Source organism: Rhynchophorus ferrugineus, unplaced genomic scaffold (genome assembly GCF_030347505.1).
Source record: "Rhynchophorus ferrugineus isolate W39M unplaced genomic scaffold, kcgeb_rfMv2 rfM4, whole genome shotgun sequence".
NCBI classification, from domain to species: Eukaryota; Metazoa; Arthropoda; class Insecta; order Coleoptera; family Curculionidae; genus Rhynchophorus; species Rhynchophorus ferrugineus.
Window position 1 is genome coordinate 42,397,954 of NW_027472583.1, and position 134,767 is coordinate 42,532,720.

Here is a 134,767-nt window from a genome sequence, read left to right on the forward strand (position 1 = left end):
TGAATTTATTTAAATACATTTCAAACACTAGTTAATGATATAACATATGCCGGTCTAATCGATGGTCGTTTACCACTTTTTGGTAATGTTATAATCATTCACTGTAGAACCTTTGAGCTTTCTGAGGAACCAAATGGTTTTCACAAGCATTAGTTCAAGCCCTCCTTACACTACTAAGAAAGTTTTACTGAGGCCTGAACAAGTAACAGTAATCGGGCCGGGCAAGATCTGTGCTATAGGGTGGTTGCATTAAAACGTTCCAATCATTTTATCATTATTTTTTCCAAGTCACTGAAGGTGTGTGCGTTCTAGAGTCGTCGAATCGCAGACAACAACTTTCTTATTGACACATATTTTTCAATCTGATATTAATCCGTTCTAACAAATAATTTGGATTAGTTGTTAACAGAACAAGAAAGACAACAAATGAATTAAACTCTACTTCTACTTATTTTAATTTCATTGATTTTTTGCTGTTTATATTTACCCGTATATTGTAATGTACATCGATAATATGTAAAAGTATTATGTGCGACTTAAAAATCTTTAGTTTTAATTTCATGGGGGATTAGAAATATTGTGTGTAATGTTTAATTTTTGGTTAGAAAAGTTTTAGTTAGTTACAAAAACAAAATTCTTTGAACATATGCAGATTTTCAATAAAAATAAGGTATGTAAATACATAAATAAATATAATTTCGATTGTAAGTTGGGAATCAATGTAATTTAATCCATTAATTTCGTTCTGCTTCAGTTTTTGGTTTTATGGATTTTTCATACTAAATATTTATTTAATGAGCATATTGTATCCAATAAAATCTATATTACAATATATTTTATAACAACTTAGAATATTACCATTTTTTTATTTTAAAGAGTTTAATTTACATCAATTGCTCTTTAGAATAGATTTTTTTAGCTTAATCTCCCTTTTGTTTTTGTTTGATGCACGGCTAAAATCCAATGATAGTAAAATAATCTTATAAGATTTCCATCTTTCCTTATTATATTGTACTTTCAATTTTAGTTTAGTGGGTAGTACATATTCAATTGATTTCTATGTATATTGGTATGCTAAAAACAAACATAGTATGGTAAAATAGTATGGTATATATCAGAATTTAGTGTAGCAGGGCTTAAGGCCCAGCGGCCACTGAGATTCCAAGTTCTGATAAAGATGGTGCAGCACCTGAACCTTGATCACAATGATCTTAACCGACAATATTTTTGTTGAAAATGTTTAAAAGTTTATTGTATCAATATTCGAAAGCTGGAATTTACTTCTGCCAGGATTGTCTTCCTGTTTGTTTAAGTATAGTGAGAAAGAGTTCACTCTTTATTTTGCCGAAGACACTGAATTGGTTTATTGCATCAATATTGAATATTCTAAGATCCAATACAGCATAGTACAATAGCAAATTTTCATAGATTCATCAAAAAGAAACCTTAAAGCAGTTCTTCTTCAGAGTGGCAGATTTTTTTTGCTTCAATTAAGGTAGGTCGTTCCGTACACCTCAAAGAAATCTACAAGAACTTGGAATTGGTTTTTAGCAAATTAAAATATGCTATGAATTCCACGATACGATTGTTAGGTGTGCGGCTATTTTGAAATTTTGTGCATGTAGCTTGGGCAATACGCTATGTTTGCCAAATTCCCTTGCTTTTTCTTGTATATAATGGATACCAGAGATCGAACAACTTAGAGGACCAAAAAGAGCTGATAAACCATTCAGCTTAAAATTGTTGAAAAGAAAGTCCTCCAAAAATATTGGTAATTTAAAAGTAACGAAAAAGTATAAAGAGCCTTACTGGACTAGGATATTATGATAAAGATAGACATTTTCGGATTTAGCATATCTAAAAATATAAAAATAAAATTTACTTGTAACTTATACTATATAAAGTATTTAGATAAAAATAAAATATTAGATAAATAAGAAAATTGTTTAATATTCTATATATAATATTATTTTAATTGAATATTTGAGTCTCCATTTTACAATCTAGATTTTGAGAATATTTCTCCCCGGCATTATTATCAATTTAGAAACCATTCTAGAAGACATCTGGTTTTAAGGATTTGTTGTTCCTTGTTGGGTTTTATGTTTTTTAAAACATGGTGTTTTATAGCCTTTGTTGTAAGCTAACGTTAAATTATAAATATCATGCATTGTTGTTTTGAGTATTACCAAATTAATATTACATAAAAATTGTTCTATAAGTTATTGTGAAATGTGATATAAAATAATTCTCTCAAATATATTGAGACGTAGTCGGTAGGCTTCACAAAACTTAATACCCAAAATGAGGAGGGTGATAGAAGTTTTAGATCCATTGTTCGCGGCATATTAAATATTAGACATATTTGTTTAAATATTACGAACTGAATAAATAAGTAAATTAAAATTAACCTATAATTTTGATTATGTGAATCAGCGGTTAGGCATTCACCTTAATATCAGGAATGTTGAGGATATGAAGTCCTCTTTGAACTTAGATGTTTGTAATGCATATATTATACTATCTATATTATAATTTGTATATATCATTGACAGCCAACGGGTCTCCTGCAGTTGTAAATTTCAACAGGATCTAGTTAGAGGCAGTGTAGGAGTTCAAGTCTTTGGGATCAGTAATATAGGTGAAGAAATTGCCATCTAACGCTGAAGTTATAACCCGAATCCGCTAAGTCTCAGGAAGTTACAATTTCCTAGGGTGATGAGTGTGGAAGCTTTTGCAAGCTTGTATTGTTAATCATTTTGTGTCCGGGCTTTATACACTTTTATAATAACAAGATAATTGAAAAGTCCTTGACAACCTTAACCAATTGATAACCAGCCGACTGTTGCCTTTCACCACGCTTTGGAGTAGGTTCATCCTGTGCAGTGCACTCGGATGACTGTCGACTGGCCTTCAGCCTGTTCCATCCATTGTCACATATCCATGCAACAATTCGGGTTTATTACGCTTGATCATCTTCAAATACTGCTCCGAACCATCAACTCGTCGTTGCTTATCAAAAGTGAGCTCACGCGGCACCCTCTTTGCACATAGCTTTTTCATACACAAATATTCGTGAATGATGTGATGTACATGTTCAGTTGAAATCTCTAGAGTGTCTGCTATTTCATTCAATTTCAATTTACGGTCATTTAAAATCATTTTGTGGATTTTTTAAATGTTTTCCTCGGTAAAAACTTCCTTTGGGCGTCCACTGCGTTCACCGTCTTCGGTGCTAATTTCACCCCGTCTGAAGTTAGCATACAAATCCTTGATGGTTGATTTTCCTGGGGTAGTGTCCGAAAACTCGGAATCAAGCCAAGTTTTTGCTTCAACTGAATTTTTTACCTTATATTCACACGCGAAATTCGTTTTTATCCATTTTTTTCACAATAACAAGAGTTGCTTCACTCAAAATGCTATAATTCACAAACTAATGATCCGACAGCTGTCAAATCTATACACACATCTTTTGAGGATTGGGGCTAACTAAAAAACATACGGATTTAATTCTAGTAGCGCCATCTATGTGTCAGGCCGGGGACTTCTCAATTGACCTGTTATAACATCTGTAAGTTTGAAGTCTTTCAAAAAAGATGCTTAAGACAAATTCTACACCTTTCTCTTCGGCATCGTGTCAGAAGTGAAGTCATTTTCAGATGCGACAATCAATGGACTGTTGGGAACAAATTCAGTGACGTCGTGTAACAATGTTTAGGACGTGTTTGTCTAATAGAAAGTGAACACGAATTCCTCATAGACTTCTGTAAAAAAAATGTCTTTTTAGATGGAAAACGCAGTGATCTGAAAAATACGAGTCTAACGTTAAAGTCCGAGGCCAGAACAGTTGCGACCGATAGCCAAATTGGTGATATTTAATGAAAAATAATTATGTTGTATCGCTAGCAGCATATTTGATGCATGGCATGTGTAAACTATAAATACACAAAAAAAAGAAAATCTATATTATTTTATAATAATTTATAAAAATGCTACTTTTGTCTATATGTAGAAAATCTCTAAATATGTTCTAAAACTTGTAAACTAATATAATTGATAAAATAAATCAAAACAAATTATTTGAACCAAATTGATACCATGAGTAAATTTTTGTTTTGTGTGGGTTTGTTAATAATGTCGATAATTACTTTACAAATTACTTGAGCAATCCTATTGAAAAGATTAAAACCAACTACCGAGGAAAATTATTTTATTCCGGATCAACAATTTGGTTTTATCAAGCTTTCGATAAAGTTTGATATGAGAGTTTAAAAAATCAGGTTAAAATATTTTTTCCGATCAATTTGAAAAACTGGCGGTACATAATTGATCGATCCTTTATAGTCAAACAAGAAAATGCCTATTTTAACTTGAGCAAAATACAAGTAGATTTGCCACAGAATATTGTATTAGAACTAGTCCTTTATCTGCTGTAAAATCTAAACTTCACATTCAATGAAAATGTCGTTACAATATTTGCAGGAGACACTGAAATCCTAGAAACTGGAGATAATAACACTAAATTAAACAAATAATTACAAACAGCAATTACCGAAATACAATGTTGGACAGACAAATAGAGTACAAAATTAATTAATATCAGTGCATACTGATTTGATCAAAATAATCAAGCACAAGTCAGTGTCTAGCTGGTACTCACGTATACAGATACAGCCAATTTTTGATTGGCTGTATCGCATGATCCTTGATGGTAAACTTAGATGAAAGTGACCATGAAAGTGTTAAAAACCAGTTAGGATTTACGATATTCAACTCTGGAATTATACCAGCCATAGGAATAAAAATATTATACAAAGATTCCAGAACAAGGTGCTTAACAAACTATAAGTTATTAATGATTTTTTACTATACATTTTTACTGGCAACCTGCATAAGAACCTGAATCTAAAAATTATCACTAACATTATCAAGGACTATGCTCAAAGATATGAACAGAGGCCCTATCAGCATAGCAACGTTGAAGTTCACCAGCTCCTAGATTATGAAAATCAGAAGACTAAAGAGAGTAAACTCATTTGATCTACTTCACTGAAATTGTTAGTAGCACTCAGTATATATTAAAAATAATGACCTATAGTCCATCCAAAGTTGCAGTGAACATACTCCAACAATATGTTGAAAGTATTGCCTGCAACAATTTTTAAATTTGTTTTAGAATCAGACAATATTTTCCTTCTCATTTCCATCTAGTCAAAAAGAGACACAATGTTGTCTTATAAGTTTGAACATGTAATCGAGCAAGCCTGTCAACTTCGTCCGCTTGTCAAACGTATGCAAAATTCTTCAAAACAATAGTGATAAGAGGTTATAAACCGGCAAACGTTGCATTAACGCTTTGCTTGTTTTGATAAATTTCAAGTTGCTGTGTATTATTACTCTGACTAAAAATGCCGATACCAGACAGAACAGGCTGAGTATTTAATCAGTTACTACGAACAGGAACGAGATAATGGAGACTCCCTTTTGACATAAAATTCGTTAGAGAGGAAAGCATTTTTACTGTTAAATATGAAGTTGCTTTTTTTTCAAAGTCTTATTCAAAATATTTTTAACCTGTTGCAACTGTACTGAATATTAGTATGGACACGGTCATTGAAATATCTCAAAAAATCAAACATTTCATCTCTATCAAAAAATCATTTTCATCAATATAGGATTTAAATGATGTAAAGAAGAGGTCTAATGGAACATTCAGACATTGCTTTTAAAATTATACAATTTTCTAAATGTTATAATGAAATCAAGGACGACTTGACTCGATCAAAGACAACAAAAGTTCAGAAACAACTAAAGGTGAGTATATAATTAATATACAATAACTATAGGAAGTTGTACTTTAGAGTGAGAATGATTTATGGGTATAGATATGTGTGTATATGTTTAGAACTATACGTGAGCATTAGGAGAGAATGTATGAGGAGAGAATGAATGCTAACGGTTTTGTAGATATGGTAAGTATATTAGGGAGAATTCAGTGACTAATTTTATCAAGAATGATGCATGCAGGTAGTCATAGAAGAAACAAAAAGACACAGTGATATTAAAATGATACGACAAGGAAATACACCATCGAAGGAAGCAAGAACTAAACGGAAAAAGATAAATAAGTTCTCTGAGAACTCTACCTCATCGGTGGCGTGTAAACGAGTTCAATGTTAATATAATAAAACAACTCTAACTTGTATAATTAACTGTAGTTATTCAATAATATATACATTAGTTGTACTATGATGTTAAAATAAATTATATTTGATAATATTTTTGTATAGTTATTTTATTTAGATTAGAATTTTGTTATAGGTTATAGGTTATTATAAAAGACAAACCGAACTAAAACCCAGAGCTTGATGCGGCTACATTGCACCATTTTGACGTCATAAATTGAGACGATGTATGTTGAGAGCAACTTTGAATTGACTATAGACGTTAAGCCCAAAGTGTCTATCGTAGAATAAGTATTTTGTAGTTTTAAAACAATACAAATGAATATAAAACCAAATAGCTTATAAATTATTAGATATTAGTTAATTACTAGTTAATTTACTATGTTGCTTTAATAGTTAATATAAAAAATATTTTTCTGAGATTACAGTTACAATTAGAAAAATAAAAATTATAGACTGAAATAACATATGATATACATTATTTCGGTACAAATATTTTATTTTGAGCAGTATATCAAACCCTATCTACACGAACATTATGATTGAATACATCCGTTCCAACACCTCTAGCTGTCGAAAAAATATATTTGTATAATATTTCCGTTTAATTTTCGAAAACTAATCCGTCCTTAACGACGCTCAAGTGGAAACGGCGACTCGACGTACACACACACAGCGTGAAATCTCGACGAGCAACGTCACCTACCAACATCGACGTCGTTCTATTAGCACCTGGCCGCAAGTAGATCGCGAACTGGCAGGTATAACGGTACTATCCCCTCACCTGAGGTGCACCAGGCTGACAAGGCTACCGAGCCATTGACCCCCTACGACTCCACGGAGATGATGGCACTGTGCTTCTTCTTCTGGACAGGCTCGCACAGTCCTTGAAGCGGTTGTCCAGGACGAGCGTCCTCGCAGTACAGCGCAGAGCCAGCGCCGATTAAATTTTCGCCGATATTTCGCGGTTCATGGAGCGTGTTGACTTAGTGTTACTCGGTGAGGAAGGGACGCGCGGGGATTACTAAACAACCCCGATATCGAACGCGGGAGGAAGAACACTAACCAGGAGATTGGTGTATTCTTGTTGTCGGTCCGCTATTTTAATTGTTTGTTTAACAGAAATTTGGATTTTTAAAACTTGTTTGTGACCGTTGTTTATCTCACTTCCTAACGGTAAGTTCAAGTATCTTCACGCCAGATGATATCTGTAGGAATATGCGCATGTATTAAGTTAAATTTATATGCAGATTCAATGTTTATACTAGAAAGGTTATGTATTACATTTCGCTAATTTCTATTCTTATTTAAAAAAAAAGTTATAAACAAAAAACTCAATAATTGGATAATATACGTAATACATATAATAAATCATAATTATAAAGATATGTTTTAATTTATTATTAAAATGTACATAAATAATTAAATTTTTAAACATGAATAAATAAATTATATATGCTTATTTGTTATTAAAATCTACTTGTTTTAAATATAGTATGTATATAATTGTATGTAGTTATGTAGTATGGTAAATTCCTCATCTAAAAAATTTTACTATATTTTTACATAAAATGCATACGCTACAAATCTACAAGAATAATAAATTCTCACTGAGATATTTAATAAGGCATTAGGATATATTATATTATAATATAATAAAATCCAATTATAAAGAAAATAATTATGATGTACATACAATGTATACATGATATAACTAACACCAATCTTTCTATGCAAATTGATTTAACAGCTATGAGTTAATAAAATTTATTATCAAAATATATTCATATACTCATTTATTCTTAAAATATTTATATTCATATAGTATGTATATAATATAGTGCATATTATATGGTTTGCTTGATTCCTCATTTAAAATGCTTTACTATATTTTTGTATAAAATATATGAACTACAAATCCACAAAAATAATGAAATCTTATTGAGATATTTAGTATGGCACTAGAATATATTATATTATATTATAACTTGAAGAAAAAGAAAATAATTATGATATAAATATATTTTAAACTTGATATAATTAACGCTGGTTTTCTTTCTACGTAAAATGTTTTAAATCTTATCGAATTAATTAAATTATTAAAATACGGAAAATATGAGATATCGATTATAGAAAATGTCGGTCAGTATATATATATATATATATATATATATATATATATATATATATATATATATTATTAATTTATTATTATAAATTATTAATTTCCAATAATGATGAGATTAAATATATAATATGGGACTATCTCTAATATATTTCTAATTTCTAGTATTAGAGGATAATAAGTGAACAATAAGATAAAAAAATTAAATACAATAAAATTGTAAATGCAGACTATTTTGAAAATACAAAAAATAGTTCATTTCAAAATTGTCACTTGCCTTATTTGTCCTACTTCTTACTTTCTTATAGTTAATATATGGAAAGGCACCAACTCGAATATTATATTTAAAATATGACATGTTTATAACTTCTAGCTCTAGTATTAATCAATTCGTGTATTATTGACAGTTTAGTTGTTTTAATAAATTATATGGTTTTAAAAATTAAGTACAAATTCGTATAAATATTGGTTAAAACTATTAAGACATTACAATATTATATAATTATATCTTGTATGCAATGACAATCTGGAGATCCTCTCAATGTCACTTCTCGTCACCTTGATCTTTAAACCTTCATAATTAAACTTCCACAATTATCTTCATTCCACGCAAAATCAGCAATATTTTTATTACGTCTTGCTATGAATAGTTCGGAGGGGATCAAGTTGGTGTATTTTTATTTAAAGAAATATAGTCCATTATAAAGAATTCGGGTATAATTCTATATATGTAGGAATCATATAATTATTATTATTAATTATTGCAAATAATTTTTAAATAAATTTAGATAAAGAACAAAAACAAATTATAATATTTATACAGAATTTTTAAATTTCAAATTGAAACAATTGGCATAAATTAGTAACAACTGATATGAATACTACTGTTTTACAGTTTTTGAAGAATGGAAATTAAAATATCTTAGCTCATCACTAGCTGCTTCATCTGTTTTTGGAAGTATTTAAATTCCATATCAGAAAAAAGACATGTCTTTTCAGTTTCAGAGCAAAGAATCAGAACTAGTTATGATCAGAAAGAGAAATATCTGATGAATATGAGGGATGAGGTATTTTATCTTCTTAACATATTTCCAAGACCAGCCATGTTGAACACTTATTCTATCACATTTTAGATTATATAATGCTTTCAATGGCAATCTTTATGATTATATTAAATATGAGCATTTAGTGTCTTATGTTTAAACTTTTTCCTTTCTGGTTTCTTATCTGGGTATTCTTTAACAATGGTTACAATATTAATATTATTAAAAATATTATCAAATTTAAGCATAAAATTACCGTTATCATATCACAAGAATGATTATCCATATTTAGGGGAAGTAAAATTCAGTGATGCAAAATCCACATTAATTAACGACTACTTCGAAATGTAATTTGATATGAAAAATAAAATAGCGTTTTCTGAAGCTGATCTAGGAGAGAATTATAAGCGTCCTTTATCAAGGAATATCGGGCAAAAAATGTATTGTTCTTTCTTATAATCTTGACTAATCCTAAAATGTTACTGATCACTTTACTCTCTTGGAATCACTATTAATTTGTTGGATTCTAACCTCGCATAATATAAAATTGATACTTAATGAAAAATAAGTTATTGTTTACCATCAAACATTAAGTCAAATTTCAAATATATAATAATATATTTCATGATTTATCTCTGAGTAATTGTATAAAATAGAACACGAAAACATCCTAAATCTAACCCACGAAAGCATTATTTCCACAAAGAAAATGATTCTGTTGTTAAATAACTATTATAATGTTATTAAATCGATACCGACATATCTAAATATAGCATGCAATTTATAGATAAATAACTATGATATCCTAGACCACTTAATTAAAATCCTGTTTTTGCAGATCTAACATGAACTCATTACCGTGAGAAGAAAATACGATTTATTCCATGTTTCAGATTTAGTACGGCCTGAGAGATAATTAACATATAACTGTATCTAGTTCTGCTACATTATAATTTGCTTTATTGATTATTTTATAGATATTCTTATGATAACCATTTTGATTCCTTAATTATATTTATTAAAAAAATAACAAAGAATTTTTTTTTAATATTAGGATATGATTTTTAATTAAGGCATTGGCAATATTTATTGTTTTTTAGTTTATTAGTTATAATTTATAACCTAGTAAAGCAAACAATTATTTCTTTTAAATGTTTTAATACTACTAATAAGTTTCTTACGTGTATATTATTTATTATATTAATAAAAAACAGATAAAACAATGAATTTATTTATTTCCAATTAATTTAGGGGATTTGTTAAAAATTAAAAAGCTTTATTGTATTTTTTTCACTTTTTGGGCAACTTTCTTTTTCTATCAGCCCATTTTTCGACTCTTCTGAATGCACTAAATGCGAGATACTTCACAACTAGATCAGGAGGAAAAATTCAAATCATCCATCATAAAAATTAATACTTTTAAATTCAGTGGCTAAACAGGGACTTATTTATTAGCATTTAGAGTTTCTATTTGCTTTGTAAAATAACTGCTATATATATTTGTGACTTCCTGTCAGGCGGAGGAATGCCAGACGCATTATCTGCAAGGAAGACTCATCTTGGAGTGATCAGGTTATGTGGGACTGCCTCTGGGCTTGTTAAAACACTAAACCAACCGCCTCCCAGCTGATCAGCAGGCGTTATGAGGAACGAAGGCCTAGCAGAATCTAGCTAGTAAACTAACTGTAATTACGCGAACATGAGTTTACACACTAAGAACTATTGAAGCATGGGGCAAGAGTAGGAACTTAATTGACAGAAGAAAAATTCATTGCAGGCTGGAGACAGGGGGAGTTTAGCGGTGATGATGCTAAAAATGCATCAAATTGACCAAAACGTGAATGAGTATATTCTCTGAAGATCTGCAGCTAGTTGTTGTTTATGGAAAGCCTAGGATATGAAGTGCCAAATTTTTGTAGCATCAGTTCCTCTGTGAAGTTGATTATATCTGACAAACTATGGAGCGTTAATCAATCCCGTGAGAGACTTATTTTGGAAAACTTGAAGCCGTCCTCCTAATTAGGTGTCACAAACTTGAAGTAGACAATATATCCTTAGAGAAAATCGAATTCTAATTGCTAGTCTTTTCATCAGCTTCCAGCGACAATGAATAACTTTAAGTTGCTATAAATTAAATCTATTACAACTCCTCGTACAATAAAGGGTCTTTTTTCATCTATAATTGTTTCATATAATTTGATATCAATATATTAACATTTCTTCAATGCGAACTAATTATAACATATTTTAAATCACAAGTCTCTTAGCATTAATATAGACAGAAATATCTTCATATATCTTCTTTCTTTAACTAAACATTTTGTTCAAATATTAGTTGATGATATAACGAAACATTATTAACCAGCTGTTTTGTCTTAAAATGTTTACTGATTGAAAAAAAAACCTATTTATTACTAACTTGGCACATTGTTGATGCCTGCTATATAAACAATAAACAAATAAAATATTATAAGAAAAAATGATGAATTTTCGTAGAAAATAAAAACTAGAAATCCTTGAACGACCAAAAAATAAAATGTTCTAGATATCCCAAGGAACATACTTAATTTATTTGACCATTTTGTAACTTACGTAGTATATGTTCGTTAGTATACGTTTTAATTTAATTCAACTTTTTTTATCTTATTTTTAACCAGTCATTCTTTATATTAACTGGGAACTAGTCTCTATCTTTATAGGATCTTGCGATTATAATTATGTTTTTGTAACTGTTTAATAATAACTTCATATTATATAATGCTTATCTGATATCAGTCCTTAAATTCAGAGGATATAAAACATATTGCGCCAAATGATCCAGAAAACGCAGTATAAGAAAGAAGTGCAATAATAATAAAAATTAAAAATTTTGCTTGCCGAGGAATTTAAGTTCGAATCAGAAGACAGCCGGTCCATAACTGAATGTGAATATTATAATTAAAAACAATACCGTCAACAAGCCCGTATATGGCCCACCAAAATACAGCATCAAATTTGAAAGATATATACAGTTATTTTAAACCCTGGGATAGCGTTAAACATGGAGATTGGGGATTGACTCTGAATATAACAAAGGGTACTATAATTCTTAAACGCTATTCAGACATATTGTGAAAGAATTTCGATAGGCAAACCCACATTCTGGCTAACAGGTCCTGATAAGATCATAGACTGCTAGATTTCTACATCATTAGAAACATAGTGAAATGGAAGAATTTCTAGAAGTAGGCAACAGACCATTCACCTATTGGGCTGACTTTAAGTGAGTACATAAAGTTAAATAATTGCTGTCCTGTTAATAGAAGAACTGATTAGATAGGTATTGGAGTGGCATTAGAAGAAAAAATTAACTTGGAAGACCGGACGCAGACTGAGGAAGAATTGGATTTTGAAGTGGAGAAGCTTATCAAGGATATTAAGCAGTCAGCGTGGCAAAATACCCCGAATATCAGACGGAAACTAAACGGAAACCTCTACCCTAAACAAACCATAGAATTAATATCAGAAAAAATAAGAGCGAGAGTGAAAAGGCTATCCAGGGCGCAGTAAGATTAAAAACATATAAAACAAAGCTGAAAAATCTTACACATTAACTAAGACGTGATATTGACACAAAAAATCTCCTGGTATAGTTACAAAGATCAATTTCGGAAATACAACGCTGGACAGAAAAATGGAGTATCTAAATAAATCAGTGCATATGGCTTTTACCAATAAAAGAATCAATCATAAGCCAGTATATATAAATCAGTAAGTAGTCCCGTATGGAAATACAGCCAAATCTCTTAACATGATCCTTGATGTTAAACTCAAGTGGAAGCCACACCTTAAGAAAACATGTTAACAAAGCAGTGTGGACTTATGGTGTTGAATTCTGGGTTTATGCCAGCCAACGCAACAGAAATGTGAAACAAATATTAACAAGGTATATATAACAAGGTACTTTGAGGTATTGTTGATGCTCCATAGTACATTCATAACTAGATAACACTAGGTGGAGAGTGACGACAACATTGTCATGGACTATTCCCAAAGAAATGAACAGAGACTCTATCAGCACATTAATATTGTGGTTCTTCAGCTCCTAGATGGCTTAGTCAGACGATAAGAGAGAACAAAAACATTTGATCTAGTTTATCGAAGTTATAAGAAGAACTTATGTAATACTCATCGCAGAATAAGTATTTTGCAATTTTAAAACCGTAGCAAATCAGTATAGTAACTAATTGCATATTACTTTTAATTTACTAGATTGCTACAACAAATAAAAAATATATATAATTCAAATATGAGATTGTAACTCGAAAGCAAAACAACAAAAATAGGATAAAGATAAGGAGTGACATATGCTTAACTTTTGAAATATATCCATTTAATTATCATTTCAGTATTGGTAACTAAAGACTTCGCACACATTACTAGCATTACATTAACCTACTTAAATATATATATATATATATATATATATATATATATATATATATATATATATATATATACTTATTATCCTCTCAAATTTTAGGTCAAATATAACCGTTAGCAGTCAGTAATGTGTTACAAAATTGGTTATTCGTTTTATATCTTTATTACAATCGCTTTAGGAATAAAAGAAAACTTTGAAATACAAAATATGCTGCCAGAATAGTGGACTATTATTCAAAATGTGAAAATATTATGTTGGGTATTTTTTAATGAAAGTTGTATTAGACAACGTACGGCAAAAGTTCCGCTACTATTTTGATTGCCTATAACTTTGCTTAAAGAAAAGATAAGTAAGTTTGGTTTTCATAAAAAGTTATACTTGGTGTTTATGTTTTTTTTTGTTTTGATTGAAAAATTATATCGGCTAAATGGTGACCGCGATTCGCTATGCAACTTTCGGCTCTTTTTAAGGCATTTTTCATTACATCCTGTAACATCTGATGCTGAATTTCTTCAATTTCGTGACGAATATTGTCTTTAATATGTTCAATCATTTGGGGCTTATTCACATAAACTTTTGATTTTAACAAACCCCATAAAAAATGTCTGGAGCTGTTAAATCTGGAGATCTTCCATTGCTCTTCCATTTCAGGCACAAGAAAATTTCGAATCACGTTTTGGTATAGTTCAGCAGCAACAGTAACAGCGACACCTTGATCATTTTTAAAAAAAGGGACCAATAATGTTTCCAACATGAATACCACTCCATAGAGCTGTTTTAGTCTATGCAATGATGTTTCATAAATTAATTGAGGGTTATCCAAAACCGATTGTTCTGTTTATTAATGCGACCAGTGAGAAAAAAATGAGCTTCATCACTTATTACCAATTGAGACGAAAAATCTTCAATTTCACCAGACAGCTTTAGGATTGCATTACTGTCGTCAACTCGTTGAACAGAATCTATCGGTAGCAATAATTGGACTAATTGAATTTTGTACGGGAACATTTTCAAATCAGTTTTCAAAATTTACATTAAACTGCGTGGAGGCATGTGTAACTGGGAACCACGTATCCAAATTGATATGTCTGGAGGCTCTGCAACACTATCGCGCATCAGAATCACATTTTCAGCGTTACGAGACGTCCGTTGTCTCACAGAATGAGGCCTGTCTGCTGTGGTACCGTATTGTCGAAAATTCGCATGTAAATGATAAATTGTGTTTTTGTGACGCTCTGGACCATTATGATATTTATGACGCAATTTCCGTTGAATGGCAATAATGGAACGATTCTTTTCAATAAATATTGTCACTATTTATGATCGTTTTAGTGGCGTATATTTATCCATGATAAAATGTGGACGTCTACACAATATAATGGTTAAAGCGAAACTGAGCTAAACGTCACATATTCAAGATAACGCGCAATCAAAATGGTAGCGGGACTTTTGTCGCACCTGTTGTAAATAATGGGAGGATTAATTCTAATGGAATTATCGAAATGAATACCTATCTTATAGCTTAATTACATAGTAGATAGCACATATTAAAAATACACCCATTCGGTTTAGTAATAAATGTTGTTAGTTGTTTAAATTTTTGCCCCATACGCACTTTCAATTGCTGAAATCGTACCTCTCAGACAGATATTTTATTGTCAAACAGGGTGACGAATACACTGACCTACAGCCCATATATTCGGGTGTTCCGCAGGGCAGTGTTCTCGGCCCATTGTTATATCTTATGTACACAGCTGACCTACCGACCTCGCCAAACACTACTGTTGCAACATATGCTGACGATACAGCGGTTTTATCATCACACGAAGATCCAATATCAGCCACAAAAAAACTCTTACTTCATCTTAACAAAGTCGAATTGTGGTTGAAAACGTGGCGTATCAAAGCAAATGAGACAAAATTTACCTATATGACATTCGCCCTTTGCAGAAGAACATGTCCCTCAGTAAAATTGAATAATCATGAACTTCTGCAAACAGACAGCATTAAATATCTGGGAATGCATTTTGATGGACATCTGACTTGGAAAAAACATATAGTGACAAAACGCAAACAGCTTGGGCTTAAACTAAAGCAAATGTATTGGCTAATAGGGCGTAAATCTAAATTATCATTAGATAACAAGATTTTGCTGTATAAGTCAATACTTAGGCCCATCTGGACCTATAATATTGAACTGTGGGGTACTGCTAGCAAATCTAACATAAATATCCTCCAGAGGTTCCAGAATAAAGTGTTGCGAGTCATCGTCGATGCCCCATATTACGTGTCCAATAAACTCATTCAACGCGATATCCCCATAGAACCTATAACGAGTGTGATTCGAAGTGCTAGGGCGAAGTATTTTGAAAGACTATTAGTGCATCTTAATGCACTCGCCAAACAGTTAAATGTGCGCGATGACAATGAAGTGCGTAGGCTCAAACGCAAACTACCATACGAGCTGGTTAATAGACACATAGAATGTGAAATTTACTAATTTCTAGAATAAGTTACAATAGTTATTAGAATAAGTTAGGATAGACTTTAAAATAAGTTAGAATAGTATCTAGAATAAGATTTAGATTATAAATTGTACAGCAGATCACTTACTGAAGTGATCTTCTACATGTGAGGATAGTTATATTATATAACAGAAATCAAGCAATAATACTTATTGCCCACGGGCAGATTGTTGACATTCCAAGAGATTAGTAAAAAAAAGTTCTTTAAATAGTTATAAAATATGAAATATGATGTGAAAATATATAATATCCTGTATTTAATTAATTTTAACTATATTATTAATTAAAACTATATCCGTCCTGTTTTCGCCACTGATTATAATAAAAATCCAAAGAGAACTTTGCGGACTTGGAACCTTTCTCACCATCAAACATTTCCCAGATTTCAATGTAACTGTGCAACAAGAAAGCACAGTTACAGACCTGCGTACTTCAAATGAATTCTGTAATGACCCTTATAAAGTCTCAGTCGTTAATATCCTTTGAAAATAGTTGGCTTCCACGTATCAGATGGTTGAATTGCATCTCATTTCCATCTAATTATGTCGGTGGGGTTATTTTCGTTCTTTTTTTCTCTTTGATTTTACGAGAGGCGTGTAGGTTTTTTGCATCGTCTTCGTACTGGCCGAGCTCGATGTCGAGACGCCGCATCGGATGCGGACGAATACCAACGGGCTAAAAATTGAGGTCAATCGAATGTATAACGTTCTGTATTGTGCTTGAGGTCAAGAACGGTCCCATGAATAATTTACGACAAATGGCGGAATTGTTTTGGTAACAATGGATGAAGGTACTGTTCGCTATAGTTGCTGTTGCTGCTCTCGTATATAATATGGCATTAATTCACTCATTAATATGTATATGCTACTGTTTTTGCAGCGCACTCCGGAGTCATATAAAGTGTTATAAACAAGTGTTAGATTAGTTATACAATACTATGACGTTATTTTTAAATGTTAATTATTTATGTCGAGTAAAAACAATAGATGTAGTTATTTGTAACACCGCTAATAATAATTCTAAACACTATTTGTCAACTAGGGGATGCATAGTTAAATAAATAATATTTAATATACATAGGCCGTTCTTGTGATCCCGCTTCCATTGTTCTTTAGGGTCAATGATGTGGCTCGATGAATGGAGGTAAAACGAAATGAAACAGTGGTGTTTACATTATGTTACCGTTATTTATTGGCTATATAAAAATGTGAAAAATACAAATGATAAAAGGGATGGCAGCGGTGTTAGTTGGAGACGACGCTTGGGCAGTCGATGGTGGCACGTCTAAACCAAACGAGGGTTCAGCACTGAAATGACCGAAATACCCTTCAATCACATCCCAGATAAACGTCTCGAGGTTGCCGCCAGCTATTCGTTGCCGGGTTCTAGTTGGCGCTGCTGGCACCCCGCCCGTGTTCAACATCTGGGATTATATTTCCGGGTATTTTGTAGACCGTTATTCCACGATGTAAAATTCGACATGCCTCAAGGTCGCTACAATACTCCCCTGCTAGAATTTTACATAAAATTACTCCAAGCAACAAAAATACAAAAATGTATGAAAAAATATCAAATACAAAAAAAATATACCAAACGAAAGATCACGTCGGGGTCACCAATTTAGGATACAGGTGCGGTTAGACAAAGACAATATATTCGGCGATTTATTTCGGTACAAATGGAATCTAATTATATGCAGAAGAAATATTTATTTTTACACGAACAGATATTAAACAATAACTAAGATATTAAATTAAGAATAAAATAGTATATGGGGACCGAAATTATTTTTATCAAACAATTGTCTTGAATATAAGATGATTTCTATATTAAAGTACCTGACCTGACTGACATCCTGTCTCAATTATGAATATTCTATTCAAATTGGGAAACAGATAAAAAATGAAAATAAATAAATATGATGGTTTTCCATATTTTGAACGAACCTTAATTTTAATAGATGATGTATGTAAGGCCCAATACAAAACGAATTTAATGAAGACACGAAACGTAACCATTGAAAAGAACTTTCCGAAATCAACTACAAGTATATGACTACGATATGCTCATGAAGACAGTAGACGACGGAAGTCGCGAAATTCTGTTTATATGATTTTGGTGTAACTGGAAAAACGTTTTTAATATTAAAGATTTTATGGCAAAATGGAATTGAATTTACACTTCATCGGGTATTGCAGCTAATAAAAAAAAGTTGCAAGTCTCCGATGAATTTTGCGATAGCCAAAGTGTCGCAGCAAAGCAAAGTGGTTGCAAAGAAAAATAAAAGGAGGTAGAAAGTGTTTAAAATAGATTCATTGGATTGCCGGGAGACTAGTTATAAAATTAATAGAGAAAGCAAATTTCGGAAACTAATGAAGCGGCTCTACTGGCTGTATGAATGGCGCCAATCTCACTTGACCACTGATGTAACACAGTACATGGGCTTAATTTTTAAACTTAAACGTCTTGCAATGTGGACACACCAAGTTCATTGGCCCAACAGCAAATATTTTCTGAGAACTGTAATCGATTGTCGCGTTATAATTTAACGCGACTAATTGTTGCATTAATTCCGCTCAACTTCATTTTGAGCTCAGCTTTGCTTGTCATTTTCACTTACTTGTATATATCTATTTACAGCGTTGCGTCTATTGCGAGGTAATTTGGTACGCCTGAGTAGCGGTATTTGAAAGAACCAAATGAAAAATTAACACCCTTAATGTTTTTCTATAATCATGTGTTAGTCTATCAAAACTTACTAAAAATCGATATTATAGTAAACTTTTAATGCTAGGCATGATTGCAGTGAACTAACTGAGATGAACAAAAAATTCACTCAACAAACTCAAGAAGGGATAAATGTTCAGATCGAATTGATTGTACACTAAGAATACAGACGTTAACCAATATTTGTCATGCTATTAGTGTCAACCAAACTATTAAGCGCGATAAATTTAAATACCCGTTAGGTATTTTTGTTTCTGTTAGTTTCTGTATTTTATGAACTACAAGCAAATCTAAAAGACGATGGATGAAACCGGTAAAGTCGATCTTAAACTACGGCGTGAACAGGGAAATAGGAATTCAATTTTATATATAGATTATACTTTTTAAAAATTATATATTAAATAAACAAGCTTTCAAGTGATTGAAATTTTTATCAAAAATTGTTTATAATTCCATTTTCAGATCGAGCCACCCTTACTGAAAAGTTAATACATCTTTATTAGATACGCTTAGTACAATCTTAATTTACAATTAATTTACTACTACTTTTTATTTGTACATGGATCGATTCACAAGCAAGACAAATGCGAGAAAATACATCAATATATATTCCTCAATTATAATAACTTAGAGCTATAGTTTACACTAAAGGTATACACTTTATATAAGTTCGTATTTGTTCGCTTCAATCTCCTGACATCCTACGCGCTGTCCAGCAGTTGTATTGCTTCCACGTTAGTATGATTTAGTAATATTCTTTTGCTTTCGAAATCTTGGATAACTTCGCAAATCCATTTCCAGATCATCGTGCAGTTCTTCGTTGGTTAGGCAGCGATAGGCATTGGTAATCAATCGAAGAATCTTGTTTTGACAGCGCTGTATGTCTAGTTGATTTGAGTTTTTAGTGCATCCACATATTTGCACCACATAGGTCCAAATTGGCTTTATAATTGTATTATAGATCAACCTCTTTAATTTTAGATCAAGTTGAGAGTATCTTCTGACTTCTGACCAGTACAGTTGATTTATTTTGGTTCTAATGTGTTTTGCTTTTTGTCTAACGTTATGTTTCCAATTTAATAATTCTGTTTGAGAAATTTGGTATCCATCGAGTTATATAATTAAGTTTTTATTATTTCGCAGCAATGCAAAATTAACATGGACAGATTTGGAGATATTAAGTTGAATTTCCCCATCTTTCTTCCATTTGTATAATTTGTTGACTACTACTTATACTATCTCTATTGCCCTAGGCAGAGATATATCTTTTGCCATAATTATTTTGTCGTCAGCAAAGGTTCCAAGAAGTGTTTCTTTTGTTGTTGGAATATCAGCAGTGTAGAGCAGATATAGGGTATGTCCTAAGAGGAGACATTGTGAAACTCCAACCGAAATAATTTTAAATATCGAGAACGCCATTTCGTGCGATACTCTAAATTTTCTTCCGAAAGGATATGACTCCAGCAATTGACAATAGTTACGCGGTGACAATTTGCCAAACCCGATCAAAAGCTTGTGAGACATCCAGGAATATTGCAGGGCAGTATTTCTTTTACTCAAACGCTTTTTCAATAGCCGCAGTTATTCTGTGCACCTGATCGATTATTGAATGGTGATTTCGAAAACCAAACTGGAAATCTGGTATTATTACAAAATACCTTTAGTTATTAGTTTCTCAAATAGCTTTAATATTGCAGGTAGTAGCGAAATAGGCCTGTAAGATTCGACTTGTTCTGCAGGTTTGTCAGGTTTTTTGAGCATAATTATTTGTGCCACCTTAAAACATGATTCATCCTTAAACATGCATTAAATATATATGTCAACATGATGATTGCTTTTCGTGGCAGTTCTTTCAATAATCCAGGTGAAATATCATCTATGCCAGGTTTCAGGATTGTGGTTATCAATTTCAGTGGCAACTTCCATTAACTTAGATATGACGACTTTTCTCATGCGTTTTAAACGAATTTATTAATATAAATTTCAAGCACTAATCAGTGATATGTGTTTCATTTGGATGGATGACTTTTTTAAAATTTTATGGTAAAAGAACTAAGTGATTTTCACAAGGATCTATTGGACCTACTTTTACACTTGAGATAAGTTTACAAAGATCCGATCAAATAGTAGTCGGATAGGTAAATGTGTGTGGTGTGGTATTGACCTTTTACTAACTACTAATCGATAATAGTATATATAACTGTGTTCATTCGCATTAGTTGTTAACAATAGAAAGTTGAGTTAGTTGTTTGGCCAGTTTCGAGCAGCTTATAACGAACAATTCCTTTCCAAAATCACCAAAGCCTTAACACTAGCTAACTTTCACACTAATTCAAGTATTGCAGCCATTTGTAAAGCCTTTCCGACCTTCAATCAAGATCTTTGTTGCACATTATTGTCCTGTCCGAAACAAGTACTCAGAAATAGAAACTCATAAATTAAACTCTTCATTAATTAGTCAAGTCAAACTAAAACATTGAGCTGTTTTTGATAACCAATTCTAAGTAAATATTTTAAAACTGTTTTATGATCGACGTTTAGTTCCATACTGATATTGTGAAATTAAATATGTCGGTATATCTTTTTAAAGAATTTTATCGACTTTTTAAACGATTGTCCAGCTAAGAGTGGTTGCGTCTTTAATACCGAAATCTTCGAAACGAAACGAGTAAATTAATTCTGATGCTTAGGTTTACTTAAACACTCATAGTCATAAAAACGACGCAAACATTATATGAATCCATGTTACATTTTTTCCTTTTCTATGGTAAAAAGAAAAATATGATAAAAATTATCTTACTTTCAAAGCGCAAAAATTCTTGACCGAGGAAACGAGCAACGCTACCTTTTTATTTAATATATTCTAGGGGCTGTTATCTTTCAATCACACTATAGTGTGGCTTCACTGAATATGTATTATTAGAGCTATGTGATTTTAAAGCTTTAATCTATTAGGAAAATCCGAGCTCTTATTAATCAAAATATGAAAATGAATTGCTGACTCCTTAACATAAATAAATATTAAAGTCACCATAAAAACAGGTATTAGGTTTAGATTATAAAATGATATCGTTAGAACTAATTAACTTAATTAAAATTATTATATTATTAGATTATATTCGGTAACCATTTTGATAACCTATTTTGTGAGTATAATAATTGACAAACATGGAAATCATTAGACCTATATTTGTGTTTCATAAGCGCTTCGTTATTTTGATTAAAATCTCTTAGCTTGGTTATATAAAGTTGTTTTTATTTACTTTATAAAGTTATAAAAGCAAAATACAACGATACCAGAGAAAATCCTCCTTTTATTTGTTCGAGCTAATGAAATGGTTCACTGTATCATAGTGTTGTTTTGTTTCATATGTGTATTAATCTAGCAGTATATGTTTTCCTTTAAAACAATTTGTGTAGCTCGAATAAAACTGTTCATTTATTGACTGACTAAATCATGCGTTAGTAATTTTGAGTAAACAGCGAGATAATAAAAATATATTCTAATATAAAGAACTAGATTATTAAATATCTATTTGGAATTTTAATATAAGCTGCATTAAATAAATTAAGAAATTAATTAAGACTTAAACGCCCCTCTCTCTATTTTTACCAACTCTCACGAAAAATAGCTTTTTTCTATCATCTATTTTTCGTTGTTTCCCTTTTTCTTCCGACCAACCCCCACCTTCGTTAAGAAAGCTACATATTGTGCTATTTTCTCCTCAGTTAATCTTATTGCAAGTTTTGAGTTATTGTCAATACGCTAAAACAACTTAATGTTATTGTTTCGAATATCCGTTTGGGCATTCTTATAATACTCTCAAGTGAATAATGTATACTCCCAGATTTCTCCTAGGTCTAAAATGTTACTTGTTCTTCCATAAGTGTGTTAGTTTGATAATGTTAATCACATTCACAAAATTCATTTTTTCACAATTCAGAATTTACAATTTCACAACCACAGAACGCTTTTGCAACATCTGATTAAAGAATTATTAAAAATGAAAATTATCGTATACTCAAAAATATATGATATTTTATATAGAAACGTTTATTTAGAATTAAACATAGAAGTTTTATAGAAAATACTCTCAGGAATAATAATGTAATTATTTTAAATCTTCAGCCGGCATTCTAGAAGGACCTCTGGTCTACTTCTCAACTAATATACTGCTATTGGTACTGCAAAATTTCGCACCTGTAGGCGAACTCTCGCAACAGTTCTCGCCTCAGGTAATGTTTCCCATTGTAATGTCTCCCATTTTGTAGATCCCTCTATATGATCTTGATTAGTGTCATTATTGGAACCTACTCATTCAATTATCCACCCAAACGGTTATTTTAACTGCATAAGTTTGTAAAAAGTTCGCTCATCTTTCATTCAACATGTTTATATCATTTCAAGCTGCGTCTCCTGATTTATCCTTCAACAAACTTTTTGAACCACTTGTCACATCTTCATGTCTATTCCTGTCTATGTATTCATATCTAAATACTGGTGCCTAAATAAGCTAAATTCCATTTTTGTTTCAATGGCTAAATAATAATATCAGCAAAAAACTTTTTTTCAATAGAAACAAATAACTAATAAGAATCGCAAAGCAAATGTAAAGTAGAGGTGTTCGTCCAAATATAAGATCCTTTTTCTCCATTTACAGCTTTCCATTTAGTATTATTGAGTTACTTGGTTTATACAGACGCTAATCGCGGAACTCCGAAATTGCCATTATTACTTTTGCCATTTAAAATATTCGTATCAATATCGCGCTTTTATTGCTTGTCAGGAAAAAATAAGAGTTTTCTGGGGAGTATTGCGATTTTGGATAAGGACCAGAAGAGCCATCCTGCCAGCTCTTGCTGTGAACATGGTAGCATCAGCAAGTTGTAGCGCATTACTAGCTACTAAAACAGATTGAAACTGTTACTGCAGATATCTACTAATGCCAGTTAAACTAATTGAATGAAATATTATTGCAAAATAGAACAGCAGTAGCGAATAATAGACACGGAGCCAACCTCTTGCATGACAAAGCTCGACCGGAATGTTTACTCATAAGACGCACCCAGTATACTCATAAGACACAGCGCATGTTGATCTTGATTTATTCAGATCGATGCGGCATGGCCTGACTGCTACCCGAAATTAGAAATATTGAAGAAGTGAGAAAATGGATTGATGATCGGATCCCTGCCAAATCAACATCGTTGTTTGGACAAGATAACGCCATGGTGGCAAAAATGTAGTAAAAATTATTAAAAATGACGAAATATGAAATATTAAAGTATTTTAATTGATATATATTGTGTCAATAGTTATCACCAAAAGCCATTTGAAAATGAAATTATCAAAGTACATGTAAGCACCTAATATCCCATAATGTATGACAGCTTTTTTATTGGTTATTGAATTTTGTTGATGTTTATATAAAGAATTTTGACGCTATCTGATATTTATTTATAGCTGATTTATGCATGCTAATTGATCATTTGTATATGTGTAGTTAATTGAATAAGCTTTCCTAAATTTTCCTATTCTGATTTCTTGCTCTTCGCTAGATTATTCTATTTTTTTCTCAAACTATCTGAAACCAATCAAAGTGTAAAGTTCTGTGACAGTAATAAATAAAAGCAAATGTGTTAAACTTTACTTGAAATCTGTTTTACTGACTAAGACCTTTTTAATGCCGTTTTTAAATTGGGTTCCTAATTCGTTGGAGTTGGTTTTCAATTTAGTAACTTTCTTTCGTAATTTATTGATTTTATTAATTAGCCGAAAGATACCAACATGTTACCGATATGTAAAAACATTTGCTTTTAATAATTCCCGCGTTATTAAATAATTTTAAAAGTTGGTAACAACACAAATACATATACATGGATGTTCATGACTCTAAAGATGTTTTGGCGCAATTTGAGCTAACCTCTTAATCTCATTGATGGTTGATGATCAGAGTAGGACCGTAGAAAAAATATTTTAAACAATAAATCTCAAAACAAAAGTTCGATACCCTTTTTCGAAAACCCTGAGTTTTTCATATCGATATTTTATTTTACAACTAAAAATTTCATACTTTAATTTGTAAATGTCGATACTTCTTTGAAAAATATATCGACAAATTATATAAGATAATTGATAAAAATATCGACCCAAATAAATATCGATATAATAATATATCGATATTTTTCGACATCCCTAGAACAAACTTTTATCGGCGGATATCAAGCTAATTACGATACAATAAAAATATATGTTTTATTAAGACAAGTAGGTTTTATGATCAATTTGGATCGAAATCCATAGCGTACGGCTGTCCTCCTACGAAATAATAAACTTGACATTGCAAAATGGTTCCTGGTCGACCGTTCTACCAGTTTCTTGACCTAAATCTGACCGCCTACGCTGCCGCATACCCGCACTTTGACGTGTCGTTTCATCGGCGCTTTCTCCGACTTCTGACTCGTTACGTTACGACATCGCACCGTTGACCCACAAGTTCGATTTTCGTTCTTTGTCGACCTCGCCTGTTCCGCGAAATCGGCCGTTAACACCGTGAACATGTTTTTTTTGTTCGTTCCGCATCAGGTTCCTCCGTGATGTCAAGCGGTTGATTCGTAGGGACGACATTAAAAAACAAAACAATCTCGAAAGCGCACATGCGCGTTTCTTTATCATATGAATGAAAAACTTAGCGACTTCTTATTGAAATAGAGGTACTATAATATATCCAATATCCAATGTGGTTGCATCAATTTTGACTTACCTATATTATCTATTATATTCATTTCGACTTAATGAAAATTTGAACGAAAACAAAAATAATATTATCAAATATAATATATTTTGTCATTAAAGTACATTGAATTAGGATTCTTTTGTGGTATCTCCTGGAGGTTTAATCTACTTAATTAATAACTGTATATCCAAGAAATATAGTATACTTTCATTGAGAGCATTTTATTTCCTCTGTTGCTGTGTTTGCTTGTAAAAGGCCTTTTGATATCACTGTATTTATCTTTCTCAGTCACATTTCACTTGATAAAATTAGATTTAGCGCTGAATTATTTCTACTGCATTTGCAATATCTTTAAAATAGTTCGTATCTATTCTCTTAGCGTATATATTAACCAAACCCCATGTATATTCTGAAGAACTACACACATATCTATGTACATACATCTTTCACACCCTACAATACGATTTTCTGCAGTGATTCTATATTAACCACTTTTCAACTAACATTAATCACTCACCATAATTATTTTCACTCTCGTCACCCTGTCTTGGTATTTGATTATAATCCCACGTCCCGAAAAAGTTGATGATTACATTGATGGTTTCATAGAGTAGTCTTCAATCCTTCTTTTGGATTTGGTTAGCTGTCCAAAACCCACTGAAAACTATTTTTGTTCACGCTTCGGCGAAATGACACCTAGTGAAAAGTGAAGTCTGTAAGGTCTCAAAATGAACATGGTTGCAAATGTACTTATTGTAAATTAATACACAGTAACAACATATTTCGTAAACACTTTAAAATTAATTTGCAGGTCTAGTAGATTAAAAATCTTAAATCTAAGTAAGATATAAAGTACCTATAATATGTTTACCGATTCTACAAAATAACATATACGATACTGTTGTGATTTTGCGGTTATTAATTTATATACCGAGATTAGTTTTAACAAATATACTTTTATTTAATGCACCTGTCTAGACAGTTGAAGACTTTATATAAACGAACTAATGAATTAATCTATATACAATAACAAACAACAACAACGTGGTTTCTCTCTTGACTGACACTTCTGTATATATCTGACAACTACATAACTCTAAAGTCCCTAGAAACTAGCAACATTCCATTATAAGTACTTAACAGATTCCTTCTTTTAACTAATGAAGAAATATTTAGTTTAACAGATACCAATTGGGGACAAATCCTATGTGTTGCTTTTGAAATTGTTTAGTTGAATTTTTCTTTTCTTTAATGCCCTACTTAATTAAGTAATTAATAAAAAATATTCTCATCTTGTCTTGTTGAAAGAGCTGTATTAATACATTATAACAATTATATATAATAATATTTAATAATATAGTAAAACTATATAATTATATTTAATAACATAATAAAACTATATAATATTATAATAACTTATGTAACAATATAATTAGAATATAATAATAATTATATAATTTAAAATATGTGAAAAGGTATTTAAAAATAATCTCTTAACTTAATTCAAAATATTACTTTATTTAACGGAAGAGGCGGCTTGTTGGGCGGCGATACAAAGCGACACTGAGGGTTCTTATTTATTAGAAAACAGACTCTGGGATAGTCACTGTATTATAAAATATATACGCATACAATCTCCGTTAAGGGAGGTAATTTTCAAGAGTTTGCATAAGTCTGCTATGGTTTAACAACAAAATATGCCATCAGTTTTAAACAAACTAACAACAAATTGTTTAAATTGGACTATCTATTACATATGGATCTAGCCATAAAATAAGCTCAACCAATTGACCAGACATCGATGAAAACTGATCTTCGATGCAAGTTCGTAAAAGGTGTAAGAACACTGTCAATAGTAAACACCTCTATAAAACCATTAATGCCATTATACTCACTATTTGATTGAGGTACAGCTAGAATTTTATTATGAAGCATACAATAACACTATATCAAAAGTCCAATAATTGGAGGTAAAGAGCACTAAAAATATGTGAGGAATGGAGATGATAGATATAGCAAGAGTTAAACTGAGAAATACATCTTGCGAAAGAATCCCAAATATCACTATTAAACCGGACAATATTTTTTAAGGATAGCTTCACCTGTTTGCATCTAATATATCATGTCACATTATTTATTATTTAATAAACACTTTTTCTAATATTGCGAGGCAGATTATTGTATTATTTTTAACCATTGGTTTATAAGCCAAATGCCTGGACATATGCTTTCCAAATGCCTTATTAGGAAGTTTATTTTGGTTACGCTATGCATTTAAATATTACTACTGAATTAAACAATAACAAAGGAAAGCAAAAACAATAAATTGAAGGTTCAAAAAGAAGAGTTATAGTTTAAGCTACCACAAGAAATCGCTATCGATTTTGGATGAGGTTTTTGAGTTAATATAACTTTGAAAAAATGATCATTATACAAATGCTATAAAATAACATATAATACATAATTATTCTAGATGTTACAAGGGTAACGGTCTATCTAAACTGCAAGTCCATTAAATATATATATATATATATATATATATATATATATATATATATATATATATATATATAAATGATATCCTAGATAGGCTCAATAAAAGGCTTTACGAATTCCTACAGACGAACAATATTTCTAAATATAGTTTAGGGTAAATGATGTGGCTCGGTGAATGGAGGTAAATCGAAATGAAACAGTGGTGTTTACATAATGTGACCGTTATTTATTGGCAAAATAAAAAATGTGAAAATACAAATAAATAAAACGGATGGCAGCGGAGTTACCTGAAGACGAGGCTTGGGCAGTCGATGGTGGCACGTCTTAACCGAACGAGGGTTGAGCACTGAATGACCGAAATACCCTTCAATAATATCCCAGATAAACGTCTCGGGGTTGCCGCCAGCTATTCGGTGTCGGGTTCCAATTGGCACCCCGCCCGTGTTCAACATCTGGGATTATATTTCTGGGTATTTTGTAGACCGTTATTCCACGATGTAAAATTCGACATGCCTCAATTCGCTACAATACTCCCCTGCCAGAATTTTACATAAAATTACTTCAACAAAAATACAAAAATGTTTGCAAAAAATATCAAATACAAAAAAAAACATATACCAAAAAAAAATGTGCTGTGTAAACTGGGCTTTGAAAAAATATGATAGTTCGAAACGGTTGTGATCTGGTACGGCTGTTGATATCTTCCGGCTCTACAGATACCGTTGCATCATCGTCGCTTTGGCACTTGAATGTGGTCCATCGACGACGTTGAAAACAAGCTATTCTTCAGACAGGGCTCCCGTAATCGACGCTGTGGGAGGATCGATTGTTCGACGACGTGGTAGCTTATTTTCTTCGACGACGAGACGTTAGCAATTCTGGTACTTCGGCGAAGACATGACGAGTCTACGGTGACTGCAATCGGTACCTAGCTTCTGGAGCTGCTCTGTGACTAATCCGTAGTCACATACGTTAGGTTAATTCATAAAAAACAAATAACGACGGTATCCGACCGAAGCTGCCCAAAGCCTTTTAAATCAAAATATCTGCCATTATGACGGAGACGGCGAGCGAAGGAAGACATTATGATTTAAACATAGCGCCGAAAGAAATGTTTAGCCGAGACGCTGATGATTAAGCAGTGACGTAAAAATATTCCAAAAGATTGTGAAAATTTTGACAAAAAAAATAATTAAAAAAATGAATTGGAAATAATGAAATTAATCGGAATAAAATGAAAATGAACTTTGAAGGTAAAATTGAAAACGAATCGAATTAAAAATATTTAAAATTTTGAAACAAAAAAAAAATATAACGGTCACGTAAAATACACCATTTTCTACGTACCCTCCATTCACGAGTCCAAACCCAATTTTGCGAAAGATCACGTCGGGGTCACCACTTTAGGGTATAATGATGTGGCTCGGTGAATGGAGGTAAAACGAAATAAAACAGTGGTGTTTACATGATGTGACCGTTATTTATTGACAATATAAAAAATGAGAAAAATACAAAGATAAAAAAGGATGGCAGCGGAGTTACCTGTTGACGAGGCTTGGGCAGTCGATGGTGGCACGTCTAAACCAAACGAGGGTTGAGCACTGAATGACCGAAATACCCTTCAGTAATATCCCAGATAAACGTCTCGGGGTTGCCGCCAGCTATTCGGTGTCGGGTTCCAATTGGCACCCCGCCCGTGTTCAACATCTGGGATTATATTTCTGGGTATTTTGTAGACCGTTATTCCACGATGTAAAATTCGACATGCCTCAATTCGCTACAATATCTACTAGTATCTACTAATAGCTACTCAGAAGAAATTGTATCAACCGCGCAATATTGCCGAAGGATTTTAGAAAATTTTCAATGAAAACGTTATAAAATGCAGGACAGGTTATCGAAGTCATATTAGTTGTGATGTCTAGTAGTATCTAGCGATAAAATAAGCTCAACCAATTGACCAGACATCGATGAAAACTGATGATGGATGCAAGTTCGTAAAAGGTGTAAGAACACTGTCAATAGTAAACACCTCTATAAAACCATTAATGCCATTATACTCACTATTTGATTGAGGTACAGCTAGAATTTTATTATGAAGCATACAATAACACTATATCAAAAGTCCAATAATTGGAGGTAAAGAGCACTAAAAATATGTGAGGAATGGAGATGATAGATATAGCAAGAGTTAAACTGAGAAATACATCTTGCGAAAGAATCCCAAATATCACTATTAAACCGGACAATATTTTTTAAGGATAGCTTCACCTGTTTGCATCTAATATATCATGTCATATTATGTATTATTTAATAAACACTTTTTCTAATATTGCGAGGCAGATTATTGTATTATTTTTAACCATTGGTTTATAAGCCAAATGCCTGGACATATGCTTTCCAAATGCCTTATTAGGAAGTTTATTTTGGTTACGCTATGCATTTAAATATTACTACTGAATTAAACAATATAAATTGAAGGTTTAAAAAGAAGAGTTATAGTTTAAGCTACCATAAGAAATCGCTATCGATTTTGGATATATAACTTTGAAAAAATGATCATTATACAAATGCTATAAAATAGCATATAATACATAATTATTCTAGATGTTACAAGGGTAACGGTCTATCTAAACTGCAAGTCCATTAAATATATATACATTATATATATATATATATATATATATATATATATATATAAATGATATCCTGGATAGGCTCAATAAAAGGCTTTACGAATTCCTACAGACGAACAATATTTCTAAATATAGTAATATATACAGTTTTCAATATTCACAGAATTTATATTTATTCATTATAGAAGTTTTTATTACTGTTTATATTTTTATATATAATAGTTTTTATCTTGTAAAACGTCATGCCATATAACTCAAGTTTCATTTATTATTCATGTATAATTTCGTCGTTTCAAAGCAATTTGGTTCTTGTATTAAAAAAAGAATATATTCCGTTATAAGCAACAATAACATTCAAAACGAATTCGAGCGAACAGCCGACAGATGTTTTACGGTCATCCACATCGCATTTCACTCAAAACCCTTACGAAACGCGCATAGCCGTGTAGCGTCCTCTCAAAACTCGCCCGTATTTTTACCAGGAACGGAACGAAAAAAAAGCACTTAACGCTAATGGTACCAAAATGACTTCCGCCACCGAACCAAAGTTCAAACACCGGCCGTAATGGAGACACAAATATCTTAACGTGTTTGACCGGTCAGTCAGATAGACAAGTCACCGTGTCGGACAGATTTGGTGTACAGCGATTGACAACATGAACAGCATAAATAATGTATATGCTTGTTTGGTTCAATAATCTAATTTTTTATTATACATATGCCTTATCTTATAATCTTTTTTATTGCTCTAATCATAATAACGAGTTGTTTTATATATCTCAAACATATAATTTTTTACATACAGGTTTTTAGATATAATCAATCAATAAAATTGAAAAGAATCAATTAAAGTGTAGTTAGTCCAATATCCACCAAAATGCGTAAAATGTCTAATAACTTTCAAGGGCTTTTAATGGTAAAATGGATTTATTTAATCTAGACATGGTGTTTTTGTTTGAAAAGCTGAATCAAATGTAAGGCAGAGGCTTCTATTTCACAGAAGCAGCTTAATTGTGATCCATAGAGAAATTTATGCAGTCACCGGAATAAATGAACTGGTGCTATGGGAAGTTGAAGTTACTCATGATGAACTACTGCTTACCAAACTCGAAATTTGGTACTTACTATAGTCGAAACATTATATCTTTCTGCGTTGATACTAGTATCGCTAGTTTCCATAGTGTGTCCATTATTCACGAACTTTGAGACTTTGAGACATGATTATGATATGACATTATTTTTATATTTTATTGACATATTATATCACATTATTGACATTATATCACATTTTAGACACACCCATATCTCACCCAACATTTTCTTCGCACTCAAATCACAATGGCAGACCTTTTTTTGTAGCGTTTATATAGAGATTTATATAAATGTTTTAAGCCACCGTCTTAATACAAAAGTTATTTTGCAATATGAAAGTTTTCGGTTACATCTTGAAAAATCCATGAAAATTCCATCCTATTATCCATACTCATCGGATATCGCTCCTTCAGTTACACAATCAGTTGTTGCGGTGAAGGTCATAACCAAGATTACTTCTTACTACGTTGCCAAAAAAAAAACCAACAAGTCCGTATTACTACAATGAATAAAATAAATTGTACCAATTTCACCGAATAACCTTCAAGCATGGATCACTACTGACCAAACATAAATAAAAAGTAAATAATATATAGAACTTTCATGTATAAATTATCGAATGATCATCAAGGAGCATCTTACTGTCTTATATGACATATAACATTTGTTACAAACGAGCATTTTGTGAAATTTTTATTAAATGAAGATAATTATCTTATTCTTGCCTTTTAACATCCCTTTCAGTTATGAATTAGTCAAAATAAGAGTCAAATATATGAAGCTAATAAATAAATCAGCTGTTTTTACTTAAATGTCCATGATTTTTACTGATAATGTCGAAGCTTCATTTTCTTCGTGATATAGTTCGCATTGAAGTGCCGTATGGCTTAAGAGATTTTGAAAAAACGACTAAAGTATTGATAACTGGCAGAGGCCTTGCTATCGTAAATCTCAATGGGATCCAGTTGGACAAATTGCAAAAATTCAGATACTTGCGAGCAGTTAAGAGAAGAAAATAGCATTTAGAGCTGACATAATATGTTGAACTGACCAAGCTGTAAACGTAACATAGTGCATGTGGAAGAGAAGAATATTAAAATTGAGAGAAAAATCCCTCGTTTGCAAACGCCTATATTCTTTATGGCTCCGAGTCTTGAACACCCTTACATTCGAATATCTCTAAGTTTCAAAAGTGATGCTAAAAGGAAACTGTATTCTATATTATATAAGTCGTATCTATATGGAGAGGTTTCCTAAGGTAGTACTCTCAAATTCCAATAATCATTATAGCAGCCAGATACCTTTATACCAGCTGATCATTAATAAATTATTCCTTTCAATGGTTAACTCAAAATACTTCAATACTTTAATTCGCCTTTTGGAGCATGTACTTCCTGAATTGCAAGCTTTTACCCAAATTGCCTAAAGTAAGGTTAGTTAAGACATATCTTACACTTTACACATCAGTCCCCTTTTGGTGACCCTAAACCCCAAACTGCGATGCTTCTGGATAAATTCCAATAAACCAGGATAAGGGAATCGGTTTGTCCGGGATGTTCTCAATACAAAGAATCTACGGAGTTGGATTATTTTCCAAATATTCCAAATTCAGGGCTCTGGTTATTTTAATCATCTCCAATCAATTGCTTGTGACCTTTTAACATGAACTATAATGTATTTGCCTGAAATTAAGCACAATACGTTAAAGGATCCCTTGAGTAAGTGTGGAAAGAATTTCAAATTTAACGCCTACCTCTTGATAAGTTGTTTCTTTATTTAAAACTTGATTCTCTTTAAATGTACTAAATCTATGAAAGAAAGTGGCCACTTGTTAGATAATATTGACATAATATTGGCGATGTTTATAATTATGCAGATTAAAAGAGAGTAAAAATATTTATTTTATATGATAAAATATATAATTTGAATACTCTGTATGGTAATCGTTTGAATATTGTATCTTCATGGTAAGAAGTGTTAACAGGACATAATAGTACTTGAAAAGTGATGCAGGCTGCGGAACATCTGTCGACTGTTCCTCTGAAATCATTAAATATTATTGTAACGGGATATACATTTTTAATATCAGAAAAGAATCGCTATAAAGTGATGATTGTTTCACATTTGCTAGTGTTTTGTCTTCAGAATATATAAGTATGTATTTGTAAGGAAAATGTAAACGGGATATAGCTATAAGTTATATGAAATGGAAAAGATATATCAACGAAATTTTTTGTCACAGTTCCGTAATTGCAGTTTTTTTTGTTAAAATATAAATAACATAATATTTTTCAACTCAAAATATCAAAATGCATACGATTTTGTTTAATTTGAAGGAAAATGTAACTGAAAACCATTGGTTCCTGACTGATCAAAACAATTGAGTATCGTTTCGATTATGTAGAAGTGCTGATTTTGATGCAGTTGCAAAGAATGCTCTAAGATATTGAAGATGTGGTGTTGGAAATTCAAGCCGAATCATAGTTCATTATCGGCTAAAATTCAGGTCTTAATGTGGAATATTGGAAGAAAAACTATGATTGTGTAAATTAAGACGGGAAAGTATAGAGTATTGAGCATTGCGAAAGGTGCCACTTCACATACAACATTGCACCTGTGAGTTTCAATAGTTCCCGCTACACTTTGTCCACTGTATGATTCACTTTATCCAACTTTGGATATATTATAAAAAATAGTAGGTGGTCAAAGGCGGTAGTTTGAATAATCGTCATCAATACATAACCTGAATTTGGAAAGAGTGGCTACTTCCCCGCTAATACACTGCTATTAGAGGTGCAGTATTTGGAACATTCTTCGCCAAATTTTGGCATAATTGACGATCGGCTGCAGCTATTATTGACTCGGAAATAGTCGTCTCTTATGTTTTAGATCATTTTTGATGTCTTTGTACTTTTTTGGGACAATTTTAGATCGAAAGGACAATTCTGCAACGTTTGTAAGGGATTAGCTCACTTTTCATTCGACGAAACGAATGTCTAGATGCTATTCTGAATTTGTTCCTTGGCTATTATTTGTAATATGATTTTGAAGAGATATTTTCAGGGTACAAAAAAACCTGCAGCTTAATCGATTTGGCTTATTACTTCAGCGATTTATAACATTAAAAGTGATAGTCTCAACAAATATAGCGTATCATAGAAGTACTAACATCTGTATCAGTGAACATAGCGTCATCGAACATGAATTTAGGTAAAAAGTTTGTGGTACCATATTAAACGTCATGTCTAGGTCAGATCTCAAAAAAAATTAACAAATTATTTAACACTTGCACACAGCTAATGGACTAATTGAAAATTGATTGAAGAGGTCTAATTTTGGAGGACATGTTTAGATTTCCAAAATTGCCCCAAGTGAGAGTCAGTGTATATAGATAAAAGAAGATCTAAAATCAATAAAAACGATAGTTACACGATTTCCACATACAATACGTAAACTTTTGTTGTCTTTACACTATATTTAACATCATTTTGCCATGAACCACCCAATGTACCTTTGTGAAATATTTAGGTCTCATTTAAATATATAAATTGATATAATAATTCTTCCTTGATTTTGTTATATGTCTTTAAAAATTGTATTATTTTAAAAGCAATCTCTGGAAGTTCTATTAAACCCCTTCGTGGGTTATATTTACACCACCAAGTTCTATATTACCCAACAGTGTATGAAGGGATGTTCTACATCCCTCAAGTAGCTATGTATGTTTTGGTTTTTTATGAATACTTTTCAAACTAACAATTTTCTCTGAAATAATTGTATTAAGTTATGTTTTGATTGAAAAAATTACTTACTGTTTTTTACATTTCGTATATTTGGTCTCTGATACAGTTAATAACAAGCTGATCTTGATTCGTCACATGTTTCGCATAAATACTGTTTCTTTTTGATGAAATCAAGGTTATATTATTTTTTATTTTTTGAGATATTTTAGTGACCGTGTCCGTACTAATATTTAGTGCAGCTGTAACGCACAAAAAATATTTTTATTAAAAACACCCCAACCGATATAAAATTTATTAAAACAAAGCCTTAAAACAACGTTTGCCGGTTTATAACCCGTAATTATAATATTTTGAAGAATATTGCAGACGTTTGACAAACGGACAACTTTTACAGACTCTTTCGGTTACATGGACGAACTTACCTAACAGCATTCTATCTCTTTTTAAATAGAATAAAATTAGAAGGATAATATTGCCTAACTGTAGAACCAATTTACAACTTTAGACGGACACATATTGACATACGCGTCACTACTGTTTTGAACTGACTATATGTTTAGTAATTCGGCATAGATTAAGCAAGATGAGAATCGAGAGCCGGGAAATTTTGTATATCCACCACATAGACCACCACATCTACCCATAAACCAGATCTTGTCTCGACTAAGCTTTTTTCCTTCTTAATGATTATTAAAATACTGCTGAAAGTTACCTAATTCATTTTTCAATAGCGTTCGATTAGGAGGCAAATTTAAGGTTTTACCAGATAAGTGACAAAAGCTTATTTATGAAAACGGTACATCATTGATTAGTACTTGAGATGTATAATTATATAAATTCATAATATATTCCTCAGTTAAATTCCAACACTAACGTTTTCGTAATGAATTTTTATATAGTATACGATAGTTTTATATTTAATCAATCATATTTCAACTATAAGTGGAATTCGGAAAACAAAAAATAAAATGGATTGCTATAGGTCTATTTTCGTTTTAATTAATTTCGTTTGTTGAATGTTGGTATAAGTTGCTGTTTCTATTAATCAATTTATCGAACACATGTGTATATAATACGTAGGTTATAACGCAATTAAAAACAACTTCCTATAAATAACTTGAAATAACGGAAAATTCTAGCTCAAGGCCTTTTGTATATTGTTGAGGTTACATAAACTTTTAGAGTATTTTTTTCACACTGATAACGTTATTATATAAAATAGTTTTAGTTGGACAAGATGTAATATGTTGTTTACGTTTTTCAGCTGTTTTAATTTTTGCTAGTTCAGTGGATGTTTATTATAGTTGTTCATAGTACTTCATGACTATAATAATTATGAAGACAATAACTGTTCTAATGTATTTTCAAGATTATGCTTTTTGCAACATACATTAATTTATTGTTGGAATATTATTTCCTATACCACTGCTGGAAGTGAAGTTACTGATGTAATTTTCGGATATACCACAGCAGAAGTAATCAGGATGGAGATAGATATAGAATTATATTATGATATAGAATTTTTTAAATATTTTTTAAGAATTTCCTCATTTTTTGCATGGCTTTGCAGGCTTTGCATAAAAAATAACGTAGAGCTAGTCCGTTTTCAGGAAGATGGATTCAAAAATAATATGTTTTTCTTTACTTAGTAAAATAAGACCTCTATTGTAGATATTATCTCCTTTATGGATGATGAATGAATTGGCTGTGTATAGTTGTGTTTTTCTTGGAGCATGTATATACGGCAATATAATGCTAAGTTCACCTAATAAGCTTTATGTTCAAACAATACATATTTGAACTATATTTTTTGAGCTGTGTGGGAAAGTTCTTTGCCTTGATGGTATTTTTTACTCATTTGAATACAGTTGGTTCAAAAGTTCACAATATTAATTTGGGTCTCGTGGAAACATCTGTTTCCATTATTTCTTAGCCTCTTTCGCTTATGATCATAGGAGCAAATGCGATAATTAAAATTATTTAAATGATATTTAAAACGCCATGTTTTCCTTTATTATTACTTTTTGCAGCAAGCATTATAAACCCTTTTTGAACACCTTTTAGAACCTCATTGTAGCGGTTGAAATATTTTTTACGGTAACTAGTAAAATATTTAGAACGTCTACTCTCTATAGTAGACTCTAGTCTCTCCTGACCTTCTGCGATGATGTTCCAACATCATATGCTGTTTTTATGCGAACTTATTAATGTGTAGGTGTAATTTTTGGATGTCCTTCGAGCGAATCCTTTTCTAAAGCCTTTAGAGGCGTTTCTAACAAAGCATATTTACTTGCAAACTATTATTTTTCAAATAGCATGTTAACCTAGCATATATATCGGTGTGAATTTCCATATAACGGTTGGAATTTCTCCATTCAAATCGTTACTTAAAATTCATTGACATGTAAACGGGCCTAAAAAGAACTAACAGTATGAAATTCAGTTTTGTTTATTTTGTTATCAAATACTAAAATAATATCGAATTTTGAAAAATGATTTCTTCTCTCTAATTAAATCAAATTATTTTTAATTTTGTATATTATTTAGTCACCCTATCGTATAATCACCCAAATTAATTAATTTTAAAGGTAATCAACTATATTGCTTACTTATTTCCATTCCTAATATTCCAATATTATTCCAAAATATGTGATTATATCAAAAGCATTTGAGCATTGTTAATATGAATTACTAGATCGTATATCATATACCTCGTATTTCAGTTGCTGTGTTTTGTCAAGAGAGGGAAACAGTAATGGCCCATTTGCAAGTAAAAGTAGTGGAAAATTATTTCAGTAGACACTCCTTTTTATTTTTTTTAGTTTCTATTTATACTACAGAAGACTACAGAAGTCATCTGGTCTTACCCAGCCTGGTTGCTGACGTGACTGGGATCATTTGTCGGATTTTACACTTTTGCCTCAATCAGGACAATCACAAAAGTGTTATCAATCGCAAGAGCACAAACGCAAGAGCAGTCCAATCGTATTTAGCTCTGCTGGCTGGCTAAAACACTCATTTTGTATGGAATTATGTGACAATGTGCTAAAATTTGGACATCCTCAAGAGTTGGTAGTTCTTTAAATCTAAAATATATTTTTATATTATATTTTCAAGTAATATAAGATAATTGAAAATATATTATTGTTAAATTATACTGTGAATCCTAAAATGTCATATCTCTATGTTTGATTTAAATATTTGCTATGAAATACAAGTTAGTTCAAAATAAATTAACTAGAAGTTCTAAATTATTCTTAATGATGTCGGTACGAAGCGCTTTAAATCTTATATGGTTTAAGTATAACTGTTAATACCAATTAAATATGTTAAACGTGTTATGTTCCACTTTATTTTAATATAACTATCATTTTACCTATTATTAATTTATAATTATGAATATTAATTAATTTATGATATTATAAATATTCTTATAAGTAAAAGTATCTAACCCGGTTTCTTTTTTTAATTTACAGTTATAATTTGTATTTTAATTTTAAGCGAATATTTTTAAAACAACTAAATTATATATAATGATACCTAATTATAATAAGATTCCGTTTTGCGAAAACAGTTTTTCTTTCTGTTAGTTCATTATTTTCATTTCATTTTGTAACTGTTTTAAAATTTTAACATTTTCTTTCAGATGTTGCCAGCTACACTTGTTGCCATCCTGACCTTTATTTTGGACATATCCAGCAGTTCGCCTGTCTATAATATGCAATCAGCTTTTATTACTGGTCAAATAACAGGTAAAACATATACATATATTAATAACGTTTATATATAAGTCATTCATGGTTTTACGTTAGTTGGGTATAAAAATTTACGTTAAGACTCTTATAAATTTATGGAGAATTCCTTAGCATTTTATTTTGAGAAATTAGGGTTTTTTAATTCTGATTAATTAATGTTTCGAAGATTTTTAAACTTTATGGCGTCGCCTTGCTATACATTTCAAATTCATCTGAATTAACATAGTACCATCAGAAAGTACTTTTAATAAATATTTTTAAGATGTGGGAGAAAGTAGACGTTTTGGCAGAATTCCAATTTGTTTTTGCTCTGATATCAACTAATAATGTATTGTAGCTTGTTTTGGGTGACAATGTAAAGAGAATCGATTTGATGTCTCTATGCGCTAACGTGCAATCCTTGTTAGCTAAGATTAAATTTTAATAGAAGCTAATTTAGGCAAAAATATTTTTAGAAATCGAAAAGTATAAACTGACATGTTAATAATACTCATTAACAAAGTCAACATAGAATGCAAGACACACAAATGATGTATTCAAAAAGTGTGATTTTGGCCTTATATATTCCAGAAAATTCAACATGGTCAATTATATATTAAATATTACATAGGTTTTAGGTTATTAATTAATAATAATAACTATTTTTAGGCTCAATATTGAAAAATAGCTAATGATTATGAATGGTAATAAAATAATTTATGTAAATTGCTGTGTAAATTTTAAAAAATCAAAATCTGGAGAATACGGTGGGTGAGGAAGCAATTCGAAGCTCAATTCATGGATTTATGACACGGTGTATTTCTTGGTGAAGCAGCACTTTCTTTTTCTTCAAATACGGCCGTTTTTGGTGTTTTCGTCCTTCAAACGGTCCATTAACGCTATATAATAGTCGCTGTTGATGATCCTTCCTTTTTCAAGGTAGTCAATGAAAATTATTCCATGCGCATCCCAAAATCCAGACGCCATAACCTTGCCAGCCGACGGTTGCGTTTGCCCACGCTTTGGAGCAGGTTCATCCTGTGCAGTCCACTCGGATGTTTGTCGATTGGAATTCAGAGTGAAATGATGGAGCCATGTTTCATTCATTGTCACATATCGATGCAAAAACTCGGGTATATTATGCTTGATCATCTTCAAACACTGCTCCGAATCATCAACTCGTCGTTGTTTTTGGTCAAAAGTGAATATCTAAATATTCGCGAATGATATGATGTACACGTTCAGTTTATATCTTTAGAGTTTCTGCTATTTTTTAATGTTTACGTCGGTAACAACCTCTTTCGAGTGTCCACTACGTTCATCGTCTTTAGTGCTCATTTCACCACATCTAAACTTAACATACCAATTCTTGATGGTTGATTTTCTGGGACAGTATCCGGAAACTCGGCATCAAGCCGAGTTTTTGCTTCAACTGTATTTTTCCCTTCAAAAAGCAATATTTTATTAGCACGCGAAATTCCTTTTAATCCATTTTTTTCACAATAGCAAAAGTTGCTTCACTCAAAATGCTACAATTCACAATGATACGACAGCTGTCAAATTTAAACACGCATCTTTTGAGGGTGAGAGTTAACTAAAAAACATATGGATTTAATTCAAGTAGCGCCATCTATATGTTAGGCCAGGGACATCTCAATTGATCTTTTATATCTTCTTGCACATAGGCAAGACTACTTCTGAATAAATATATATATTTCTCACTTTGTAGGTCTTGTTATTTATCATTGTTTTATACACTTTGTTCTATAACGGATAATCCATAATGTCCGCGGTAATAACTGCACTCATATGTATAGAAGGGTTGCTAACATCTACAGAAGTGTTGCGAAGCCCTTTATAATGACACAAAGCCGATCATTTTCAATGATCATAAAACCTATACTGCAAATATGTGATCTCTCAGAAGCGTGCGAGTAGCAATATCCACGGTAATAACATGATATATATTGGTAAGAAATTATTAGAGAAGAGGAATAGTGGGTATAACCCAAAGTTACCTAACTGAGAGTGACAAACATCGAGAACTATTGAGGTCAGACAACATAAAATCGCCGTGGCAAAAGTGACATCTAAATTCAACACTCACTTGAGTAATATTGTTTCGACATAAACTCTACGGGATAAGCTCCACAATACTAACATCCATTGAAGACCATTATATCCACGACGAATTCCTTCCTTTATAAAACATAAATAATCATAAAATATGTACACCTTGTCAACGGTTGTATTGCTCCGAGAGTTCTTTCTATAGGGGCAAAATTCCATTGGGAACTCTATCGGACACTCTTTGGCGAAGAATTGTGGCTGTTTTAAAAGCAATTGGTGGCTTAATACCTATTACTTATTAAAATATTATTTTATCCATCATCTGTATGTTTTTCTGTCACTGCAGAAGCTTTATAACATGTTATTAATGTGTTCAATTTAATGGTTTTGCCGCTGTCAATTTTAGCATCTCCCTATTTATTTTTAGTTCATTCATTTCTCTATATAGGCTTTATCAGTAAAGTGTTGATTTTGATTTAATAGTGTTTTAATAGTACAGCAGCTTCTTTGTTTAAATTTTAATATGCAGTAGTATCTCTCACTCGTAATAAAATATATTAAGACTGTCTGTGACATAATCAAACATTGGCGCGTGTCATTGTTCTCAAACATTAAGACTATTTCTGTGTCTCTTGCCTTCTCTGACTTGGAATGTAAGGTTTAGATGAGTCCTACCATGAGGTTGTTCTGTATTTATATTGCACTTATTTTATATATTTTACTTTTTGTATTATTATTTATATCGTTTTATAATGGTTGTAACTATTATTGTTTGTTAATAGTGGTTTTGATAGGGCTTTGATAAAAATAAGGAGCTGATGTATCGCTAGTAAACATAGTTTTTAACTTTTAGCTATCCACGTAGTGTGTGAATAATGTTTGAGAAATAATTCATTTAATAAGCGCCATTGGCATGCATGAGTATGTAGAAATGTTAAAGTAAAGACTTGTAAACTTTGCGTATCACTAGATAGGGCCTTGTAAATGGTATAAGGTATAATTACAGGAATAATTTCGTTGGATACAGAACTAACTAGTCTTTCCTTACTTCATTCTAAGCACAAATCTGTTTTTGAACTAGTATAAAATAGCGAGCATTTATTTACGTAACATAATATAGTATAGTATATAACACATAATCTTACAGGAGGAAAATATTTAGTATTTAGCTGAAAACGAAATCAGACATCCATTTTACTCATCAGATTTAGCAACGTATAATTTCTAGCTATCTTTTGAGCCGAAAGAATGTTTGTTAGAGGAAAGAGAAATTTATATATGTGTTATTGTACACGAAAATTGCTTTAAGGCTCCTAAAATAAAATGTATATAAATATTTATTTTCTGAATGTGTCTAGCTAGATTTCCCAATAATTTAAAAATGTTTTTGATGTATTAAGTTCTTGTATGCATTTTTAAAAAGAACTTTCATTGTTTGCTTTCAGAAAATCTGTTGTCGAACCCAATTAAATACTTTGGAGAATACCTTTAGATTGTGATGTTATATCCAATTGTCAGTTTAAGTTTCAACAATTTGAAAGCAGTAAATTGCAAATAACAATTTGGATGACCATAGAATCGAAGACCATGGTTTGCAGTATTTATTGAACGAAAACTCAGTTTGAATCTGCAAAGAACTTTTAGACAATTTAGCACTTGTTTTGCAGCAACTATTTCTATACAATTTCTATAAAAATTATGTTTCGAAACGTTTTAAAATAGCGGCTTCATTGCCTGCCAGGCAAAAAATATTTCTGTAACCTTTTCTTGTCCGCGATGAAAAGTGAGTTTACTAGGACAGTATTAAACACAAATGTCGTGTTATACAGTACAAGAAAGCCATCTACATCAAATTCGAAGTCGAATATTCATAGTTATAAAGTCTGACTAAGTTTATAGTCGGACCAGTAATGTAATGTGTACGAGTTTCTAAAATTGAATGAAATTGCGACTGTAATATACATGTGTATCGATGTCAATTGTACAAATTTAGCGACATATCGTTGCAAAAATGACCATAATAGGGAGTAACAGACGCAAACTAATATTCTCGCATAAGCAAAGTCACGAATGTTTGTTGTGTGACTGTTTGAGTGATAAGTTACTTACACTCACTATGCATAGCGCCTTCTGATTACAATTTGTTCAGATCGATGAAGGATGCATTCAGTTTCTAAAAGCGAAAGTTTTAAAGTAAAAAAATGACCAAAATGCATGACAGCATCTAATTTATAAACTATAATAAATTAAAAATAATATAACATTGATCGGATAACAGGTGTTATTTCTACTTCTACATCTGATATAACCAAAGATGGCCTCTTTTAAATAACTAAAGACATAGTTCTTCAACGAAATAAATGCATTTACTAAAAACAGTTAACTCAATTAGTTCAAATAATATCATCGTTGTTAAATCATCGACCAATAACGACCGTTCCAGTTACATAGCTGTTGTCTACGAGGAATTCCGGCTATTTTTCCTGTTCGAAATAATGAAATAATCAATTATCTATTTGAAACGATCAACACACTTCAAATTAAGCTATTTTACTGTTGAGATATTTGTGAGAATACCCCGTATAATTAGGTCAGTGACCATTAGCGTTATATCACGTACGGAAATTGAATTAAATTTCGGTCAAACAAAAGACGGTACGGGACTAGTTTTGTGGCCGGAATTTTCGGTAAAAATCATCGTAAACAAGTCATCGGTCTTGCTCTAAATCGTATCGAGAATGTGATGTCATATTACAATAAATGAAGAATGTTTCAATAGGAAATTTTATCTGATTAATAGATTATCGATTTTTGGTTCCAACAAACCGAATATTTATTGTTTATGCGTTTTATTGTCGTTTTAGTCATTGAGCCATTAATTCCGCGAAATGGAAATAGTAAATTTATATATATTACGTGAATAAATAAATGTATTACCTTTAACAATCTGTTTGATTCAGAAAGTTTAAGATTGTAGTTTTATGGATTTTCGTTCTTCATTCGAACTTTGGAAATTGAATACATTCTTCTAAAAATTATCAACTTTTTATGGACTTAGCGAGAAAGATTTCTAATTTCCTATACGGATAATATTAAAATATTTCAGATATTTAGGAAAATCAAAGGGACTGAGCTCGGATGGAATCGATGAGCTAATCCTTGTTCTGTATCTTAATGTTCAGATCAGAGCAATTTCTCTCCAATATTATAATGCTCATTGTGATTCCACTTATGGACACTGTCTCATTATCAACATCATCTATAGATGGAGCCTTAATCTTTGACTCCTTTGCGTTTTATTTTTACTTATTTCCCGTTTTCTAGTATAGGGCAGATAAATTAATAGAAAATACCCACAAAAAGTCTTGTATTAGGAGATGTTTTAACGAATTGACCAAGCTGCATGAATTCGATTCTCTAAATAGCGAGCGTGCATGATAAAAAATGTCAAGATCTAAATACCATTGATCTGAACACATATTGTGCCAATATTTCTGTATGGCTACAAGACTGAACAGTATTAATATCTGATGTTGTGATTATTTCATAGAAGAGAGAGAATTAGACGGATATTTGGTTTGGACATGTCTATCGAAAGGTGAACGACACGAACTCACAGACTTCTATGGCGAAATCAACCTTTTGAATGAAAGATACAATAGACAGCTCGTCCTTCGAAGTTATACGACAACCACAAAATTATATTGGTTGAGGAGGTAGTAAACTAAAACCTTTATTATAAAAACTATCAACTGCATTGCAAGAGCACTTAATTTTATATTAATCTACTAGCAAATATTTTTATAAAAAAAATACTGCTAGTTAATGTAGTATCAATTGAATCAAATAATAACTATAAAAGATAATGTTTAGTTACTTTGAATGAATAGTCAAACGTTGTTATGTTGCAAAACCGCTTTGTTTAGTTTTATATAGTGACAGTACCTTATTTAAGGTGACAACAAGTCGGTTCTAAGATTTATAATACTCTATGGTGGTTTTCCATGATATTTTTATTTAGTTTAATTTATTAACACATCAATCTATTCAAATATGTAAGTGCTTGAAGTTTGCTTTTTAGCTACATCAAAGCCATCATACAATCGCAGTGATCCAAAATGTTAAAATCAATTATTTGGATATACCCGCTATCAGTTTTTGATAATATTTTAAGATCAAAGAACATCAGTAAAAAAACAACATATGGTAAAATCCATATCAAATATTATTTAATAAATAAAATTTAATAACAAAAATTTGCCATATCAATATATCAATTACTAAAAAGTATGTTTATTTTGATTGAGCGTCCATTAAATAATTTGCAATTAACTCTAGACACGTTTCTTTTAGCTGCTATGAGTGTTTTAATATGATATCATTGGAAAATAACTCACTATAGTTATTATATACTTTTTTTATTCACGGATCAATTAATGCAATAGAAATGCCAACTATCTTATCATCCACTATCATCGCTTTCAAATAACAACTGTTTTTATTGTTCATTTTTATTTGGAATATATTAGTTCTCCGTGTTTGATTTATAATTGTATTGATATAAAACTTCAGAATTTTCACTAATACTTATGCAAAAATATGTTCAACTATTTTGAAAAGTTTGATTTAGATAATAGATAACACATATTAAGTATACTGTAGATATGACAGAAAATAATGAACGCAGTTTAATATATTATGATAATAAAAAACAGTTTCGAGGATATTGGATAATATCTTTTCGATTTTTTTGGAACTTGGAACCAGTTGACCAGAACTTGTTGAAGCATCCGCACTACCTTATCTAAAATATTATAATTTCTTAAACCGCAGAATTAAAAGCTTTTTAGTTAATAATAATATAATGTTTTGTTTATTTTATTTTGTATATATTAATCGGAAACTTCGCAAATGTTAATATTTTATGCGGTCGCTTATATGAAATATACTGTTTGAGAATGTAGCGATGTTTATAAAACTAACAATCCACTAGTTTGTTTAGGAAAAAATAGACCTTTTAATATAATAATAGTTAATCTTCAAATCATAGAAATTCGAGTTCTCGGTAATTTTAGTAGTCATTTCGGAGTGTATCCTCTAAATGTAGAGCAGGGAGAATGATATATAGAACATCATGGATGTACGAAAAATGGGCACAGGTTCCGACAAATCTTGGCCGAACAGTGGATTAATTCTGAAGAGATTTTCAATTCGATAAAGCCGAGATCGCAGCTACTCCTCAATAACATTATTTTGAGAGAAAACATCCCGAATACTTTAAGATAGATAAACAACAAAATCAAGTGCTATAATTATATAAATTTTATCTTCCCTGCGGCCTTTTAGTACTTTAACGTTCAAAACTAGGAAAAACATCAGTATCGAAGCTTTCGTCCTTAAGACAGATTGCGATACGTCGGCTTCCAACTCAGAAACAATAATTAAATTTCATTCTCGGCAAGATATCAAAGAATAAAGTTATCTTTTGAATTATCAATATACACATATTTAAACACCTATTAATAAAAAGATAATTACCTAGATTATTTTTGAAATAACAATTAAGGCGACTTAAAACCAGTTGTTATGACTGAGTCTCGCTCCTTTGTTTTCCGAGACAATGGCAAAACGCTCCAGTTTACAGCGCGTTACGATTTAACACTTAACTGCAGAGGTTTTTTCAATACGTCGCAGACGATTTCTTTCGAGCGAGGCTGCTCTTCGGGTTGTTGTATTCTAAACTGGACAAGATAGAATAAAATTTATCTGAAAATAAAATGCGACCAAATAAAGCTAACGTCTAATTATATCTAGAACTTGTTCTTGACTGGGCATTCTTAGCCTGGTTTGTAATACTAAACCGCAAGAAAATCAGACTCGATGGTAAATTGAAATAGTACAGGTCTTGGGCGACATTTGAAAATATTTTATATGTTTTAGAAGACTAGTCTGTTTTGGAACTATTTAAACAAACAAATTAATATTAATACAATATTTTTTTATTTAAATGCTAATCTTTGCAAAAAAATAACTAAATATAAAATACATAATTAAAATAGAGATAATATTGTCAGGTTCTCTATATTTGCAAATTAAAAAAGAAATAATAATGTAGTATAAAAACGTGGTTTAGCAAGAAGAGCGCAGAAGCAGTAAATAAAAGTAGAATATAGGCTAATAAAGGCATTAATACAATTTGTAAAGATAACTGTTACTAATAGTACCAAAATATATCTAAATATTTTAAGATACTTTCAGTGGGATTTCAGGTCTATTTTGGAAAACATCTAGAACAAAATCATTTCATCTCCTGTTACTTACGAGTGAGTTTAGATGCCACTAAAACAAATATGTCTCCAAAATATTCTAGAAGGATTGCTGGAAAAGAAAGCTGTGAAAATATAAAATGCTATATAAAAAGGTAATGTTTATGCATAACGCTGTACAAATGGGATGAATATAATCTAACAAAGAATTTGTCGGAAGGGCAAACAATTACCTCATAATAATGAAATAGAGATTACGGTGAAAAAGATAGTTTACTAAATAGAAAATATGTAGTACCAGGGCCAATAAGAATTAATCAGTGTATTTTATATCAGGCTGGACTTCATGATATTAATTAGCAAACAGTGATACCATAGTATATGTGTTATTAATTTCATTTAGATTTTGCTTCATATATATTAAGAAAGAATATCAGGGTTTGTGTGACCAAACCTAATTGGCTAAGCTGCAGGAGCTGTCACTTCTCTAAAATAATACTGCTAGAACACTATTGCAATTAAAACTATAGTTCGCGTAATTCATCATGATTTCTTCCGTGCATAAAAGCTAAGATATTATAATCAAGTCACAATCATTGGTTAAAGCTATAAAGAAGTTAAACTAAAATAATAATTTGAGAAATTATATCTTAAACAACTAACTGCGGTTCTAATACAGTTTTAGCAAGAAACACACATAATTTGTGCATATATGATTCACCAGAGAATTATATGCGTGACAATTTTGTCTGAGATACTGACAAAACATGCTCTCTAGTAGATGTAATAATATTAAGAAATCTGTATAATGAAACCACTATGTAAAGAAAATTATGTAAAACTAATTTCTTCTTTTAAATTTGTAACATTCATCGTTTTTGTCAATAGAATTTTATGACTTCAGATAAACATTACTGGCCAGATTTGCATACTGTACATTTTTATATGGCTTCTAATATTCGCATAGAACATGAACTGATGAAATGTACCAATTTTATTTTTCAGTTTTCTTGAAAAACAACTGACATGCGGATGCTTATAATATATATTTTGAGATACTTAAATGACTAAGAAACTAAAGAAATTATTAAAATGTTACTTGTTAATAAGGTCTTAACCAGTTTCTAACTTTCTCAATGACTCTGCCATGGTATTACCATAACAAGCCCATGGTTCATATATCAGTTTAAACTTTTAAAAAAATCATTAGAAAGTAAAAGAGCTATTATTTTTTCGGTAAACCTCATTTTCATATGGATGGGCGGTGGATGTTACGTAAACAAAATGATTAAGACATTGATATGAGTTTTGGACATGGTGGCTGGACAATTCAAAATTAACATAATAATTATCCTTAAAAACGGAATGCATTATATAAATATTAAATACTGCAGATTTTATAATTCGGCCAAATTTTTAAACCCGCATTTTCTATTCAACAACAGAACAATCATCCAGAAAATTGTCTAAAGAATTAACATGCTTATTAACAGGTTCATTGCTCTATGACTAGTTCAACTATGGGTAACTGAAAGTTGTTCAGTGACACAACCTAACAATTTAAATTCAGCATCTAACTTAATTTGTATAAGCTGACTTTATCACATCTAGTTCACTAGATGTTTTGCTTTAAGTAAAATCATCTGGTTGATATCTGTACAATTGTATATAAGTGATAATTATGCTTATCAGCGTGTTCATAATAAGGAAATTCGACGAAGAGAACAGAAATAAGAAGAACATAAACAAGCCATGAATTAACATTATCTTTTTCAGCATATCTCTTATAGTTTATTAATTTATAGGCAACTTTAGGGAATCTTATAGACTAATCTAATAACGGATATTACTTTATCTAGTATATTCGAAACGATAATATCCTGACCGTAAAATGGATACTATAAATAGAAATGGTTCAACTATTTTGCAACATGGGTTTTGATAGTATAAAGGGGGTGTATCTATTTAAATTAGTGGGAGATGATAAACAAAGCTTTATTTACTATGATGGGTAACTTTGCATTAACATGCTATAGAAGCTTTTGTGCTACAATTTTTAATTAGTATCATCTATTAATTAATCAATGAAATAATTATAATTACATTTTAATAAAAAAATGTATTAAGTGTTATTACATGAATTTATTAATAAGGTATTGAGTCCCTCTTGGCTTTAGAAACAGCTGCAATTCTTAGTGGCATAGTTTCCAATGGAATGTTAATCAATTCTTGTCCAAGGATCCGCCAATTAATTCAATGATGTTATAACATTTCCATATCCTTTCAATTACGAGGGTGGTTCAAATATGATCGGGACAAATACTCTGACACGTTTATTTACTATTGAAAAATTTACAAAAATGTACAGTTTTTCTAGGTATTTCCCCTCGCTAGTTACGCATTTTGTTCAGCTTTCTGGAAGTTTTTTGATGCCGGTATCGAAAAATTCCTACACACGAATTCCTCTACCCTATCGTGTTGAATCTTTAACTTCCGAGGGCTTCTTTCAGTGGTCCAAACATGTGATAGTCGCGGGGTGATAAATCCAGACAGTAGGGGATTTGTTCCAGTACCTCACACTCTAATTCGGATATTGTAACGAGCGTGAGACGCGCGATATGAGTGAGTTCGTTATCCTGGAGAATATATCCTGGACAATATATCCTGGACACATCCTGGAGATAAGCGGGTTTCACGTGTGTTTTCAGAAGGCAAGAGTAGTATGCAGCATTAATAGTACGTTAGGTGCGCAAGAAATCGACGTACAGCACACCCCGCCGGTCCCAGAACAAAGTACACAGAACCTTACCCGGGGACCTGGTTGTCTTCGTTTTGATTGGCGCCCCTTCCTCCTTCCTCCTCCACTATTTAGAGGACATCTTGCTTTCGGAAGTGTAACTGTGTACCCATGTCTCGTCTCGTAGTGAAGATTCGCGTTAAAAAACCGTCCCCCTACTCCTCGTATCGCGTCAGCAAGCGCGACAAACTTACAACCGCGTAAATTTTTGCTCGAAGTTCAACAGTTTAGGAACCCATCGTGGTTCATGGAAGGTAGAGTCTACACTATCAATACTTATGCCAAGTTCAGCCTAAATCTCGAACATTCATCCTACGGTCCCCCAAAATGTATTGTTCTACACGGTGAATGTTGTATGGTGTGATGTTGGTTCGCGGTCGACGATCATACCGCTCACTCTCGATGGTTTCGCGACGATCCTTGAATACTTTGGCCCATTTAAACACGGCAACCCTACTCAGGCACTCACTACCTTTCAACGCCTTCCTACGCTAAAAAACTAATGAGAATACGTTGCGCTACTGCGGTGGCACTTGATGTTTACTCTTGGTCCTAGCACGCTCATGAAACATGCGCTCCCGACAAAAACTATTCCACACTGTTACTCAAGCCACGAACTTCAAAACATACATGCGCGCTATCTACAGCATTGCATTTGTCTCCATCATATTTAAATTACCCTCGTATGTCGAAGTCTGTAGATACATAAGGGATGATATATGGTGATATTCTGATGCTCTTCAAACCAAGACAAATCTTTTTAGCAATTTTATGTTTTATAGACATAATCCTTCTTAATGTTCGTTCGATTCTATTCCTTTTCGCCGATGATGATTTACCATGTTATTTGTATGCTATCGTTACGGTGTAAATAAAATCTTAAACAATCCAGCTGTTTTCATCATACGCGCTGCAGCTAACCCATCACAAAGGATTTTCCCTCTTTCAAGGTCTGAGAGAGCACTTGTTTTAACCGACAGTAATGTATATTCTACAAAACTTTAATATGATTATTATATTGCACGGTGCATGTTATTGTTATTTTGTTTATCCACTGTATATACTCTCTTTAGGACGTCGTTCATATTTAAGATGGAAATCTCAATATATATAATAGATGTGCTGATTTAAATTGTAGCAAATTAATTCTAAAACTTTTAAGTTAACTTTACTTATCTTTTCCATAAATCAAACTATTTTATTGCAAATTAAAGGTTGTAAACATACAAGAATATGTTATCGTATTTATTTACTGAATATACTGAAAGTTATTTGGATCATATTTGATATCGTCACTTATTCGACCTAACTTTATTTTAATAGTATTTTTATTTTTGCCAGTGAGTGATTCAACAGTTTACCAACACCAACTGTTTGACTTTTTTATTGCATTTTTTTTAAATAGTAAATTAAAATGATAATCTTGATGATCTAGAGTCCAGGTTATAATTCAGATGCTACATTATACATTTTATGGGTACTTATATATATTATAGCAATAAAAATTATATATTATAGAATTAGTTTAGAGCGTTTCTTAAATTTATAGTGGAGGTCATCAGAATAAGACTATTACTATTGAGATCATATCAGTTATCATATGCATTAATGGTATAGAAATATAAGTAGTGGTTAGAATAAAAAAAGTAGCTTCGATTAAATCTTTTATATAAAATTTATATAAAACCATATTTTAATAGAATTTAATTTTTATATACATTATATACTAGGGATTGGGATTTATTAGGGATTGTTCGGTATACACAGTATATGCTATTTAAGAATGACGTTAGTAAAACTACTTTTGTTATTTACAAAGCTTCATATAATATTGTAATATGATTAGACATGGTTTCTGATTAACAATATTGTTTTCTCCAAGAGTTAATGAATTAGAAAAAGATTTAGTTAAAAATGCTTGTTAATAATTAATTAAGTTTTTGTGTGTTTATTAATGCAATTATCAATAGTCTATTAATTCTAAAGAACACTGTTGATTACAAAAAATGCCCTGACAAGCATTATGAAGATTTTTTACCAGATAAATTAACTATTTTTAAGGGGTATATTGCATTGAAAAATGTTTTAGTAGCCTAAAATATAATTTGATATGAAACTGTAAACATATATAAATTACTTTCAAAGTATTTAGGGTTGACTTGAACGGGCCAAAAACATGATCTGCGGCGATTCAAAACAATACTCAATTGCAGTTAATAATTTCTTACGCCAATATTTGGTAAAGGATGAATTATATATTGCATATCTAAACAAAATACCAATTGAGAATAAATTGTTTTACAGACGGGATAAACGTTATGAAACTTACAGGTTTCAAAAAAAAATTTAAATCTATTTCATTTTAACAAAATGATGTGACGAGTAGTGGAAACCATTACCGAAGCAACTCTATATTAACATAAACGAAATATTTAAAACTAAACAATTTAGTCATCCTATCTCGCAGTTAGACTCAAGGCACCGCTTTTGTTTATCCAAGAGCGAGGAAGAATCAAGCTCGCCTGATAATACATGATAATACAATAAGTATAATACATCCTCCCATAAAGAACGATCAAAGTACATAACAGGTCAATTAAAAGTTCCCGACCAAACACATAGATGGTTGGCTACTAGAATTAAATCCACGTGTTTTTTAGTTAGCCCAAACCCTCAAAAGATGCATGTATAAATTTAACAGCTGTCGGATTATTAGTTTGTGAATTATAACATTTTGAGTGAAGCAACTTTTGTTATTGTGAAAAAATGGATAAAAATTTTGCGTGATGATAAAATATTTCTTTTTGAAGGGAAAAATACAGTTGACACAAAATCTTGGCTTAATGCCGAGTTTTCGGACACTGCCCCAGGAAAATCAACCTTCAAGGATTGGTATGCTAAGTTTAGACGTGGTGAAATGAGTACCGAAGACGGTGAACGCAGTGGACGCCCAAAAGAGGTTGTTACCGACGAAAATATTTAAAAAATCCACAAAATGAATATGAATGACCGTAAATTGAAATTGAATGAAATAGCAGACACTCTAAAGATATCAACTGAACCTGTACATGATATCATTTACGAATATTAGGGAATAAGAAAGCTCTGTGCAAAGTGGGTGCCGGGCAAGGTCACTTTTGACCAATCACAATGATGAGTTGATGATTCGGAGCAGTGTTTGAAGACGATCAAGCGTAAAAAACCCAAGTTTTTGCATCGATATGTAATAATGGATGAAACAATAAGAAAGTGCTATTTCACTAGAACAATGCACCGTGTCACAACTCAGTGAAAACGATGGCAAAATCCATGAATTGGGCTTCGAATTGCTTCCTCATTCACCGTGTTCTCCAGATCTGGCCCCCAGCGACTATTCCCTTTTCTCACATCTCAAAATGCTCACTGGGAAGAAATTTTCGTCGAATGAAGAGTTTATCGCCGAAACTGAGGCCTATTTTGAAGCAAAGGACAAATCGTACTACAAAAATGCTATCGAAAAGTTTTATGTCGCTATAATCAGTACATAGCCCTTGAAGGGAATTATGTTGAATAAAAACAACTAATTTTGACAAAAAAATGTGTTTTACTATGGTAGGCCGAGGACTTTTCAATTGATCTGTTATACATAGTCTGTTGTGAATCAACAAAGTGTTTGTTATTTGTAAATCGTTAATGCTTTCTTAATTTTTAAGCGTATAATCTGTTAGCTTATATAAAAGTTGTATTTACGACCCACTCCATAAATCAAAGAAAAAGAACTGTAAGAAATTTATTTGGATAAATATAAACACGTTAATATCGAATGAAATTTACGCGAATATTGAAAATATCTGAATGTCACCGCAGTGAAAATCCGATGTCAATAAAAGCATTAAATAGCTATATACACCAAATCATAAGCAATAAAAACAACAAAGGGATACGAGTTTGAATATTTTTCGCTGTTTTTTTGAGAACACATTTGTATTCACCGGCGGGCGTGTTCCATGAAATAAAAAAGGTTGTGTGAGATTTTCCCTTTCCAAAAATTACGTTCCAGCCAGTACGGATTAAGACTTTAACGACAATAACGTACTAGGGTCGAATCTCGCTGGCGCTAAAGATTTAAAAAGTTTATAAAATAAAGGATAGTGTTGCTTGAAATTAAGTGAATACTTTTTTACATTTGAGACATTAAATCGTGAGATATTAAAACGGGAAGTAGTTAACATATTACTAAACGAAGATATTTAATTTTAAGCAGTGTTGTTTAAGATATAGTGTTACTTCCTGTTATTCTCATATTTTTGGAATCATTAAAGAGTTGTGGCAAGTTTGGATCAAAAACGATTAAGAATAGTATGGTCCATACAATTGGATGTGCTCGTTTTAACGGAAGGTATATAAAGCACGATATATGTGACAATTTTTCCCAACAGAGATTGACAAAATTCGAGAATAACGAGAATTGTCTATTTTCATTGCTCACAAGATATTTAAATTTTCGAAGTCTGCTTCTCATTTAATTTGATGTTTGTTGAAGAGAAATAATGAGAGAATTTTTTTTTTTGCTTAAGGACTATTATTAATTCATATAGTTCTTGAGAAATAGTATATTATTGTACTAGTAAGTAATTCTAAAGATAGTTAAGAATTTTCTGTAAATTTTAATGTTATTAACTTCTATTAATATCATGTATACTTCATATTTGATGATCTAATGTTCTTACAGTTCTGAAAATAATTTTACTTATGATACTTGATGATCAGTGACGTAACAATTTGTACTTATTAATATTTTGCTAAATATTGAAAGTTAATAGAAATTATATTTAACTAAATGCTATTTGATTATAAAAACTGTTGGTGAGTGTTAATTCTTGAGTTAATTTCCAAATATTTTAATATGTTTAAACACAGATATTTATTATATTAATTAATCTTAAGTATCAAATATATTTCTAATCTTATATAGAAAATATTACCAAAACAATTTTAGTAATATTTACAATAACAAGTAATATTTATAGACAAACATGATTAATTTAATACATTGTAGCCGAATTTTGACCACAGAACGATCACTAGTTTTTATCAAAATACCAAAAAGAACATTTCTTTCTGTGCTAAAAATATGAGTTCGACAAAATAATAATGTTGGTTTCTCATTTATTCTCTTATAATTTAGGGTCATTATAAGCGGACATAATTAAACCAGGTAAATTATTGACGATGAAAGACAGCATAAATTCGCGAATTAATTAATCGGTCGCTTTACAGTTACTTCCCCAGATTATGTTCCCAAGAATTGAAAACCATTTCGAGGCGAATAACAGCCGATTAAAATTGAGGTGTCGGTTACGATCACGTCGAAACCAAAATCGAAACTGTGCAACGTAACGGGACACCGTTGGGCTTGACCCACAAAAATATGTTACCTGTTATATAACGACCGATATAACTCAGTCGATCGTCTAATACCGTGGAGTAACAAAAAATTATACTGCTTAATGTTTCGGAGAATTTTGGTGCTGCCTTACATCTTATTAGGTGAAATAATTCACTAAGTATTTAATATATTGTTTGTCCGTTAAACTATTTTCGGAAATATTAGCGTGATGATCTTAATTTGACTAATGGATTATTATTCAAATCATTGTATTCCAGTGTTAGTAATTAATTATATTGGTCTAGTTTTCCAATCCTCAATATCACTCTCGGAACTATGCCACAGAAATATTTTTACATTGTAACATTCGTATTTGAATATACTCATCTACTCTTACACCTAATTACTTAATTTCCAATACAAATTTTAAAGAGAAACGCTCATAATTTGTCTAAATGCGATGCTTACTATTATCTAAAAATTTATCGTGGAGAAAAGCATATAGATTGTGCTTTGAAAATAGCATTTTAAAGACCTCCAACTTAGAAGTGTCGGATTGTAATAATGTCCAAATCTCGGAGTTCAAATCTCGGAGTCATAAAGAAGGATTGGATGTATGGCAAGTTTTCGAAAAAGGCAAAGTTTAGTCTTGATTATAATATGTCCTCCCTTCTATACACCTTATCATAGAGAAGCAAAAACTACTACAGCATGACTGATTCGGCTTATTACTTCAACAGTATATACCACTTTCTTCTTTTGTATTACTCTTACTGATCCCAAGTTCCTGAACTCCTGTACTTGCTCTAACTGGATCCCGTTGAGATTTACAATAGCAGGCGATTGTCAAAATATTGAAATGTTCTTCAATAATTCTTAAGATATGCATGTTTTTGCAAATCAAACTGTATCATGAAGAATTCTAGAAACCTTAACAGATATGATGGATAATATAGCGCTATCATTAACGAATATGATACTGGTCAAGTAGTTTATAGCATAATATTGAACATCTCATCATAATCATAACAATTATTTCGTTGTCGCACGGGGCTAATACATATTGTTGTCTAAGATGCCTGAAGAAGCTTAATAATGCTTAATCATGTTCAGCATCCAAAGCTGCCCAATGTGAAAACGAGTGCGTATACTCAAAAGCAGAGCGAGAACCAATAAAATCATGAAACGCACGCTTTCCACGTCTAATAAGTTAGTTCTTTCATAAACCCTGCCAGCCTTTAGCGAGCTCTCAATGCAATTAAAAGGAAACGTTTTAGGAGTAAGTACAATTGGTACTTTCTAACAAGCTACTATACTTACTCCTAAGGACGACGTGAAGCCGTTGAAACCATATTTTCCACCGGCCTTCTTGTTTTCTATTGTTACATGATACGGTAATTTTATTGGCGTTAGAAACCTATTATTAGAAGTCTATTGTTTCCTCGTCATCGGGGTAAAAAGTCATGCTAGAAATATCTGAAATACTCGCCTGGAAAAGATGTTGTAAAATTAAAAGTCACAAAGCCTCAAGTCCTTGAGACAGAACAATTTGGTGTCCTGATAAAGTTTGGTTTTTATTCGATGAAATCGTTCTGTTAAATATTATAAAAAATATTTATGGAATGAAACGGCTTATCAGAGTATATAATAAATAATAAGTAGCAAAAATAAGCATTTTTAATGATATTTGTTTGAAAATGTCTTTAATATAGTTTCGAATTTCTATAAAGAGTAAATATAATTTACAAATTAATTCACATTAACGATGGTCTAAGGCTTTAGATGTACATTACTGTTAGCATTTACACGCGCTTTTGCGATTCGGGAATATTTAAAGAGTTATGATTCGTACGCTGTGGTGCTTCAAAAATGTTTTCGTCTGTATAATATTCGCAAACCACGATATATCCCCAGTTTTAAGTTTGTAAAATAGTGGATTCTAGCTTTAAGGAAAACCGATTACATTTTAAGTACAACTTGCTCTCTTGTTTTTTCTAACTTCCTGGTATTACAACTTACACTAAACAACAACAAAAGTAATTTTCACTTAAAAAGTTATGTAAACAATCAACATTGAGTCGCAACTAACCCAAAATAAGAGATAACATAGATTATCATAAATACAAAGAAAGAAAAATAAAGATAAACTATAAACATTTTGATATTATTGTTAGATACTAAGTGAATATTATTTTTGTTTACTTAGATTACCTTGATATTGGGATTGTACCGATACAATTCGCTTATAGTAGAGTTTATTCAGTAAAAGCTTGAACGTCAAAATTTCAGAAGATGGTACGGAGAAAGGGAAATGTTGCAGAAGCTCATCATTGATTGATTGTGTGATGATGATTTACAGTGATAAAGCATCCTTGGACGGTCGTCCATCAGCAATCCACTTTTGACATTGTCTAGTCCTATGATCCGGTTGTTTACAATAGTTACAAGTACTTTTGCCTTTGTACTTTAAGCAAACACAATTGGCGAATTTGATTTGCTCATTTTCGTTGAGATATTTTCGACCATAAAAATAAGCCTTGCCCTGACCATCCAATTGTTGTTAAAGACTTACTACATCGCTATGGAACTAAATATCGACTATAAAACAATTAGTACCTATTTCTATAAAATTGGGAACAAGCTCAGTATTTTAGTTTCACATAAATTAACTGTAAAACATATATTGAAGTAAGTCCAAATGTGAATCGCATAATTTATAAAATGAATGATGTTGAATATCTACGAGTATAATATGTAGATAAGATCGTGGTTGAAACCTGAATATTTTTCACATATGCTTGCAAAACCCACACTGACGTTAAGAAAGGTGATTCCAAGTTCTTAGTAGGATTGAAAAGGAATTATTCATCATGGGTTGCTTAAATCCGGTTTGGAATTATGGTTTTACTAGAAATATTGGCAAAATATTCTGGATTCAGCGGTACATATATCATTTTTTGTGTTTGAAGTTATGAATTTACGTTAGTTGTATTAAGCGACTATTAACGAGCCTGACTACGAAAACTATGTATTCAAAAAAGCAGAGGTATGCTTATGCTAAGGCTAAAAGGTGGTGATCACCTCAGTGTCGCTTTGAATCGTCATTTAACAAGTTGCTTGTTTTTTTCCTTAAATAAAATAGGATTTTAAGGATTTTATTATTTTAAACCCTATAACATTTTGTTATACTGGCGTAGTTCGTAGGAGTGTAAGGCAGTTATTTTTTGAATTCATTCAATTAACCGGAATAAAATCGATTATAAAGAAAACAAGACAGGTTAGCGTTCGATTGGCGGTCACTGCACAATTCCTAGGTGTAATTAAGTGGTTTTCCGACAAAAGCGCCATGTTTTTGAAGCTGAAGATGTAACGTTACAAAGGGTGGATTGAAGGTGCTCAACTATTCTAAATAACAAGCATTGAAGCTTGAAAAACACTCCTAGTCCATGAATTGCTATGTCATAAAGGGCTTACTGAAGTTGCAATGAATTATTGTAGTCTACTAGATTAAAGAACCTTACTGTTTAGGATGAATATCCACCAAAGGCGGAGCGTAGTAACTCAGATTCTTAGCTGTAAACTATTGAAATTTTGAGTCACCAAAATTTCAATAGTTTACAGCTAAGAATCTGAGTTACTACGCTCCGCCTTTGGTGGATATTCATCCTAAATACTATTGCTCATTTTATATTATACTCACATTGAAAAGCACGAAAAAATTGAGGAGATAATTAAATTACAAGTAATAAAAGCGTAGCGCAGCGAAAAAATATATCTATCAATATCAATAATAAGTATTAACTAAACAAGACCTAATAATAAATAAATATAAAAGTGATTTTGTTTATAAAAATATCTGGTGATTCCTGCTAGCTACGTTAATTTTTAATTACATTGTACTGTAGTGATTATACGTATTTTTTATTAATAGAAACATGAATCATATTTGCAAAGTTAACTAGCAAGCAATAACCACTTTAATTAGCATCATCGAATCACTTGTTCTGCAATTTTAACGAACCGGAATGGCGGAATAATTAGAGATCCCATCTTTAACGGCCTCGCGTAGCATTTGTTTCATATTGTATGAAAACAAAAGCATATAACTCGCGTTTAATGAATGAAGGCGAACCGACGCCCAGGCGGCATACTGATTATTTAATGCTTTTTAGTTCGTTAAAGTCTTTACGTTTGTTTTGTCCGGTGGAATTGAACAAAAATCGGCCGGCTTTGCCTAACGGTTTACCTTTTGCTTCCTGTCCATTCTTCGACCGTTGACTCGGCCGTACAGTTTCTTGTACGAAAAATCGCCACAATTTCATATTAATTACGCATGGGTTTTCCTGTACTGGTTTATACAAAGTCGTCTTCTTTATTCTTCACAGATGCATTAAGTGCTTTTAAATGTTATTCAGGTTTTTTCATATATAGCTGTATTTACTGCTATTTTTCCATGCATGAATCTTTTATTTAACATTATTTTATACAGGGACTGAAATTTAGAAGATTGGTTTAAAAAAATGTTAATTGATTATTAAAATTAAAACTTATTATTTTAAATTATATCGTTCAAATGAGCCTACTCGGCTTATTATTTTACATTATTTTACTGACATGGCTGCACCTTGGACCTATGAATATGTTTATTTTTATTTTATTTCCGATCAGTTACACTTTAGTAGCTAGAGTTTTGCTTATTAATGGCTTCATTCCAAAACAACTTATTAGTATATATTGAAAAGTGCTCAATTGTCTGGTACATTAATTCAAGCTTCTTTCTTACTAGACTTCTTACTAATAGACTCACTTATGAGAATTCAATTTTTATACCAAATCAATTGTTGTCAATTTAAAGTATTTATGAGCTTCAAATCGTTACGAACGTTCACGTTTTATAGTGCTTTTGGTGAACCTGGTGGTTCGATTTTTATTTTTATAGTGTTCTACCGGTCTGCTTAAACGGTATTATACTTTTTCTCCTTATAATATAGACTTTTTACTACACGTTATATTTTAGCTTCTCAATTCAAACCTCTTACTAGATTTCTAAGGATAAAAATATTAGGCCATTTCAATTGTCCAATTAAAATATGTACTAACTTCAACATAGTCAGGAATGCTCACGTTTTATATCGCTTTCGGTGAACCTATTGGCTACACTTTTAATTTTTACCGTATTTTACCGTTATCTTTAAACTATATTATACTTTTTCTCTTTATACACTTTTTACTTCATGTAAAAACATGTGATATTTTAGAATATTTTACGCTTTACAGCCGCTGAATAACTATTATTGTAAAATTCTAGGTTCGCTCTCGAGAAACACGCCATAACAGAGAAATTCTCAAGAGATATGTTACCAAATACAGCAATATTCCAAACAAATATAAACTTTCTTCCGAGACGACTTGCAGTATTGTAAATTAATTTAATTCCATCTTGTTTATTCAATACTATTATTTTATTTAATTAACTAACATTGATGGTATATAGCGTTTTTTTTTCTATTTTTGGCTCTCATTATAACTTTTGTGAATAAAAAAAACCAGACCAACAAAATATTTTTTAGTTTCATTATGGGATCTATTTTTCTTGAGGGATGATTCATAACATTGCAGTTCATCTGATTATAGAAGATTAATATGTCAATGTAGAAATAAATGTTCCACGCCATTTTTCATAGAAAAAATCAATTTGGACCCTTAATTCATTCTTTGTTAAAAACTATATAAATTAAACCTTCAGTATATTTTCTAAAAGCGAAAAAAAATTAATTAGATCAGATAAAAAATTAAGGCTATGGGAATATATACCTAAATGATAAATGGCTTTTTGAAGAATGCTTATACCAACCTTGAATTAAAATTAAGCCATTACCACGAAAATACAAGATATGGCTCGGAAAATCGTTAATCGACAGAGAATTTAAGTTAGTAGAAGATCTAGATATTTTATAAGGCATTTTTAAAATGAAGTTGTAAGTGAAAATACAATACGCGTCATCCCTCTATATAGGACCAAATATATTAATATCAAATGTAATCGCAGGAGCTTGAATTAAAACAAGAAGCTTCAAATTTATTTCTAATCGAGAAATTAGTCAAGAAGTTATCATCGTTGTGTTTATACCAAATTCATACGATAATTAGTGAAAGAAGACTAGGCATATAAAAGAACAAACTTTTTCATCAACAGAACGCAGCTTCTTATGCAGCCCAAATATCAGCGAATATTTTGCAAAAGTTCCGGAGTAGACTCCGAAGTTAACTAGCATGTAACTACTACATTATAAGGCTGTAGAAAAAATGAGTGTAGTATTCCAATAAATGAATTAAATTTCAAGTAAGCTATTCCGTATTATTTCATCAAACTTATTAGACAACGACAATTTTTGTTAAGTGTTCGATGCGGTTTAACCCAAACCTATATAAAGGAAGAAAGTTGGACAAACAATAGATGCCATCTCTATAAGTACTAGAACGCTGTTTCAGCACAACGTATTATGTTATTACAAATCTAGTACTGCTACTAATAAACTCAATGATGTTTGCGAATTTATAAGTCTGCATTTATACCCACATTGCATGAACAAGTGTAATACGCCTACCGGAAATTCAGCCAATGTTTCTCCTAGCTCTACTACAATTTCTATCAGATCTATCATGATTTCATAATCTAATAGAGTCGTGTAACTTATAATCGTTTATCATGTTAAAAAATGGAAGAGGATGGCAGAATATCTTTCATTTAAACGAACCTTGCTTAAGCAATGGTTTTATTATTACAATTCCGCCAACAGTTGACAATTTATATCACAATATGTAACCAGAAAATATAGTAATAGGCCATGATAAGTTGAATGTTAAAGCAGGCGACTGTTATCTGCAACGCTGTGTTCGAAAACAGAGGAGGTTTTTTATGTTAAGATTGAAAGGTGGTGGTGAGTGAAACAAAGGCAGTTTAGTTCATGTTAAAATATATTTCATTACTGAGTGCCATTTTGTATTGTTACATCTTCTTTCCTTAAATGAAGTGGGATTTTTAAGTAAATTAAAAGTTTTATTGTTTTAAAACATTTCACATTTTTTATAACTGGTGAAGTCGGCAGTATTCTTGGAAGATCAAAAGGCTGTGCCCTTTTTAGTTCATCGAATTAATAGGAAATTAATTATCAATTAATAATCAAGAAAAAGAAATAAGTTGACATTGAATCGAAAATCATATTACCGTTACCCGAAGTATTCCTAGGTGTGTTAACTTAGCAACTGAAGCTATAAGATCACAAGTATAACAGTTCAGGGTGTAAAGCCACCAAAGGAGGACAAAAGTTACTGTGAACTAACAGTCTACTGAAATTTGGACAGAAGCTTTCAGTTCAGGCTGAATGGCCACCAAAAGCGAATTGTTGTAGCTCATTTTCTCAGCCATATACAAAAAATATCCTGAAGAAATATAATTTTTCTATATTTTACACCTTTTCTATATTCGAAAAAAACACATATCGATATTTTTTCAACAACTTAGAATGTAATTTCGTTTTAATCTGGGTGAACTTTATGGGTTTTATGCAGTTTGTGCAGCACTTATACACTGTAGAATTCATAATTAATCAGTAAAGTAAATGATGTTGATGCTTCAGTTCTCAAATTCATTATTTACTAACTGTATACTGATATCATATAACACTGACAAGCATTTTGCCATGAATTCAAATATTAAAATAAAAAAACTTTTTTTCTTCTGGAAACCTTTTTTGCTGTAAATATCAGATGATGTCAAGAAATAGTGAATTATAGAATGATTTTTTAAAGTTGGTCATCACACTAATTCAAACCAATACCACTATTTCTTATATGCAAGAACTTTCTAATAGAATAGTAATTCATATTAACAAAACCTCTGCTGCAAAGTATTCCTTAAATGTTATTCAATTCCTGGAATATTGAGCAAAATGATATTATATTTGAAAATGTATTTCAATCCAGAAATATTGTTTTTCACCGGAGGAAGCCTTAATTGACCAACGTTGCATAAACTCACTGATGCCTTGTAATTTCTAATTATTTTTTTGCCATGGTAGCAATGGATTTACTGCGTCTGAACAAGAAGAAATAAATAAGAGAAAATTGCCCTGGAACTGAAGAGGTAAAGGTTCTTCCAAGGAATGAAGATAATTACATTTTGAAACGCTACAATAAATAAGCTTGTTACTCAACTATTCGAATCAGACTAAATTTATTTCAGAAAAGCCTCAGTAACGTGTGGGGATACAACTAGTTGCTATTGAAATGACATATGTCCCTGTAGCGCAGAGGATAGCGCGTTGGACTTCTAATCCAAAGGTCGTGGGTTCGATCCCCACCAGGGATGATCGACATACTTTTTTTCGTCGCACATCACGTTTCTTTCGGGTCACGCTATCAGTAATCAAACAACAAGGTAACGAAATTTGCGAAGCCAGTGTTTACACATGGGGAAATCGTTCTTCGAAACACCAATGACCGATATACCGAGGTGTGTCCCTCTTCGGCTGAAGGTCGTTGATACAGGAGCGGCCTACGGACGACGGTGTTGGAAATTTGGCACGGACTGGGGCAAGTTAACGGTAATGGTGACGTCACTGGTCGAAAGCGCGTTAAGGAATGCGACAACGACAGCTGATGATGAGGCCTTGCGAGAGGCGTTCTCGATCCGCGAAAAGATTTCGTTTCGTACCGGGTCGCAAATTGTCGAAAATATATAATAATATAATCGGTGTTAATGACAGAAATAATATAACTGTTCTTTTTATTTTTAAACGAAGACTATTTCATAAAACGAAATAGTAAGTGCTTACACTTATTTTGATCAGCGATATCTATTTGTGTAATTACCTAACCTACCTCGATGGTTTTAATATTTCCCTAAAATTTAAATAAGAGTTCTCCATATAGCATTACTGTATTACTATATAATAAATTCAATGTGTACGGATGCCAATCATGGCCCCATCAAAATGGCATTTTCGACATCTATAAATTTACGAACAGAACAACATTGTAATATCCAAAATATCAGTTCTGGTTTTAGTGGCCCTCTCACTACCTTTAATTTGATTTGGTTACATGGACCAAAACAATTCAAAGATAATCAATTGCAATACCCATTGAACAAAAACCCAGCTCAAGCATTATAATTGGCGATGAAAAGTTAATCAACCTAAGAGAAATGTTCGTGCTCCAATTTGAAAACCAAATAAAACTACTCATGAGGCATCTCATATTTCGAAGTTAATCAAGTACCGGCAATGATTCAAGGCAATTAGGTCTTGATGAGCATACTATGCGATCAGCGCAGTGACGTGCGAGTTGCTTAAACTGAATGAAACTATTGCTAAGTAAATCAACCAAAGTCGAATAAACAAATTTAATAACGCATTGCAAAATTAACTCTAGGAAGTGACAAATTCGCTCCACTGGACGTTGCAAAATTTGTAAAAACACTGCAGCTCGAATGGGAAGTTCTGCCGCACTCAGTAGTGATGATCGTGGTTCGGGACCCACATTAAGCAATAGATCCAGTTCAGATAAACCCTATTTGGTAAAAAGAAGACTCTCCATCCTTCTATTTTTTACTTACGATAATCGAATTAAAAAACTTATTTTTCTTGTCACTGAGTTTAAATAGAGGTAATTTCATTCGTGTTTATTATTATAATATTTTTCGGACGTTTGCTGATTGACGACAAATCAGCAAAAGTATAAGTTCAACAAAAATGTTGGAGTTATATTGGGGAAAACAATTTTTATTTTTTTAAATCCATTTATTTATATGTTTTTACCACCTTTCTTACCATAATTATATTTTTAAACCATAATTCCATCTTTATAGACTTCTCTAGTAAAGATTTTTGTACGAAAAAAATTAATTATTTTTCACTTTTATTTTTATAGAAGCAAACTCCGGGCTATATGGTGAATGCACTAAAGCTTAACAGACAAACTGTTTAAATTTTTGCCTAGTCACTAAAATATGTGACTAGCATCCGTCTATCGTGATGGGGGCAGACGTCATTCTTATTGAAAAGTTATAATCTTATTTTAATTGCTTATTTCAGTCGCATTAGTTATTAAGAAGTAGATATTGAAATTAAGGCTTTGGCTAAAATAGCTCACGATAAATTAGCTTTTATTTTAGCTCCAAATCCAGCAAATCTTTGGGTCAATACAGACTTTGCAATCCTTGGTGAGACTTCTCCAGTCTCCAACTACGATTTTTTCGCATTATAGTGTCTGTAATATTAAACTCAGTTTATATAGATTTATTTAAGTTTTATATAGATTTATTGGCTAGTTAAGACTATTACATAATTATATTAAAATAAAAAAATCGATCAAAATAATTTGATATATATAGTATATTAATTATACTAAAGCGATAGTTGAAATGTAGAATTTGATTAAGTACTTGTATAAAAAAGCATTAAATATTTTTACATAATTTCCGTGATTATTCTATTGCACACTAGTTCATAGTTTACCATGCGGCCACGATGGTTAAAACTTTTAAAGTAATGTAAATAACTAAGATCGTTGCGTAAAAATAAATTAAATAATAAAATCAAATAATAAATCAAAAATAAGTCGCTTCGTTTCCAAATTCAAAAAGTTTAAATGCAACCAAACGCTAGTGTGAATTTTGGATGTACCAAATTGTTCAATACCTTCACGAAGCTCCTTATATTCGCAAATGGTAGAAATATGAACTTGGAGCCATTTTAATATCTCATAAGAATATAATTAAAATTTCGTGATTAATTTAATTTAAAAAAAATTAAATATACTGCAAGCTTTTTCCACACCAAATTCGTTTACAATGTGATAAAAACATACAAGAGTTTGAAATTGATTTAAAAATGTATTCATCTTTTCATCTCTATCAGTGACACCTAGGTCTACTGGTACAACTTTTGAAGAGAACCCGTTGTTCAGAAATCGAGCCAGAAACTACTAACGTAAAACAATAGAATGGGAATACTTTGGGACCAATTATACTACACGATTAATGGATAAAAATATTTTATTAAAGAGTGGCATTTTCGTTTAAGGTAGTAAATAAATTTAGTCGCACACACATTGCTCACCAAAATTCGAATCGTTTCATTATTCCGCTTATTCACCAGATGTAGCTCCACTTGACTTTAGTGTAAAGCCGTTTCTATTAAACGGACGGGTAATTATTGCCATAGAGAGATATATCGCTGGTTTTTTGGAAAACCATTACGATGAAAAAATCGATAAATTAAGATACTGGTGTAATAAATGTAGTTGGGTGATATCGGAATAACGGGTAGTATTTTTTATGGATAGTTCCGTTTCATTTTCACCAACTTATTAAACAACCTAGTATCAAGCAAAATATACTTGATAACAATGGCTGGTTGTATAATTACAAATAAAAAGTGAGATTACTTGCCCCATTAGGCAGTACGCCCTCATAAACTAATTTAAAAACAGTTTGGGTGACTCAGCACGAAATGAATGAACGTGTGATCATCGTCTTCGTAAATATTCAGTGATTGTGTCGATTTTATTTTGGACGGTGTAACGGTTAGTATACTGTCCTAGTCTCCTTATTTTTTGTTTATAGTTGCGTCCTATATCGCGTGTTATATAAAAATAGAATTTATGTATTGTTAGGTGTTATTGTTACCACTACTAAATAAAGTTCCTTTTCTATTGATATAAAAGAGTATTAGTGTGTTAAGTAGGTGGGAAAATTATTTAGGTGTTTGGTACACAATTAATTGAATTATGACTAAAATTATTAATAATATATTCTTTAATTTTTAAATTTCAAGTTTATATAAAATTTGCTTTTTAATTGAATTGAGAGCTGATATTTTTTATTAGAGATATTGCGATATCCTAGCGAAATATGGTTTTAATACATAGTATATGTCAATTTAATGCGTATTACAATTCTGCGGTATGAAATATTTTCTAATTTTTATGATTTCTTCCTTCGAAGAAATTGGTAGGATGCTTGTTTTTCAATTATTTGTTGTTATTTTAATTCCGACATCTCAATTTATATCCCATCCAATTCCTATATTTTGGCTTTGAAGCCATTCAATTTGTAAGAAGTGAAGTACTACTCGACTAGAATAAGTGATAATCGGAAGGAACAATGATGAACCCAACACGTGGGATAGTGATTTGAAATTAAGCATTTCTGTATACTTTCACAGATTTGGCAAGATATAACCTCATATTGAAAATACACTTGATCGCTACACTTTTACATCTGTAATGACGATTTGTATTCAATACTTGACGTAAAACTGTCAAACTTATAGTTGTTCTGCCATTAAATCATTGCTACATTGATGATATATTTTATAAATATACACGTATAATCATATTCCCAAGTTCCTCGTGTATAATTTCCAGTTCGTTAAGCGGATCTTTTATACTCAAAATTAAAAAGTGCCTGAGACCCCTTCCTGTGTGGTTTCAAGATAACTGTTTGATGCCTCAGGATCGACACGTATTTTCCTAAATAAATGGCGATGTATTGTTGAAGTTAAAAATACTTATATCAAAACTTTAATAATATATAATAATGGATAATATTGAAGCGCATAAAACAAGAATTGCGCTACCATAGAGTATTCATAAATTTCACCATAAACGCGTGGCTAAAAAGGAATAAGAGAAAGTAAAATTATGTTATTATTTAGTGATGAAATTTTGTCCAGATTTGGAGCAAACTTCTAAAAACATTGCAAATTGAATTTGCCATGTTCCCAATTAAATTTCTAGGCGAATGAATATGACCAACCGGATGTTTATAAAAATATATTCTATACTATTGTCCTATACAAATTTCCACCATGTGAGTGAATGTTTCTATTAAAATAATTCATACTTTAGATTTGTCCTTGCAATTAATTTTATATTCAAAGTACAAATTAAAAGTCGCCTTTGTTTCTAAAATTTTGAAGTTGTGTTAGCTATACAAACGCCATTTAATTTATTATATTTATTGTTCCATTTTTATCGAAGAAATACAATCCACCTCCACCCATATCGTTGGTTTATCTCTTGGGTAACGTGCTAAGCACACATCGAAAAAAAAACGTCTTCTTTGGAGGCGGTCCAAGAACCAAACCAATTGTTGATATCTTAAAAATAACGAAACTGCTACGTGCGAGATACATGATAATAATAAAGAACACTGAGAATACGGCAATTTCGGCATCAAGATAAGTTATAACCTATTGAACCAAGGATACTCACATGCATTGTCTACATTACACTTGCCATGCATTTCTTTTATATAGATGCCATTTGTCTTTTAATACCTGGCTTAAACAAATAGGTTTAGATCCATAGCGTGTCTTTGTAAACATTTCGCTTGATTTTAACAACTCTTAGTACATTACACCGATATGGGTGCCTCCATATAGACAACAAGATATGGGCACCATGAATTTGGCTTTGTTGGGGATATGGATATGTGGCTGAGGTATCTCTATGATTTTTTCGGCGTGGAATTCTTATAGTGAATTCTCGTTTAGCATGGTTTTTAATAACAATGCGATGTAAAATACTCTATGTTTCTTCTTCTATTTTTAGAAACTTCCATGACCTTAGTCGATTAGGCTGAGAAACGTCTAAAGAAAGGACAATTCTTTAATCCGACTTCGGCAAGAGTTTTCATAGCGCAGCCACTGAATTTGAGCATTTTGAAAGTTCTATTTGTTCGGAACACTATTTGTCACAAACCCGGAACATTATTTGTCTTCCACGCTGATTGAATGAAATCGATTGAATTTGATTTAGGCTTTTGCAGTTCGTAAATATTTGAGCATTATAGATATTTCAACGGACTTGAACTTCTCTCACTCTCATTGAACCTCTCCACTCTCATTAAATTTTGTCTCTATTATCATTCTATGATGTTCAGCAGCGATTTCCTTTCAATTAAAACTTCGCGGAAATGACCCTTTTTAAGGTGGGTAGAAACCTGAGCATTCGGGGCGAATTTACGAACATTTTATGCCGAACAGGTTTCAAAATCGGTTTAAAATTGTATTGCGAATGCAGTTGCCAAATGACTTTTAGCGACCGACGGGCTCTTATCCCAGGAGCCGCAAATGGGGCCAACAAATTTGAGCAAGAGTGGAGAAAACTCGCGGGTTTATGAATGAAAGAGGTTTTGATTTCTAAAAAATAACCCGGAAATATAAAAATAAAAAATATTTCTTGAAATTTTGTTATTGCTTGCAATAATGATACGTAGGTGTTTAATATAATAATCTAATAGTAATTCACTCAATTCAAAATAATATTTCAAAGGGAAATTATCAACAAAATTAAACATATTATAAAAATAAAATAATATCTTGAAAATATTAATTAGGTTTTCCTTATTTTTTATTGAATTGAAAGTATTAAAATTAGTAAATAATATGGAAAAAGTATTTCACAACTGGCCAGAGAAAAGATGTTTAATGATATACTCATATAAAATAATTATCAACAGCATAAAAGAGGGCTGTTCGAACATATTCTTCAATATATTATCGTTCGTAACCTACATGAAACTTATGCAAATACCATAAATAGCAATCGAAAAAAGTTTGAAACTATACAATAATGGCAGATTACTACTAATTTTATTTAATATACATAATAAAATGTAATTTACCGAATAACGCAAACATTATAAAATATATCAAACACATCAGCTTGGAAACATAACCATCTATTAACCTAACTATACCCAACAACTGTATTTTTAGTTTTTTTATATCAGCTCTAGTTATAAAGGTATTTAGTCAAAAATATTTTTGAGATTACTATATTTTTACAACCCCTACTAAATATAGTAATTTTATAAAAGAGTCACTAATCCTTCTATTCAAACAATTTTTTTGCTCGTAAACTTTTATTTTTTCAAACTATTTAGCCCTTGTGTCAATTTCAACACTGTTAACAGACATTTCACCTTCAAAAACTAATCAAATTATTAGAATATCAGCATATATAAGCAGTAGATATGATATAAATTTGAATCTGTCTCTATTATTCTTGTCTTTTATCTTTACCGACGAATTGCTTGATAACTTCATTTGTATATTTTGTGGCACCTGATAGAGGTAATACTTTTAATTTATGGTTTTATTATGTTCCCCCCATGGGGAAACTTCAAAATATATAAAAACAGCCTTTTCTCTTCGAGCATTACACTCATTACAGAATTTTAAATGATTGAAATCTCTTTAGGAAACTATAAATAGAATACTAAAGTTACATAAACATAAAAGTTTTCTTTATCTTTCTTCAAACGAGTAGGATTTCAATATTATTGATATTTCATTCTTTTTTCTTCCATCATAACCTTGTTTATTATATTACTTGCTATACTTACAATAATTTTATATACTTTAAGAAACCCTTACAGACGAGACACATTATTTTAGCAACAAGAATTGATTTTAAGAAAAAGACAACTGTACACGTACCGCCGAAAAGTGATTAACAAGACAATAAATTTTATTTTATGTCTGTTATTCACTATTAGACTCAAAGATGTTCATCACGCTGCAGCTAATTTGCAAATGTAACAGTAAATTGTGGAGAAATGTTTTGCTTCGACATATCAAGCTACCGGTTTGCTACTTTGAGGATTTTTCATCTTTTGGCATCATATTTCATGAAACGGTGGCTTTCAATTTGAACCCCTAATATTAATCGTGTATGATGTTCCAGGATTCAAGCTACAAATAAGTAGGTCACAGCGGAAATGTGCAAAAGAATTAATGTCACTAGGGTAACAAATCCCGCTCCAACTAACGAACAAACCCACAACCTCACCAAAAAATACCACAAAGAATAATCTAAATCTCAAGCAATCGTACAAATACTTGATTCTAATCAACAATTATAGGAATGAATATCTATAAATTTACTACATAGCATTTCAATAATTAAACTTATGTAAATATTACTCAATAATATAATTTGGGAAGCTAGAATACTAATATTCATAAAATTTAATAATTTCTAATAAAATTGTTTAATTTTTAGGTTCATCTAGCGGTAGAAATATAAGGAATCTACCATGCGTATCCAGAAAAAATAATGGACTTAGTGGAGTCTGTATGTTTGCCATTGACTGCCTCAAAGCCAATGGAACCCATCTTGGCACGTGTATTGATAGATTCTACTTCGGTTCATGTTGTCACATTGAACCGGTGAAAGAACTGGAGAACAGTATAGAGACCAACTTCATATTGGACAGTCGGGAGCCTCCACAGAGGATTCAAAATACTACAATAAATTTACTTGAACCAGTAAAATCGGTAAGAAATTGCTGGTTATTTTTTCAGATTTATATTAATTCTATATTATTGTCGCTTAGGAAACCACCACCAAGAAGATTTTAACAACTGTGATGAGCACTGAAGCAATTACAAGCACACCAACGATCTCATCAACAATTGCATCTAGCACAACAACCACGCTAACAATAACATCAACAAGACCGCCAGAAACAACAACTGTAATGGACCAGAAATTGCAAACATTCCAAGCTGTTGAAAGTTCTCCGTCTTCTACAACTACTACTACCACTACTCAAAAACCAACAAGTACTACTAAAGCAAGTACGAAGCCTCCTGTAACTAAACCACGTCCTGTAGTAATGAGTACAACAAAGAAACCCTTCAAACCCAGTTCTACAACTAGTAGGGCCCCAAATACAACGAAATCTCCTTCGAAACCTGCGAAAGTACCTAGTACCACTACGAAAAAGCCACCTTCTACTACAAGAAAGACGTACACAACAACCAAGAGGGTTTACACAACAACCAAAAAAGCGACAACGAAAAAACCAGCACCCCCAAAACCTACTAAGCATTACACGAGGCCACCAGTTCACAACACCACGTCCGGTGAGTACTACATAACATAATGTTCTTCGAATATTATGAGGCAGTAAAACTAACTAACATTGAAAACATTTCAGCAAAACCAGTAGTGACTACAAGAAAGCCAGTACAAACAACTACCTCAAAGAAACCAACACTTCTAACGAAGAAGCCTATCATTTCAACCACAGTAGCAACAACCCCTCGTCCTACTACTACAGCTGTAACTACAACATCACCTGCTTCATCTCCATTATCTACTTTAGTCCAGGAAGCAACCACTGAAATTTTAACAAAAACCAATATCACTAAAGTCGAAAGTACCAGTATTATGAGTTCTTCGTCGTCTATGGTAACTAAAGAAACCTCAACAGAAACAAAGCCACTGGTAGAGAGTACACCCAATCCTGTACCTAGCAGTACATTCATTGAGACAACTAGTAGTACAGCTTCAGGTAGTACAATTACATTACCACTGAAAAATACTTTAATTGTGTATTATTGGTAGAAACCACAGTTGGTGCTACAAGTACGACAACAAGCTCTACAACAAGTACAACTTCAGTAACTCTATCAACGACAACAACAGAGGTTCTTCCTGCCAATACGACAGATAGTGTTGGACTAATTACATGGACTGTTGAAAATGCTAATGTAAATGCTTCGACAACTAATGCTCCTGAAATAACGCTTGTGGGAAATGGCACAGATGGTATGTAACAAATTACCTAAATGTTATTTTTATCAATTTTTCGTAAGTTCATTTAGAATTTACGTTTAACTAATATTATGAAACGAACTAATTTTTTTTACAAATATAATCTTAATATATAATATTAGGTTCTTGTATGTCGTCCGCACAGTTCTTCAGAATTTCTAAACCTTGTCCACCCAAGCCATGCTGCATTGATCTGTATTGAACAAGTGGTAATCCGTTCGAGTTGTAATACTTTGTTATTAACACATTTTATACCATTTGTCCGTTGTAATACAAGAGGACGACTTTGCGTTTGTTACTCACTATTACTAGCCTTTTTTACAGCAATACGTTGTTCACTTTATTATTTTGACGCCGATGGACAGTTTCCTCCTTAGTAACAGTTTCATTCGGTTTTAACAACTTATAGTACAAATTTTACAGAAAACCCGGACTGGTAAGCAATAAAACGGCGATGTTGAAACGATACGAACACGACTCAGATCGTCTAGTAGATATTTTCCCCTCGTTTTCGATCTTTCTTCAAATCTGTAAAACCAGTTTATTTTTCAAACACAAAGCTGTCTGAAAATTCCGAGGATTTGAGTTAGATGCTCCACCAAAAAGTGTTACAATTTATTGTCTTCAAACTTTTTTGCTCCTTCAGGTCTTTCCTTATCATTAACATCAGGCGAGACAGCATTGTTGTAAGTTGTTAAGTGGATTTCAGCTGTAGATTACTTTCAATTATATAACAAGTTTGGTGATTATCGAAAATGCAAATTTGAGCGTTCAATGATCAGCCTCGGTTTACAATAAATAACCCAATACTACCAACATTTTAATATTAATATTTAGTTTTGGTTGCTTAACAGTTGTTTACATTTGTACTTTACATTTTCACCAATGGTTATTGCTGATCATAACATATGTTAATACCAAATTCTCTCAAAAAGTTTGAAAACAAAAAATGGATTACCACCATAAAGGGTCATCTGAAAAATAAAATAATTAAAACAATGTATGGACTGTTAATGAGTTATAATAATTTAGTGAAATATATCTGACCCTCTATTAATGATTTTATATGAATTTCATAAAATGTCTAATATTTTTAATAACATACTGTCTTAGTATAAAAGTTATATTTAAAAATTAAATTTTTATTGTAGAATGGGTACCAATTACTACACCCGATGGTTGGATTCTGTTGCCCAGTGTTTCTACCACCGAACAGGCTAAAAATGATACTGAACCAATTTCCACAAGTTCCCCTGCGCCAGATCTTGCAGAAATTCCACTCACAATAACCTCGAATGTTACTCCATTAACTACAGAGACTACAACTAGTTCTGCAGCATTATCTACCACAAGACCAACTATCACCGAATCTAGCAATGTCTTCTCAAATACCTCCACTGAAGCACCAGCAACATCTACAAGCTCTAGTGATGTCACGTCTACGGAGGAAGTAACCTCAAGACCGGTGAATATGAGTGATTTTACAGATGGTAAGCGACGATCTTAACAATTTTTATTTGGAGATATAACAGCGAGATAACAGACAAAGAATGATGAGGTCGGTAATTAAAAAAATGGTATATATAGCAGCTGATGTTCAGAAGCAGAGACGTATTTCACACATTTTCTAAATACATACAGATTTTTAAAAAAATATTGGTAACTTTTTTTTTGTGAAAGCATAAATATTTTTTATTATCACCTTTATATTTTTTCATTACGTTCTAAACGGATACTTTCTTGGAAAAATGTGGTTGATAGCTGTTTAAATTTAACATAAAGGTGCTACTTTCAAAGGCGGTCGTTAATAGCTAAACAAATTGGTTTTTTAAACTTAATTTAATTAGTATTTCACTTAACTTTGGGTTTAATTTGTATGAATTCGCTTTACTGTTACTTTTTCTTTAATTTATATTTGTTTTTATTTGAATTATAGATAATTTCATTATTAATTTATCTAGTAAAATGTGATTTGTGGGATATTTTCTTATGTTCATCTGCATTCATTAATATATCTTTGGTAAGCTTTAGATTATTATTTCCTTAATGGAATGTTAAAGAATTCAAACGAATGATAATAAAGAAATAATCCTTAGGAAGATGTTCAGTTAATATCTAGTTGTTCTTTTCAAGCTTATGCTAGTTAAATAATGCGACAGTTATTTTTAATCAGTTGTATCTGCGTCTACGTGAGAATGTCACCCCTTTAAAACGTCTCGGTCGCTATTGATGAAATGTTTTGTATGTGTTTTGCCTATAATTGGTTCCGGTTTTATAGGGCTGCAAGAATATTTTTTCAATATATGGAATGTAACAAATAACAACAAAATTTCACCAAACGCCAATACAAATGTAAAATATTAGTAGTCATTTTGAAACTATTCTATTTTAATAGGTTGTTTAACAACAAGCTTCAGAAATAAAACCGAGGTTTAACCCAAAGTAAAAAAAAGTGTTATATGAGTTACCAATAAATCAAATAGAAAATAAATTAAAATTTGTGTTTGAAGTAATTGGTATTGGCAATATGATCTAATTGTTTTTGCGATTGTTTCTCTTTTTTGATTATCTTTAAACTGGTAGAAAACTAAATTCATGTTACAATAATCTCTTATACCCTTTGGATGCAAAAAGTATGAAAAAAACACAATTTTATAAAGACAACAAGATCTCCTTTAAGAAAATGCATTTTCATTAGTACTTCAAAACTAGCTGATTGAAACAAACTAGCCTTTTGTTGAATATTATTTACATCAATCGTAGAGGTAATTAATTAGAGGATAGTTGGAATAAATGTCCTACCAAATCAGCTTTTCTGTTCAAGTTTTTATCTCAATTTTTCCCCTTTAGCGTAGAGCTTTTTAAAGTATATCGAAATAATCTACTTTAATCATCGAATCCAATGTATTGTTTTTCTTAACATTCTGAGTCCATATTAAAAAATAGATGAGGTGGGGTACATGAATTCTGACCATTCCCAAATCCTTCTTACTCTGAATGAGAGTGACATAAAATTAAAAGCCCCCTACATTGACCAATGGCCGTTTTTGTTCACAACATTATGTATGCATATTGAAAATCAGATGAGGCTGGGTATATGAATTCTGACTATTCCCAAATCCTTCTTACCCTGAATGAAAGTGGTATAAAAATAAATGCCCCTTAGGTTAACCAATCAGCCAGCTGATTGGCAAAGTTTTAAACCACAACTTGTATCAACCATTAAATGATCGTGTCAAATAAAAAGTTAAGATGTGCTATGCTGTGAGTCACAGAAATGTATTAACAATATTTAAGGAACTGCATGGAATAATAGGAGTAGCCCGCTATTATTACACGGACTAAAGATAATAATTATTCCAGAGAAATTAGGACTTATAAAAAGTATTGTCATAAGAAAGGAAATAAGTGAAATAAGTGAATAATATGCCATACTAGATTCAGATGAGACAAATATAGATTACAAAATGACACATGGCAACTCAAACTCCAAGTCCTTAATAGCTATATTGGCGACTACGAACTCTCAAATTATACACTGTCAACTAGCTGACCTTTTACTTTTACTTAGCCAGCCAAATATTTAAATAAACACAGATTTTACAACACACTAATGACAAATGTTGATGATACATGGGCAAAAAGTAATACGATAGGCTAGATAATATAGAGAGCTAGAAAGCTAGAAAGCAAACACTTCGATATTGCTTTCCAATTGTATAATTTATTTACAGGGGAAAATTTAAAACAGCTTCGTTGAGAAGCAATCGTAAAACGTGTTTAATCCTTTTTTAGATTGAAATATGTACGTATGATATGTCAAATAGCAAAAATTATAATGTTACCTACCCGAAAAACCTGCAATGAGCCAATGATTTACAAATGATTCAAAAAAAAATCTGAAAAAAAAACTCAAGACAATACTAGAGGAAAACACTATAATCTCAGCACATCAATTGGACTTCAGTGAAAAGCATACAACTATATACCAAATTCGCAGCAATATGAATATAATTGAGCAGTAATGTGAGAAAAGAGTTATATTTCAGATAGAGCCTACGGAAATAAGCATGAGAGTAAAGTGGACCGGTTCTTTACCTAATGCATACAGATGATACTCCTACGTTCCAATAAAGTAAATTAACTACTATTGCTGATGATCCTGTTGTAATGGAATATATAAAGACCACGGAAAAGCGACAGTGAATTTGGAAACCTCAGTAAACAAAATTAGCAATAGGACCAAGTAATTTTGCCAAATTATAACAGTTCGAATAAACGAGAAATTTTGAGAGTTCGAGGAGAACTACTTTAATATAATAACAAAATATATAGAGAAGACTATATAGAAAAAAGTAATTTCGAGAAAAACATGTTTAAAACCTAGTGTTTAGATCGCGCAGTTATTAAAACGGCCATATATCCGAAAATAAATGAATTATTGAAAAATCCATTTAAGGGTGTATTCTTAAAGGGTTAAGTTTCGGATGTTGAAAAAAATACCTATTTTCTCAAAGGTCTGGAGTAGAACAATTTAAAGCTATATGGACATACGGCATCCAGATAACAGATTGCGACAAGAAGAGCAATCTGTACATAGCGGTTTGGTAACAAAGTAATGAGAAGTGTTATAATGCCTCGTGGTACTTTAAAAGTAGTGATTTCCGTGGAGATTTGGAAAGGTATGTCATTAACCAAGTCGATAATCGTGAACAAGGGCTCCTGAAACCACTGAGGCGAATATTATTTAATATTAAAAAAATACTTAAGATATTTTAATGTGTTATTTTTCCTATACTAAAGACGTTTTTAGATGTTATAGGTTCTATAGATACAACGAAAGTTAATTTAAAATGTTTGTCAAACAGCGCATATAGTCGCCACGCTGCCTATAACCACTCGAAAATTATCTTAACGTTAATTACACCATCATCATTACTGAATACGCTCCTGCTGACCGGTTAGTTCTTCGAACTCTTCAAGGTAAATTACACGTCGTAGTCGAAATAACGATCAGAAGCCGACAACAATAACAGCCAACATACCGAAAAAAAATCACCAAGAACAAAAACCGAACGAAAACAATAAGACATAAGTCGGGACGATCGGAGTTATTCGCAATCGAAAAAGTCCTCCGTCGCGATAGAACGACGCAATTATTTCGTTGTTTTTTTCCCTTTGGCCGGTCGGTCGTTAATGTCCGCGCTGTCCTGAGATGATTTTCGTATGGGAATTAGACGGAAAAGTAGATTACGCCGAGGAACGGTCTTGAATTGAATGCGTGTGATCGTTGTGCTCGAGTTGGCATTTTTTGCTGGACCTTTTTGTGGGAATGTGCCGCTAACCATGTGATATAGTTCATTTAGTATTCTATAGAACGATATTACAGAGAAAATAAATGTTCATAAATAATGTAACGTATAACAGAAGCATATATCTTATCAGTTATCTTAATTATAACACTTCAAGCGTTAGGGTTTATATATATATATATATATATATATATATATATATATATATATATATATATATATATATATATATAATTATTTTGTCCGTGTGTATGCAATTGAACTCCTCGTAAATGGTTGCAGGGACAATTATGAAATTTTGTGTGTGTATTTATGTAAATTCGAGAACAGTTTATAGTTACAATTAGATTCAGTAGATGATAATGATAACGCCTCAGAAAAGTTTAAATAAATTTTCTGTTACAACTGACGTATATCTGTCCTAGTGACATTTGCACGGTAACCGTGGCAATAATGGCTGTTGTTATAGGTGTAACAAATTAATTGTTATATTATATTCATATACGACATAGAGAAGTATATAGAGTGCTGACTTAATTCATATAATTGCATACTTTTGCTCTGCGTTGTAATCAGAGAAGCGCAGAGAACGCCATTTCGCTGCATTTCATTGATTAGTTTAATATACCATTACAGATACCTGTAACGAAAATATTTTATTAGGAAGGCATTTGATTGATTGAGAATCTCATATCTATTACGTGACTAAACCCCGACGTCATGTTCTTTTGACCATTAATTAAAACCCAAATGAAATTTTTCAAAAAATGTACTAAAATAAATTTTCATATTTCTTTACTGCTATCAATTTAGATAAGATGTATTAAAGTTTTATATTATTTTTTTGTTCGTTACTGAGAGCAGACTAAGTATATGCCTACTAATATTTTATTTACTTGTTCAAGACAAAAATGTATTGAGACAATTTATAATTATATTTACAACGTTATTTTGAAAATTGTAAAAGGTATAATTAAAACGTTTAAATTGTATGATATACGTCAGAATGGAGGAAATATGCCTAAAAGTAATATTTTAAAGAACGTCATAAATAAACCGAACCAAACCATACAAATAATCGCGTTATAGAAATGCGGACAATCAAAAGGATGGTCTCGGTTTCGCTTCTTTAATTTAACTAAACTGAACTTAATTTCCGTAACTCTAACGTACTCATCCAGTTTAGCGTATGATTGATGATTAGCTCTATCATGGGTTATAGTATGTGTTAAATTATACAGTGTGTGTTAATATACAGTAATATATTAAATAATAAAAGTAACACTGGTAATGTGTGGTAATATTTTGAAATGTCGTCACTGTTAATTGTATTCCCAATGTGTTTATTATATTAGTGAAATATCGTCTACACTCCTATTAATTTTAACCAAAAAAGTTACTTATATTTATTTGTTATGTGATTATTAAAACAAAACGCCACGTATTCGATGACGAACAGAAAATGTTGTTGGACGTACACACAATCCAGAAATAGTCCGTAACCATCAGTTAAACAGAACTGCAGAAGAATACTTGGCGGATAATGTAAATTTAAGAGACCCGTTTGCGAACACACGTGAAAAATGTAGAAAGCTGTAAAGTGAACGTCTTTGAGCTAATGAATTGCAACAAGTTGTACAGGACGTCCGAATATAACGCCGAAATAGACTATTCGTCACATGCACAAGTCATTATTAGCAGTATGGAGAAAATGCTAACATTGCCATGCATTTAAGTACAACGATAAATTAACCGTTTTTTGTGCGTATCAGGAAGTTTCACTTCCAATATTAAATATTACAGTAAAACTATTGAAAGGCAGCCATTAGCTGTAGCCATATCTCTACCAATCTTGTTTTGCGTTCAAAATTTGTAAATTCAGCTCTTGCTTCTAAATGATATCATTTCAAAAAAATCAAAAACAAAAGGCGTTCAGAATGAGGATGGGCGTAATTTTGAATTAACATCAAGATTCAGGGCTAGGTGTACCATAAAATAGTTTTTTCGTTTTCAATGCCTGATGCCGATTCAGTGTTTGCAAATCTAATGTATGGTTGACGAGAAACAAAAACAACCACATCAAGCAGATGGAGGAAAGAGAACATGTGGCAAGTTGCTATGGACTTTTCTGTATAATCATTACCAGTTGGTACAGTTGTTTAAGCCGGTTGTGAATAGATTACAAAATGACAACAATATTGTTATCATTAAATGAGTTAACTATTATGTGGGCAGCATTTAAGAAGATACAATGTACCAACTGTTAATGAAGTTGATATTATTATGACTGGTTATCCATTTAAACATCTAAATGGAAACACTGATATCAACAACATCGGTACCGAATTTCTCCCATCATCATATACTGGTGCTACGCGTCATATGCAAGAATATATTCAAGACCCCATAACGTTTACGTGCCAATCCAAACTGGAATGGAATTTAATATTTGTTAAATGCATTGCTATGAGGAAAATGTCTTTAATATATACTACTTCATGTTTTTGTAACACTTCGCTGAAATCTTCATTCCAGATCAAAGATCGATATCTGATATTTCTCCTTTCCATCCTCGTCTTACACACTTTCTTAACTTTTCTTGTGCTGCTTCATCAGCACCGCTATATATTCTTTAGGTTCTGTTTTCTTATATTAGTGTTTGTAACTTTTACCACCCTTATTAGTCCTTCTATTACTCTGAGATATTTAATTTCCGCTACATAGAATTTTTTACGTTTCATTTTTATGTTATCCATGTCTCGCAACCGAACATTAGAATAGGTTAATGTTAATATTTTCATTGTAGTTTTGTTAGATTCTTTTACTTAGTAAATATAGTATATCTTGTTATATTCTAACTCCCTCAATTTATTTTAGTTTAATATCCTTCAGTTCCATTCTTTTAAGATTATATTCCATATAGGTATGGATTTCTGTCCTAGACTATCAGTTGTTAGTAATATATCAGCAATAGTTCCTTACAGCATTTATTTGTATTGCATATAATTGTACTCCAAGTGCAATCTTGCCTTTTCAATTAAATAATTCTTTATTATTTCATCCGTAAATTTTATGAACAATTTTGACCTTAGACTTCCTGCTTGAATCAGGAAGGGGTTTGTTTTATTTTTGTCTGTAATTCAGTAGGTGTACTTGTCTTACATATTCATTAGTTTACTCTTCTTATTTTATAACATATATTCCTCTCTTTATTCTAATCTAATCCATAATATTTCTCAAATCTGTTCAATTCAAATATCTTTCCCAAATCTATGAACGCTGGATATAATTATTCTTTTTTGGGGGTTGTGCTTTTTCTACTATTTGTTTTATGCTAAATGATTATTCGTGTATACTTCTTCCTTTTCAGGAAATATACGATTCTACTAGGTCAGTTAGACTAAGAATTATCAGTACAATTACACTATCTTAAGAAAAAGTAGTGAAAATTGACGACTGCTGTGATTTAATTATCGTAACAGGTCCAAATGACGTTATCCTGTCTAAACATTGGCTTCTTGCTTCGATGGAATAATTTATTTCGATAATAAATTAGACATAAAATAATCACAATAACATCCAATTACTGATTTTATTGTGATATGTTCTTTTAATCGAAAAATATTTAAAATATAAAAATCTGAATCCTACGGCAGCACCACCTACCGGGTCCGTTTGTAAATGAATTCACAAGTTTCGATTTTAAAACACATAAGATATGATTAAAAATCATTTTTCAGAAAAAATTCAGTGTACATAAAAATCTATAAAAACTGATTAAATCCTTTAATAGTAATATAATATTTTTCACAAACTACAAATAATTAGGGAACTCAATAGTCTCTCGTAACAATAAACAAATATAATTATTTTACCGTTAGAAAATAAAATACTCTTTATTATTAGAAATGGTAGTTTGCTCCTGAGAATCAGCAGCTGTGCCTAAAGTGATAAATGACTCTCATCGTCTTTATAGTTGTACTGTTTCTTTCCAACTTTAACACTGGCAGTTTATCGCGTACACAAGCATTAACAAATTTAAAAAATGCCTCTTTTACCTCAGTGTGTGGTCGAAGAATGTGGCCAGAGGCACGTATAGTTGGCGGCGAAAAATCTGCTTTCGGACAATGGCCATGGCAAATATCGTTGAGACAGTGGAGAACATCCACATATCTTCACAAATGCGGCGCAGCTCTGTTGAATGAGAATTGGGCTATCACGGCGGCACATTGTGTCGACAAGTGCGTATATTTATAAATAGCTTAGACAAAAAACTAAACTATAAAGACAACAATACTTCTTAACATTTTAGTGTACCACCAAGCGATCTGTTGCTTCGATTGGGAGAACACGACCTCTCGACTGAAACAGAACCGTATCTGCACGAAGAAAGAAGAGTACAGATAGTAGCATCCCATCCCAACTTTGATCCAAGAACATTCGAATATGATTTGGCTTTGTTGAGATTCTACGAACCCGTTCAGTTCCAGCCCAACATAATTCCAATTTGCGTACCTACCACTGATGAAAACTTTGTCGGAAGTACCGCGCACGTTACTGGATGGGGACGTCTTTATGAAGGTAAGGAAATCTAAATAAATCATAAATTTAGCATATCTCAAGATTTAGGTGTTCCGGCTATTTACAATGTGTAGTTAATGTTTATTTATTCAAAGTATTGGCTATTTAATTGTATATATTTTGCAAATCTCTCAGGTAATTTACAGATGCAGTTCTAAAAAAAACAGTTTCTTATTTAAGCTCAACCACTTATCTAGCCACTTCTTCGAAATCAGCAAAATGCTTGTCCCACCGGTTGGAAAACGTGGTAGTCGGATAAAGGCTAGCTTGGAGAGAACGGCGGGTGCGATAAAACTTCCCATCCAAGTGATATCAACATATCTTTAACCCCGATTTGCTGCGTTACCCTGCTGCAAAATCACATGTGCATTGCATGTATCTTGAACGTTTTTTTTGCAATGCACAAATTGATGATTTGTTGTCGGCAACAGTATTAACTGTTTATCTATGTTTCAAGCGCTCATAATATATAACACCAACTTGGTGCAACCAGACACAGAGTATAATATTGCGACCAAAGCTATTGCGGGGCCGGCTATGTCGCTGGATAACCCTGAATTTTTTCCCTTGGGATTTTCGAATTAAATTTTATTCATTTTTCATTAGTTTTTCGATGCAAAATTCCATGCAAAAATGATATCTTTCATAGCTTTGGAACAGCATTACACTGACGGGATTTCGGGATTTTAATTTTCCAATGACCTAGTACATAATGCATGTGGCACCCATCTTCCCATCTTTTAAAAACTAGAACTAAATTAAAACAACAACGAAAATTCATTGCCCCCGCCGTGAATTCAACCCGGGACCTACGCGGCTGAGCTAAATACTCTAATCACAACACCATAGAAGCAGTTAGCAATATTTCTGCGGCTTCTCATATGATATGGTGTTTAAAAAGCAAACTGAAAGGCTCTTGTACTGAACGACTTCGAGTCTTCCGTCACATCAGTTCAGCAATAATATTATACCCAAATATATGATTATTTTAGTTAAAAAATATGTGAAATCTTTGTGCGTGCTGTTAAAATTTGAGGGTTTCCCTCTATTTCTTCCCTTTAATCCGTCAGAGACTGACTTGGTTCTAATGGGACCACGTCTTCCGAATAAAATAAGAATTTTTCAAAATCGGCCTATAATTGACGGAGAAATCGGCGAACTTACATTAAAAAAATATACAATCTAATATAGAACCTCCTCCTATTTTGAAGTCGGTTAAAAAAATACAGGAATATATTTGCTAACAAATCTGGTATTGGAGCTAGTTAGATGAGGGTATTATTTTAATTGCACTAAAAAGTATATTTCAGGTGCTGTTCTTTTTAATAAAAATTTTATTATAATTGGGATTTTGTTGAACTTATTGTCTGTCTTATTACTGCAAAAGTTGCTAAAATGTTATGATATTAAACCATTTAATGCATTTGATGTTAGGTAGGACCAAATTTCAAGTTGTCCACTTTCTTAATAAAACTTTCTGCATTTAAGTTCATTCTTGTAGTTGAAGTAGCATAGTTTAATACAAAATACATCTCTGAAGAGAGCGAACAATTACTTAGAAAATGTGGTCTTATTTAATGATCAGAACAAACTATGAGTCATATAGTAACTCATCGATGTATTAATTTTTATATAGACGGAGTCAAAAGCTAGATGTATCATTATATTTTCTTCGCCAAATGCATTTCTATTTCTACATTTATTTTTCATAATGGGTTTTCTTCAAATTGATTAAATAATCATAAATATATTTAACATTTTTAATTTAAAAATTAGTAATTTAAATCAAGACTTCATAACAATATCCTATAATTTAAAATAACATTAATTTGTAGATAATTATAGAGAACAAACTAAATTGATACTGTTTTCATAAAATAATCAATATAATCAAACAATCTATTAAATAGTTACATAATATATTTATTATTTAGATGGACCTTTGCCAAGTGTTCTCCAAGAGGTCTCTGTACCAGTTATCAACAACTCAGTTTGTGAAACAATGTACAGATCAGCAGGATATATAGAGCATATACCTAATATATTCATTTGTGCTGGGTGGAGAAAAGGAGGCTTTGATTCCTGTGAAGGGGACTCTGGTGGTCCGATGGTCATCCAACGTGAAGATAAGAGGTAATTATTAATATATAATGTAGCGTCCAATATGCAATTTAATAATTAATACTGTTATTTAATATCGTTGATTAGAATATAATGGATGATTTGTTTAACAAGAGTTTACAACATTAATTTACATATTTTGCAGCAAATTTTTAAAATAATCAATTTAATATCCGGCATATATGTTGGTGAAAATGCGAAAACTATCTATGTAAACTATTAAACAGTCTAACCTAACTGTTAATATCATCCTTTGGCATTTATCTGCATAAAATAATAGTTTTACATTTAGTACTACTAAAGAGAAGTACTCAAAATTACATTTTCGACATCCATTATATTATTGTTTGGTTTGTAGAAATCTGCTGCCGAAATTCGTCAAATATTTTTAAAAACTTAGAGTGATGTTCTATCATATGCCAATTAATTTCAATTCTGAGCGAAAAAAAATACCATCTATTCCAGGAAAACCATCCAATGCACACCAAATCGGAATATTCATAGAAATAATAAATTACTATGCAGATTCAAGGTGTGATTTTAGCATAAAATAAAAATGTTAATACAGATGTCTACCGATGTTAATTAATAAATGAACTAAACGACGTATTGTTTCAAAAAGTGACTAAAATATACTTCAAAATCATCCTGCAAGAGGAGGAAGAAGAAAGAGAGTAAACTGGACCAGACATTGCAAAAGTTGTGAATGGTTACCACAATGGACTGTGGCTTTTCTATATACGAGTTCAAATTGCTGAAGAGATGCAAAATTATGTCTGAATGGATCGCTAGCAAACCTACATCATAATTTCAAAACGATACCGTTATATTACGAGATAGATGCGAAACGATTATAGACCATTATGAATAATAATGTTTAATTTATTTTTATTTATATATTGTACCATTTTTTTTTTTGATAAATATTATAACATATCCATATATACTATTAATAGAAATATCTAGAGAGATCCAAGTATCTCCTAGATTCACCAATTACTTGGAAATTACTTTCCGTCATGGGATACTAATAAGAGGAACTACTTTCTTGATTATTAAAAAAAATTCATTATCGAAATAATATCTCAAGTTCTATGTCGGAATTTTTTACAGCCAGTTCATGTCTTCTGTAATAACTCTGCTGTATTATAGCCATTTCAATCATCAATTATTTTAAACCCATTTAATTCTTCTAGATTCCTCCTCGCTGGTATAATCTCCTGGGGTATCGGATGTGCTGAACCAAACCAACCAGGAGTTTACACCAGGATCAGTGAGTTCCGCGTATGGATCAACAAGATTCTTCAGTTCTAACACGTCCATTATGAATATAGAGACCATTTTTAATACTTTGAAGTGAAACGAATTTGTAATCTAAGGAAAATATGTGATACAGTGGACAAAGTTCGTCTAATAGACACTAATTAGATGACTTGTACAGTATTTTTATAGGTGTAAATGTCGAGGCAATACGAATTATCGTTTATTAAATCTAGTTTGTATTGCGGCGCCATCTAGATAGAGAACAAGAGAACTACTAGTGAACATATTTTTACTGTTATAACGATTAGTTATTATTTATTTATTTATTAACTTGACATAGAAAGTTACCATTCAGCTTAACTTTCTATGGCGATTTTTTATGGTATCATCGTAAAACAATTGCTCATAAGTCGTATAAGAGACCTTATGGACTGACAAATATTTATGTATTTTTTTAATAAAAAATAGTAATGTTAAATACATATTTTTATTTATTGTACATAGATGCATATAATTTTTGTATACAATAAAATCAAATCAAAATGCATATATTTTACTTATCATACTGACCTCTAGCGTTGGAGCTGAAAATTACGATAACAGAATTCTGTCTAGTAGTACTTTCATAGTTCCAGGCCAGGTGGTAATTCCACAAACAAGTTGTGGCGAACGTCACGACCCTTTAGACCACCACGCATTCAACTAAAACAAGTTCAAAGGTTGGCAACGCCGGTGGATTAGTACCATGCAGTTCCAGGCTATAAAAGGCCATCACGACGACGTCTCGCTCTCTCCAAACTTGCCGAAAAAGCGATATTAAACGCATTAAACGATTTCACAGACGCACATCGCATAATCCCGACCGAACAATTCAGTTTCCATACTAAACATTCATGCCTCCATCAAGTTGCCCGCATCGCAGCAACTATCCACCAGGCAATGATAAAAGGTCGAAAAACAGGAGCCATCTTCTTAGATGTTTCCAAAGCTTTCGACCAAGTATGGCATCACGGTCTAATATTTAAAGCAAAACAAATAGAACTACCGAATGACCTAATATCCATGATAGATTCATACTTGGATGGTAGGTCCTTTTAGGTGAAGATCGGTGACGCAGTGTCCTCTCGTAAACAAATCTCCACAGGAGTCCCGCAAGGCCCTCCATTAGCCCCAGCCCTATTCAACCTTTATATGACCAATTTCCCGCTCTACAAACTTTCCCACACAGCATTTGTCTCCCCAATTTCAGCTCGCCATTTCCAAAGAAAATGGCGTGTACAGCCTATTATATCCTCTACTCTGCAGAAAAAGCAAACTCCCAATCCCACAGAAAGCGATTCTGTATAAGATGCTAGTCCGTCCAATCTGTCTCAATGGAGCACAGGTGTGGTACAGGTATGTCTCGGAGAGACAATTTGAACTACTCCAAGTGTTCGAATCCAAAAAAGTCTGTGCGTTACTCAGAGCCCCATGGTTCATGAGGAACGTCAACACATCTCGAATCAGGCATCCCGTTTGTGAAAAATTTCATAAATATGCTTAGTGTGAGGTTCTCCATAGAACAAGATAACATCTTAATAAAATCTCTACCTGTCCACAAATCCCGGTAGTAAACAAACTACGACAGTCCCAGTCGTAACCCAGGGTCTCTGGCGCCCGCAAAACAATCATATCCCGAACCTGAAACGACATCAGCCGATGACCATTTGGTTCTAGCTGGTCATTCTAGTAAATAAAAAAAAATTTAAAAAACGTCTCGCTCTCTTCTCTTTTCTCCACCCCCTTGGAACAGTACCACTTCCACAGCGCTACCGTACTTCCTTTACCTAACCTAATATCCTGTCCATTCTCCCGTCGACCACATGTATCATTCAATGTTCAAATAAACAAGTTTTATTCAACCAGTGTTTTAAGTTCTCGTGCAAATTCCTTCCAAAAATAGTAGTGAGTGTTCGGACAAGCAATCGCATCTATAGCCAAACATTTCGACAGACCAACCGACCTGACGAACATTCCTGCCAAGTTTACTGGTTAAATCTTATGTTTTATCTAAAATTGTGAAGATTATAAGAAAATATTTGAAAAATACAATTCAAAATTATTGTAACAATTTATAATATAAAAGTAATTTTAGGCCATCTTTGTAGGTGAAATTTAATAACGTTTTAATGAACCGTTGCATTTTTTATAACTACCGTTGCATTTTTTATAACTAGATATACCTCAACATTAGCTTTAAACTATCGATTTGGTAGATAAGTCTTATGTTGACTTTAAGTTCATCGCTCAACTGTGGTCTATTACGAATTCAGAGAATGTAACCTGTAACCGACTCACGACTTGCGAATTTTATAACCAATTCTCGCCAGTTAAAGGCGAATGATCCATATCTTGTGCATGACTAGGACAGATATAATTTTCTCATCTGATCTAATATTCTTAACGTCTTATTTACCGAATTGGTCTTCTCAAATTTGGGTACGAAATATTTAAGCCTTAAATTTGTTTTTAAGCCTTAGATTGACCAACAAACAATAACAAATCCATTAAATGGTAGAAGAACGTAGAATGGAATAATTATTGATCTTAATTATAGTAAGTGGGTGGTAACTGTAATGTATATAAGTTATGAAATGTGAAAGGGTTTAAAACACAAAAGCCTTTCATTTATTTTTATACACTATTTTAGTTTATCGAAAGAAAAGGCAAAATGTTGAACGGCGATAAAAAAAACCGACCCTGAAGGTTTTATCTGTTACACTAAATAACCAACCGTTCAAACTAAATATCTCTTTGTCTCGATAGCTATAGCAGTATTGACCTCGCGACATAACACTTTCCTCCGAAAGTGAACTAAAGGGATATATGTGATCGTTATTTCGTCTGGAAAACTTATAGCTATAACAAAATTATTCTATACAGAATACCTGATCTGTGATTGTTGGTTTGTGCTAGGAATCCACTGATTAAAAGTTTCAAACCTGGAAACTATTTCCAATCCAACCTTAACATGGTTTATTTTTTAATTATTAATCTTATTTCGGTTAACTGAATGAATTCAGAATACATTAGTACATTAAATTAATATGTTTCCAAATAAATATGATAACAAACAAATAAAGCACTAGGCAACCTTTTCTACTTTATTACAATATGAAAAATTCAATAAATATGAAAATGCCTAATATAAATATCTAATATAATATAATACAAAAAATATAAATACGAAATAATATGTATATATTTTTAATCTATATAGATTCACAACCAAAGGAGAATGAAAGAGATTGAAAGTAGGCTGCACACATCTATCAGTGTAACTGTCAGTAGTGAGCGCCTCTAGTGGAATAATAATAGTATTATTTGCATCAAATTATTCATGACAATAGTGTCCCGTTTAATTATTACAGTTCTTTTTCAATTGAGTTTTATACATATAAAATAAATTATTACAAATCAATATTGTTGGATTCAATTTATTTTTATATTTTCATGAATTTTCAAATGCAAACAACTCTTTTATATATTTTATAAATAAAACTAATTAAATCATGACTGATCGTTCAATAATGTCTTAACATGTCTGCTATTTGCGGTTCATGTTTTCTTTTCTATATGTAAATTAATTGTTAATATGTATTTAAAAGAAATTTAAAGCCTTCTGAAAGTTGTTAATTATTTTGAATTTTTACTGTTGGTTATATCAGCTCAGATCAGCTCAATATTTAACATCAGATCAGATTACTAGTGAATAAGTATTAAACCATTGCGACAATCATCAAAATTGGGATACCAAGACAACTAGAAATGATACCAATGGAGTTGATGTCAATGAATGCTTACAAACAGATACAAATACTCGTACTGTCTCTTTATAGGATATGATACATCAATATTGGGAAACTAGGATTCCTGTCAAAAATGGACTACTGACCTGGGAACACATGCTCCTGCAATACTACAATAAACAAACGGAACAACATGTAGGTTAGAAGAAAATTATCGTCGTTAGAATTAACAAAATGTAAAATCGCAGTCGTTGCCCTCTCCCATCTCTTCCATGATAGGATTCGGAACTGTAACCATTAACTTACCGACCACCAATGAAGTGTTTATTTTGTTTTACTCCGGTGATGACTAACGATCAGCGGGCATCGGCTTCACGATCTCACGATTATTTTGTGTATGCACCTAGTGTTACAAGCTTGAATACGTCTAATGATTTCTCAGCCAACTGCAAAAAGTCTCCATATGTTTATGTACCATTGTGTTAAGTTTCGACTATATACTAAGTCATTTTGTCGTATTTTAGGATGTCAAACAAACGTAATGCCATTTTGGAGCTGTTTTGCTAAGGATTACCCCAATATGAAATTGCTCAATATTACGCGGTTGGCTGTTTCTCGCACCATCGATGGTTTCAGAGAGCTTGGCTTCCTATAGCTTCTCATTTAAGTGGAAGGAAGTACAAAGCCAACGCTTCTGCTAACTGCGAGATCAAGAAACGAGTGCAGTGAAATTCGAGAAAATATATGAAAACAATCATCCATGAAGCTGGTATAAGCAAGTCGTCGGTTTATCAAATAGCCATAAAAAAGCTCAACCTCAACACATAAAAGCTACAAAAAGTGAATAAGCGCAAAACCACCAAAATGACAGGAGATGGTTCGCTGAGGCTTCTGGCATATTGCTCATCGTTGAACACCGCCAAAAGTTGCAGTCCGTCAAGGTCTGGGGCAAAACTGACTCCAACGGCAAGACCATCCTTGTTTTTGTGGATAACGAGGTTAAAATAAATCAAAAAGTGTATCGTCGTGATATTTTCCATGCTGTTGTACTTTGACGCTGCGATTTGACTTCCAACAGGGCTCCGCTAATGCCCATAATACAAAAGCCACGAAAGAGTGATACCAAGCCAATTTTCCAGATTTTATCACGTCAGCAGAAGGGCCTTCCTACTCGCCGCATCTCAATCCGATGAACTACGGTCTTTTAAACACTAGAGCCTGTGCTACACGCTACTAAAGTTTGGAGTCACTGAAAAAAGTCTGGAAGTCACGTTTAAATATGTGTTAATCTTCGAAACCAATGAGTATATTATTGCTAAAAGTCCATGTTATTGTTATTTATTGTTGCTTTGCTCAATCAGTTAAATATTTCATACAGTTTTTGGGACAACCTGTATATTCCATCAAATGATCTTCCTGGAGATCTGCGGGATTCTCATTCTCATAAGATGGCAAAATCCAGGTGATACTGATTCAACGGTGTAAGATGACGTCTTGATTAACTCCCAGTTTCGTTCGACTACTAACAATGTAAGAGCAATGCGAGGACGTGATAGTAAATCTGAAGATTATCTCCAACCATGAACAGTGTAACTACAACTCAATGGGTAAAGTGCGTAAAGCCGTATACAATCAATCGTTACCGGCGCAACTTGAGAAATTAAAATCATTAGAAGAAATCTCAAATCAAAACAACACATAAGATTTCAAGCACTAGAATACCAAAACTATACAGATATTTTGGCAACATAAAAACAAATAACAAATACAGTGTTGAGAGTGGATATTTTAAGATTATTAACAAATGAGGGAAAACGAGCGAAATCCATGAATCTCGAGAAAATTCGCAAATTAATTTCTTTTTATTATTTAATTATTACATTGTTACTAGTCGTTTCCATCTAACCTACAATTTGTCTTTGTGATAACTTAAATCTAGTTATATAACTAGGAGGACCCATCGGCCCCGATCTCAGTCTCTGGTGAAATAATGTTTATACATGTCACTGCTGTATTTTTATTATATGTACCTCACTACACAACACCACACAAGATCAGATGGTTTGATTCCTTTAAGTCTGTGTCCTGTTCTGGTGGTATACAAAAGCAGCAATGCTTCAATATTCTCATGAGAATGGAGTCTTTCCTCATGCCCCTTTGCAATTCTCTTGATTTCTTGACTGACTGTGTCTATCTGAAGGTCTCGATTTAGGTAATCAGTCCTATAGTATTTGGGTGCACCCACAATACCTCTCAGGCCTTTGTTCTGAAAAATTTGTATTTTATTTATGTTAGTTTTTGCAGAACATCCCCATAATTGAACTTCCTATATCCATATAGGCTTCAGTATTTGCTTATATAGTAGAAATTTATTATGTACTTTTAATTGCGATTTTCTTCCAATTAGCCAGTACATTTTTCTGTATTTCAATTCCAGTTCTTTTTTTTCTGCATTATACGTTCCTTACAGCGAAGCTTTGCATCTAGATTCATTCCGAGATATTTAGTTGCTATATATAGAATGATATGAATGATGGACGTTGTTGCTATATGGAATGATTATTCCATATGAAGTATTATTTAATGTTATTGGTGCCTGTACAGTCTGTTTATAGGTGAACTGCACATGTACAGATTTACTTTCATTAATTCTTGTTTTCCAAGCTTGTGTTCTCTTATTTATATTGTCACTTGCCTGTTGTAATTTTCGTGAGGCTATTTCACTATTGTCTCCGACAGCTACAATCGCAGTAACATCAGCAAATGTACCCATCGTAATATTCTCCATTTGTGGTATATTACAAGTGTAGAGTAGATAAAGCATTGGTCCCAGTACACTTTCTTGTGGTTCACCTGCTTTAGCCTCTTTTATTGTAGAGTAAGCTTCTTCTTGTTTCACTCTAAACATTATGGTTGTAATGTATGATTTTAATAGTTCGCTGTGTTGTTTTGGTAGCATTTTCTGTAGTTTATGAACAAGGCCTTCATGCCAAACCTTGTCGAAGGCTTGTACTACATCTAAGAATATAGCTGAGCATACTTTCGTAGGTTTTTTAAATAACATCTGTTATTCCGTGAACCTGCTCATTTGTTGAGTGTTAATAAACCCAAACTGATGTGTTGGTATTAGGTTTTTCCTCTCTTTGATCGGTTTCATTCTTTTCAAACGTTTTTCAAAAACCTTATATATTACTGTGGTATAGGTATATAGGCTTTTAGACATGAGCGCCATCTTCCAAATGTCTGGGACACGTTTTAATCTAATTGCTGTATTGATCAAATTGATATTTTGTGGCTTTCCAGAGTGAGTAATGTCAGTTTTAATAACTTTGGTTAGCTCTTTCGAATCATCGAATTTTCGGCTTCTATGTCTGAAATATTATGTTCAATATTAGTTTCGTTTGGTTCGAAAGTTTTTTTCTAGATATTAAGTAAATGCTTCTGCTTTTTGGTGATTATCACGTGCCCAATTCCCATATAGGTCTCTTATAGATGAACTGTGTATACATGAGCGCTTTAGATATTTTAAATATCATCTGTTAAATTTCTCAAATAGTCATTTATGGTTTTGTTTTTTATTTCCAGTATTTATCTTTTCAGTCTTTGGGTTATATTGATTAAACTTTTTTTTATTTTCTGGTGTTCTGTTTTGTTGCCATTATTGTCTTAATTTACGCTCCTTCACTTCTTTTGGATAATTAATTCCTTTAGTTGTACTCTTAACTTTTGGAGTATTATTCCAAGCAGCTTGTACGAATTTTTCTGCTTCAAAATTGTTCAGTTGTCTTGAGGGGTACATTTAGTTGAATTCGTTTGTTCAATTCTTCAGAAAATCCTTCCCAGTTTGTTCTCTTATTTGTTGGGTTTCTTTCTTTTCTTATTATATTTTCGTTCAACGTCAGAATCACTGGCGTATGATCTGAACTTAGCTCAAAATTTTTTCGGACTTTTATGTAGTTGGATGTTATGTTTCTTACTATGAATAAATCTAACAGGTCTGGGATTAAAAAAAGATGTTAGGCAAAAACTGAAGCTTACTGGAACAAACCTACTTAATGAAAATTTTTCCATCCCTTGGTCTCAAAGAATTACATACTTCAAACTTCATTAGATCACTATCAGAGCTAGTCAGATCAAATCCAATAACTCATTTTGAACAGCTATGCGATACGCCATAACATAAGAGCACTGTTCTTGCTCCTTCTTTCTATATGGTACGCAAGTGTAATCTCGGTTCCTCAAATCTACTAAGTAAATGCGAATGCCCAATGGTATGTCAGAAATATTTAGTTTAAAAATGATATATTCTAAAAGTTGTTTTCATAGTATTTTCAATATAAGATCAGAAATGTATTTTATATATAACATTAATTATATTAATAAATGTTATTAATTAATGTATATTAAAACGTTAAAATAAAAATATGATATCTATCTCTCATGAACCAACACACACTAACATATTTTAAGTGGCTTTAATTAAATCTGATTTCTACTAAGTTTCAATCAACAAAGAATTGATAAGTTTAAATTACTGCACCACTGAACATAACAACAAATATTATTTTTGGAACTATAAAAACTTATTATTTCTCTCATACCTTTTGTAACGTTTTTATTTGAACAAAAAGAACAATTTTCTTCTTTGCTTCTTGTTATCGTTTTGAAGTCTGCAGCTATATCGGAGTGAAATACTGCCATGTGCTGACTTCTACTTGATATCCTTGAAAATGATTTGTTACAAGTTTGGCAGTTTCCATTCTCACCATAAACCATAAATAAAAATTGGCGCTGTTTGGATATTGTAACTTTATAAAACTTAACCATAGATTGCGTACTTACATATGTTCTTCCATATCTTAAAACCAATGTATGTTACAATCCTAAGAATAATACAACAATATAAGATATAAAATTCAACATGCCTCAAGGTCGCTCCAAATAAATGTATTGCTTTAAGTTAAAAACATTGAAATCCCTGTTATGTATTATTTTGACGGTACTGTCTAAGACAGTATGGTAAGCACTTTTAAATTAAATTATAAAAAGGAGAAAACATTAAAACAGATCTATAAAAAAATATATCTATGCTAATTAAATCCTATATTAGCATTACTATTCTTTAATTGTCAGCCCTCGTATATCAACCAGTCTGTAAAGAAACTTTTAAAGTGTCGGACTCATCAAATAGTCGATGAGGTGTAAACAAAAAGCTTTTAAATGTCATAAAAAAGGTACTAAAATCGTCAACGATTTTGACAGTGTAAAAACACATTTTCTCGTGTCTAAAACATAACCGGGTCATCAAAAGACGGCGATGACTTTTTTAACATTTCCATTCAAATTGTTTCGCTCGGCTTTGCGTGAACGGTAGGTAATATAATACCACGGAGAAAGAATGGTGTTTACACACGGTGAATCTGTTGCTCACTTTCAGAAAGATATATGCTAATACGTGTGCGTTTAAAACACGAATAATAGTTTATGTTTAATTGCTCTGGTAGAGTGAAAGAGCTCCCAGAGAAAGTTTGTTTAATTGTATTATAAATTTAGGCTTTGCATTTTATTATACTCATCCAGTGATATATAAAGAACGTGAGACAGTGTTTGTAATGACATAACTACGACTTGATGTGCATTAAAAATATAAATAATTAGCAGGAAAATAGTCACTAATTAAATATTTAAAAATATTGATAATAATTTAGATATACGCATGTATATCAAGTTTGATATGTGCAGATACAAAAAAAAAACTTTTATTTTATTAAAATAATTCCATTTGAAGAATAATAAGTGCAGTAACAACACTACTACAAACTTGTCTGTTCGCATAATAAACTTCAGTTAGCCTTAGATTTCAACAAATTTCAAAGTAGAGATTTCCATATTCCAAAACTTTCCAATTAGGGATACTTTCGACAACTTGAGTCCGTATATAGTGCCTGTAGACTAAAAGCTTCGACCTTTCTATCCAAGATTATTTAAACTAGAGGTAGAAAGTGCTTCTTTCACTTCAGAAAATTCAAATTCCATGAATTCAGAGGCTAGGGGTTTTCATAAAACTTCGGGGTATAAGAGTAGTTTCAGCAACCTCGAAGAGATTATGTTGTATCTACTTCCATCAGTTTCCCTTGGTCGCTCAAATTCTAACAAACCAGGCCAAGGAGTGAATTAATTCAAAAGGTAACAGCCTTTTTCAACAGGATTTCTAACCAAATGGAAGCTTCAAATATGATCACCTTCCACCATTTACCAACAAACACAATAAGAAACATCGACCATCGAACATGTAATCCGAACGATTAATAATGAAATTACTCTTAGCAATTCCGTAAAATAATCAGCGTTTTTGTTAAATATTTAAGATAAAAGTAAAGTCAGAACATACAAAAATTTCAAACTGTTAAATTTCATCATTGTTTTTTGTTTTGAATATTCTTCACTTAAATCTTGCCACACTTGAGCCGGAGCCGTTCTGGCCTTAGAAAATATATTTATCGTTGAGAGAGATTTATGATCTTGATCACTTCTGATCTTGATGTTTTTTCGGAGCAATTCCCTGCGCCTTCCAGCCAAAAGGATGATTTTGCCACAGAAGTCTATGAATAATTAATTCACCATTCCTTAGTCTATGAAACACATGTCCAAACACAGATCACCGCAATAACATATGTGTCTCTGAATTTGTTCCCCAACTATACACCAACTATCGCATCTTAAACGAATTACTTCATTAACAACACGATTTCACAGATAAACATTTAAGACAATACATTAATTTAAGACCTCAAGTTTACAGATATAATATTAGACAGCAACGGTGTCCAAGTCTCGGACCCACAGAAAAGGGTTAAATTTAATATTGATAATAATAGGAAATATTATCTTTACGTGCTCTTTCACGTACAACATCTTGGAGAAGCAAAAGATCTTGCAACTTGCCGATTCGGCTATTACTTCAAGCGATGTCACTTTATTCTTTTGTATTTGTGATCTTAAGTATATATACTCCGGAATTGCTCTAACTAGATCCCGTTGAGAATTAAAACAGCAATTCTCAATTCGTTTGGCTCTACAGTACGAAATATACCATGAAGTAGTTAGAAGTCTCAACAAATATATGATCGATCAAGAAATCAAGTTTGTAGAGTATATCATATTGAACGCCAAGTTTATTTTAAAAAGTTTTTGTAAAATGGTATAAATCAGTACGTTAAAACTCAATGGAAAGTAACATCTTCTTTGCGAACACCGGCTAAGAACCCAAATGAACTTCACAAATAATTTATTATTCGCACACAGTTTATAAAAGTATCGTAAGATATATGAAAAATATTATTGTTTCTTCCAAAGCTGCTCAAAGTAAGAATCAGCAATAAATAGTCGAAAACAGAACGAAAATACAAAAAAAGATAATCCCACGTTTTCTTCCTCTAATACGTTCCTCCATAAACTGGAAATATTAGCTAAATAACCGCGATGGGGTCTAAATACCAGCTTGTCTTGCTCAAAATTCTTTGAATTCTGATGTTTATTGATACCCCGACAGTTTTTACAATGTTTGGTTTTCTTTTGATTGCTATCAGTTTTTTTCGGTATAGGAACAATTACGGCTTTATACCATGCTGCTGGTCCCTTATTCGATCGCAAAGCCGTTGAAACTATGTTAAGCCACCGGTCTTGATTATTTTTGTCGTCATTGTTTGCTTGCACAAATTTCCGTAGTATGGATTAGTTTCACAATGTCTTCGAATCCTTAAATTTCAATAGTCCTCTCTCACAAAGACTATAAATTTAAATAAATTTTAACAACATTATTTTATTAAAGAAAAAGAAGAGGCGATTGATTGAATAGCGACGTCTATTTTAGATATCTCGCTCGTAACACCATTCATAACTATTGGTCCTTTAGATTTATATATACAAACACACACCAAATGACCAGGGTCAGTCGATACATACCAGTTCATTAGTCAGTCAGTCGTATATATCCAGAGAGGTATATCAGTCGAACGATATAACATATACTCATCAATACTACTATATATTTTATCATAATTAGGACCAAAAAATGACTTGTGTAATGACAAATAATTAATAAACCGAGCACATATGGGCTCTTTGGGCTTAGTTATGTATATTCCTTCATCTTCTTCATCTTTAGATCTTGCTTCTCGTTCACAGTTCAGCTCGAGTAACAAAGAGTAGAACAAAAGTATGTAACATTAACAGTTAAAGACATCATTTGGCGCCACAAAATGTGTACAAGAAAATGTTATGCTTACTTATATAGGTAATTATAATGAGAAACAATAAACTTTTACCAGCATGTTGTTGTTGCGAAATATATTGGCAGGTTTAAATTGATATGGTGTAAAGTATGTTGGTAACTTTAAATTATCAGAAGAAACTAGAATTTCGTGTGTTTGTTTATTTGCTTCAATATATTTGCCTAAAACAAATATTATGAGACATTGTCGGTAATGAATGAAGGGTTTTACCAACGCCAAATGAATAACTTGAATGATCAATTATTGCAGAAAAAAAACAATAGCACTGGCACGATATGTTGAAGGAAAAGACATGCGACTAGACTAGACTTATATATAAAATTTATCAATAAACAAAAAACTCGAAATAGTTAATGTTGTGTCGACGATATCGCTCTTGATCGAAAAGTAAAAGAGAAAAATAGAGACAAAGAAAGAAAAATATTTTAACTAAACCTAACTAATTCTACCTACTTATTTTAATTAATGCCTGTTCAAATGAGAAAACTAATATTTTTATTAGGAATATAACCATATATAGCTATTTCTAGTTTTAATTTTAATAATTTACCATGGATATATTGCTTCCTTTCTGACAGATAATTGTTAATAATGCTGTATTTAATTCGTTTAATATTTTGTATATAATTGCTTTCGGTATGTAAATCATTTATTATAGAAAATTTGTTAAATTACCTCAGGTTTTGCATTAAAAATATTTAAAAATGTGAGCTTTTGTAATGAACGAGCTATTTTTAAAATGTATAATGGATTAATTACTTTATTAATCTACGTCTTGCTGATTTATAAGAGCTGATTGAGAGGTGGAATTATATATAAGCGGATAAATAAGTATTGAACCCTTTGAAATAAATTCACTACCAATACGTTTAATTGATATAGATCCTTCTAATGCATTAGAGATAAAAATATTATATATATATATATATATATATATATATATATATATATATATATATATTAAGTTTCAACACTACATAATGATATAGCCTTTTAATCGATCTCTTTTTGTCCCTGTTGAGTTGTTAAGAAACGCAAACAATGTTGTAAATAATGTACAATTTATTTTCTCTCTTCTTTTTGTAAATTAATGTACAAAAACGAATTTATTTACTTAAATGGGTAATGCAAACAATATATAAAATGAGAGAAGTAAAATAGACATAGCATAAAATTGATACATAATAGTGTCTGGTTAGTTAACACTGATAGCGTCATCGGACTCAACTGTTGATCATACACACGAGATACAAAGTATAAGAGTTCTACTGGTCTTTTTGCTTTGAGCTGTTACTCTGACGAAAATCTCGATTCGAGTCTTTTTTTTTACAATAAACTATTCTGTTTCCGTTCTAGATTATTGTTGCTGATATTTAAGTTTTTCTTAATTCTAATTGTTCTTACATCCCGACTCTTGACTGTTTCTTAATTCATGTTCTTTGACTAATTCTGCGGCTCTCGATGCATCGTATTTTATAGTTAAATCCCCTTCCTTAGGTTCTTGGTAGTGGCTAAGAAAGTTCAAGTATCCCTTTTCCACATAGCAATTCATTTAGAATTTTAGGGAAGATTAGATTCTTTCAGCTAGGATCTTCTCACGCCAATGAAACACATGCATTACGGATTCTTAAAAATGCTCGAATATTCGTTCGAAAATAAGTTTATGCTTATAGCCACCATAAGAGGTCTTCTACTAGGTCTAACTTCTTACGGACTTCATTTAGCGTGGGTGGGGTCAGATCCCATTATATGGAACACTCGACAAAGAGCTGATGAGACACCATTTTTGATAGACACGTGTTTTCTGTTCTGTTTAGCTCGATGTCATTCCTATCTTGGCTTTGGATTCATCGGACGTTCCATACAATACAATATTTTATACTTTTTGAAAACATATTTTTCCCATGTTACAGAAATTTAAAAAAATGGCCTAAGAAACATTATATTTTTCCTAAACCTAAAATTAAACATCTTTCTTAAATATAGATAAATCTAATTACGCCGCAACATCCCCTTTCCTGTAAAATTTCGTCACTGTAGAAGTCCTGAGATTTCTGAAAGAAAAGCTGAATCAAATGATTTTTACAAACCTCTTTGGAAGACACTTATACACTAATAAATGAATTTTGCGGAGACGAGAACAAATGCTGTGGGATAGGACAAGATCCCAGCCAATCAATATCAATCAATTTTTAACATGTAAATATGTCAGTATGTGTGGTCTAGAATCAACATAATGCTTTGATCCTAGAAAACTACGATTGAAATATTAATTTCGTTATTGACTATTTTTCATTTAAACTATTTATTTTGAAAAAACTATAAAATTTAATCCATACACCTAACATTTAGGTCCTTTACGGAAAAATTAATATCTGATCGAAGCAGAGAAAAATTAATTTCAATATAATAGATCATTAACTATAATACTGTAATAGACTGTAATAGAAATAATAATTTGAAAAAGAGAAAGTTCAATGAAAGAAGAAAGGTTTTGTTTTTCAACTCTATTAATTAAATTAAAGAAGCATTAAATTGGCTTTATTATTTTATTTAGAAAATATTGTTCAAAGAAAAATAGTTAAACATAATTAGGTTAAATAATAAATGGTTAAAATCTTATTATGATAGATAGTGAGAGAAAAAAGTCCTGTTTACCTATTAAGAGGATTTCTAGCAAAACAAATTTCATCGTAAACAGCTTTTTAACACAGATTATCAAAAGGATAGAGAATTAGTGGAGAATTGGAAGTTGGCCGGAATATATCTCTATTTCCATGAGTTTATTTAGATAGACTGCAAATTTCTTTATATTACTATGCTGTTTCCTTTTCGCTTGATAAAAATTGTTTAGCATTAAAGAAATTTCAGATGTAAGAACAGTCAGAGGCCAAGAAGGGTTACCAGATTATGCTGGATGTTCAAACAATTCGTATATACTGTTCCCAAACTGATATTCATTTTCCGTTGGTTACAAAAAATCAATTGTTTAACTGTTAAATATAAAATAACTAGATAAATTGTAATAACAAATAAAATCGAAGTTCTCTAAAATGTTGAAACGTATGAATGGGGAAATGATGGTTAGGAAATGACGTCAATATTTCGTAACGTTTATCTTAGTAATTTTAAGTATTATTTCTGGTAGAATCTTAATAATCCCAGTTATAATTTTAAAGTAAATGTATTTTAATAATATCTCTATAGTAATATAGTATATAATATATAGAGTAACAAAATTTTGTTGTACATATACAGCATCAGCAAGGTATTAGTTAATAAAATGACTACACCTTGAATTACGAGTTAACAGCTCTATAAATGAATAGCTGAATAAAACTGTCACTATAAATGTCTACTGATATAATTGAAGGCATCGAATGATGTATTATTTCAACAAAAAATCAACAATATCTAGTAACAGAATAGCAACAAGATAGCAATAAGTTGCAGGAGTTTAGAGGAGTACAATGTTCTTTCAACGTGATATCGCATTATCTCCAGATAAATAGGAAACATGCCTAAAAAAATAAAAGAAAACATTTAGATTATTAACTTAGAATAATACCTAATTATTAATTTTCAAACTTATTCTATCGAAATTGAAGTTTACAATAATTTGATGAAAAACGAACCTAATCAATTTTTCGAAAAGTTAATTTGTAACTTTATGATAATACATGACCATATTTCTCTTTATACATGTGGAACATGCAGGCATAACGATCTTAACTTAAGCAACTCTCTTATGTCGAAGTATTATACCGAACCGAATGGCTTATATGTAGCTTTGATATAGTATATGAGAATAGAAATACACTTTATTTAGGTTAAAATATTATATATCGATTCAAGTCAAATTCATTCGTATCTGAATATAAATGAGAGCTTATAACATAATTGTTGTCACCACCACTTGTACAATCTGAACTTGCTTACTACGTATTATATGTTTAAGATCCACTTCTTGCTCAGTACTCATTCAGTGAGGTTTCGAATGATGTTCTTCAATGAGAATGAGGATTCTTCACTAATATTATATAATAATTTTATATAATAACTTGCATTATAGCTCTTGATCGGATAATAAAAAAACCAAATGCTGTTCATTCTTTTAAATATTGTGACCTACTTCTAAAAAAATGCAATACATCATTCACAATCATTCATGTTGACTTCACTGATCTTCCGCCCCGCTACTAAAGATACACTCGTCGGCATTATAAAGTTTATTTACATACACTCAGTTTATATAATTTATGTGATCATATGATCATCACTAATAAATGTGTGAGATGTTATATGCCTATTTCAAAATATTAGCTAACCTAAGCTTATATTCAAGAAGTAGCAATTGAAATCGTCGAAATAGAAAAAGAGATGCCTAAGCAGATATGATAAGTAAATATTTTGTACTAGCATGTGTTTATCGATAAGTTTTTAAATTAAAGGTTCATTTATTGAGAAAAATTGTAATTAAATTATAATATATATCATTTCCCATGAGTTTTCCCATCTTTCTGGCAACTTGGTGAGACTGTTGAAAGTAATTTTGCATTTCTTCAATACTTCGAAGCCGTGTGCCGTTCAGCCATATCATACTGTATTGATCTGAGCAAATGTAATTACATCATAATGAGAATGAACTACGTCTGTTGAGTATGCTGGGTCCAGCAGAACTCTCGATTCAACTATTTTAACGCGTATCCAAGCATTGTCATGCAATAGCATAATTTTGTGTCTGTTACTCGCTGTATGATGAATAGCGGCAGTAGATTTCTTCTAATAATACAACAAACCTTTGAAATACATAATGAGGTATTAATGCCGCACTTGCCGTGCTTGTATATTAATGTAAACACAGTAATTTGTACATTAAGATATACTAAGCATACCTAATGTATGATTTAATTAATATAAAAAATACAACAAATAATCTAATTTAAGAGATAAGTTAGATTGTTTAACAGTTATTGTGATACTTCGCATTTTCGTCAATATATCGCTAATCAAAATATATGCAAACACCTAAACCAATTACTTGATGCCATTTACTGCTATTTTGAATAAATGAAGCTCTTTTGGAATAAATTATAAGCATCATTTATTTCGTACCAAAAATATACGCAAAATGTAATGAAAATACTTAAAAGTAAGTTTACCTCTTAAATCAAGTCGCCAACTGTTACATGAAGACTTTTGGACACCAAAATCGGATTTTAACGTTTGCAACCATTCAAGGCCCATCGTACTTACTGAAATAGATTTTGTCCAACTAAACGAATTTTTTGAAAAATAATTACGAACAGGCGCAGACCTCTCATATATAGAGACTTCTTTTTAACTACTAGGGTTTATATGGACTGGACCGATTGTTAAACGTGGCCTCCGAATCATGGCCTCCGGCATTAAGGCTACCGATTGGCGAGTGACCAACTTTGCAGATAATTCCATCCCAGAAGACAACCGGTTTTACCCAGCCTGGTTACTGGCAGGACTGGGATAATTTTCCTTGTCGGATTTTGCACTCTTGCCTAAAGACAATAACAAATGGTAAACAATCACGAATATAACTCCCATTCGTCAGCAGGATTCGAACCCGCGACTATCGCAACAGCAGGAGGACGGTGCTTTCGCCTTTATCATTGCACCACTAAGCCGGCAACCGGCTATTTTTTGATCACCTATATTAACCAAAATCTCCTATAGCCTAGTTTATATATTTAAATGATACATTTATTAAATTACAGAGATTGATAAAAAAAATGCAATATCAATGATGACCACGGATCAAAAATCTATGTTATATTTACCAATCGGTCGAAGATGTGTTGATGAAACACCGGAGTCAATTAGGTGAACAACAGTTGGTGTTTGTGTCGATTCGCGGTCACTTTGGATTTTCTTTCCGTTCGAGACAAGTGAAAGCAGCTGCAGCCGTTCTCTTTGGCTCGCTCGACAATTAAAAGACAATTTTGAGCGCAAGAGATTTGGGTTTTTGGTTCGTACGGTTCGCGAAATTAACGAAACCAGCGGGCCTGCACTGAATCGTTAGGTTTTTTTTGGAGAGGAACAGCCATCACTGGTATTTTGATTAGGTATTTGGTCATGATTAGTTTTAACATGCAGGATGTAGTGAAAAACTTGCTTGGCAATAAATATTTCAAGGTATAATATAATAGTCAAATAAATACGTCTCAATTTCATCAAACAGATGTATTTAATAATAGTAAATTTAGCTTTCTAATCACCAAAAGTGTTGGCACTAAAAATTAATAGCCATCTTTCAACAATCTATATATTAATCGGCTTAGCGAAAATTTTACCTCCCTTTAAAAAAAATGGAAGCAACGAAAGGTTTGAAATTTGGCATGGTTATACTTTATACGGAGATAGAATTTTTAGTCTTAACATTTTTGTTTAATACGTCCTACAAATTAGTAAATCCCAAAAAAAAAACGAAATTCGCCCAAATAAAGCAACCAGGAATAGCCGTCAAATATTTTAGGCTTGGAGATTCAACACATTCATTCATTCATTGGAGATTGAACATTTGCCTGTTATTGGAATTCTTAAAGAGTTATAGTATTTTTGATCTATCCATTAAGAAAAATATGATTATATAAAATTACATTTTATACTATTTCTAAGAAAAATAAATTAATGTGTCTGTTTTATTGGTAGGTATATTCAGCTATATATTTTATCTAATTATAGATACAAAATTACAGAACTAGAAGAATCATCTGATTTCTGTTTAGAAGGTATTTAGATTTTTGGAAGCAGCTTTTTCAGATTCATAATATAAACATCAATCAATCTATCTTGAATATTAACAATTTCATTTAATTTGATATCTTGTGGATTTTCTGATGGAACAGCTAAGAAAAGTTGTTCTTGCTTAAGAGCAACTTAATATAACTGGTAGTATTTGATAAAGTTCTGGAGACATAATATATCGTTGCATTAGAGGTGACTATAAAATTTATTAAGATTTTTCTGCAAATTTTTATTGGTAAATTTATTAGTAATATATATATATATATATATATAAATATATATATATATATATATATATATATATATATATATGTATGTATGTATATATATATATATATATATATATATATATATATATATATATATATATCAGGTAGCAAATATATTAATTAAAGCATTAAAGGTTAAAATTAATGGTTCCATTTCTCATATGTTGTGTAGCTTTTAATCCTCGTAGGTATAGTAGGACACAAAGACAAGTAGAAAGCAGTGGACTAACCAAAGACATAGAAGACAAATTAAAGATGATCTATCTGTAATGGTGAGATTCCAGAGTATTACATAAAATGATAACGTAATAATTTGCCTAGATAGAACACATGGAAAAATTGAAGAAATTGTGAATTATTAATCGTAATTTGGTAAATATTTAAAAAAGCTGATAAATATTAAGAATGTTAAGGATTAAAGCAACAAAATATATGATATGATATTTATTATTTCAACCTTTTGTCAAATATTTTAATTATTTACTTTATTGACCTAAGTTGTGAGAAATCTATAATTCATTCGATGAATTATAAATACATGATTATAAATACATTACATAATATAAATTCTTTATTGTAAAAAACATATTGCCAACTCGGGTTCGTTGTCATTTTAATTAATATAAAAATATGTATTACTTCATTCAATATTCCATGTTTATTATTATAACATAAAAGTAAATAAAATCTATATATCTTAGTTCTGAAAATAATTTTATTAATGATATTTTTGTCATAAAATTCAGTGATGTAATTTTAACTTATCAATTCCTTGTTGATTATAAAAATTTAATGCAAATTAGATTTAATGAAATGTTATTTAAAAAATTTAACTGGCTGTTAGTTCTTGAGATAGTTTGCATGTAATTAATGTTATATATAATACATATTTCTGATTTTATAATGAAAAAATTGTGAAATTTTTTTTCAGTAATATTAACATCTATTTATTAGTAAGTTATTCTCTTTAGTCTATTAAGAGAGAAAAATGATTGACCACATACATGACCATGGAACGATCATTAGTGATTAAAATTAGCGAAATAACTTATTCACATGAAACCAAATAACAAAGCAATCAGATCAGACACAACAGAACAAAGTACCGGTATACGCTAAAATATATAAAAATATAGAAATAATTTAACAGTAATCAGAAACTGATTTTTCGATTTGTATGGTTTCCAATAACAAAAAATGCATTGATTCAGAAAATTAAAAGAAGAAAAATCATGGAAATTACCTGGATATTCCTAAAACCTATCGAGAAAGACTTAATTCGAAATGTTTATATAATCATCTGTACGTACCAAACTTTATACATTCTAGTTAGTATTTGTTTCAATAAATAATAAATAAGCATAGAATAAAATTAAGCATTTTTTCAACATATTGACATACATTCATAGAGTGCCAGAAAGATTCTAAAATTCAATAATTAAACAATTATTCAATCTGTAAGAATTCCTCGACACGACTGCTATTACTAGTCGCTTTTTCAACAATATATAATTCAATTCATTCAATTGACATGACTACATCTTATTGATTCCACCATATGCAGAGAAACGCTATATGGTCATGATATTCCTGGAATAACTCATAACTTTTTGCATCAAGGATTATAGTAGTAGATCCACCTTTCATCCGCAGTAACAATACACCAGAGAAAACTGACCTTTTTATCTGGTAATCAAAGAAACCGCAATGTTTAAAGACACGAAATAACATTTTCAATCATTTGGTGGTTGTGGTTATATTCCTCTCCTTTTGGATTTTTTCCCTTAGCATTTACATATCTGGAAATAATTTAAGCATTAACAAATAAGCACTAACTAACATTTTCGTAGTTTGGTCATTTTAGTTCAGTGGTTAACATTATAATTTATGTGAGAATTTAAGTTCAATAGAGTTTATTCTTGTTTAAAAGTTTAATGAATGATTTTAATTTAATGAAGCAAGAATGAATGAAGATTTAGATATTTATTTAATAAAAAAGCGATTTTGAAGACCACAGCACTAAACCTTTAACGTCTTAATACCAATATATAAACATATGCCTATCTGGAGAAAAATAATACAAAATAACATAATATTGGACTCCAATTATTATGTGCTTTTCATCATATTTGAAACCCGTTATCTACAAAGGCATGAGCATAAATCGTCACAAACTTATAATTCCTTTTTTTCTCCAGCAGCAGCTTCTTCATAAAAGAATAATGACAAAACACAAGTTTAGCATATTTAAAACAGCAAAAATATGTTGTTATATTTCAAGAAAAACATTCACTACAGCCCCCACTGTATCAAGTAACGGCATGGCATATACCGTACATGAAATAAAAGTGTTATTTGCAATAAAGCATTTAATTTGTTTATTAACCAATAATGGAATAGAAGAAGAAGAAAATAAACATAAAATAAGTCTCAAAAACAGGGCACAAGTCACAGGGCAGGTCAGTTTTATTAAAATCTCTATTTAATGTGAATGTAATAAACAATGTTGATAAATATTTTATAGTTCATAAGCCCTGTGAAACGCATTTTGCTGCCTCTAGTGTTTCAATGGAAAAACTGTACGTCAAGTGCGTTTCTCCTAACTTGGCTTTTCCTTTTTCAAAATTTCTGTAGATTGTTCTCCTTCAGATAGTTCAGTACCCCTTAAGTCAGTGCTTTGACGAGATCTGCCGTAATAAACTGGCACACAATATCAGAGCTACTAACACATACTCTTGTCCTACCTCAACCAAAAAAAAATATTGAAATGTAACGCTGAATATTCTGCTCTACAGAAAATCGCTTAGGTATCCCTTTAGGCAACATACTGAGACCGAGTTTGTACTATGTTTACACTGTGAACTTTCAGTTTTTAATAATAAATAAAACCAAGCAGATAAAAAGCTGTAAAACATAATGGTTATTTTTCTAGGATATATATATATATATATATATATATATATATATATATATATCAATAGAACATAAGATTATAGTAAAGATTTAGATTGTAAATTGAAGTAAATATTCAACCATTTTAGGTACTCCTAAAGTGACGAGAAACATAGGTAATAGAAATGTTGGTGTACTCTAGGATTTTATGCTTTCGCCCAGAGATGAAGAATGCGTAGAATGCACGTACGTAAAAAAGCGTAGAAAAGCCAAAATGTTACTTTCTCGCTGGACGCTAGAAAATAATAAATTCCGGCAAAAATGCTTCAAGTACATCAAATAAATATGTCCTTAAATTTCGCCGACCAGCTGGGATTAGCTTTCTAATCTGCAAAAATATTGGCAATTAAAATTAACAAATAGCTTCGCAAAAAATGAAATGCAAATTTCGTTCGTAAGAATAATCTGAAAATAAGATAGTCAAATAAAATAATACAATCTTTAAAAATCTAATTAAAACTTATTTTGTATTCGATAAGAGATGGCGCTATTCCCTTTCGTATTTTATTTCTCAATTTAATCGAATCAAATCGACTAATAACGAAATATTTCATATAATTTTTCTCATTTAATTTTTCAATTTTAAAAGTTTTGGGCTGCAGAAAGTCACTGAGCATCACATCTACCAACAACGAAAAGAAAGTCCATTACGATGTGGCACTAAATGAAACTTGGCCAGCATGATAATGATTTAAAGGCTAATTAAATATTTTTCGCAAATAGCCTCCAACAAATAACTGTATGTAAAATATTTGATTGACCTAAAAATATTTTAAACAGGTCGGTTTTACTCCCACGATTCAAAAAACCATCTGTAAACTTAAGAAATTAAAGAATCAGTTGTTGTTACGTCCACCATATGCCAGATTTAACTAACTTCCTTCAGGTTTCTGGCTATAATATTGTGTTTAATTAAAACTTCATACACGGAAATTAATTTTCGTCAAACGAAGAGGTAACGACAATTGTGTTTCAACAGTTATCTGGAGGCTATATTGTTTTGACAGCCCTTGTTTAACGTGATCAGTCATTCAGTCAATCACTCAAAATAATAACAAGTCAGGATCTCAATTATGACCGAAAAACAATTATTAGGCGAATTTTATTAATTATTGTTCATACTATAATCCTCTCTTTAGTTTTTAATTGAATATATATTTTTACGAAAGGGTCCAATTTATCAGATCATTTAGATCATATATGTGAGAATTGAAGGATGGGCACGTGGTAAAATGATAGAAACTAACGGGATTACTTATGGTTTAATCAAGTGATTGACAATTTACAGTTGATGACACAGCTACTCGAGGGAGCCCCAAGAAGAAGAGACCGTCGAGCATCTGTGTCGGGGGTATATAGATCCAGTTTCATCGTCGCCCAATTCATGGATTTTTGACACCGTACATTGTCTTGGTGAAGCAGCACTTCCTTTTTCTACAACTGCGGCCGTTTTTCGGCGATTTCGTCCTTCAAACTGTCCAATAACGCTATGTATGTCGCTGTTAATGGTTGTTCCTTTTCCAAGATAGTCAATGAAAATCATTCCATACCCATCCCAAAATACAGACGCCATAACATTGCAAGCCGACTGTTGACTTTTCCCACGCTTGGGGGCGGGTTTATCGTGTGCAGTCCACTCGGTTGTCTCTCGATTGAACTTAGGAGTGAAATGATAGGGCCATGTTTTATCCGCTGTCAAATATCGATACAAAAATTCGGGTTTATTATGCTTGATCATCTTCAAACACTGCTTCAAATCATCAACTCGTCGTTGTTTTTTGGCCAAAAGTGAGCTCGCGGGGCACCCACATTGCACAGACCTTTCTCATACCCAATTATTCGTGAATGATATGATGTACACGCTCAGTCGATATCTTTAGAGTGTCTGCTATTTCATTCAATTTCAATTTATGGTCATTCAAAATCATTTTGTGGATTTTCAAAATGTTGTCGGTAACAATCTCTTTTGGACGTCCACTGCGTTCACTGTCTTCGGTGCTCATTTCACCACGTCTAAACTTAGCATACCTATTCTTGATGGTTGATTTTCCTGATGCAGTGTCCGGAAACTCGACATCAAGCCAAATTTTTGCTTCAACTGTATTTTTTCCTTCAAAAAGCAATATTTTATCAATTCGTGAAATTCATTTTATCCTTTTTTTTACAATAACAAAAGTTGCTTCACTAACATGCTATAATTCACAAACTAATGATCCGAGAGCACATTTACCTTTTTATGTTAAGTTCTTGTTTACTTCCTTGCCGTCTCTCCTTGTCAAGTTATTCTAATATCACTATATTTATTCTATTATTACCTGCTCATATTTTCATGATACAATTATATTTAATCACTACGTTCTCCCTAGAGCATTTGCCATATGTGCAAAACAGTTCATATTCATTTTCTCCTCTATCATCTTAACTGAATGCTTATGTATATTTTCAAAATTTATACAAATATCTATATACATAAGTCTTTTACACACTAAAATATGCTTTTCCACAGTTATCCTATATTAGTTATATACTCGAATTTAGTTGTTTCCACTCTTATTACCCTGTATTAGTAATTGTCAGCATTGAACCATAATACTACTTCCAGAATGTTTCATTTACATTCTGAGAAAGTCAAGTCAATAACTAATCTAACTAGCTGTTAAGTTAAATAACTGTTTACTTCTAATCTAACATCAGTTCACAATTCCGTCATTTGTCAATTTCTAGTCAACCGAAGGGTGTTGCTATACAAAAACGAAACCTTCTTTCCACATATCCAAGCAGTTTCTGCTTGTATAGATTAGTCGACCTGCATGTCTATTGCATTAGATATTTAGCACATCCCATAACACTCTGCGGACTTCTTATTGTTCAGCAATATGATCTACTTTCTATTTATATTTATCAAATAACAATTTGAAATACTACACCCATTAACATGCTATTTTCGAAACTTTATTTGTGTTATGCAGGACATTCCTTAATTACAGCATCTGCCGATCCACTTCTTGGTCTTTTCCATCATTGTGTTACGGTATGGTGCATTGTCCATAACAATAACTTATGGTTCCTTTAAGTGCTTTAAGAGCTGATTTTCAAACCAGTGCAAAACCCTATGGTTCATTTCTCTTTGTTGGTCGCTCTTGGACCTGTAGGAAAACACTAAATCTGCGCAAGGAATAAAATCATTCCTATTTCTAGCATGAGGAACAACATATCTGCAATGAATTGTTAAAAAAATATTATGGAGAACAAAACCTAATTAAATGTTACTCTAACTTTTACCTTTTCCATCAACTCTTGTTATCAGTGCATTCATTTTATTGGCGTCTTTTTAAGGTTGGCTTAATGTTCCATTTTGAAATATCCATGTCTATACACACATTGAAAAAAAGAAATTTTTCTTTATTTTATTATATAATATATAAAAATTATATTTAAAATTTTATTGTTTTATAAGCTATATATGGAAGTTTCGGCACATTTCTTCGTCAATTATCTTTATACTATACATATAATAAATCCTGTTTCCTAACAGGGTATGAAGGGATAACTTAAATAAAAATATAAAAATATGTACAGATACATTTTCTCGGTGGAATGGTGGATACTTTCTGCAGTTATCTCTGAAAATAATAGTGTTAGCAATATATATCTCGAATAAAACTAACACCATGATATGTAGATACTTCATATTCAGTGAATTGGACATTACATTGTGTTCTGGTTTTGAGAGATTTTAATACTAACATTCAGTGCGGCTGCAACAAGAAAACTACTTCCAATAAAAACTTCAGTAACTTACTATACCTAATAGTATTATATATTATCCAATAGTATCAATACCTATTATAATGAATTGTACTGATAAGAAGTTGTCCCCATTACCAAAATCGTTTCAGTTCAAAGTTATTGACTAGAGACTAGATATGTTTCTGACTGACTATTTATTGGTTTCCGGATTTTTAATCATAATAATAAGCAGCGATTTTAAGTTATAACAATCAAGGTGACAAAACAATATTTACAGTTATTATGTCTGTAATTATGATCACTTATGTTTTGAAGAATTTTGCAGACATTTGACAACTGAGCGACTTATATATGCTGATTACAACATGTTTAGACGCATCAGACAGTACTGTGTCTCTTCTTAACTAGAATAAAATTGACAAAAAATATATTGTCTGATATTAAAACGAATTTACAAATTACAATAGGCAATATATTATACATTTTGAGTGAGGTAACAGCTATTTTAGATAGACTATATTTTTATTTCTTCTATTCTCTCTCTACTCAACCTTAACAATGGCATTACAAATTATAAATGGCTATTTCTGCATAATCTGGAACTAAAGTTTATTATTATTATAAAATAAATATTTATTGAAATATGGTGAATAGTGATAGACAATATTTTAAAACGTAATAAAGTACAGAGGCTCTGTCTCAACGTTTCAAGATTCTTTCTTATAATTTTAAATCTAAATTTTAATTATAATTCGACAAATGGGGAATCAATGAAATAAAGTAAAAGGATACCATTCAAAGTTAAAAATAATATGCGATTTAATAGGTACTCCAAATTAAATAACTAATCCTATATAAGCTGCACTTTAAGCTATTGTAAATATATTTACAGCAGGAGAAACTAGAGTATTTAAATTTCGTTCGATATAATTACAGCAGACTAAATTAAGAGAAGGAACTTCATCATTAGAGCAAACTAATAATAATTTTATGACAATTAGTTCACGATTTAACACGCACAGTACGACTAGAAATCTTGATATTTAAATAATATTGTGATATAAATTGATCGAGAAATATAACAACAGGGTTAATGCCATTTAAAATGAAGAGAAATCTGGTCAGACTTTTAAAGATTTCACTTACTAAAAGCCTATAGCAACATCTTTACAATGAACAGCAAAGGAAAATCCGCGTAATATATAGAAACAATTGCTTGTATCCTTAAAGAGAAATGAGTGTTCTTATTTGACGAATAAATAATATATGATAGATATAGAAAATTAATACGTAATATTAAGCAATATGGTATTATAAATAAAATTTTACAAGATATGTTACAAAAATATACATTGTTTATTTAATAAACAATGTATGTATTTTTATTTGCTGAATTTGCATTGAATCTCAACTGAAATAAAAACCAACTGTTATAAAACTACAATACGAGGATAAAAATAAAATTATTGAATTTAATTTCAAATATATCTATATACTGACATCTATTTCACCAATATTTTGCATTATTTAATTGTTACTTGAAATTGTTCTAATAAGTAGTACTAAGAATAAGACCTGATAAATATATATATATATATATATATATATATATATATAAATGTATATATATATATATATATATATATATATATATATATATATATATATATATATAAATGTATATATATATATATATATATATATAAATGTATATATATATATATATATATATATATAAATATATATATATATATATATATAAATATATATATATATATATATATATATATATATAAATGTATATATATATATATATATATATATATATATATATATATATATATATAAATGTATATATATATATATATATATATATATATATATATAAATGTATATATATATATATATATATATATATATATATATATATATAAATATATATATATATTTATATATATATATATATATATATATATATATTTATATATATATATATTTATATTTATATATATATATATATATATATATACATTTATATATATATATATATATATATATATATATATACATATATACATATATCATTTGCATTTGGATATAATTCAATACCATCCAAATATATATATATATATATATATATATATATATATTTATATATATATATATATATATATATATATATATTTATATATATATATATATATATATATATATTTATATATATATATATATATATATATATATATATAAATATATATATATATATATATATATATATATATATATATATATATATATTTGGATGGTATTGAATAATATCGAAATGCAAATGATATTGTTTTTATTGTTTCTATTTTTTCTATTTTACTACTTACTAGAACAATTTCAAGTAACAATTAAATAATGCAAAATATTGGTGAAATAGATGTCAGTAACACTGTATTTTAGTAAAAGTCCTAATACTTAGTCAAGCATTCCATCGAGATATAAAAACAAGTGAAAAACCATCATCCAAAAATGGATATTCTTTAGTAGGTGAGATATCATTATCTCATAACATTATTTCAGATATGAAAATGTGCAGAAAGTAGAGAAGCTACCAACGATTATTTGAACCATTTAACATTTACTGCTATTTTTCTGCTTTCACAAGATTCGGAAACGTTCAGTTTAAGGCATATAGCAAGTTGCGGTGAATAGAAGAATCGATTATATTATATTAAAAAAATAATTGTTTCCTAAAATTACATGGGAATGTATGACGGTTAAGAATGGCTGCTTAGAATAATGGGGGGATTTATATACACATATAGGTTAAGTCCTCGATTGCTTTATTCAAATTTCAATTATTTATGGAAATAAATTTCAGTTATATGGCTACTACGATTGGTTTTATAATAGCTCTTAACTCAGATTTGCAAAACATTATCGATCGCTTGTGACTGTGTTTTACAAATAGGTCAATATTTTATTCAAAATTAAATAACAATATTTGCAATGCAATTCAGTATATGAATAAATTTCATTCCTATAGTCTTTAATTAATGAATGAACATATACGTCATCGTATATAATACATGACGTATACAATCAGCCAATAGCTGTTGGCGCAGAAGACTGAATATTTTTGAAGTTTCACCATTATTGACGATAATATGTAACCATTCGGGCCCCCAATTATGTTATTATTATTTTTTTTATATACTTTTAAGTGTCCTTTTACCAACTCTGGGTTTTTCTTGACTAGACCTACTATTTTACGTGGGCTCCGAACCACGGTCCTCGACATTAAGCCTACCTACTGGCGAGTGAACAACTTAGAAATCATCCCAGAAGACATCCGATCTTACCCAACCTGATTACTGGCGTGACTGGGATCATTATACTTGTCGGATTTTATACTCTTGAGTAGGACAATCACAAATATTAAACAATCACAAACATAATTTTACGGCCATGCCCCAATAGGTTTCGAACCCGCGGCTACCGCAACAGTTGGAGGACCGTCCTATTGCCTTTACCACTGCGCCACCAAGTCGGCTTATTACTTTCAATATTTGATTATTTTTAACCGACTTAGAAAAAGAAGGAGGTTCTATGTTCGGCGGTATATATATAATCTATTTAAAGTTTCTTTAGTAATGCGTAGTGGATATTTGTGACGTCGAAACATTACATGTTGCCGCATCAACTCTGAATTTTAATTCAGTTTGGCTTTGACATACAAAAGAAAATTTAATCTAAATAAAATAATTGAAGAAAAATGTTACCAAATATAATTTATCTTAACATTATACTATATCTAAAAACATCAGTTAATTATACAGCCGCAATAATTTATGGTAAGATTTAAAACCTCTTATCACTATTGCTTTCAAGAATTTTGCATACGTCTGAGAGCTGGTCGCCGTCCGGTTATCAGATCTACGCTAAATTATTCAAAATATTAGTTATAATTACTACAGATTATAAATCGGCAAACATTATTATAGCCCTTTAATTTGATGAATTTTAAGTCGCTCCGTAATATATCATATTACTTTATTTGAACATGCCGAAAACAGTAGATGTTCAGGATCAAAAATTGATTACGGCTTTAATAGGTTATTCCGAAAAGGAACGAAATAACGGACGTCAATTTTTTCCGGTAAATTCCGTTAGAGACGTAATTATTGATGATATTAAACAATATGTCCCTACAAATTTCAATTTTATTGAAAATGTTTTTTAGCGGGTTGCTGCCGTGCTAAATATTACTGTGGGTACTGTGAATAACATCGCTTACAAAATGAAGAATAATACGTTAAATTCACCCAAGAAAATCCATCTATATACAAAGTGGGTGACGAATCTTAACCATCTTGATATTGGCTCCATTCGAGACCAAATATACGAAATGTATAAGAACAGTAAGTACACAAACTATTTTATCGATACAAACATAATTTAATAATATTATTTTAGAAAATTGTCTCTCCGGAAAGTATACATAAAAGAATTAGGGACATACAGCTTTTTGAGGGATGTAAAGACATCCTTTCATACACTCTTACAAGGCATATGGTTTAAATAGTGTAAAGATAACCCTCGGAGAGGTTTCATGGAACTACCAGATATTACCTTAAAAAAAGTCAATTAGTGGCATAAAATAATATAAGAAACTTGAATATTTTAAAATGGATTGTTATGGCACCCTTATCAAGACAGTAAAAAAAAGTGTAAAAACAATAAAAATTGATGTTACAATAGCGTTCAATTGGGTTTTGTTGATCATTATATTTATTAATAGTTAATTGCAGATATATTGCTGGTTGAATATGATATTCCGTCAAAATCTGTTTGGATATGTGGAAGGAAGCATTGTCAACCAAAACACCTTCAGTTTGGATGAACTTGATAAGACATACAAACGAAGTGGATAAATGGTGGAACAGTGAATATGTTTTGGACAGATTAGAAATTAATAGTTTACTGATTCAATTGGACAATGGGTCGTAAAGTGAAAGTGAATGAAGGAAACTTTCAGGATATGTGATAATGCTGTGCAATGCTGGAAATTCCTGAGACCAAGTGATGAGAGTGGAAACAACTAAAGATATGCACATAATTAATTGAATATAACTGTAGAAAATTGTACTGCAGGGCGTGAAAGATTTTTGTGCACAAATATGATTGTAATTGTTCAAAATTAAACATGAGCATTATGTTAAACTGTATGAGGAGAGAATGAATACTAATTATTTTGTAGATATGGTAAACGCATTGGACAAAATTCAGTGATTAATTTGATAAAAAATTTGATACAGTTAGTAGCAGAAAAAATAAAATATACAGTGATACCAAGATGAGTTAATAAGTAACACACCATCGAAGGAAACAATCAACAAACTCTCGAATGAAAGTAAAATACGTTTCTCAGATATACAATTAATAATTAGGTGGACTAGGCCTTCAGGGGGATACTACCACATAAAAAAAAACCCTAAAAACTCTACCTCATGGTTAGTATGGAAAAGAGTTTAATGTAAAGGAAACAAATTTAACCTACAAACTATTATACCTGTGTTCTTAATTGTAGTTTTATGTCCTTCGATATTATATGTATTAGATGTACTATAATGTTAAAAAAGATATTTGTTAACATTTTTGTTCAATAATTTTATTTAGATTAGAATTTTAGAAGATTATTTAGAGAAGAATTTGTATGTTCGCCGATTTCTCATTTCATTTCGTCATTTCTCGTCATTTTTCAGGGCCGATTTTCAAGAGTGTGCACTTCCGAGGTACTCCTATTGGAACCAAGTCAGGATCTGATGGGAGAAGGAGGAAAATCGAGGGAAAGCGATCAAAGGCACATACTGGAGCTTGGCAGAGGCATTGGAAAAACAATCGTTTGAAAATACGAAATTTAGCATTGGTTGTTATATTTCTTTGGATCATTATTACAGCGACTTAGCAGATCTAGACGCAACTTCCTTCTTCTGTATTACCGATCCCAAACATTTAATTTTCTGTGCTTCTTCTTATTATCTACACTGCTTTGGTCCCTTTACGATACTTAACTATACCGAGAAAATTATTTCTAGGAGGCCTCAATATGCATTGTATTAGGGAATATAGCGCATAGTGAATATATATGATCAAAAAACATCAGATGTCAATAATTTATAACAAGATATTGAATTTCATATCTCTTTTTAAATAATTTTGGCATAAATGTATCTATTGCCTATTTATCATGTATTACAAATAAGCTTTTTTCCTATTATATTGATTTTAAACGACGGTAAGTTATGTTATTTTAACACTACGAATATCGGGAGTTTTATTCAAAATATATATACATACATTTGAAATATATAATATATATATATATATATATATACATATATATATATATATATATATATATATATATATATATATATATAAATATAGTTCTTTAATAAAATGCAAACGGGCTATCCATTTTATCAATTTTATTTCGCGTGATCACCATTTTCGTTGTACTTGTTTTTTTTTTATCAGAATCGCATATTGCTATAACATAGTTTTTGAATAAAACTCCCGATATTCGTAGTGTATCTTAAGTTGCTGACCATTGGCCACATATATTTGGATTCAATAACTAAACATAAAAGAAGTTCAATGGTTCTTGTATCATGTGATTTCGCCATAAATATTAATGAGCCCTGCTTTTGTATTTAAAATACTGAGAGTGCGACATACAATGAAGGTGTCTATAAATAGATTAATAATAAAAAATAACAACATTTGTATTTGTAACGCTTGTAAGACCCAGATTGACTTCAACTGATTAATGTATTTCAAATGTATGTATATATGAGTCACGACTACATTGTGTTGGTATTGATGCAGTTCACCAAAAACTCACTTCATTGATAAACCAAAAAGGGCTCTCCTGTTCTATGACCACAAATATCTAAACTTTTGTCTTTATTTAGTTTCTAGGTTTTACATTTTAAGCTTATTCTGAAGAAGAAATCAGAACTACGACTTTTCCTTTTTTCCAAAAACTGAAATAAAATAACTAAAATTCATTTCACTTTCAAACTCTTTTAAACGCATTTATTAAGGAAAATAGGTATAATATATATTAATTAAAATATTTCCATCATTATCTACAAAAAAATGTTCTCATACTTCTGGCTCGGAGAGTTAATAGACTAATTATTAGAGTACCGCCTATTAAACGTGAGCCCGATGTAGCTGTAAATCTGTTTTCTCCAATGGAAGTTGCCACAGAAATTAACAACAACTTCAATTCTAAAAAGGCTCCTGGAATTGGAATGGATTGTTTGGAATGTCTTAAGGTTGCTCGAACAATTATGCTTAAAACCTGACAAACCGTCAGAACAAATTGGATCTGAGAGGCCTATTTCGCTGCTACCTGCGATATCAAAATTATTTGAGAAAATGCTGTTAAAATGCGTTAAGACATTTGTAGCAATATCTAGTTTGGATTTCGGAATCACTATTCAATAATCGATCAAGTGTGTGCGTTAAGATTGTGCTAAGCATATCGAATGTAAGATGTAATTAACAAAAAAAAATTAGTTCAAAAATCACGAAGTTCAGTCAATGTTAGTTTTGCTGAATCGCTGATATTTACTAATTTCTTCGGCATTTCTAAAAAATATGCCGACTAAGCAATACTGCATGACACTTCGATATCGCTTTTCTTTTTTGCACAAATATTTCATTCAATTCGTTCAATTCGTCTTGGTACATATACTCAGTAACACTTTCATTAGGTTTTAGCACCTAGTGCACTATACTACATCTTGCTAATTTCACTTAATCACTACAGCAAAACTTTATAGTAATGAATATTTTGTTTCCGTGTCGGTGTGAATAGAATTGCTGCACAAAATCCATTACTTGTATTTGGAATTATTATAGTAGATCCATTTTTTATCACCAGTAACAATACTGGCATTTTCAGTTCGTATCCAGATGTGTTCGTGTGGTAGTTATTTTCACTGTTTTTGAATCTTTTCCTTCGCGTGTCATCAACTGCTAAACTCTGAAAATTCTAGATTTTTAGCCCAATATCTTGTTCGTTCTTCATATTATTTTTATTCCCCAGACCGTTATTTAACATTGAAATACATTCAATAAAACCCCAATATTAAATAGTTGAAACCAAACCCGACAACTGGTATATGATGGAGTTTCCAAAGGTTTTTAATGGGCTTCGGTAGCAGATTTTTTAAAATCAAATAAAAAAACCAATTAATATATAATAATAACAATATAATAATGTCAAAAATTTTATTTTGAGCATTTCTTGATTAGCTTTACACCTAGATATAAACTGAAAAACTCAATAATATTATATGAGAAAATATATTATGTAGAGAAATGTCAAAACCATCCAGACTACCAGAATTTAATAGTTAGGTTAATGCCCAGTCTTAAAATCAATAATAAAAATATGAAGTAGTCTTTAATTAAATAAAATAGAAAACTAATCACCCAAACCAATTTTTCAATATTGACCTGTAGTAAGATACCATAGATAAGAATAAGACCAGATGATTGAAAAAGTTGAAATTGATTATATTTTATGTTTTAGTCACTTATAATATATATATATATATATATATATATATATATATATATATATATATATATATTAATGTCTAATCTTATATTAGACATTAAAACAATTCTTAGCACTCAAGTATTGTACGCCTTTTGTATGTTTTATTATATATGTGTTAGCTTTTTCTCATAACATCAATTGTTCATCAGAACTATACTATATAAAAGACAAAACAAAATAATGGGTTTCGTAGAAAAGAAAGCTGATATTGATTTTAAATTGTGGTTATATATTGATTTATTAAATGCTATTATTGATGTAGTAAATGTACGATAGAAAGTTTTTAATGCTATTTTTAAACTCTATACTTTTTTTTGGGTAAATCCCCAAGTACTATTTGGTTGATAACGAGAAATATCATTTCATATTAATCTATTTCTATCTACATTAAACGCTCTATGACCATTTTCAGGGATTCTTCCCTGAATTAGTCAAACATTATGTATTGTTTATATTTCTAACTTATCCAATAGTTTATCCATTTTCAAATATCTCCTCTGCTCTGCATATCCACTTGACATATCGAATAAAATTGTTCAAAAATTTTTTGCGGATTTTGAAACGCAGAAAAATTTTTAGAAATTACAGAAAAAATATCGATGTATCGATATATCGATATGTTCGGAAGAAAATATCGATATTTTTGGCCGATAATCGATATATTAGTATTTTCGATATTTTTGAGAACTTAATTTTAAGGGTCTATACCAAATTTTTTTTCTCCGACAAATCTATATGTCGATTTTTTTTTAAATATCGAAAACGATATATCGATATTTTTTTCGATGGCCAACACCCCTAATGAGTGCCTATCTTTGACAAGATATATTTTATACCTTAACTCAGTCAGCTTGCAGTAATAGTATCGGTTTGGATGATATATTTGATTTCACTTTTTTCTGCCCTTTGTATTCATACAGAACTACGGCATGACGATGATACAAATGTTACTGGCACTGTTTTGTTGGAAAATGAATTTTTCAAAGTAGAGATGCTTTTCTTTCAAAGCAAAGCCGGTAGTCTAACAAGTTAACTAATTATATTATTATGCACTTATCAATAATGCGCCACCCGTGTAATTGATATTTTGCATTGGAAAATTTTGTGCTTGCAATATTCTATAGAATTTGACATGCAATGAGTAATTCAAGTTATTGTCAGCTGCTATCACATTTTAATGTCAAGAATACTTTTTTTGAATTCTAATTGACACTTGTGTACTTGTTACCATTGCATTTGCATTATTTGTACCAAGTGTACCTGAAGGTCATTATAGTTTTTCTAACAGATGTCGCTAGGTCGTTATAATTACTGTCATATGACACATATATCATTTTATTCTACTGGTATCACAAAATAGACAGTCAGGTCCTTTCAAGTGAAGAGCTGTGACGTCGTAATCTCGCAATGTGTGCTCCACTAGCCCCTACCTTGTTCAACCTTTACATGGCTGATATCCAACTCCACAACCATTCCCATACAGCATTTTGCAAATGATGCTTCTTTTTTCATAACCTATATTCTGTTCCACCGCAACAAGGGGTTCTGCGCCTATCGCTTCCTAATCGATAAAGTCCCTGGCAGAAAATATCATACCTCGGTCTCCAATTCGACCGCATATTCCAATGGTGAACCCAAATCTAGCACGCCATCTGCAAAAGCAATGGCGTGTATAGTCTACCCTTCTAACTCATCTGCAGAAAAGTAAACTCCCAATCCCCCAGAAAGCGACTCTGCATACATAGGTGTGGTGCAGGTATGTCTGTGAGAGCCAACTTAAATTACTGCAAATGTTCCAATCCAAAAAAATCCGCGCGTTACTCAGTGGCCCATGATTAATGAGGGACGTTAACACTCACCTCGAATCAGGCATCCCGTTCGTGAAGAGTTTCATGATGCTCAGTGTAAAGTTTTCCATAGGCGCCTTAGAATGCCACAACACCTTAATAAAATCCTTACCCATACACAAACCTCGGTAGAAAACAACTACGACAATCCCAATCGTAACCCATGGTCTCTGTTGCCCGCAAAACACTTCACTATCCCGAACCCTAAGCGAAATCAGCAAATGACCATTTGGTTCTAGCTGGTCGTCATGGAATAAGAAAAAAAAATACAATGATATTATTCAATATTCATTTTTTTTGGTTTCATTATATTTATATATTTTTTAATTTATGTTGTGTGGCAGACACCAAGCTTGAAATCTATACATGTTATACTTTGCCAAAGTAACATCGAAAGAAGTATGTTTCCCGGTAAAAACTTAATCTGAGCATGTTCTAATTTTAAAAATATGTGCTTTCGCAAATTCAAAAGTAGTAATTTCAATGTGGACGGCAAAGAAAGGTCTGGTAGACCAAAAAACTTTGAAAATGCGGAACTGCAAGAGTTATTGGATGAAGACTAAACCCAAACTTAAATACAATTGCCAAAAGCATTAAACGTGGCCCACACAACGAAAAACGAGAAAACCTACAAACATGGGTGCCACATCAATCGAATGACAAATACAGATAGAAAATAGAAAAATTGTCTGATAAATATTTCTTCAAATATATTAAATAAGTTGTGGATTGAAGAGTGACGGGCGATGCAAAGTGCAATTATTTTCCCAATACCAAGCCTGTTTGGCGAATCCGATTGATTAAATCCAAGTCAAAAACGTTTTGGTTGCAAGACAATGCTCTATGTTTGTTGGTACCCGAGTACCGTGGTATATTACGAACTGCCAAAACCTGGTGAAACAGTTATAGTGACCGCTACAGACAATAACTGATCAATTTGAACCATGCATTGTCCGAAAATTCCAGAATGGACCCGAAGACGGGTGGGTAAAGTGATTTTTGTATGTATAATGTAAGTATGAGTTTTTAATTATGTTGGTGATTTACTGCCTGGTTCATATCTGTCTGAAGCTGAAGCCGCAGATTCATCTGTTTCAAAAGATTCTGTGGAGAAATACAAGTTACAATTTTTAGCCTTTAAATTTCTCAATTTACATCGTTTAAAAATATTTCTACTTATATTGACTATTATATTGATATATCTACGACGATGAAACACTGAAAAATTGGAACCGACCGATGAAAAATTTGAGCCTCTTGGTTGTTATATTTAGCCTCTCTTCGAGTTTGAGACACATCGACGTCATCCGCATAAAATGGGGATTATATTATTTGACTTCTGAATTATATATCATGTATGTATTAAATAGTACTAAGGCGAGTATGAAACTCTTATGGATTTTAACATCGAAAACAATAGTCGACTTGGTCTTGAATTGATCGGTTTTTTAACTATGATCAAGCTCGTGAGTGTGACCTACCGCGGATATACCCAACTTTAATACTTAAATTAACTCACGCACTTTAACTATTTATTCACATATTTAGTTCGATTTATGAGCAATTGAAATGTTTTCTTCTATTATAGTATAACAGACCAATTGAAAAGTCCCCGGCTTACCATTGTAAAACATATATTTTTGTCAAAATTAGTTCTTTTTATTCAACATAATTCCCTTCAAGGGTGATACACTGATTATAGCAACCCTCCAGCTTTTCGATATTATTTTTTTGTCCCTTGCTTCAAAATAGGCCCCAGTTTCGGCGATCACCACTTCATTCGACGTTCTTCCAGTGAGTATTATTTTGAGATCTGAGAATACGATGGATGAGGAAGCAATTCTAAGTCCAATTCATGGATTCTTGCCATCGGTTGCACTGACTTGTGACACAGTGCGTGGTCTTGGTGAAGCAGCACTTCCTTTTTCTTCAAATGCGGCCGTTTTTCGCGATTTCGTCCTTCCAATGGTCCAATAACGCTATGTAATAGGCGCTGTTGATGGTCCTTCCTTTTTCAAGGTAGTCAATGAAAACTATTCCATGCGCATCCCAAAATACAAACGCCATAACCTTGCCAGCCGACTGTTGCGTTTTCCCACGCTTTGGAGCGAGTTCGTCGTGTGCAGTCACTCGGATGACTATCGATTGGACTTGGAAACGATGGAGCCATGTTTGATCCATTGTCCCATATCGAAGCAAAAACTCGAGTTTATTACGGTTGATCATCTTCAAACACTTTTCCGTCGTTTTTGGTGAGATCGCGCGGCACCCATTTTGCACAAACATTTTTCATACCCAAATATTCGTGAATGATACGATGTACATATTCAGTTGATATCTTTAGAGTGTCTGCTATTTCATTCAATTTCAATTTACGGTCATATAAAATTATTTTGTCGATTTTTTAAATGTTTTGGTCGGTAACAACCTCTTTTGGGCTTCCACTGCGTTCACCGTCTTCGGTGCTCATTTCACCACGTCTAAACTTAGCATACCAATCTTTGATGGTTGGTTTTCTTGTAGCAATATCCGGAAATTCGGCATCAAGCCAAATTTTTGCCTCAACTGTATCTTTTCACTTTACAAAGCAATATTTTATCAACACGAGACAGAGATGAGGTTCATGAGTTTACATTAAGCAGGTTTACTCAGTCCCTAAAATATTAAGACCTATGGCTTTGCAAGTACATGATATTACATGATTTTAGAAACATCTCGTATTAACAATAAAATGTTTATTACTTATTTAAAAAATATAAATGTTGTTCAGAAAAATACATTTATGTCTTTTTATATAATGTTACAACAATTTCATGTAAATGTTAATATGTATACCATATGTAAGAATGTTATTAGTTAATTCAATATAGTATTATGATATATAGTTTATGTAAAAACTAAAATATAAAATAATACCAAACATAAAAAGAAATTAAAAAAAAGTAAACAACCTATCCATTCATAAATAAAACATTAATTGATATTATGTTACTAGAACACAAAAATACTTTTATATTGTGCGTTTCAGTCTGTTATATTTCTATTGTTATCGATATTATTATTCTTCGAGAGTTCGTAGATATTTTTTCATCCTCCACAAAGGTGAACTCTCAGTTAAGGCTTTTGTAAAGCAAAGGAGATGAAGTAAAATGGATTAGGGCTTATTTTTTGTTGTTCTTTATATTCTGGGAAAAAAATAGCGTGATAGCAAAAACTGGCTACACAGTTAAAAAGTAGCAAAGTTTAGAGGTTAAACTTTTATTTTCTTTAGTCTAAACTGCTTTGTGCCGACAGATTTTTGATTAGCTAAATATCCTAAATAGATATAGAAAGCTTATATCAACGGGAGATATTTTAATCTTCCTTTGATTATTGTAAAAAATAAACATTTTAATCTAAATAACTCAAATAATAAATAAGTAAGTTTTCTTCCACTTTCTCCTAATTAAATTTAAAAAAATCTTGTTTTTCTTAGTCATCTGGGTTAAAAGTTAATAATATCTCTTCTTGATCAGTACTAATATTTTATCTTCATCTAAATGCAAGTGAAATTTCAGAAAATATTTATAATATTTAACAATCTCTTTAATCAAGAATATAAGGCTGCCAAGCTTGTTAGAAAATTATAACTGCTGTAAATAAATACAGTTTCGATACACAAATAAAATTATTAGTATAATAATGATTTCGTTTTTGAAAGCAATTTTTAACAATTTGTATCATGCAGTATCATCGTTTTTTCACTTTAAAATTGAGAAAAATTGATATATTATATATTAATCAAATTTTTCCATCATTTTCAATAACCATTTCCCACATTTCAAGCAATATGGAAATATCGGGTCGTAGAAAAAACGATGTTGCCTCCAATCATTTTTACACTTTAGCGCGTCGAAACCATATTACCATCGAAACTTACCGAAAAAGAGATATTATACGCTCTAGTTTCACTGCGGCGCACCACATAATACGTGCCAAAATATAAAGCCTCCATCAAGCTGATCGTATCGCAGCAACCAATCATCAGGCAAACCGCAAAGCTAGAGCCATCTTTCTAGATGTATCTAAAGCTTTCGATCAAGTATAGCGCAATAGTCTAATCTTTAAAGCGAATTAACTAAATCTACCGAATGACCTAATTTCCCTGATCCACTCATACTTGGAAGATAGATCCTTTCAAGTAAAGATCGGCCATACAGTTTCTTCTCGAAAACAAATCTCTATAGGCGCATCACAAGGTACTTTACTAACCCTAGCTCTATTCAACCCTTACATGGCTTATTTCCCACTTCCTAAACAACCACACCCAGCATTTTATGCAGATGACATTCTTCACCACCGTTTACAGTCCTGACGCCATCCTCGACAGACCTCACGTCCAACTCAATCAGGCGATTGCGTGGTACAAATTCTGGCGGCTGCTGATTAACGCGAACAAAACAGACTATTCTGTCCCACCGCAAGAAGGAGTTGCACGCATACTGCCTCCAAATAGAAAAAGTCCCTATCACCTGGATGCAGAATGTATCATATCTCGGCCTTCAATTCGACGTAGGTTTTAATAGTCATCCCAAATCCAGCAAGAAAGGCTGTTTGAAAAGACAATAGCTTGTACAACCTACTATTTCCACTCCTCTGCATAAAAAGCAAACTCCCAATCCCCCAAAAAAAGACTCTTTATAAAATGCTACTCCGTCCAGTCTGTCTCTACGGAGCACGCACATGTGTGGTGCAGGTACGTCTCTGAGAGACATCTTGCATTACTCCAAGTATTCAAGTCCAAAAAAGTCCGCGCGTTACTCAATGCCCCATGGTTTATGAGGAACACGAGAACAACCCGTCCATAAACCCCGATAGTTAAACCAAGTGCGACAATCCCAGTGGTAACCCAGGGTCTATGTCGGCCACAAAACTTTTCTATCCTGAACCTGAAGCGACATCAGCAAAAGACCGTTTGGTTCTAGATGGTCATCCTGGAAGAACAAATAAAACCATATTGCCAGTCCAGCAATACTGCATCGATCTGAACAAATGGTAATCAAAAAGTAATATATCTGGCATCATCCTCTCCAGCTATACAAAACTGCATATGTATTACTCTTGCTACGTTCAGCCGAAAATTGTCATAGAAAAACATGACTTTTGTCGCTTACTGGCTACTACTTATATTTTTTTTACCATACGATACCTTGCTGATCCTATATTATGGCACATTAATATTTTAAAGCCATGAATATCAGAATTGGTTAAAACCTGTAAATAATTGCTGATAATCAGTTAACCTAGGTAGTTTACGCGTCGCCATGCCACGTTGCCATTTTAAAGATGATCGAGAATGGTAATTTCATCCGATGCATCTTGCGAGTCAGGTATCCTACTATTTTTTTTTGTCTTTAAACCTAACGAAAGCTTTCTAATGTAATGTTACTGTAATGTTATTTTCATTATTTAGATATTTCATTAATTATATAATATTATTTATTTGACCATTTATTTAATTGTGAATATTTTGCAAGTAGTGTAATATTTTTAATTTGAACAAATATTTCAGGAAATTCTATCCTGGGGTCTATTTATTACATAACCTATTTTAATTTTGCTAATTGGATTCTATGTAAGTACATGCTCTGATAAATACTAATTGATGTACATGCGAACACACTTATATGCACCTCTTATGCGAACATGTCTCTAAATCAAAGCTAACTGATCATATACAGTCCTCTCGTAACATTAAGATTGAACAAGAAACACTGCAACTTTATATAGTTGAATATTTCCAAAGAAAATACTACAGGAATAACAAAAACTCGTTTGTTAAGGCAATTGTAGTATATCTAGGTTTTAGTCTCATTGATAAAGTATTTCTAAGAGTAAATCAAGGGGTGAGAAACGTTTAAAAGTCCAGCGATGTGTTAAATTAAATTATCACTGTTCGGATAAAAGCAAAAAGTTAATGCATAATTACAATTCAAATATTCAATTTTCTCAAATTATAGTTTTCATTTAACATGTTCGCTGCCGATCTGGGATGAAATAGCCCTAGAAACCGTCCATCTTTTTTCTGATTACAACAATATATAAACAAACAAAATATTCCTAATAACGTTTTTTAACGTGTGTCCAATCGACATAACGCGCTGGAGCGTAATTGGCGTTAAATGAGTTCTTCTCATTACGCGCTAATCCATTATTGCAGCGAACGTGTTAAAAGTGTTTATTAACATTACATTATTATACAAATTGAAAAAGCCGCTTAACAATTGAATTTCAGAGAAATTTTATGTTAATTTGTGAATCCAGGATATTTCATGAGGTTTATCATATTCTTAAAATACACATATATTTACAAGAATTGGCAAAGTAGCAAAGATTCTTTGGTATCTATAAAAAGATTCGCATTTTCTAGACTCTCATAGGAATAGTTCACTTCAGTTTCTACACAGGTAGCCCTCACTAACCCATAACATTTTTCATTTGGTATTATCTTACCTTGTATCTTTTCATCATCAATCATAATTTTGCCTGATAATTGATGAGAGCATGATATTGAATTGTCCCAACCTCTTTAGTTACTTCCCAACGGAAGTAAATTGATGATTTTCGAAATTTACGTAAACATATTATTCATTCAACTACAAAGCTAGCTAGAAGTTCTCTGGGAGTTTAAACTGAGTTTTTTATAAAGGTTTTTACATAAACCTTGCAATTCATAGCCTTTTTGTCCTATAAATCCATTTTGTACCATTGATGTCTACATCACCACTTTTAGATCGTCGAAACCAAAACTGAAAACTGAGCTGTGCGTTTCATGGACTTGGGCAAATTTATTCAAATCAAAAAACAAAAGTAATGAATATAAAAAATGTAATTTTGGGCATTTTATGATTGTATCTTATACACTTATAACTCATGTTTTTATGCACACTGGTGAATTTAATCATTAGGTTGGTTTGTTTAATACGTTTTTTATATTAATGTTTCGCACTTTTACCAATAGATATCGCCGATTTTGATTTAAAGCTGTTTAAACAGCTTAACATTTTTTCATACGGGAGAAAAAAAAGCGTTTCTTATGTTGATTTAAGATTTCTTGCTAATGGAAGTTATACCATTCAAATAAGGATGAAGTTTATATATGTTACGGTAACTCTGTTTTAGGAAAACCGAACTTTATTGATTGGCATAAAATTAAAAATAGCTTGACGATGATGCACGTTTCTTAAAACGTCGAATTCCATAAATGAAAGAAAACTGATTAAACAAACGTTATAAAACATTGTTGTGTAATAATAAACAACAAATCGATATTAATTAACTGTAAGTTTAAGTGATTTATTAGCCATCCTCCTATTGTTATTTAATACTACCGATCTTTTACCTAAATTAATATTTATATCGCGAATAAGAATACATGGGTATTTAAAACATATAATGTAAAGTAGAAATATTGAGAAAATATTGGACTAACTGTATCTATATTAAATAAGATGTTATTGCCTAAATTATTGTCTGATATTGAAATTTGATAAATATGTTTGCTTTTTGTTTACTTAGGAGCAGTTGTGATACTGAAATGAATGAAATATGCCGTTTGTGAGATATTAACAAAATTTTGTTATAGTTGAAAGGCTCTGCAAGATGGGACGAAGCTTGGTGACGTGACGCATCGTGGGTCAGATTTTGAGGGTTTAAAGAACGACAGCTACCGCGCAATGTTGCTTCGCAGCATGCTGTGACGCAGTTTTCGTTAACGCGATCCTGCGGAACAGTGTTCTTGTCGCAGTTTTTCGCCTAAAGTCATAATGAATGTTTAAAAATGGAAGAAGAATTAATCGAAGCTATGCGGATTCAACAAGTTTTGTACAATCTAAATCATATAGACTACTTGAGGACTAAATTCTTTAATTAACATTCTTCACTAAATTAATTAATTAAACTAAATTATCCGTAAGTCTTTCTTCTTTTTAGATACAACTTCTGAGTTACATTTTACTAGCCATTTGGGAGATAAACATTACAATTTCAGATTCGAATTCATCTTCCGAATCGGATTCAGAACTAAATTATAGTTAATAATATTTGTACAGTATCAATTGCCCTAGTACCAACTCTACTGCTGTGTATATCTTTACTGCGAAGCGAGAACTGGCGTCTGTCAGTTGTATCCTGTGTACCCCCACTGCGTCACCCCACCAGGCTGCGTCCTACTTAGAAGCCGCACAAAGTGTTTTGATTAGTGATTAGTCTGAAATAGCACATGCCCGCTTATTTCTATTCCTAATTAATTTGACGGTTTTTTTAAATAAGTTATGTTATATTATCTATACAATAATATTCATATCAGAGATTAAATAGAAAATCAGAAAATAAATAAACGTTATTTATATATTCATAACCAAATTCATTAAATATTATTAGGATAGTATTTTCTTAATATAAATAAATTAATCAAACAAAATTAAAAAGTAGATATTATTTATTTTAACATTACAGTACCTACATGTAATACATATTTTTTTTAAACACTTAACAAATATAAATTAAAATTGTTTCCGAAAACCTACAAGTTACAAAATGAAATTATAATTAAAAATTATGCAGGAATGTAGACCTAAAATTTGATGAGAGATGAGAACAGCAACCTGACCTATGGTAAACAACTTTGGATCAAAACCAAACAGTTATTTCAATAATTAATAATTATTGAATACAACGAACCTGACCTATTACAATGAGAAGTCAAGAGAGGTACTAACAAAAGAGGTCTCTGATCAAAACAATAAGAGAAAAGAAGGATACAAATAGCATGATATCTCCATGAAATGTAAATAGAAATAAATAATAGATGAAAACCTGAATAATAAAATATAAAAAGAAACATTATCAAAGATAAAAAAGTAGTGGGAAAATGGAAAGGATCATTTTAGGAAATGACAACTAGAAAAGACACAGAAAAGAGAACAGAGAATATAAGGATTGAATGATTACAGAGTGTAGAACAGAAAAGCAGCCGACCAAGATAAAATAGTACCGAAAATGTTTTAAAAAATATGTCAAAAGTCTACTGAATTATTAGTGGTAATGGATAATATAATATGGAAAGAGAAACGAATTCAAGGACTGGCAAATAGCGCTTATTGTTCTGGTGAATAAAAAGGAAGACAAAAGGGAGTGTAATAATTATGGAGGGATTGCTCTGTCGTGTACAGCCATATAGATATACCAGCAAATCATACCTAATCAACTAACAAACAACTATAACTAAGATAATTTCTACCGAATGACTTAACGCTCAAACATTTTCAAGAACAGAAGATTTTTTTCCATTTGAGAAGTCTAATGACATTTAATGCATTTAGAAGTTGGGGCGCTTCCATTCTGCTTTGATCGGAATCAGCAAATATTCTGATACTGTCCATAACCATATTAATTTCTAGGGCGCAAGGGAGGTCACAAACACGTACATTCACAATACACTTTAACACCATATTTTGGAATCACCTGGAACTGGAGTCACTGGGGCAGCCCTACTGCTGAATTCTATAGCTCCACACTCGTCTCAGTATCTGCTGATATAAAATAAACTTGTTGTAAGTTGATTGTTCGGAGTTTCAGCGAAGCAACCAACTCATTTACTTCAACTTAATGTTGAGTTCATCACATTTCTTTTTCATATGCTCCTGCCCTCTGACATCCAGGGTCATACCAAGGTATTTTGCTGTTGTAGCGTGATCCTCTTATTTGTAAAATCAATGTATGTAATTTTGCTTCATTTAACTTTATCAAGAGCAGATTAAAGCTTTCGGGTAGCAGTTCTACAGAGATTACTGATGTAAAGAGATAAAACACTGGCCTCAACAGACTTCTTTGATGCACAGCTCGGTTTTGAGATCTGAATATGTTCCTTCATCATTAACAAGGAACAAGGAATTCAACTTCACTTGATCCTGAAACTCAAGTATTACGTTATGAATTTTTTGTTTTTTCAGCCTTATAAGTTTGCCAAGCTGAGTACAATTCCTGTATATTTGTTCATGCCTGAACATTATGTGTAAAAATATAATAAACGTTGGCAAAAAGGAAAAAATTGTTTAAAAGGTACCATAAGGTTAGCTAGTATATCGTATATACTTTTCGTTATTTAGGAGACCAGATATTGCATATATTACTTCCTATCTAAACAGAAATTTTATTATACCAACGGAAAGCTGGAAAAAGGTTACTTAGAATTTTAAAAAGTACCAAGAACCGTTGATTAATATTCATGTAAAACTATAGGTAACTTGAAGAATTAAGTGATGCCGACTAGGGAAGTGATCAACTAGAAAATATTTTGATAAATTCATACCATATCATAAAGGCAACCCAATGGCATGAAAAGCACGCATTCGAAGGCAGGTTCGGTAGCCCAGGAACACACTAAACAAGTGACATTGAAACTGGACGGTGAATAGTGCTATTTCGATGATTAAAATGTTTGAGCACAGAGAAACAAAAACATACTCAGCTACAAATATCAGCTTGAAAAGTAAGCAATATCTGTAATACATATGTTTGTTAGTCAGAGAACTGAGGAGCAGTAATGTAAATAAACTTTCTGTTTTGTTCCAAAGCTAGAATTCATGTTATTAATTCCATCCTGTCCAGAATTATGTCATTAAAGACAGCATGAAATTAAACACCCTCGAGACCCAAGAAGAACCGAAAGCATACTGAAATAAAGTATCAGCTTAAAAAGTGAGCAATATATATATATATATATATATATATATATATATATATATATATATATATATATATATATATATATATATTTGTTAATCAGAGAAATGTGCAGACTTCTTCGACCGGATCATTTAGTTAAGTAAAATTATCCTAAATTAGAAACAAAATAATTAGAATCTTAAATTATTCTGTATGTAGAATATAATAGCTTTGTTTTTACATTTTAAATGTATTTTTATGCTAGTTTATATTTATAATGTTAATTAGATTATATATTAAGTACACTTAAATTGTAAATTGCTAAATTGTAATTCTCAATATGTAAAGAAAGAAGAAAAACAACTAACAGAGGGAGTTGTAGTTAGTTTCGAATGTCTGTTCAATATTTATTAAGGAACAGTGATCTAAATAAAGTTTCTGTCTTGTCCCAAGGCCAGAATTCGTGTTACTAATTCCATCCTGTCCCGAATTATATCATTAAAGACAACATGAAATTAAACACGTTCGAAACCCAAAAGAGCCAAGACAAGGTGGAAATTTAAACCCCACTCTATTTATAATATTAATGGTTTAAATGAATTCTATAGAACGCCTACAGAAATATTTAGTGGATGGAAATGACCCTAAGAGAATATGGAATGATAATGTATGAAAGCAAAACAAAAGCCAAGATTGAAATAGCAAAAGAAATGAATAGTTAAGGTGTAAAAATATAATAATAGTAAGTGTAAGAAATAATTTTATTTATTGATAAATAAAATACAAACATTCTACAAAACAGTACAATGGTCACCATCTTGATAATATGCAATGTATTACAATGCTGATTACAGTAACATTCGTCAATTA

General features: G+C 31.4%; 1 protein-coding gene, 1 long non-coding RNA gene and 1 other non-coding gene across 3 annotated transcripts; 2 read left to right on the plus strand and 1 right to left on the minus strand.

Annotated features, from left to right (window-relative positions):
* Positions 1-6,929: 6,929 nt before the first annotated feature.
* LOC143195820 (uncharacterized) lies at positions 6,930-87,424 on the plus strand. The gene is made up of 11 exons (XM_076403285.1): positions 6,930-7,361; positions 39,379-39,484; positions 72,045-72,319; positions 72,379-72,910; positions 72,985-73,341; positions 73,395-73,598; positions 74,756-75,094; positions 82,980-83,157; positions 83,229-83,497; positions 85,432-85,630; positions 86,815-87,424. The coding sequence occupies exons 2-11, from the start codon at positions 39,379-39,381 to the stop codon at positions 86,930-86,932; spliced, it is 2,577 nt and encodes an 858-aa protein (XP_076259400.1). The 5' UTR covers positions 6,930-7,361; the 3' UTR covers positions 86,933-87,424.
* LOC143195822 (uncharacterized) lies at positions 28,467-29,912 on the minus strand. Its single transcript, XR_013005600.1, has 2 exons — positions 29,804-29,912; positions 28,467-28,548 (listed from the first exon to the last, which is right to left on the minus strand). It is a non-coding gene; the product is annotated as an uncharacterized LOC143195822 (long non-coding RNA).
* TRNAR-UCU (transfer RNA arginine (anticodon UCU)) lies at positions 64,266-64,338 on the plus strand. Its single transcript has one exon. It is a non-coding gene; the product is annotated as a tRNA-Arg (tRNA).
* Positions 87,425-134,767: the final 47,343 nt, after the last annotated feature.

Bases quoted from the DNA above. Each gene is read 5' to 3' on its own strand.
- LOC143195820 (XM_076403285.1), top strand. From the start codon at position 39,379: ATGTTGCCAGCTACACTTGTTGCCATCCTGACCTTTATTTTGGACATA. The intron at 72,911-72,984 runs GTGAGTACTACA...AAAACATTTCAG, and splicing joins AGTTCACAACACCACGTCCG to CAAAACCAGTAGTGACTACA. The intron at 73,342-73,394 runs GTAGTACAATTA...TATTATTGGTAG, and splicing joins AACTAGTAGTACAGCTTCAG to AAACCACAGTTGGTGCTACA.